At 33.9% G+C, this 136,460-nt stretch overlaps 1 long non-coding RNA gene across 2 annotated transcripts; it reads right to left on the minus strand.

The window, feature by feature from the left end:
• Window positions 1–20,826: 20,826 nt before the first annotated feature.
• Window positions 20,827–116,673, minus strand: LOC102655235. 2 transcript variants are annotated; one of them, XR_003304120.1, is made up of 4 exons: window positions 116,610–116,673; window positions 116,262–116,422; window positions 37,814–38,046; window positions 20,827–21,179 (listed from the first exon to the last, which is right to left on the minus strand). It is a non-coding gene; the product is annotated as an uncharacterized LOC102655235 (long non-coding RNA). The 2 variants fall into 2 exon arrangements; XR_407540.3 differs by having other exon boundaries at window positions 37,814–38,066.
• Window positions 116,674–136,460: the final 19,787 nt, after the last annotated feature.

The following is a 136,460-nucleotide window of genomic DNA, read 5'->3' on the forward strand; positions in this document are numbered from 1 at the left end:
AGCCCCCCATCCCCCTCCTTTTCCTATTCCTCCTAAAGGGCGGCAGCCATACGAGGGCAGCCCGCTTTATATTCGCATTTCGCGTCGAAAAAGACTGCGAAAATACGGCCGGCGAAATAATATCCTCGATGCCGGGACATTTGGAATTTTATGCCAACTTTTTAATACCATCCACGCGCGATCCTCGAGATCTTCGAGGATTCTGTGATTTTTCTTTTCTTCTTCTCTCTCTCTCTCTCTCTCTCTCTCTTTCTTTCGCGCGATTCAACGGATTGCATTTATTGGAAAAAAGATCAGTGACAATTAGAGAAGAATCGATTCAGTGAAAGTTTTCGACGCGTATTCTTCCTCGACGAACGAAGATTGAACATTTTTCGCTTCGTTTTTCAACAGTGTGAAGAAACGTTATCTTGTTGGCCTCGCATAAATAGATCGACACTCGGGAAGGGGGGGATGCTAGTAATATTGGCGAGATCCAATTGCGCGGGAAGATTGTAGGTAAGTTGGAGCAACTTGTCCGTATTGGATGTCGAAGTCGATAGTCCTGGTAAATAGACTTTAAACATTAACTTTAATACCGGAGGATGATAGTCACGTCTGGTAATTTACGTACATGCGTGCCGGAGAGCGATTTAAAATCTCTAAACTTCGAAATTACCCGATCCATCTTCTCGACTCAATGTAACTTTCGATGTTTGGCATCGATCTCGTCGGATTTTTTTCGATCGAAAAATTTCTTATTTTTATAATTGTTATTCGATTTCAATTATCGAATTAATCATCGAATATTTCGACTAATTTCAAATTCTTCGGCAAATTCCTTGTACAATATCATTTTTTGTTATTGCAGATTTATCGAAAGAATATAATGCGTGAAAATATTCGATGTTTCTAGTTTATACATCATAATTTTATCGGCAATAAGAAATTGTTTGGAAATTTACGGGAATCTAAGATTTCGTTAAAAAACTTTGCCGCGTTTTTTCTACTCTTGAGAGCAGAGACTCCAACTTTTTCCGTGCCACCTTCTTCGTGCAGATCGACGTGTATTTCCCTCGCAACACACACCCAACAAGCCATGTTCGTCGAATGATAGCGACGAAAGTGTGGGTAAAGACTTACGTTACCTCTGTGTAAATCCGATATCGAAGGTCAACGGCACGGGGACTTAAGACGGAAGCAAAATACTTATGTAGGTGACTTGTACTCTTATCCGATCGATAACGATTTCTACACTCGAGAATGTAGAGCAGAGTCAATTGATTTTTGTTTCTTTCAATCTTGCAAGGATGTAACACCTTTGTATGGAAAATTTGTAAAATAAAATTAAGTAAAAGCAATAAGATTGTCTTAAAATTATAATTTAGTTATATTTATATTAAAATAGACAATAACATTTTGAAAATTTGAACATTTTTCGAGTTTAAATTATATAAAAATTGTATTCCTTGAAAATAATTAAAGATGGAAATACATAATTACGTTTGTATTATTTTACAATTATATTTCATCATATATGTCATTAGAAAAATTTTATATAAGAAATATAATATAATAGCAAGTATATAAACAGAAAATTTTTAATCAATCACTTATTGTACCACAAAAAGTTTCATTCCAATTCTTCATATAACGTATAACGTTAATCTGTTAGTTTCGTGTAACAAGTACACCTAAAAGTCAGACATAAAATAAATTTAAAATAACAAATATAAATATTACATATTTTCCAATTTTATATTTTACTTTTACAAAAACTTTCCTTATTCCTATCTCGCGCATTGTTTCAACCCATTGGCACACTCGTCATCTCTTCATTTTTCAAAAAAAAAAAAAAAATTCTCACATCCTCGCCACCGCGCCAAATCCTTATCCCGACGATAATCATTCCCCTTCGATCGGCGGTAATAGCCGGAAGGCGGAAAAGAAAGAAAAGCGACAAGGCGTAAAAAAAGAAAAAAGAAAAAGAGAGAAAAAGAAAGAGAAGGAGGAGGAGAAAGAAGTCGGGCAAACAGGTAGATAGCGGTCAGCTGATGGGGTGGCACGGGCTAGTAGTCACGTGTCGTGTGGCCGGCCGGCCAACTGGCCTGCCCACGTGGCGAGAGCAGCGGCAAAAACAAGGAAAAGGAAGAAAGGCTTTCCGAGCGGGCGTGTGGCGTGGCAGGTTGTCGAGGGGGTGGGAGCGAGGCGGGAGAGTAACGCAGAGATTTTATTGGCGTCGGTACGCGGATGGTCCACTGCGTGGTCAGCTGGCGTCGGCGCGGCTTTACGCGCGCGAGTCTCCTCTGACAGAGGTGGAGTGGTGGGTGGCCGTGAGAGGGGCTCGTGGGGGTGGGTTGAGAGGGTGCGAGCAGTCGAAGGGTGGGGCTCGGTCACCACGTGGCTGAGCACGTGGTCTTTACCCTCCGACAACTCCTATTCCTCTCTCTCCCTCTCTCTCTCTCTATCTATCTATCTATCTCTATCTCTCTCTTTCTGCTTTTCTCCTCCTCCTTTCCTCGCGCTTCCTTCTTTCCTCATCCCATCCACCGATGTCACTCTTTGATACCGCGCTTCTTTGTCGGATCACCAGCATACACCGTGTACATACACCTGCTCGCGCGCCTATATCCCACGCTGGCACGCACGTTTCCCTGCTCGGTTGCTCCTTTGTGCGATCACGCTTTCTTTTCGCCGTGATTGAGAGGCGCGGGATTCACCGGAAAGCTTCCTCTTGTATATATGTAAATGGTTTCTTCGAGCTTCTTTCGAGGCCATGTATGACTATGTACAACCGATCTCGTTACGTGTGATTGTAAAATTGAAATACGGTTACGCACGAATAATGTGTCACGATTATACGCTTTGACGAATATTCGAATATTTGACGGCGAAGAAGGTCGAAAGTCGAAAGTCTTGCGAAGGTAACTCGTGATCGCGTGTTAAAAGACTCGCGGAGAAAAGAGCCTATTCTTTCGTAACCGTCGGGGATAAATAAAAAAAGGAAAACTCGGATGCAAATCGTGAGTATCGATAAATCCATCCATTCACGATGCATCCATCGTGGAGAATTGGAAAACGCGATCGGGTGAATCGGGCGTGATCGCCTTTTCCACGGATAACACGGGAACGATCCCAGATGCCGACGGTAACCGAGGAGGCTTGTTCGTTCATTAACCATGAGGAAAGCTGCGCGTCTGCCAAAATTTTCCCTAAAACCTGGCGACTCCCCAGTGTCGACTTCGCGCGATACGACGCGCGCGCGCGCGCGTGCACACACGCACACACACACACAACCGATACCTAAGAGTCTGGCGAATAAGCGCGGCGCGCGTCAGCTTATTAGGAGAAGAAGAAGGAGGGGGGGAGCGAGAAGGGTATATTTCACGCTACACACATGCACTTTAGCCCGCGCACGAGACACGTGTGAGCAAGAGCAAGAGCAAGAGTATGAAGAAAGAGGGTGATGAAGGGGAAGAAGGAGGGAGGGGGTGAAGCGTACATGACATGTCACGCCGTGCCTGGCTCGCCTCCACCTTCTTCCCAAGCCACCTCGCAGCCCAAGCGTTCGCCAACGCGTTTCACCCACCCTCACTCCCCCTCCCCCCTTAGGAGGCAGCCTCCTCATCCCCTTGGCGCCGCATCCACTGCCACATCGATCCGCCTTAATGAGTGGAAAGAATAAGACAGCCTCCCCTACTGCGAGAACGGAGTTTCACCCTCCCCTACGACGGCGAACGACGGCGTGTATAGGAAAGAAGGGGTCGCGGGAATCGGAGACGGGTGAAGGAAAACGGGACTCGAGCGTCGGGCGTCGAGGAAGTAAGGGGCTGGGGGGGAGGGAAAAAGAAGGAGAAAGAGAGGAGTTGTAAAGAGAGAGGGGAAAAAGGGAAGGAAAAGAGGGACTAAAGAGAGAGGGAGGGAGAGAGAAGGTTGGGTTTCAAGAGGTGAGGAGGTGATGGAGTTGGAGGTGGAAGGGTGGTGGTGGTAATGCGCCCGTTGTTTCGCGAGCGAGGGAGGCACGCACGCAGCACCCCCTTTTCGTCCAACCGACCCCTTCTTCCTTCGCCGGCCCCCTCACGGCTCCGAGGAATGTTAATTCCCGCCGCTTTAATTCTTACGAATATTTCCCCCTTGCCTGGGGACGATCGTGGCAAGATCCAGAAAAGGCTGGAAAAGTGAAGAAGAAGAAGAAGAAGAAGAAAAAGGAGAAAAAGAAGAGGAGGAAGAGGAAGAGGAAAGAACGAAGAGGACGAATAATCTGTGGCGTTGGCGAGACGGAGAAAGGATATAAAGGTGGAGAATCGCGCGAAGAAGAAGACGAAGGAGCACGGAACAATCCCTGAAGGCTTCTCCTCACCACCTTGGCGTCAGCTTCGTCTCTCTCCTTATTGTCTCCCTCTCCCTCTCTTTGTCCTCCCGCTACGTTCCTCTTTCCACACTCTCTGCACAGTTCGTATACAACGGTCTCGCGGATTTTAAGCCTCACGGTAGTTTTCGGGCGCCTCGTGGGATTGTAAGCTTGAACGTTTTTCAGAAGGAGAGGGGGGATGGAGGAGGCAGGAGGGAGTGGGGAGAGGGGCGAACTCGTGTGACTCGTAGTGGAGAAACGCGAGTTTAATACGTTCCACGAGATAAGATTCGTTAATCGCGCCTTCTTCGTAGCAGCGAAATAGATCGAGAATTTTTACGAATTTTCGTTCCAAGGATTGATCTTTTTGGATTTCGATTTCGTGATTCGAAGTTAGAAAGGTTCTCCGTGTATTTTTTTCTCGTCGTTAGATTCGAAAAATGATGAGATTCGCGAAGGTCTTCTACAATTAAAAAGCCTAGATAGGTAGTTGGTAGTATGGCCTCTTTCGAAATTAACTTGGACAACTTTTTTCATTTTCTGTTTTCTGTCGTGAATTAAATGAATCTTGCTATGGTAATTTGATGAAAAATTATTTCGTACGGAATAAGTCCGATGTAAATGGAACTTGGAGTCTGTCTTAATTGTTGTCAATATTATTGTATTTCTCTTAAAACGTGGATAAACGAATAGCAAATTTATTATTAGTAGAAATTATTATATACAGTGCAATGATCGGTATCGTTTGTTTTTGTACAATCTTAATTTTACTCTATGCTGCTAAAATTGTTAAGGGAAAAATATAAATAAACTAAAATTATTTTTCTTGAAATAACAATTCAAATGTCATCTTTACGTTGTATCAATATTTGTATACTTGATAAATTTTATTTCGTTAAATTTATTAAAAAATCATTGGAAAATAAGACCATGTTTTCTTTAATCTTTTTTTTAAAATCGTATTTTAATTCTCTCGTTAAATTATCAAACAAGAATCGTAAGGATCATTTATTTTGTTCATAATTTTAACATATTTTATTATATTCTACTTGTATATATTTTATGATTGTGATATTTTTTTGTATTTATTAATATGATTATAATGATAATTGACCATATTAATTATATTCTTATTTTCATATTAATTATATTGGTCATCGATGATCATCGTTGTTATATTTTTTTAGAATAAGAAAACAAGATGAATCGGCGATCAACAAATTTTAAACAGTGCAAATGAAACTATAAAATTCACAACAATAAAATTTTTAGATAATAAAAATAAAAATAAAATAAAATTTTTATTTTTAACGTTAATTATTTTTAAACAATAATTTGATTATTGAAATTTTTATAATATTTCGTTGCTTTTCATTCGCGATTTTTTAACGTAATGTATAAAAAATGTATTCTATTATAAAATTCCGTACGTTATCTTTAGATTTTATGACCTATCGATTTTCATTACTATCAAAATTCGTTTTTATTTTTATTATTAGTTTACACGTATTTTAATAATAGTAAAAGAAAAAATAAAATAAATATGGAACATAAAGATATTTTTTCTTAAACTTTGTCAATAAAAATCAAATAGACATTGATTTGACATTTCAGATTTATGAAAATAACTCTTTATCTAAAAAAATAATATTTTTGGAAAATATCGAAATGTTTAGAATGAAATAAAATAAAGTTTATATTTAAAATTAGCATCGTATCAATCTATAAAATTTTCCTTTGAAAAATTAAATTAATATATTTACTTATTTTAAATTATATGCAAAAATATAATAAAAAATTACACGTAAAGATATCATTCCCATTTTTTAAATTCGTGCATATAAAAAGTGATGTATAAAGTTTTATAACTTCATTGAAATAAGTTAAAAATTAATACGCTAAAAATGAAATTAAACCTTCTACTTTGATTCCTTAAACTGATTTTCTAATTTTAACACAATTATGAAACTTTGAATTTCAACAATTTTTCATTATTATTCGACAATTATTCATTATTACTATATCATTAATTCGACGATCAGAGATTATAATGTTGGCATATTGGACCGCATATCGCTCTTTTTAAGTTAATAAAAAAAAAATGACTTTCCTCTTTATCTGCCTACTTTCATCTTACTTTCCCTATGTAAAATCACATTTATTTGCATTATAGACTAATAATGATTGTTGATAATCATCAACAAGATAAATAATAAAAATTTAGATTTAATAATTAATTGATCATTAAAGAAGAAAAATTTTGTGAATATGTTTCAATAATTACATGGAAAGCTATTATTATATAAAATAAGAAAATCGTTAGAAAAGTTCAAATTGTATTATTATAGCAAATATAAAACTATATCTTTAAAGCTTTTATCAAATTAATTAAAATGTTTTATTATTTCTTTTTTTGAATTCAAATAAATAATTCTTTACTTAAATTCTTATTAATTCTTAAATTAAATTAGATGTTAAATAATTAAATATTATTATATATATTATTACATATAAATTAACAATTCTCGTTATTATTATTATTCATACAACACACTATTACGTCACAAACAAACAAAAATTATAATTATATTTATATATTTATATATCTGTTATATAATTCCATTTCATAAAGAAAATAATCCATCACTCTCAGAATCACTTTAATAAAAATTCTATTTCATTTAACATTTAACATTATATTCATTGCATATATAATTAAACGAAATAATTGACTTCGATTTTAAATCGAAAACGGTACGATAGAATGCAGAATTATTATCAATTTCCAAGAATGTGATGGATAACAACGTAGCGTAGGCGGCTACGTAACTTAAGATGAATGCATACAGCGCTTTTTTCTCAACAGCACGAAGAAACGATGAAAGATCGAACTGGATTAATGGGAAAGAGAGAGAGAGGAAGACAGAGACAAAGAGAAAGGATGAATCGGGGGCAAAAACGAGGGAGGGAGGGAGAGAGAGAGAGAGAGAGAGAGAGGGGGACATTCGCAAATTATCGGGTATAACGGAGAAGGCTGCGACGAGTGAACAAAGATGAATTTGCCCAGGAAGAAGCAAATGGAGAGTTAAAGAGAAAAGCGTAACTACTGCGGTTTTTGCGAGGCCGTCATATCCGGTCATCTGTCTATTGTAGCACTTATCCCTGGTCAAGTCATGGCTGAGAGCGTGTTTATTCGAATAAATCATCGATATACTTCGATGCTTTTATATTATCTCTAATGGTTTCTCTGGATTTAAAGTTGGAGCGTTAAAATGTATTAAAACGTGAATGGGAACATGTTTTCCATAAACAACGTTTATATAAAAACGATGTTATTTTGAGAAATCGTTAATAATTGAATCTTGTAAACGAATCATTTTCCCACGAAAATTAAATTAATTTCATTGAAAATTATGATATATTCTAGTACTGTCCCGATAAGAATACGAAAGACAATACGTGAATCGAAGATTTAAAATGAAATATTCATATATTTATAAAAGTGTATGAAAAATCTCGAATAAAAATTATTTGGATCTAATAATGTGACGCAAGTATGTGAAAGGTTATCTGCTCCATTTGGAGTATGCAAACCTATTAAATTAGGTTGAAGCATTTCACCAGGAATTTCTTCATATTAACATGATTTCCAATGTGTCTTGTTTCTGCTCGGTTTCCTTTACGGTCGACATTCTCTCGTTCCCCTTTATCTTACTCAATTCCACGTCTCGATATATACTCTTACCAGACGAACCAGGCCCGCAGTTTTGTGCGATATTAAATTATCAAGGGAAAGCATCCCCGCCTATTTCACCCTCCAGGCTTGAATCACATATTACATAATCCTTAGTTCGTAATTTCCGTAGGAAAGAATTCGAAATCAAAATATACATTGCCCACTCGTCCCGTGATATTTTCGTGCTAATTTGAAGATTTTGCGCTCTCATCCGCGTAATCTTTTTCTATTTTCGAACTATACATCGAATTTGAAAATATTTTTCAAATTATGCGATTCTAAATATTGTTGTTGCTTGAACTTTTGGTATTTAAATTTTTCTTAACGAGGAAACGTGGATGGAAATGTAAAGAATAAATTATTATCTATACGGAAAATTTATTTGGAAAATTTAGTTATATTTAGTTATATTTTCTTACATATGTTTTATACGTGTACAGGATTCGTACATATTTGAATATATAATTTCTTAAGAAATATAGATGTGACTATGAAATTTTGCACGTGTAACATCTCAACAACTACTTACATAAGAAGTTATTGAACGTGGAAGAAGTTTTGGAACTAAGTAAGTGTTGGTATCAAAATAATGGAGAAGTAAAATATTTTAGTATATATCCTGTCATATTTGACACTACTTAAGATATAAGTATTATTGTATTTACTAAATTCTAACTAAAATATAGTTTATTAACTATAATAATAATAATAATAATAATCTTAATATTTAAGAGATTATTAAAAGTTTTTAAAAATTACATAAGTGTCAATTTTTCCATTCTGAAATTATTCTATAATATTTAGCACTTGAGCCTAATTGTTAAATTATATCATTATAAAATTTTATATATTAAATTTTAAAAACTAGCAAATATATTATTATTTATAGAAAAAAATATTAAATTAAATATTAATAGTTTGTAGAATAAAATATTCATCTTTAAAGAATCATTTTTGTTTAAAACTACAATTTGTTTTACATTTACCCATTTATTAAAAATCTCCATTTATTTCTGATTTATATAAAATAATTAGAAAGATTTTATTATATAAAAAAAATAACATTTAATCCTTTCCAACAAAAAGATTAAACGTACGCATAAATAACAAATTATCTATTATTAATATGTATAAATAGTAAATATCAAATTCTTAATCAAATAACATTAAATTATTTTAACATATTGCCTTCATTCCTGCAAAAATTGATCTCGAAACGTTCAACTTTTATACGATCAACAAATGAAGTACATCGCCGATTCTATTGCAATTCATATACCATTATAACGTTACACATACACACACTGCTAAGACAAAAATTCCTGTGAAAAGCATTAAAACGGAACTTGGTGCACGACATTGTATTAAGTGCGACAATATGAACGTAGTTCTGGCACTCCACCAACGTCGAGCCGTGTGTATCCCGCTGACAAACTGGCGTAAAATACCGGGCAACGATTCGCGTCAGTGTTGAACAGCATCTTAATCTTCACAGTGCAATCTGTACTATAAACAACGTGGCTCGATAGTTGCGCCGCGTGTATATATAGTATATACACGCGGTGAGCGGACACGTATATCGAGGCATGCCGTGGCTTGATCTAAACTCACTACGGACGATAAATTCAGCCGAGGAATAAAATAGATCTCGGCTAATTGTGAGAGATGCACGACTCACTTACTTGCACGCTCGAATCGCTCTCGCCCCATCTTTGTCCGTCCCACGGCCACCCACCTTGTCGCCGTCCTCCTCTCTCTTCGATTCGTTTCGTCTCTTTCTTCCCTTCGCGCATCCTTGCCCCAAGAATATATACCCCTCTTGGTCTCTTCATGATCCAAAGAACGTGGTGCACTCCTTTAAACTACGGTTGTCCTGTTCGTGGGGGTGATAGGATGGAGGGGAAATAGGTGGGGAGACAGGCTTCGATGCCTGGTTAAACTGCTTCTAGGAGATCGGGTTATGCACACGGGCAAGTTCGTCCGCGGATTTAACGAGTGATGGCTACGAGTGATGGATTAGCTGTTTTACATACAGCTAAGTAATGATTTTATTGGGGGATGTTGTTATTTGGATAAAATTTGAAACGAATGAGCAAATAATTATTATTTGAGGATGGATAGATTTATATTTATTTTTTTATTTAATTAAGTATTGAAAATAAATTGAACTTTTTATTTGTTATATAGAATAATATGATTTCATTATGTGTTGTATTATAATTAAAAATTGTTTGTTTCATTATTTTCTTATATTTCTTATGTTCACAGAATATTTATTTTTTTTGTTTATTTAGAAATCTCTTTTCTTCAATCTTGATACGTTCAAGCAAGAATTGTTTTATTAATCATGAATTTTTTTGTTCATTTTTTTTCGCATAAGTTTTAATAAAAAATTAAAATTTAATCATATTATTTTAAATTATATAAAATTTAATATTCGAATCTAATATTTTGTAAATTGTGTAGCAAATTCGTTGCAAATACTCTTTGCAGTTATCGAACCATTGAGTTTGAGAGAGAGTTCTGACGGGCTGAAGGGAAGCTGGATGCTCCAGGAACTGACCATTCTCACTTCTCTTCGACTTGTTCCTCCCCTAAAGCGCGACAGAAACTGGAGAAAGACACTATTAGAGCGAGCGAGGTTACATTTAGACGCTCGAAGAATCAATGTTAGAAAGAGATAGAAATAAAATCAGAAACAGAAATAAAGGGATTGAAACATTTATAATTAATCTTTTTGAAATAATATTTTAGCTACATTATAATGATAATACAATGAAATTTGAAATAATTTATAGATCAAATTACGATAAAAATTTGCAATTGAATTACACATATACCGATGTAAGAATTAAAATTGTTTTGAAACTTTGAATAAATATACCAAGAAGCACATATATGTAACAAGCACACATATTTTCGATTGAAAATTTATATAAAATTCTATCATTTATACAATTTGATAGCAAAGTCCACAATCCACATAACAGTAAACAAATTATTCCACAATTATTCTTTTCATCTTTTTTATACTCTTATATGACACTTAAAAGTAAACTGATGTAATACTAGTAAGAAAATTTAAATTTAACAATTCGATGATAAATTTTAAATTTGGCATTAATACCCAAAAAACATATATGCAAATATCCACGATCAAGGGATCAACGATCAACTTAAATTCCTGACCTGTAACGATTCCTCCGTCGGGACACGTCCCGTGCGCGGATTATTTTTTCGAAGAAGTCGAATGGAACACGAACGGGACGAAAAGAAAAGAAAAGAGATCCCGATGCGGTCCCGGTACCGGGTCGAATAAAACGTACACGAACAAGACGTAATCGGGGCGACGTTCGTAGCCCTCGGTAGGTCTCGTGAGGAACGAGAGATCGCACGAGCGCAAAGATCAAGCAGGATCGTGCGACCCGGACCCCTTCGACCTGTGCGCCTCGAACCAAACAGGAACGAAAGAAACGAGAGAGAGAGAGAGAGAGAGAGACAGCGCGCTCCCTTTCTGTCCCACTCCTTCTGTCCGCGATACTCGCGTCCACCCTCTCCCTCTCCGCGTCCACCAACCCACACGATCCGCGCCAACTCTCTTTGGCCGCCTCCCCCTCCCCCCCTGTTCCCCTCACGTGGCAGAGATGTGATCCACGCCTGTGATGCAACAACTTGGATTGTGTTACTTCACCGGAGTCGAATTATGTCGGATACGGTCGCGGCCTCGTATATACATTTGTTGCGATCACGTGTCCGCCGAACAGGCGAATCCCCGTTACGGGATTGGCGGGGGATCGTGGGGGAGGGGGGCTGGGGATCGTCGTCGATAGTGAATCTCGTAGCGTAACCGGGGCCAACCGCGGTTTCTTCCCCTCCTCGGTTTATTGCGCCTGGCCCCGGTTTATTAATCATGCCTTGACATTTTTCACCGGTGTCCGGGATATCGGCGACCGGGCACGGGTCAGGAGAGCATCCTTCGATCCGATCGTTTTTTTTTTTCTTTCTTTCTTTCGAGGATTCATATCTCTTTGCGCTTTCGCGATTCGAGCCTGCTCCTCTCGCGTTTCGATTGCATTTCGGAATCGATTTTCCCGTGTGAGAATTAAGGGAAAATTGTTCGAGATTTGTGTAAAATATTATTATTATTATTATTTAAGTTGATGGTGGAATTATTTATCTGGATTATGTTAGACTTGTGTTTGTTTATATTGGACAGGATCTTTTAAAATTTCGGTTAGAGTGTGAAGTAATTGTGTTTATTAGTGTCTTATTGTTTTTCTTGTGCATATACATAGCTGCTTTTAAAGAAGTATTTTTCTATTGAATTCAGGTATACGAGAATTAGGAAAGGGAGAAAAAGTTATTCAAGCTTTGTGTCAAGTGCTTCTATCAATGGTATTAATGTTTTTATTATGTTTATGTTTAAAATGTTTTGTATTATTATCTCGTGCATAGCTGCTTTTTCGCAATTGATTAGGTTAAATGTCGGATTTTTTTTATTGAATATGTATTCAGGCATTCATCACATTTGGATATAGATAACTTGTAATTTAAATATATATTCAAAATTCTTCAGGTTCAGTTCAGACGTTCAGTCGCAAAATAATTCATTTAAATAATTTGTTTAAATTGAGATATAAAAGATAGGGGATTTATTCCATTGCAAATTGAAATTTAAAGAAGGAATCTTCTTTTATTTTATCCGATTTATTTATGTTATAAATAACAGGACAGATATGAGTTATTTATGTTATAAATAACAGGAAATTCGATGAAATTTTATAAGTCTTGTAATTAAAGTTGAAAGAATGTTATTATCGTTCAACTTTGGCAAGTTTCGTAGGAATAACGGTAGTTACGTGGAATACTCTTAAGATATTTATAAAAAGACTTATAAATTGTAACAAGAGTATTGAAATATTCATCAGTTCTTTACCGCTCTTCAAATACCTACATACTTACATAGCACAGAGAGGATTCTTATCATCTTACCTAATGCGGACCATATTATTCGAGACAGATACGAGAAAGAATTCTATATTGATCTTTATGGTAACGTATTCATTCTTTTTAAAGATTTTTTTTTTTTTTAAACTTAACTTAACTTAAGAGATTTATTCCACATAAATAATATTAGAGTGTCCAATCGATCGTCATATTGCTTTTTTTTTTTCAAGTATAATTATAATTTATAGTAGATAAACACCAACAAAATTCCATTATTTCGCCAACAAAATGATTAGAAAAATAATAAAAATAGATACAGGCTTGATTTCATTTTTAAAATTGAAGAATATTATATACACCAACAAGCCACGATGACGCAATGAAAAGCGATTTATTTGTATATAATAAAAAATCTTCTTCAATATTTTTTTTAACAATTCAAAATATTCAAAACTCCTTATTTCTTTCTTCTATATTCAATACAAACCGACGCTTCCCAATTAATCCCTTGCACTCGAAACGTTTAAAAACTTTACTACTACCCGAACCATACAAAAGAAAAAAAAAGATCGATATTGCCCAAATGTCAGCCACATTTGTCGGATCCATCCATCATTTGACGGTCCCCCAACTAGGAAGCCGATAGAGAGGCAATAACGCAATTCATTTTCATTGAATTGGCCGGCGACGATGGTTAAGTTAAAAACATAGTACATGGATGAAGCAGAAGACAGAGAGAGAGAGAGAGAGAGAGAGAGAGAGAGAGAGAGAAAGAAAAGCGAACTCGGTCATGCAATCTTCGGGCCGGTGTTTCAATTCCACGGTTGGAAACTTGAGTCGTCGTGCAAGTCGTAGCCCGGGGGCCGTCGCCTACCATCTCGCGAATGGCATTAATGCGCTGCAAATATAATCGCTTTTGCAATCTCTCGAGGGGAGGGAGGAGGGTGGTTAAAGAAGAGAAAGAGAGAGGAAGGGAGGGAGGAAGGAAGGGAAGAAAAAAAAGCGCGGTTCGCGCCTCGCAACCCCCTATTTGGACCAGGTATATCTTTACCAATGGCGACAGTCGACACGAACAGAACGACGACGACGACGACGTCGACGACGACGATGTCGAGGACGTGGATGAAGGCGAGGAGGGGAGGAGGGGAGAGAGGTGGAATGCCGGTAGTAGCGGAAGCTAAGATGGCGTCGTGTTTACTTCGTTAAGGAGTTAATTACTCCTGGAGTCCCGGGTCCTGCCGGCACGGAGGACGATGGACGTGGGAGTGGCGGATGGTGGAATTTGATGTAGATGCAGAGAGAACGTAGGTAGGAAGGAGGAGGAAATCTTTCTCTCTTATTCTCCCGTTCCCATCCCCCTCCCCCTCCTCTCGGCGGCGTCGCGGCTTAAGTGCCCCCGCCGCTCGGCAAATCCGATCGAGGCTTTTCCACGGAATCTATTTATCTATTTATCCCGGCCTAGAGGTAATAAGCTGATATTAAAATGAGTAGAGGTAGATAGGCGTTCGGGTTAACTTAGCTAGGCCGCGGAACGATTTGCGGACGTACGGTGCCAATGAGATTTACCACCATCGGGGCCACGAGAGAGAGAGAGGAGGGGGGAGAGGGAGAGGGAGCGGGGGGCGAGAGGTCGATCGTGCAACGCAATAGTTTCTCGCAATTCGAGATGTGCTTTTTTTAATGATCGAAAATGAACAATTTACAAAGAGCTAAAAGAAACGGTACGTATATCCGTATAAATATTCTAAATCGACGTATTAATTTATCTTAAGTGTAGTAAGAAACGTAGAAAAATAAAAGTAAAAAAATTATTACATTCTATTCCATTGAACTTCCTTCCCTTTTTTCTACATCTTCTTTTACAGGTAATAAGAATCGAAAGAAATATTCAAAACAAGAGAGTTTCTCCCGCCTCCCCCCTTCTTTTTCCTCCCAAAACCGACAATCGATATAATATTAAACGAAATACCTATTCGAAAGTATTTTGAGATAAGGAAGGCGAAATACAGCACCTCGTTCACGGACGGGGTGAATGCGGAGAGAGGCGAGCAGGAGGGAGTCTGGGTGGTACCCGGTAGAGGGGGGGGGGGTGTGGAGCGCACTAGGCACTTCTAGCTTCCATCAGCAAAGTAATTAATTTTTAATGTACTTTGCCTGCTTATTTCTTTCGTATCATGGGTTTTTTCCCTGTGCTTCGGGGGAAGGGCGGAGGGGACGCGGGGCGGTGGCGCGGGGCGGGGGAGGCGACGGTTATGAATTTCTAATGAGATTCCGTGGGAGATCTGCGAGAGATTAGCGTAGCTGGGAGGTGGTGCGCTCGGGGTAAAAGTGTGTACCTTGCATGTCTAAGACTGCGGCGAAGACTAAAGGACTGTTTCGCGAGCGAAAACAAGATACCGATGATAACGAGAAGGTATCGGATGAAGGGGAGGGGTGGTAATATCGTCAAATCGTTCGAATTGTTGCGAAGGTTGTGGGCGTAGGGAAGGAATAATAACGATTGCATGTCGATGAAAGGGGGTGGGAAGGGGATGGATATTCGCTTATTTGTGAATCTTTTCGAGACTATCGATTCTCAAAGATTCTCTGTTATTAATCCTGAAGAATTTATTAACGGAATTAAAAGGGAAAAGGAATTTTAAATAAGAAATTTAACTTTTAACGAGGAGGTGTGATTAGTGGAAAACGTGAAGTAACATTCTTATTCGTCGTTTTTCTTATATCGGAGGCATATTTATAATATTTATTAAGAACAGGATTTTAAATTTTATTTACTTTAGAATTCAATTTCATTGCATCGTTTTATTGTTACGTAGCGTCTAAAGTTAAGAATCTGTATTATAATTAATTTGAAATCTTAATTTTCTTAATCACAAAGATCATGGAGGAAATTGTTTATCGAATTTCGAAAAATCGTCATCTTTTGCAATCAGTTGAATAACATTTTTATTTAATTACATGAATTTTGCTCGTTTTTCTTTTTTTTTTTTTTTTATTTTAAATGAAAGTTGGACAAACAAGACTTTATAATTGTTTCAGAATTTATTAATTTGTTATACTTTTTAATTTTTAATTTTTATTATTTCTGCTGTCAATATCGATGGAGAAAGTTGTGTATTTCATAAAAAAGAAGAAAATTAAAAACTGACTTTGAAAATCGCGTATTTTTATATATATATATAAAATACTATTTATCGTTTATTTTTTTACTTTTTAAAAGTGTTTTTTTTAGAAGATGATTTCGATACCTGAAACGGAACACGACATTTCTTTAAGGAAGATAAAGAGAACTTACAGAGTACTTTGATGGAATTTTTATGAAAGTTTGCAAGTTTTTTAGAGTAGTCAAAGATATGAGATATGTATTCTTTTTTTAATGACAGAGATTGAAGGATTTAAAGGATGAAATCGTGTCTGGGAAATTAACACTTTCGAACAACAAAGCTTATGTGTTTCCAGATGCAAAAGCAAAGTACAAATGTCTGTCAAAGATAAGTACAGATGCAAATAATGGGAAAATAATACTCGAAAAGTGATACTTTGGGTTTCGACTTCAATAATTCAGGAATTATTCATGAAAAGAAAACTACTTTATAACATGTCATAACAATAGCCACAAAAGGATATTCAATACACAGAGGTATTATGCCTTAGAAATATTTTTCTAAGGTTCAAAGAAACTATTATTTCTATATTGTTAATTTTTCATGGAACAATATACTTAATAAACATATCTGACAATGAATATCGTCATTCACATTTGTCAATATTCCCCATATTTCATTATATTTATAATTATTATTCAAATAGCAATTATTCAATGTAGACAAAATATTAGTTCAGCATTCTTTTGATTCAGGGTACAAAAATTAAGACAAGTGTTGACAGATGTATTAGTACCAATACCGACAACAAACTACACATTGATTCAACTGGTAGAGACAGAATAACAATCGAAACAAAGAAAAATACCTAATAATCTCCGAATAATTACTTTCACTTGTGTCAAAAAATTGACGATTTACCCGTAGCGATAAATTTCGATTTACGGAGAATCTTATCGATGACATACGACGTTCGAAACTCGTTCCATCGTTGCGCACAAGTCGCACAACACGTTCCATATATAACAAGAGAAACAGGAACGCAACTTCGGAGGCAAGTTAAAACCAAGCGTAGATCTCGAACAGCAAATTAGTTCCTAATAGACGAGTCATTCTAACGATGTTGCGCTAACAACATCGTGTCAGGTAGGAAGAGAAAAAGTAGTGGACAAGGATCTTCTCTCGGGAGGTCGAGAGCGCCCATCAGGGTGCCTCTCTCGATGCCTCACACACGGAGCACCTGACCAATGCTGGTAATCCTCAAAGCATCGTTATTCGAATAGCCAGCGAGGCTGTTCTCTCTTCCCTCCTATCCTTTCCTGTCCTATCCTGGGTGCAAATGTGCGTGAGGATGGACGTGCGAGTACGTGCGTTACTTCGAAGGACGGAGTACCGTAAATGCACCTCTGCCTACCTGTTTCCCTCACAGCGAACCGGCCTCCGGGTTCCTTGTTCCATACCTGGGCCATAGTTGAATGAGGAAATTTATGAAAATACCCGGCATCGCGCGTTACTTTCGTGGTATTTCTAATTGTAGACAGTTATTTACACGCCTGAATAATGATGTGGACGGACAAAAAAAAATAATCGTATGCCAGTATAGTGATTGACGGTATATGAAACAAAAAGAAACAAACTTAAAGTTAAAAATCTCGAATAAAGTTACTTCCAGTAATTGCTTATTAAAATGTTTGAATGACATTTATACTCCTGATCATTGTAACTGATTTGCGGTTCATTCGATCATGCTTACTCAAATCACAAATTATCGAATTAGAGATATTTTTCACATTCTTTCTTCATATTCATTCTCCTCCTCTGTGCAAAACGTCTTATTCTCGATATAATCAATTAACACGAATTAGTTAAAAGGATCGGAGGAAATTTCGATCCGAAATGACAACAAAAGCCTTTTACTACCTGCCTCCTTATGACTCGTGGTCACCTATATAACGAAAGAATCTATCTCAGCATGGGAGCGCAGAACCGAAGAAGGTGTGTTTCACTTTCGGCTTGTCAACGTAGGTAACGAAGGGCACAGGTGATCAGGTGCATACGCAGTGCAAACATTCGAATAGATGCACTCGACCTTTCGTAAGCGCTATTGAGCAGGATGCTCCGGTCCCTTTACCTGTCCTATTGTTAACACTACTACTCATGCATTAGGCACTAATTTTATAATCCCTGTGTATCGTGGAGGCGTTCGTACACCCTCTTATGTCCTCTCATTGTACGAGATGTATATATATATATATATATATATATATATATATCTCGGCAGCTCGAACGCCAGTCTCAACTATTCTTTAATGCCCTGGCATTATTTAAAGTCTCCATTATCCTCACCCTCCTTCCTCCCCTTGGCTTTCTTTTCAAACTCACGGACCATCTCCACGCACGAATAAGTCATCCATTGCACTCCATGCAAATTGACGTTGTGTGCACACGTATTGCATACATACGTGTATACGTGGTGTATATAACATCGCGTTGAACATTGTTCGAACGGCCGATAAAATCTTCTACAGTGTGCTACGCGAATTACGAGATAATGAAACTAGCGCTTGGCTACGTAGGTGGTCGACACGTGATGTAGAGAGACAGAGAGAGAGAGAGAGAGGGGGTAGGAGAGGGAGAGAGTTTTGTTTGTTTCTTGAGAACGTATCGAAAGTTCTGACTGTAAATGTAAGAGGTCAATTTATATCGAGTGTATGTACGTATGTATGTATATACGAGGAACGGCTGCTTCCAGCATGGCTGTTATTATTGTTACGTAAGTTTATCGAAGGCGTACAATCGTCTCGTTACAAATTGAAATCGTAAACGCACGATTTCGGCCCAGATTGTGTGGTGTATAAAGTGGAGTGCGTGGAATAAGAGGGAGGGATGAGGGAGTGGATATAGATGTAATTAATAAATAGGATGAAATGGAGATGAGAAATTAAGATCGGCGAGAGTTGATTAAATATTTCTTGGTGAGACAGTTTGGTAATAATTTGGCATGCTCGTGCTAATTAGGAAAGAGGATGTCGAGGTATATAATCTATACATTTGCTCTCCGAGATTTTTTTTTTGCAAATTCTTTTTACGTGGACAGTTTTCATCGCTTTGATTAAGATCACTTTTAATTAAATTTACTTCTCAACTCGGTGTCGATTCCTGTTGATTATAGTAATGGAAATGTTATATATAAATTTTATTTTATTAGCTTATTCTCATATATTCTTATTGTAATTTCGATTTCATCGTCTTAACTCAAAATGTATCAACTCTTTCAAATTTGTATTTCTGATATGTCAATACTAATTCATATCGATTATAGGGATATAATTGGAGAGGTGAGAATATATAATGGATAATGTCAATAAGCAATTGTTCTAATTTCACGTTATTTTAATATCATCTCAACATATCAGTTTTACAAATTAATTTATAAATACGAATTTCCGTTGCGGTTATTAAACACAAACCGTGATAAATACAAACGTATCTTTCTCTCGACCGTATCTCCAATACCTGCCCCCTTGAAGCAGACGCGGCAAACTACTAAAAAGAAGAATCATTTATTACGGACAGATTTCCACAATATTCGTCATTCAAATATTTACCAAATACTTGTCCGTATTACGGATGCAATTATCTGGCGAATATCTGGAAGAAAAGCGCGTATCACGGTTCCTCGTCTTGTTCATCGAACACGGCTCCTCCTCCTTCTCCTCCTCCTCCTCCTCCTCCTCCTCCGTTGTTTTCCACGATTCAGCAGTTCCAATCTCGCCACTTGGCCTTGCCGATCGGTCAGTCTTCGGGGAACACGTAAACCCTTTCTTTCATGAGCATTATGTGTTTATCCTTTATCCACTTTCCTTTTATTCTCCACCCTTGGCTTCGCCTTCGAGCGCGTTTCTTTCTCTTCGACGGACGGTTCCATCACTGGCGAGCAGGTAGTAAACGTGGTTCGTAAGTAAGTAGGCACAGGTGCAAGGTGCACCCACACATTGTACCGCGCCCCCTCTCCCCTTCTCCTCCCTCGTGGAAGTAGCGTAACCAGGGTTTTGTCTGATTTTTTTTTTTTTTTTTTTCTTTCTTTCCTCGCGAGGGACACGAATCGCCGCCGTTTTACGAGCGAACGATGTTCTTCTGGCTTATGGCAGTTTGCAAGGGTGCCTGCTTGCCTGTTTGCATGCCTGCTGTGAATTGAGGAATGACAGTGCAAGTGCAAGTGCAAGTTGACGCAGTGGATAAATAACACGTTGTGCTTGTGCGTTTTTTTTTTGGGAGAGCAAAAGGGAGAGCAAAAGGTATTTCGTTAAGTGATGGGAAAGATTCTTTTGCAGAGAATTAAAATTTGGACGTGAGTCTCGTATTTTTAATTTATAATTTCTACGGATAATTAATCTTATCTCGTTATCAGGAAATAGGTAAATTAAATTATTGGAAGGAGGAAGGAGGGATGATAATACGTATTATATAAATGTAAGTCTAAATGTTTTTATCTAAAGGTTTAAATAATTGTACAATGAATATATCATCGAATTAACAATTAAAAGTTTTAAAAAAGGTGAAAGAATTATGAATATTTATCATTTCCTGTTTATTGATTAAATTACTATCGAGGGTAAAATAGCGATAGATTAATATAATTTATCAATTCAAATTAAAATATATAATACGATAATAGATAAAAATATTAATACATATAAGTATTTATGCTGTAAATTAAAGTTATTTGGAATATTTTTATAATTGACACGATCGATTTGATTTTATATTTGTTCCTCTTTTTTCATCGATACCTCCTTCGATTCATATTTGAATTTTTATTATTAGTACGAAATAATATATAAACAATAAAAAATGTACAACGTTATAAATATTTAAACAATATATATTGTACTTAATTAAACTTAATTTCCGACATTCAATCAAATCTCTCTTCTATAATCATTCACTTGAACGTTTTAATAACAGTTCGTTAAATTTGATCTAAAAAATTAGAAGCGAGTCACTTGCACGATTAGAAAAATAATGATACGTTCTTTCCATTCTTGAAGATGAGGAGAATCTGAAAAAAGAAATTCAAATTAGAGACACATTATATAAATTAATCAATCAATCAATAATCAAAAAAAGTCAAAAAATATTGATTTCGATTCTACATCTAGAAGATTAGCAATGATTAATTCCAACGCTATATTTACAAGATCAGCAACAATTGATTCTAACAGCTACGTATAGAAGATTAGAAACGAGTGGTTTAGAAAAATAATTGGGCAATAATCTTGAAGATAAATATCTTAACTCTGAAAGGGGGAAAAAAAGATGAAGATACGAATGAATTAATCGATTGAAACCAATAAATATACACTAATTAAGAAAAAGTCAAGAAATATCCTTTAAAAATCCGAATCTCACAACTGGCACTTGAAAAAAAATTTTCACAACGATTAATTTCAACGCTACACCTACAAGATTAGAAACGATCGGATCGCTTCAACGATCGGAAAATAATCGAGCAATGTTTGTTCCATTCTCGAGAATAAATACCTCTGGAAAGAGGGGAGGGGAGAGGAACCTCTGAAGAAAGATGGAGTGTCGAGTCGTAGGGCGCGTCGAAGCGCGAGAGAGGGGGTAAAATAGGATAAAATAGAGTGGAGAGGCGGGCAATAATTATGAGACATAAAGTGACGAGCGCGAGCGGATCGTTCAGGGAATATAAAGCTGGCCGGTGAAAAGATGGACGACGTACACGCAGAATTCCGGGAAAGGAGGGGCTGGTTGGCTAAGACAATGTTGCGCTTCTCTGAAGGTCCAAGTGCCCGAGCCATTAGCGCGAGAGCGTTCCATACCGGTGGCCGAATGCCAAGTGCCCTTCGTTTCAGTAAGCTCCGCGTGGAGAGACACGTAGCGAGTGGGTAAAAACCGAGCCGAGTTAGTCGAAAGGAGACGGGACGACGGGAAAGAACGGAAGAAGCTGGCAGAAGACACGGGTATCGGTGGTGAACAGGGGGTGAACAGAGAGAGGGAGGAGGAGGAGGAGGAGGAGGAGAGAGAGAGAGAGATGGAAAGTGCTTAAGGATGGCCCCAAGGCCTCTCGCCTTAACCTTACTCGTCGGAGGCAATGCCTCGCTTCTTCTCTCTCCTCCCTCCCTCCTTCCTTCTTTCCTCCCCCCTCCTTTCCCTTTCGAACTTAAGGTTGTGCGCGCAAGGCTTTGAACCCTTTCACGCAGTGTTCCGCCACGGAAGTCGAGTGGACCGTTCCGATTCCCCGGAGTTTTTCGAATTCAGATCGTGGGTACGTTAAGTGGAGGAGAAGTTAATTGTGTATTTAAGTATGCATAATTGCCGAGCTTGCACAGTGAATGGGGGATGGCTAATTACCAGCGGAGGTGCCCTTTCCACTCTTAAGAATTATGTGCATATTATATAATGCCTTTAATGCCCAACCGTGTATCCGTGTGCAAGTTTTTCCGCCCCTCTCTTAATCACTTTTTATTTAGATTTTTCGCGTAACCGTTCGCGGGATTGAATCGCGATCATTCAAGAGACTCGTGCCCCGTGTTAAATAATAATCATAATGGTTGCGAATGAAAGGAAGAATTGAACGTCGCGCATAATTATTATCCTCCCTGACGATATATAATCTCTTGAGAGAAGTCGTTTCATTATAGAGAATTTAGCGAAAAGAAAAAAAAAGAAATTTGTATAATTTAAAAATATCCTAATCGCTTAATTATTGTTATATCGCGATATGTATAATAGATACGTATGTGCCGATTAATTTTAAAATAGAAAGTAATAAAAAAATGTTTCATTTATTCTTATCTTTCAAATAAATCTTCGTTTTGTGTATCTTTCAAGTTTGATACGAAATCGATACAATATTTTTAGGACAAAATTACGTAATTACGTAAATTATTAATCATAAATTATTGATTGAAATATATCTCCATTTAAATTTTTTTCTATTATATCTATAAAATGTTTTTTATTAATGTAAAAAATTAAAATTAAAAATTAATGTTACATTAAATGAAACATTGAAAATATTCGATAATTAGTATTGAATACTTTTCCGATTTTTAATTTATTATTAATTACAAATAAAATTATTAATATTACGCAAATAGTCAAACAATAAGTAATATAAATGTCAATACTAATCTTACTGGTACATACCGTATCTACAGGATGGATTATCAGTTGGTTTAATAACCCAGCATAAAATCAATACAATGCCTTAATTCTCATAATGTTTCTACTTCTCTCTTTCTTCCTCTTCCTCCCTCCCTCCCTCCTTCTCTCTCTCTCTCTCACACACACACACACACACACACACACACACACACACACACACACACACACACACTCACACTCACACACACACTCTCTCTCTCTCACACACACACACACACACACACACTCACTCACTCACTCACTCACTCACTCATTCACTCACTCACTCACTCACTCACACTCACACACTCACTCACTCACTCACTCACACACACACACACACACACACACACACACACACACACACACACACACACACACACACACACACACACTCACTCACACTAACACACACACTAATAATAATAAGATTTTATCAAAATAACGGTGAATTTTGAATGTAACTGATCGGATTACAGCCAAATAATTGTATAAAATATCATTTACAAAAATATAAGAATGTATTCTTGAAACATAAGGTGATACTTGAAGTGATACTCAATACGCTTTCAAGCTCTATACTTATTTTGGCATTCACTAGATACTTTTCGAAACAGGTAACACTGTAAACCAATATACCGTTTCTTAGACAGCTGTCCGTCGCGTGAAAGAATTATATATTTTCGAAAGTATATATTACTGGCAGCTTGGTGGAATATTCACGAAAGAGCGAAAGTGAAAATTTTATGCTTGGTAATATTTTCGGTGATTCAAGGTTTTACGTATCTTGTTAGTGATACACCATAAAGTAAACCTAAAGCTTTATTGTTTACAGATACTTATTCTTATATCTTCGAAATGTTATTTACGATATCCCTATATATTCATTACGATAAACCGATCTTTATCTTATCCATATCTCTATATCCATCTTATCCTATCTTATCCATGTATTAAACAAGCTTTGTACTGTATTTTCAACTATTCCAAAGCATGTGTTCCAAAGCATTGTATTATGCCGTTATAAGAACATGTTTTTCGATCGAACATCAACATCAAACTTTTGAATCGGTTAAATTCTATTCGACGAAAATATCATTGTTCAATACGCGTTTTCAATCATTCATCTAGATGAAGAAATAATTAATTAACTTTTTGATATCGTGAACGTCAAAATATGACAGATAATCAGAACGGGATAAGTTTAATTTTTCAAAGAATTTCGTTAATAAAACAGGAGCGGAAGTATAAAATTTAAAGCGAAATATAATTTTTAAATATTAATTTTACTGCTTTATTATGGTTCTATTCTAATCAATCGTATCTATTTTTCAAATTTTATTCAATTATTAAATGCTTTTTTTTTATATTTGAATAAAAATTATTGTTTACTAAATGAAATTTAAAATAGTCAAAAAGAAAATATATAGAAATAAATGATAATATTATACAAAATATGTTACATTTTAAGAAAATTCATCTAATTAAAAAAATAAAAATATTTTAATGAAAGTTTGTCTGGAAAGTTTGTCTGGAACATAATAGATTGTATCTATAATTTGAAATGGAACAATTTTTCCATTGATGAAAAATCTCTTGATGAAAAAGAGAGTGAAATCAATCTTCAAATTTCAGCATATTTGAATTTTTCTTACAATAGGATAATGGAGCATTAAAATCTGAACATTTTGTAAATTAAAGTTTTATTTTACAAAATAATCTCATTAAAAATTATATTAAAAAAGAAAAAATATTTGAAACTTTAAATATTAATTTCAAATCGTTCTTAAAATATTATTTTGCTGTATATATTATCCACTGTGCTCTAACTGATATTAAAAAATTTCTTTGAAGATATACAATTTTTTTTATTTTTTATAAAAATTTTTAATCATAAAATTTTCAGATTTTAGAGTTTCATTATCTCGTTTTAAAAAAAATTCTTAGCTAAAATTCGAAACATGGAAACTGAACTTTTGGGAGTTGACTTTACATCAAAAAAAATTTCATTCACAAAAAAATTGTTTCATCTATAAATCTTTATATTTTACACAAACTTTCATTAAAATTAAAAATTTTCATTAATCTCGAATTTTAATATAACATTTATAGCATTTATGACAAGTACACATAACATACATACATATACACAGATGTACATATATAAATACACAGTTAAAATTTTTCCTTGTATTTTTTTTTGAAACACAATCTCACGCATGTTATAATCATCTTTACGAATAATTGACAAATTCCAAACAATAAAATCGTATTTATATATTACATTCCACATTTACACGTACAAACGCGAAACAACAGGGAACGTACGAATTAACATTTTCGTTAACACACCGTCACACTTCTCTCGTTGTTTATCCGTGTTAGCTAGAGATATGTATATGTACCACTAAGCGACTAAGTAGAAGAGGTTTGAGGGAAAATATAGGTAGATCATGAATGAACCTTGACACGACTTCGCGAACTCGACGCCAATCCTTGAATGAATCTAACTATTCCTACGCAGCGTTTCACAGGAGGCGGAGGAGAATCTCCGTAGCCCAGGCCTTCCTATGTATGAATGAACACAGAAATAGCTGTGCCAGGAAGTGGTGGTATAATAAATACTTCGTTTACCGACTTCCCGTGCCCGATCCGACTCGCCCTCATCTCACTCTTGTCTCTCATCGTGAATTAGGGATCCTTAATAATGTTAATGAGGACACCCGTTTCACGAATCTAATCTAACTTAATCGCCTGATTATCCAGACGGATACTTCCAACGTTCCGATATATTTCTGTATGCACATTTATGACACGCTCTCCATTCCCATAGTTCGAGTTGGAAATAGTGTTCGCGTTCTCCAAATATAACCGCTAACGGATGCTCGTATTTTGAAATAGATTTGAAACGACGAGTTCCTCCTTCCCAGGAAATGCGCTTTTTAAGTATTCATGGACCGCTGTCACTTCGCCTACATGAATGCGTTTAACGCGTGAACTATTATTTATCGTCGATCCTCCAATGTGATAATTTTAGGAAGGGATAGGTTTAGAGATTTTGGAATGGATTTTCTTTTTTTGGGGATATTAAAAAATTGCATTGGATAGTTGTAATTACATTGTTACAATTAAATTTGTTGTTGCCATTCGATTTTTATGCGTTTGACTATTTTAAAAATACGTAGTATTCCAATTGCGTGGAATATCCTATAATCGCTTATAATTATTGCAATTATATATTTTTATTTCACTAATTTATTTAATTATTATTTTCAAGCTCAGTAGAAATTAAACTGCGTATTTTATAAATAGTTCAATAAAAAAAAAAAAAATATCAATACATGGATTTTTCCTCAAAAATAAAATGAAAATTAAAAATATATCTTATTAATTTCAAATATTTTATTACATGCATTTAAATTATAAATTGAAAAAATTAATAGAATGAATTAATATGTATTTTCTATATATTTATAAATTAATTTATATTAGTCTTGCTTGATGTATATAATGTTTAAAAATATTTGTAAAAGAATTAAATCTAATCAATAATAATAATGTAATAATTCAGTAATTATTAAATTTATAATAAAATTTTTATATAATAATTTTGTATATCTATTTATTTATAGATTTTAAATATTATTGAGTTAAAACATTTGAATTAAAATTAAGTACTTCCTTTTATAATAAAGAAAAGCATAATAATTATAAACTTATATTTTATGTCACAATTATGACAAACATAAATTATTTTTTTCTGAATTATGTTTATTTCATTATAATTTTAATTATGCTTCTCTTTTATATTCAAAATAATTGGTATAATATTTTATCTTATTTTATTCATTTTTCAAATTATCTGATTAATCTTATCATTGAAAGTAATTTCAACGCTATAATTTGTGAGCGTTTATGAGCTTCAAATAAATTAATATATCCATTTTCCGTCTGATTATAGAATAGTAATTTTTAAAATTATTATAGATTAATATTATCATGATTATGCATATATGTAAAAAAAATCCAAATATATAAATACTTCTCTTCATCTGTATAAGATCATGAAAATCATACTATATTATTTATTAACCAGAGAAACTACGTATTTTAAACATCCGTCTCATTAAATATACCAAGAAAATTATCTTTCTCTTCCTCTATCATTCTCTATTATTCTCATCCCATATCATAAATCTATTAAACCCTAGCAAAATTCTCGAAATCAATCTCACAAGACCAACGAACAAAATAGAGCCAATTATATATCTTTAATCCATTATCTCAAATGAATCTGTCGTTCAAATAACACACAATATTACAATTGTTTTTATTTAAAATTCGCCAAAATTCGCCCAATCACTACTCTCTACTCCATTATTTTTCGAGACTCAAATATCGTTAAATACAAATAATCCTTATCCTTTACCACGAATCGAACCCTCGCCTTAAAGAAAAAGAAATATTTCGACTCTCGTCCCTCCCCCTTCTTCTTCTCGCAAGATGAAGAAAAAAAAAAAAGAATTCTTAGCCCGGTGAAAGCTTTCATCACCGCCTCTCGCCACCTCGGACAGACGAACGTTCCCGTGACACGGGCACGCTTGGAAGGTGTTCGATGACTCGAGTCAGCAGCCCGCCAGTTGCCAAGCGAATTTATCGTTCGCGGCGGTGGAAGGTCGGCGGCGGTGTGGGTGGGTTTCTGGGGTATAGTTCCATCGTTAAGGAGTCGGAGTGGCTGTGGGCTGGATAGGGAGATGGTTTAGGGTCCATACATAGAAGGAGCCGGAGCACAAGCACGTATAAGGACGGAACGTGTGGGGTATTGACTAGCCGGCTGGTCCCGGCAAGGGTTGCGGCTAAGACGGAGCAGAAGAGGGACGAAGAGAAGGAGCCAAACTGAACACAGAGGCCGGCGGAAGGAGAAGGTGGATAGGAAAGCAAGATAGGAATGGACGCGAAAGTGAGAAAGGAGGAGGAGTGGATAGAGAGGGAGGGGGAGGGGGAGATGATACCCCGGGTGGAAATAAGGAGAGAGAGACGTGTAAGGGGGTTGCGTGAAGTGTGAGCGAGAGGTCTCTCATTGCTAAAGGTGGTTGTAGGTGGTTGAGGGGGGGGATGGGACGCGTAGGGTGGTCGGGTGGACTACTACCTAAGACTGATATGGATTGTAGATTATTCTGGACCTCGGGGTGCGGCTTGGCCAAGGGTTAGTATCTCAGAACCCTTGGCGTTCACCTCCACCTCCTTCCTCTCTTCTTCTGCCTCTGCCTCGTTCTCGACCCGCGTTACCAAACCTCTCGGCGTCCACCCACACACCCCCTCCCCCTCCCCCTCCCCGCCATCCACCGATCTCTTCCTACTTCCTGCCAACCCACCGCGCGCCGCGTTGCCCACCACCACCACCACCACCATCACCACCACCACCATCGCCACCACCACCACCCATCTCGCGGCTCCTTCTCTCGAAGAGAGAAGTTCGTCTGTTCCGACGTGGCTAGGCCTGCGGCCGATTACATGCCTTCCCCGTAATCCGATGTTGCGCGAATCTCGCGTTTCAGGTCAATTCCCCGTGTTCTAGACCGAATTCAAAACCTATGGAATTCCCTTGCCCGATATTTAAACGAATTTCGCGCAAGTTGGTCCCTTTTGTTTTCTTACGAGTCGATATTTTTTTAATAAGAATCAAGGTTTCATTGTAAATAATCCGAGGAAGTGGATTGGAAGTGGATGATGGATCTGATTAAGAAAAGATGATTATTCGTTCGTACGTTACACGTCGATTGAGAGATTGATTCAATTTGTTGTTGGGCAAGTTTTTCGGTCTAATCTTAATTTCCTTACTTCTAAGCCCTTTGCTGGTGTTGGCAGAAGTTTATCCAGTTCCTAGGCACCGGTAAACTGCAACCGTTTATGCGTTCTTCCCTTTAATCCTATGTTGCGAGTACTCTCCGTTTCAGGCTATTCCCCTCTCCTTCCCCCCCTCTCGTGCTAAACGCTTCCACCGCAATTTCCACTTTCTATTCCCCATCGAACTTGTTTTATTATTTTAATCTTCGATTTTGCCCGACATTCCAAACAATTTTGTTATCATGTTCATTCATTAATACATGAAATATGTATATAACTTAAAGATAGAAGTAATATAATAATAAGATGATCATAGAAATCAAGATCTTGATCAAGATGCGAATTTCCTACATGTATCCCCCTCCCCCCTTCCCCCATGTTTATCTTTTTTCTTTCTTTCCTTTTCTTTTTTTTCCTTTTTTTTCTTTTTTTTTTTACGACAGGTTCGCGAAGTAGCGGTGCGTTGTTAATGACGGTTAATGACAGTTGTTACAGCTTAGTTGGCGACTATTAGTTTCTCGTGTACCTGGCACACCGCGGCACACGCTCGGTAATTACCTGTACGTTCAAGCACCGTTCTGGAACGTAAGGTTACCACGCTGGAAGCGCTGTTGTATGTTTGAGATAAGGCAAGCGCGTTTTATGTGTGTCAAACGGGATTTAAAAACCCGTTTACGCAACTTTCGTGTTTTTCCCGTTAAATCGATCGTGAAACATTGTTCGATCTCCTTTTTTTCTTCCCTTTTCCAATTAATTACATTGCTGCAATATCCTTGCAATCGAACAACGATGCGAACAAATGTTACGCGATATCAGATCGATATCGCGTAGCGGTTCCCTTCGATCAGCATACGAGGATTATTAACCCGTCTCGACCTCACACGTGTTACGCTTTTTCTTCAGTTAAGTGAAATCCATTCTCCCGGGTTTATGAGGCTCACACGTACACCGGAAGAAATTCCGTTGCCGCACTAAGATACAACTTTGTAATTATCCGTTTTCCGGATAAAAATGCGCGTTACGGTTTCGATCTTTCAATTGAAAAAGTTGAATTTTTATGGACGCAGTGAATTTGTAATTAGCCACCGTTGACCGCTGGTTACCTGGACTTCTAATAGAAGGGTTAAGATAGCAGGCTCGTCCTAATGAATATATAGGAACATTTACAGGTTAATTCGATACAAAGTGATTGGACGTTGAATTATGAATTCTTTCGATCTTTCAATTGAAAAAGTTGAATTTTTATCGCTGGACGCAGTGAATTTGTAATTAGCCACCGTTGACCGCTGGTTACCTGGACTTCTAATAGAAGGGTTAAGATAGCAGATTCGTCCTAATGAGTCGGAATATTTATAGGTTAATTTGATACAAAGTGATTGGACGTTGAATTATGAATTCTTTCCTGGATATAAATGGTATCCATATATTATAATAAAAGTATATTTTATATCTATCCTATTTTTCATTTATATAAATTTATATAAATGATTTTATACTTTGATCCTGTATTAAAATAACATCTATGATATTCTTAATAAAGTTGTTTAATTATGATGTGTAATCTGTCTTTAATAATAGCTTTAAATTGATAAATAATAAATTAATAGAACAATGATATCATTTATGTGTGGTGATTGTTCGTTTCATTAACGTGAATTTGTTCAAACAAAAATAAATCATGTTTCCATATACGTGTCTATGTAATTTCTTATAGTTATCAAGTATATATTATCAGTCAACGAACAAAAATGTTCCATAAACATTTAATGCTTGATATTAAAAACAATTTGTACTCGATACATACTTTTAATCCTTTCGTTTACGTTATCCGTCGATCGATCTCGTTTCTCCTGGAATGAATTAACGTAATCGCCACATCACACGATCATTATTGGCTTGTACAGCTATGCACATCGACTATAATTGAGCATTACATGATAATCGGAAGGCCTGAATCGGCACATAGCCGTATCAGTTGGAAACACTTGAATCCATAAAAATCGTTATTGCTTATCGTGAAATCGTTTACCTTAAATGATTCGTTCCGCCAATATAACCTTCCCCTCCCTCCCTCCCACCTGCCACCACCGAACAACAATTACGTGGAAACAAAATGACTCATCGAGTCTATGCGAGTCGATTGTGTAAGCACGCTTGACAATTGAAAGAAACGACTGATTCTTTTCTCGTGTCTTACGAGATATTCTTATATACGCTATATATTTCGAATAATAAAATAAAATTATCGCGAGCTTTTGCTTTCGAAAATATTTGTCTTCCTTCAATGAGCGAGTTAGAGGTCATTGCTCGATTAGAGTTGAAAACAAGAATTTTCTAGATTGGATATATGTGGCTGTTGAATAACTGGCTCTGCGATTCGAAACAGTATTTCGTGAGGAGTTATCTTGATGAAGTAGTTTGAAAGAAATTGGCAATATATATAGAGGAACTTAGTAGAAAAAGTAGTTATTTCCATGAAGATTAAGATAAGTTTTTGGTGAGTTTTTTTTTTATCGTCGATTTGAGAATATAAATTTTTAAACTTGTTATGAAATGTACGCACGATTTGAGAAAGAAGAAACTTTCAAATGTGTCTTGTAAAATTTTCTTCAACATTAAAAATTTAATTCTTTATCTGTGGATTAGAATCAGATTAGAATTTAATTAACGTTTCTGATTAAAAGTATTATCTTTAATAGAAAGTGGGTTAATGGGTTAATGGGTTACAATAAATCTTTTTATCTTAAATAATTAATAGTTAATAATAATAATAATTAAGATGAAATGTATTGAATGGCATTGGTCTGTTAAATTTGTACTCTGAAACGATATTTCATATGCATCGACACAATAGTTGTTGCTCTCATTGTTTCAAAATGTAGATTTCATTTTTTCTATAGATACATACCATTTTTTACATTTTATATTTTTTTTGTTTACTTATGATCTATGATAAGCAAAAAATAATTACGTCAAGTTGAAATCGTTTCAACGAGAAATATGCTGGAATAATAATTTTTTTTGAATTTTTAAAAAGTTTTCGTGAAATTGATTTATTTATTACGAAAAACTTAAATTTATCGAGTCACATATTGTGAATGGTGGATCGAAAGTAAATGTCTCACATTTCAATATTTTCCCACGTTTATTGACAATCATATTGTTATAGACATGTCTAAAATTGGCAACGCCAACACGAATCATCGTATATGTGAAATTCAACAAGTATCTACTATCCAAATTTCTCAATCGTACGATTGGACGTGGTTCAATGAAAACTTCATTGCTAATTCAGCATATCTTATTGTAATATTTTCTCTGAAGATGTAAAACAGTGAAAATATTTATATTTTAAATAAATGACAAAATTTAAAAAATAAAAATTCAGAAAATATTAATATAAAAAATTTGTGCGTACATATGTATATGTATATTTCATTCTAAATATTTCAATAAATATTGAAAATATTATTCTTAAATATTTTTATTATAATTGAAATTTTAACATTTGTTCTATTTTTCGTCATTAAAGAAAAACGTAGAAATGAAAAAACTTAAGAATCATGCTATTTAAAAATAAAATTTATCACAAAATTAATAATACTCTAATTATTACCTATTTATTTGTATATATATCATCAATTCTTTCTTATAGTAATAGTTTAACAGATTAGCCTTTCAATCAATCAGAAAACAAAGGAAGTACGCATTCCTCCTCCATTGATTTTTCCTCTCAATAAACAGTCAATAATTTATCTCACCTATGTGTTTATTTATCCTACTTAAAACAAACTAGTCAATAATCAATCCCTCAACTTAGAATAAATCGCTCTATCTGCTAAACGCTTACCTAACCCACTAACGTCATCCCAATGACGTCACGTGACATCACGAGCACCAATCCCCCGAATCGGACTCGAAAAAAGGTGGTGCAACGGGCGACACGAGGGGATTGTCGCTTGAAAAACATGGTGGAGATCCATTGTCGAGCACGTTTCTCACTCTCACGGGGCAATCTTTCACATTCTACGCATACTTTGCGCCCACCCAAGCCCATTCTGCCAGATAGGTGGGTATAACCTTCACACACAGTGGAGCTCGAGTCGGTACGACGCCTTAGGAGCCTTGGCAGTTTCGCGGAAGCAACAAGCTGTTTATGGCTGCTCCTCTCTCGTATCCTCCCGCCCCCTTCCTCGTACCCACCCCTCCCTCCCCCTTTATCCCTCCTTGCTCTCTTCCACGCTCGGCTCAGCACGAGGTTGTTGTTGCTGTTGCTTCTCGCGCGTTACGTCTCCTCAGTATCGGTATCGCCGATCTCTCTCTCTCTTTCTCTCTCTCTGTCTCTCTCTCTCTCTCTCCCTTCTCTTCCTGCAAAAGGATAGGTTATGGAGAAAGAGAGCGAGGGAGAAAGTAACCGTAAGGAGGACCGAAGGAAGGGAAGAGAGAGAGAAGTAGAGCATGGGGGGAACCCTCCAGGGAGTAACCTTCGGCGCGAACAGCGTGCCAAGTGGCTGTTTACATCAATTTTATCGCCGATTTCTGAACCCCGATGTCGGGACAGATTTCACGCGATCGCGTCTCTCCTTGCATCGAGTGGAATATCTTTGGCACATGAGTCGAGGAACGGTGGGGCAAGGGATGAATAAATGTGGCGGGTGTTGCTTTTGGAATCGAAGGAATTTGCGGATCGATTCGTGCAAGTATTATTATATTCTTGCGTTATTATTTTGTAAATTTTTCGCGAATGAAAGGAATTTCGTACGCGTGGATTTGTAAAAATCGGTGTAACGGTGCCGGTGATTTGCGAGTGATAAAAGTATCATATTGAAAAAATGATGAGGAATGTAACAATGAAATTATTTGAATTTCCAAATATGTATAATAATTATGACGAGGTTGAATAAATGACAAATAATTCACAATGTGATAAACCGTATCAATGAAACTTATAATCAATTAATTTTCCTTTATTATTATTATTGTTTGGAAAATATTTCGAAAAATGGTTCAATGATTTTGACAACGTATCTTCAAGATCATCGAAATCAATGAGAAATATTCTTTCGTAAATAATTATTGATTATCGATAAATTTTTCGTTCGATTTACTTAATCACTTAAACGAAGTTTATCGATTCTTTTATTATTATTCAAAAAAAAGAGAAACAGAACTTAAAATTTCTTGGTAGACGCGTAATTCTCTGTCAAAGTTGCAAAGTTCTCAATTGCGGCAGGGCACGAGAGAAACACGTGTTCAACGGGGGATGGAATGATAATTGTAATTAAATGCAACGTTCTAAATCCTCCTCCTTTTTTTCGGCCGCGTCTTAATTAAAGCTTTTGTTCTAAACTCAGCCCGAGTAGCCGAGGGAAACGTCCGTTTCGCCTGTGGTAACTGGAGCAAGGTGTAATAAATACTTGGCCGGCGTGCTAGCCGGGTTAGCCCAACTCGACTGTATAAAGAACACTCGAGGCTCGAGCGTGTGATGCGCATTAATTAAAATCTTCTTCGTCGCGCGAACCATTTTTTCCCTCCTTCTTTTCTCTCTCTCTCTCTCTCTCTCCTTTCTCCTCACCTCTCCCCCTTCCCCTCCCCCGACATGGACACATCCTCTCGAGCGCAAGGCGCATTTCTTCGGCGAACAACCGACGGAGAAGAGTCTATTTGTCAAAGGAAGGGAGGTAGGTCGATCGGGTGAGCGGAAGAAGGAAAAACGAGGGATTATCGGAGCTGTATCTTCCTCCTTTGGAGGAATTTATCCCCGTAAAGCCACGGGAGACACGACAATCAAAATCCTTGGCTGAAACTTTATCGATCGCGCGCGCCTCGCGTGATTCATGTACTCGACATGCAATTCCTGATCACCCTACGGAGTGTCCAGATAACAGACGGAGGGAGGGAGGGAAGGAGGACGTGTCCACGGCGAGAAGCGTGCACAGATGACCGGGAAAAGCGATAAAGGGAGACGAAGGAAAGGAGAGAGGAAAGAGAGAGAGCGAGAGAGAGAGAGTCGTGTGTATACACGACTCGCATCTCTCGGCAACCCGTTGCATCCATCCCTCTATCCAACGCTCTCCCTCTCCCTCTCTCATCCCTGGTGTGCCTCCTCCTCCTCCTCCTCCTCCTCCTCGTTCCCCCCCGCTGTACACACCAGCGTACGGATAGAGGGTTGCTCGGCAGCCGATCTGGGACGTGTGCTGGGCAGAGGCGAATACGAAGGTGGCCGGGGGTAAGTCGTAAGACGGCGAGCGAGAGCCACCACCACCACCCCCTCCCTCTCTGGAGAAAGACGGAAAGAGATATACACGCGCGCGTACGTATATACATATACATATACATACACACACGCGCGCGCACACACGCACACATAACAGAGAGAAGACGGAGAAACGGTGAGAAACGGGATAGTAATAAGTGAGTCTCCCGCCCTCCTCCCCCGAAGCGGGACAGAGATACAGGGGGATACAGAAAGACGAAGGTTGGGGGGGAAGGGGTCCGTGGTAAGAGGAAGGGCAAGGAGGAATACGAGGCGGAAGGAAGAAGCGGGGTGAAGAGAGGTGGTGGTAGTAGTAGGTGGAGAGGCGGTGGAAAGAGGAGGTGAGAGAGAGAGAGAGCGAGGTAAGGGAGGGAGGGGGAGTACCGTTAATTCCCCGATACAATGCTCATATCACCTTCCCCTCTCCCTGACCACCCACCGCCGCCACCTTCGAATCGTCCCTCCCACCTTGCAGGTTCGCCTCGCGGACGTTCCTTGTCTTACTGGCAAACTTAATCGATATTTCACAGTTTCTTACCCCCTCCGCTCCCTACCCTCGCCCCGTCCCTTTCTTTCTCGGGCCGCTACTCTCTCTCTCTCTCCTTCCTCCTTCGGGGGCCGCTCTTCGTGTCCGGCCGCAGAACAAGCGAGAGGGAGGGCGGTGGTGGCCCGTCGGACGGACAGAGAGGAGGAGAGGCATCTTCCTTCCCTCCAATCGCACTTCCGAGGAGCAGCAGCGGCAGCGGCAGCAGCATGGGGCAGCGCCGGAGCGCGCCGCGCTGCTGCCTGCGGGAACTCTGTGTGCGAGTTGCAAATATCTATCTGCATATTGTATTACACGTCACGATAATGTACGCCCCCGGCTAAGACTTTCCCTCCCTTCTTGCGTCCTCCCTCCTTCTCTTTATCGCGACTAAAATCTCTCTCTCTCTCTCTCTCTATTCTCGCTCTCTTCCTTTTCTTCAGTTTTTCTTTCCTCGTTCGAGCAATTACTTTTATCTATACCCACGAAAATAATGTCCTCATCGAGTGTTCTCGGGAAGATACGATATGGGTTACAGTCGTAAGTGTCTTTCTTCTTCGTTCTCCACTTTATCCGTGTATCTTCAATTTCTTGACACTTGTTGGTGGTGACAAGTGAACGTGGTCATTGAACCAGGTATATGAAGATGATTATTATTGAATGTTTGGTAATTTTCTTTTTTGGAAGATCATTTAAGAAAGTTAATTTTTTATCTTTGAAAATGTTCTTCAATTGATTCTTTGATGAAAAACTATCGGTCTTTGTTTATTCTTTTACTTATCGTTTCAGATCATCGGTTGTAGATCATGCTTAATTATCTTTCTTTTTTTTTTTTTTTTTGATACTTATTAATCATAATGATTTATGGAAATCGATCCTCAAGTAGGATAAATTAAATATTCAGTAATAATTTTTTGTGAAATTATTTTATTAGTTTTAAGTAAACTTAAAATACTAAATATTAAGAAAATCGAAGTATTATCAAAAATAAATGAATCAGATTATGTTTAAATATAAATATTTTATAAATCAACTGATCTGAATTTGGCCTTTGCCTTTCAAATAATTTCTACTACAATTTTTTTTCAATTTCATTTTTGGACGTGAAAAAAAATTCAATAATCTAAATCTTTTCTATAAAGAGTTCACTATTGTCATTTATCATAAAAATTATTCGTATTGTTCAATTTTAAATTAATACAAATATTCGAAACTTTCTATCCTTTATACTTTAGATTCTCAATCGTCTGAAATTTTTTCTAAAATCTATCATTCTATTTAAAAACTGCATCAGATCAATATATTAAACAAATGATTTGTTCTCTGTTGTATTAAAATCGTGTTAAACGAAACCCACAGCTCGGAGGAATGTCAACAAAAACACTATGATGGAATTCGTACTATATACGAGACTAATATCTAATTGTAAGTTTATTAACACATTCGCTGCCACTGTTCAAGCATCGTCGATTTAACATGTGATATATCCCGTCCATCCATCGATAGTTTTTCGACAATGCATCGATAAGGATCGACGAATTACATTACTCACTCACTGCGAAAGAAATATCGATACCATTGCTATATCGTCGAAACGTTATCAACGATAGCATACGTGCTATCTACAATTGCAAAGAGGAATGTAATTTAATATCATATCACACTCTACTGTTATTCAATTACGAATAATTTATCTTACTAAAAAATTAGAGATAAATCGGAACAATGTTGTATCGAAACTAACATAACTAAGAGAAATGAAGAAAAACAAAAATGGAAATATTCGTATAATAAATGAAATTCGTCCGAGTTTATTAATCCGTATTATATACGGAAGGATTGTCGCAATTTCCCTCGAAAATATCGAAATATATCCACCGAGTTCGAACGAACTTACTTTCTTTACTGGTTCCTCCACTTCCGGTCTCTCTCCTATATCTGGCCACCATAGAATAGGTTGCAACGTTGCATCGTTGTTCATCCAAGCGTCAAGGACGATTCATTCTTTAGCGTGAAACGACACGACGAGGACGACGACGACGACGATGCCTCATTATCGTAATTGGACAACGCGCTTCCATCGGCGACGAGAATCGGTATACCGGGGTGCCGATTGGCCCTCTCCTCCATCTGTACGGAATACGTGCTATCTGTTAACAAAAAGATTGGATTACGCGTTCTCGAAAGTGGTGGAACGAAAAGGGAGAGGGGGGAGGGGGATGAAACCAGGAATATTTTGAAAGTTGGTCCCCTCGTTCGCGAGATAAATTCTTGGGATAAAGAGGGAAACGATGGAACAGGTTGCATGTATATTATCGCGTGCGCCCAATGATGATTCAAGAAAGCAGGCTGGTTTCGTTCCGGCTCTATTATCTTTGATATACATCGTGCGCGCCCAATAACACGAACTTGCGAAACTGCAGTTTTCTTTATTTCGTTCGGCCGTGTATAATAAGATGGAACGAATCCTGGTGGTGAATTTTCTTTTATTACGCTTATTCTGTAATAAGCTAATAAGCTAGAACTATATATAATTGCCTTCTAATATTTAAGACGTTAAGACGTTGGAAAGGTTCGATTCGAAAAATTTTTTTTTAAAGTAATTATCGTTTAAATATTATTATTATTATTTATAGAATAATTTATAGTAATTTAATATTTGTTTTCGAGATATAATATTTTGTTTGTTACGTGTCAGAAATAATTTTGAATGAAGAAATTTTGCAATAGATTTGGAGGAAATTCAAACGAAGCAGTTGCAATAGAATAATCTATTGGAAAAATTATTTCTTGCTCTAATTAAATCTAAAAGATTTAAAATTGTTTTTACGATTAAACAATAATCGTACGATTCTTCGTAATTTTTTCATTCCGCGCATATCCGAGGAAACAACTTCCGGGAAGATTATTTTTAGAGAAAATTAAATTTGCGAATCGTGTCACACTTTTCTTAACGCGATGAACCACGTCAAATTATATTATTCCCGATGTGTATCTATATTCCACCTTTCTATCTTCGAATAACTAATTCATGACAGGGATAATTCCATGAAATCGATGAATTATTTTATCGGCCGGGATCCGAGTTCCACATCCGACACGTGTATCGCGACAGGTGAAAATAAATTATTTTTCTATAAATACACGTGTATCAACTGGATGGCTGGATTGTTAATGGGGACAGTTATTTGACATCTTCGAGGATAGATAAAAATGTAATCTCGCGAAGTAACTGGCCAAGAGCGAACGAGAAGTAAGATATAGCTCGGCGGAGCCCCGCGACTCAAGAGTACCAAAATGGGGTGATGACTTCGAGGGGTTGAACGGCCGATATTCGCGCCACGCATTTAATGCACCATTTATGGTATTAGCGTATCCTTCCCACGCAATGGCACTTTAAAGTTGATGAACCACAAGTTTCAAAGAATATTTAAAGGAAAATTTATTTTTTTTCTAGAGAACTTTAGAGATGGAAATTTGAAATATGTTTCTAAAATAAATGTTAGAAACAGTATTTTTACAAGTAAATAATATCAACTTAAAATGTAAAAGGACATTAAATTGATTTTTTGTTTTAATTAAATTAAAAATCTTTTTAATATATAATTGTTTCATATTAAATAGATTATTAGATTAGATTTTATTGAATTGATATATGTAAATATTACTACGAAATAATTCGATGTAAATAAAACATCGACAAATAAGATATTTTAAATAAATTGAGTTTTTAAATCGATATTTTTAATGTAGACAAGAAAATATTTTTTATAAAAAAAAATTTTAAACAAAAGTAAGAAAATTTCAATTCTTAGATAAAGAAATATCTATTTTTTATTGATTTTTGTTAATATTTGAATCAATTGCGTTAATTGTTTGATTGATTCCGATTAAAAAAAAAATTAAGATATCGATGATCGTTTTATACGATTGTCAACTTGACATGCAATAAATTTTTCTCAACATTATCATCTTTACCCAGTTTATCTTGTTATAAATCAAATAGAATAAACTTTTATTACTTTGATAATGCAACTAATTTCTGTGTGCACGTAGGCATGCAACGAAGAGAGAGCGAATCATTGGTTGAAATGCTGGAGACGTCATTGCCATTTATGTTCAAATATCATGCGCATATAGATCAATAACATAAACTATCCACGTTCGCGTGTTTCTAAATCGCTATATGGAAATATTTGTGCGATTTTATATGTAATACGTTAACGTTTGATAAAATGTAAGACTTTTTGTGGCGTTGAAATCGCAATGTGATACATTTTTGAAAATAAAAAATGAATTGTAATATATACACATTCCTTGCTTCATGCATTGCTATCGCGTATTAATTCTAATAAATTAATTTGTTTAAGATTTTCTTTCAACATTCCATTTTTAACCAATCTAAAATAATATTTTAGTATTTCATTTTATTAACATAAATGTGTTAATACAATAATATAAGAATATAATAACAAAGCGATAATAGCGACAAAAATCCCCTATTAGATTTCACATATGTCTGACATTCCGATTCTTCCAACTCATGATTCTATTGTTCGCCTAATTTTATCAGATTATTTTAAATCATCGATATATATCAAATATTTTATATGCACAAATAAATATTCACGCATATCAACATAAATATGACTATCAAAATAAACGAAATACAATCAAAATTAAATTTTACAAACATCGTCGCACATGCACCGTTGCAACAAATCTGTCACCCGAGCGTACAATCCGTATCGATTTCGTCCGCGTGCGAGAGCCAATGGCTCCGTATCGGGAAAGAAGGGAAACGGAAAGTTTTCGGGCCTTCGACTCGGGCTCGAAAAGTCAAAGTGTCGGCCCCCGCCCCCTCCATCCCCAATTCGAATTCCTCGTGAACACTTAACTGCGGTACCACCCTGTGTCCTATCCTATCCTATCCTATCCTATCCCTATACTTTTCTCAGAGAACTCAGTTTCGAGGGACACAAAGTACAAGGGGCTCGATACTTGCATTCGTCTATGTACACCGTCGTATCTTGGCTGGCAGCGCGAGAGGAAGGAAAGATAACCGATGACAGAGAGGCCAGAGAGACGGAAGAGAGGGAGAGAAGGAGGGAGGAAGAAGAAGGGAGAGAGTGAGAGAGAGAGAGAGAAAGCGACAAGAGGAGATCCGTTACTGTCAAACAGTGGCTGCCGTCGGTGCCGCTTCTACCCAAGCACCTTGTGCACGTGAATCAATAGCATTAACCCATTCCATCGTATCAAAGGGGGTGGGGTGGGTGGGCCGAGGGAGAAGGGGGCGAAAAGGGGTGGCAATAGTAACAATCCTGAGGTATTTAGCCGCTCGCCCCCAGGACAGCGAGGGAGCCAAGATACCGCTAAGACCGTCCGCGTACTGTGTAGCATCCATCCCATCGCGCACACCCCTTTCTCCTTCTCCTTCTTCCTTTATCCCTCTATCGGTATCTGCTTCTATCTGCTCGTTCCTCGTTTCATCCTCCTCTTCCCCCGTCCCCCTAACCCCCTTTCGTGCAACGTATCGTGCTGGTGTATTCTCATACGAAACTACGTTCGCCTCTCCACCTCCCCCCCCTCTCTTGTGCCTCTTGAACTCGTGTGTTGGATGCACGTAAGTGTGTCCATACACCGGGTGATCAGCCGGAAAGCCTCGCCCCGGGGTGGGTGGTATGGGACCCTTTCCGTATAAGACGAGGGAGGGGTAGGAGAACGTCTCTCTCTCTCTCTCTCTGTATTATCAAAATCCTGGACAAGACTTACAAGGATTGTTTCGCGTAATTTTCTGGAAGGAGCCCGCCCATTAGCCCGAGACGTTCCACACGATGAAAATCTGCCGGACCCTGGGCTAGGCTATGCTAACAATGGGAAGGGAGATCATCATCCTTGTCCGGATGGAATGGAATCGGAGGACGGGGCTTTGGTAATTTGATAGTTGGACCGATCATCGATGGGGGAAAAGGGTGGGGGATGAAAGTTTTATCGCGTGTTGTTTTATGCGTGGTAAGTTGATGCGTCGTTGGTAAGTAAATGAGAGAGTATTGTTGGGATTTGGGATTAGATTAAGGTTTTGATATTAAGATATGTCTTTTGAGAAGAATGGAAACGTTTTATGGTTGTTATGTTGAATGATGTATGAATAAAATAGAAGAAGTAATGAAAATGGTGTGAACGAATTGTTGTAAAATAAATTATAGAAAAAAGTGGATAATATATGATATGAAATATTTATAATTGTAAAAGCTATAATACTTGATGATCGTTTTGTATATTAGTATAGAAGAATTTATATAACGTTATATAATAAAAGAAATATATATTTAAAAATTAAATACAAAGAAAACATTAAAGAATGGGAATTAGAGTTGTTATAGCTATTTTCTAAAAATTAATAAATTGCTATATATAAAAAATCTGGATAAGGATAATTTAACGAAAAAATATATGTTGTAATGTTTTAATGTTAAAAATTTTTTAACGTTAATTTTAATTATTGTAATATTAAAGTATAAAAATGAAATTATTATTTTGAGTAAATCTTGGTTTTGTTATTATATATTGTTATATTTAATTTGTTCGATAAATTTTATTAAGAACTAGGATGATAGATTCTATAAATATCCTCTTTATTCAGCCGCTAACGTAAAGTCAGAGAATTTAGGTCAGAAGATGAAAGAGGATCATGCACTGGACTTCCTATATTGTTTTTTCGCTAAAAGTTCATTTGACAATGAATGAGTAAGAAACAAAGTTGATACAATGTAATAAAAAATAGTATTAAGTATTTATGTAATTATAAATTTCTCTGAAATTCAATAAAGATTTTATTTTTTAATAAAATTATATATATAAACAAATCTTTATCTTTTTTCAAAATTATTTTTGTTTTAGTATGCAAAAAAAAAAAAATAGAAGAAAAAGAAATATATATATTATATCATAAAACATATGAAATATTATTATCAAAAATTAAAATTGAACAAAGTTAATATTCTCAGTAATTATATTTCCTAAATGTTTACAATATTTACTGTATTTCTATGCATCTTTTTTTCGTTTCAATCTGAAACCTGATGAATCTATTATAGCTGAATCATTCTAAGCTATTGAAAAGTTAATGCGTGTCACTTTCTACTTTCATAATCGAATAAAAAATTTAAGAAATTTTAATCTATTTATTTGCACACTTTCTATAACTTAATAGAATTTCATTTGCATATTCGATTTATTTCTGATTAAGAGAACTATAGCTATGTACTTATCGTTTTAATTAAAATAAATGAACGTTTAAAAACGGATATGTGATATAGTAAAACGCACTATATAATTTGAAAAACAAGCTATTGAATCCATTTATAGACTTCGAATACATGTAGATGAGAGTGATTCCTTATGAAAAAATAAGGAAAAAGAAATAAAATAATATTTTTTTATCCGATTTTTCATTTTTGACAAAAACGAATTTGAAAATTTTTCAAATATAAAAGCGAGAGTAGCTAATTTTCGAATAATTTATCGATAAGATAAATTTTCTATCTGTGAAAACAACCGACTTTTGTTAAAAATTCATTCATATCCAATTGAAAACTAGCCAATTTCAATTGTATAATAAAAGATTTTATAACTTCATCTTAGAAAAAATTTTATTCTATTTTTTTTCTTCTTACTTTCTCATGAAGATTCACTTCTATGCTCGCATGTTACTGCATATCTGAACATTAATTTGTATAAAAACATTAAAAAAGTATCACATATCGTTCATATAAATGTAGTTACTTTATACTTTGTATTTTGTAAATAATTTTGTAATATTTACATTACTTATTACAATCAAAATTCTAGACAAAGAATCAATATCGAAACCTAAGTTACTTCTAAGAATGAAAAAATTGATATATTCACATTTCATGGTAAATCGAATCCTCGTCCAAAAACAGAACGAGCGCAAGAAACGATCGTTCAGCCAATGAACGGAAAAACGCAAAAATCCTGAAAAATCAAGGCGATCGTGCAGAACGTCGATAATCCCTCTGATCTTTTTCATTAGCACAACGTCCCTATCGCCCTTTCATTATCATATCGATATTGCGCGAGACATTTGCGCGTGTAATTTTTCGTATTTATCTTCGATTCGCAATAAAAAAAAAAATAAAATAAAAATAAAAAAGGAAGAAAAAAACAGAAATAAAAAGAAAGACACGAGCGGAGAGGGAAAGAGAGAGAGAGAGAGAGAGAGAAAGGAAAAGGGAAACGAAGAGAAATGGGAAACAAAACGAAAAATGGAAGAAAGAAAGGAAAGCAAGGAAAAATATGAACAGGGCTCGAAAGAATGGCATTAATGCAGCGATCTGTGCAGTCTGGCAGAGCGGCGTTTCTGACTGTTGGTGGCGCAATACGCTCGCTTTGGTGCGGCCAGTAGAAGCGTGCTAGTCGCTTTTGGATTTAACCAAGACCTTCCTTGTTCTGGCGAAGTGGAGCCAACCGGAGCCCAGTAGAGCGCAGTAAAACGCGCCGAGCATTCGGCTCGAGCAAACCACTCGAGTATGACATGAATTTTTTTGGCCCTCCCTCTCCTCCCCCACCTCTGCCCTCCTCATCCACCTCCGCCGCTGTGCTGCACCGAAAGTATCGCCTGGGCCAACGTTTTCCTTCCTTTCTTTCTTTCTTTTCCTCTCCCTTCCTCGAGTCGGGAGGAAACTTCTCACCCTCTAACTACGCGTAACTAAACGACGAAAATTAATTTGGATTGTCAATTTCTATCTTCCAATCTATAGAAATAAATCGTATCATTCGAATTAGCTTCGTCGTAGAGAGAAATTAATCGAGTCGAAAGATGGAAATCACGTGGAGGGGGTATGTGAAGTTTCGTATGCACAGTTTTCCATTTCGTTTTGAGAATAATTGTGATATTTGATGATAATAGTCGAAAGTTTAGTTTCATCAGTTTCATGGAATTTCTTATGAAAAATAATTGATTTTGAAATAGATAGAAAGTGAACGATATAACATATTTGTTATATTTAATAAAAAAAAAACTCAACACGTAAAAAGAACTATTAATTAAAAATAATCAAAAATAAAAAAAAAAGAACAACAACAACAATAAAATAAATCCGAAACGATTCAAGAGTTATGTATCCGGTGGAATCAAAACATGCTTGGCTGGGGCAACGTTCGAAAACTGTACGGGTTGATAATCCAAGGAAGCTGGGAAGGCAGACGATCTGAATTTGCAGGAGTCGGTCGATGATGCCGGATGTGGACTGCGGTCTGTGTCATGCATCAGCAATTCACATCTCTTTCGCAGCTTCGCTTGTTTGTGTCAAGGCGATCCTGGAATCTCACGTCTACGAGATCCATCGCAGCTAACAAAGAATACCACCTCTCCCGACATTCGTCCCATTCCGGAAACGCGTTTTTACGATTTTGCACGTGAACGATCGTTTCTTCATTGTTTTCTCGTAACACTTTGTACCCTTCATCATCTCTTCGTCCCAGAGTTTTATCGTCCAAGAGTTTTTTGCCACCTCGCCTGTAATGAGCCGATCGAACGCTCCATGAACGATCGAAATTCACGCACAGCTAGGAACTCATACTTGCTTTCTTTCAGGTATATATATAATATATACGCAGCGATTTTCAATCTTTTCTGTTTCGAGCAACGATTGGTTTATTAAAATTTTACTAAAAAAATATATTTGTTCGCTTATTTGGCGAAAAATGGTAATAATGTAATGATATTAAAAATAATATATATTATTTTTCGCAATGAATATTCGATCAAATTCTTTTTTGAACAGTCTTTTTAAAAGTTTATTTGATATATTATAAATAAAAGAAGTGATGTTAAAATAATAATATTTTGTTTGAAAGTGTACTTTTTATTATTCCAAAAATTTAACGTATAACTTTTATCGATAATTAAATATTTCGTTATTATATTTATAAATATTAGAAGTAATTGAAATTTATTTATCCAGATTAGTGATTTTCAAGTTATAGAATAGCCTAATTACAAGCACGATATAAATATCACACATCGCTCTAAAGAAATTAAAATTGAACCAGTTATTAGTTATCCGCTTATACTTGTTTATTTCCAATTTCTTTCACCGATAAAAAATTTTGAAAATGTTCATTTTACTATAAACAATTTCGTATATATAGAGAAATTAATTTATATTCTTAAATATGGACTATGTTGAAGAGCAAATAATTTCTGAAGCTAATGAATTTTACTTTCATTTCTACTTTCTAATCGACTCTCGCGTGTATTCATGCAATAAAACAAAATCTACTCAAAAGGCTGATTTATATTCAAAGAAATTTGTTTAATTCGATTAATTTGTTGAAAAACGAGATTTGAAACAATTTGAAACTATGCGTTAAATTTTCAAAAAAAGAAAAAATCAATCCAACTAAGATTAAATTAACTTTTCATTCCAGTGATCATCGAACAAGAATAACAAAATGTAACGAAATCACGGCGGGCTAAACGGGGCTGAGCAGTGAAATCGAAGTCGAGGAGGAGAGGTCGAGAAGGTTAATGGCGTACGCATACGTTAAATGTGTAATGGTTAGCACGTAACCCTACGGGCTGCCAGCATTGAGTCCACGCCGGGGGTGAAATTACACGCGAGGCGTCGGGTCAGGCACGCGAGGAAACGTGCTTCATTCTTCGCGCATGTACGAATTAAAAAATCCAGGCCACTCTTTTATATCCATTCGAGTCCGTTGTCTAATGTCTCCCCTCATCCGATTGAGAATGATTATCGATCCGTATAATTCTCCTCCTTCTTCGTTCTTACTTCATTATTATTCTATTTTTCTTTCTTCTTTTAATAATAGTATTTCTGATATCATTTAATGATTATGTATAATTATATTGATCGATTGATTAATTGATCGAAGAAAATTTTATTCTTTTATGTACGATGAAATAATAAAATAATGATATGTGATGAATCAACATATTCTGAGCAAACATAATCATGAAAATTATAGGAAAATACAGAAGATTTATAGTTAAAAAAAAAAAAAAAAAAAAGAAAGAGAAATTTAATATCTTCTTCTGTACGAAGAGACAGTACTTCTAATTATAATTAAACATCGATGAGTGTCATCGAAGTGTAGATCCAGGATGTATATTGCAAAATATCTCGCAATAAATGAGGAAAGGTATTATTACATTTGCCTCCTGTTCCGAGATTTACTTTGCAAATCGAACCCAGTGTTACGTGGACAACTCGAACGCGTGTAGAGGACAGGTAAGACTCGTTACATGCTCAGGCAAGAAGGTTACCTAAGAGGTAGCTCTGTCGAGCGCGTAAAACGATGGAACAATTCTTTAATATAGGTATATTATATCTTTGAAAAATAGAATTTTAAAAAATTAATAGTTCGAGTAATCTAAGAAAAGGATGACGTGAATCTATAATTTTGTAATTTTATTGATGAATAACGAAGGATAGAGGAAATCTGTATTATTTTTTTAATTAACTAATTCGAAAAATCTCACGAATATTGTTTTGCGCTACATTTATCAACAGTTTTTGTTATAAATTTTACTATAAAATATATATATAGATACTAAATCTTCATATACCGCATTTATTACATTTTATATCATAATAAAAAAAAAATTTTTTGAATACGATTAATATCACTGTATTTTATTGATCAAATTTTTTTAATTAAAAAATGAGATTAAATATTATTATTTGGTATTTAAGTTTATAAAGAATTTTTCATAGTAACAATTTCAATAAATAAATCGCAAATTTAATGTAATTACATAGTAATAATACGCGAAACATTCTTCAATGAAAAGAAAAAAATAGTTAATTTAATATTCATATCAATATCTTTCACGATATGTATATTTATGTTCCTATTTTAATAAGATCAGTCATTGTTTTTCATACATTCGAAGATTTTAAACAAAGATTAATGCTATGGCACAAATATCTATCTATAGTCATTATAAACTTCATAAGATTAAAAGAAGTATGAAATTTAATTTAAGTTTTCACACGTGTAAAGTAAATATTGAGAATTATTTTGAACAACAAATACGCATGATTATTGTATGCTTCATACGTGTTATTCAAAATCATTCACATATTGGTATTTATTTCTCACTGAAAAAAAAGAAAACAATGTATTTGTGAACATATGAAGCTACTCGTGTGTTCAATTCACCATCTAAATTCACGGAAGCGTTTCACGTGTATGCCGTTACAGAAAGTGCTAGGTTTCTTTCATCCGCTTGCTTTCAATTAGAAAATATATATATATATACACTTCCATCCATAAGTATATGAACATCTCTTTATAATAAGTATAAAAATTTAAAACAAATTTATAAAATCACTAATGAATTTTACTCAATTTTATGAATTTATTTTATATTACTTTAAAATAATATGTTTTACCAATAATAAATTTTGAATTACCTCATTATTAGTAATGAAAAATTAGTAATTAAATTTTCCTTTCATCGAAATATTTATCTTGGTTTTACTAATTATTTCACAAAATTAATCATAGCATATAAAATATTAAATATTAAATTGCACATATTATTTAAACAATTAAATTGCTCGATTTAATATTAGATATTATTAATTAATGATACAATCTTTCTCGATTATACAAGTAATTAAAAGAATAAAAATAATAATTTATCTGATATTAATATTGGGATGATAATTATATTTTATCATCCCAACATCAATAAATTACCATCTATTTTATTTATTTTAAAACTTTGTATCTAAATAACAAAGTTTCAAAATATAATGCATATTAACATTTAAAACATTTGATATGTTGAATTGAAAAGATAAAAAAGGGATTAAATAACTACATGAAAAAAAGACTTAACCTAACTTAATCTAACTTATGATCTGAATAAACACTAATAACCATATTATTATTTATGTCAATAATAATCATTCATTGAAATCATTCGACAATTCATTTACACATTTATGGCCAAGATTGCACAAAAATACACACCTAACTCAACCTAACCTATATAATTTAACAAACATCAACAACCATATTATATTACGTTAAAAATAATCCGCTATCATACATACATACTTATGGAAAAGATTGTACAAGTCTACATATACTTATCTATATATCGACCAGGAAATTAAGACGGAAGATACGGAAGGCTCGACGCATTTTCTATCCGCTATTTACGCAATGCTCACGTGTAAGCGCCATAAGTGTTCGTAACAAGCATTGTACAACCGGCCCATATTGCGATGCGACGAGGAAAGGTAAATGGCGAAAGAGAGAGAGAGAGAGAGAGAGAGCAAAGCCGTGCACGTGATGCGTCGCACACTTATGAAATAACCCGCTACTTTTGTCACCCCTCACCCCGTCCCGCCGACGTTTCGACCCCCTCCCCTCCTCTCTCGCCCCGCGCAACAAGAAAACGCGAAGGGTGAACGGGCTCACGTGCACGCGTGTACGTGCACGCAGTCGGCTACGTATGCGTGCGTGAGTTTCAACCGGGGGTTGAAGAGGCGCCGTGGAGGGGGAGGGGTTGGAATCGGTGGAGGAGGGAGAGAGAGCCGGTGGGAGGACTGGAGAGGAGGCAGCAGGCTGCTTGGCATGAGAAGCGTTCATCAGCCCCGAGGTTTTAAATACGAAGCGAGGAAGGGAACTAAGGAAGAAACCACCCCCCGTCTCTCTACCCTACCAGTGACGGATTGATTAAAAATCTAAGGGGCGAAAATAACATCGGGCGCCTCCCCGTTACGCCACGCTCTGTTTCCTTCTTACCGATCTTTGAATTCTTGTCTTTGCCAAATGTTTTTTTCCCTTTTCTTTTCCTCCCCTTCCATCTTTCTTTCTTTCTTTCTTTCTTTCTTTTCTTTTTTTCGAGGACGCGTCTTCTCGATTCGCGTCGCGGGCATTTCGATTAAAGGGGGAGAGAGAGTTTCCTGCTTACAGAAACACGCTCGCAACGCAATTAAAGATTCGTGATCGATATCGAGTGATATTAAGGCAAAGAATGGTAACGATTATTTCTGATATACTTTAATTGCGGTTAAATCTCTCGATCCCAATCTGGGTTTCATTAAAATTTCCCCGAAACAAGGAGGAATAAATTTAATCGCGATGTGGAAGAATATTGAATTTCGACGAATCGGAGAGATGATGTTTTTAATCTTTCCTCCTAACCGCGGTTAATAACGCGCCCGATACAAATTATTCGTATCTTATCGTCTGCAGAAAGACGAGGAAGTCTTCAATCATCCTTGCAATTCGAATCTCTCGAAGAATGATCGCATATTTGGAACACTGGAAACCATTAACTCTCTCTCTCTCTTCTCGTCTGTCACAACGTGACAGACTTGGAAAATAATTATTCCGTGATATCCACCAAGAACGAAGTTGGACGATTCTAAATTGCGAATGATATCAACAACCAAAAGGAGATTTCTAATATATAGATTTTAATCGAAAATGGGTGAAATAGGATAAGAAAAAAAAAAGAAAAAAAAAACATCGGCCCTTCGGGTAACTCATTGGCTTACGTACGCCGCTACGTGCAGTTTTAAATAGTCCGCGAAGGGTGGGTGGACCGGCCAAGGTGGTGGTACACCCCACGCTTTCTGGGAATAGGGGTTGATGTGGGTAAGTTGGATGAGGTGGGCGAAGACTAGCAAAGGAACGGGTCTGGCGCACGAGGGAAATAGGGAGAAAAAGGGCGAAAGAGATAGAGAGGCCGAGGAGAGTAGACGACGAGGGCTGTCGGAGATAAGACGCAAACGAACCCCCCTTTCGCGTGTCTCGATCGATAGCTCCACGCGGAAAATTCGAAAGTAAGATGCAATTAAACAGCGAGCGAGGGTAAGCAAGAAAAGGGGTGAGTTTTCCAGCCCCGTAGGCCCTGTCCTCCCCCACTCACCCCCTCGACCACCCACCCACCAACCTTATACCGCCGCCTGCCTTCCTCCACCGGTGGAGTTCTACCTCTCCCTGCCAGCCCTCCGACTACTCCTCTGCCACCCCCCTGTACACCCTTGACACTCCTCCCCCCTCCTCTCCCTCTCCCTCCGCCCCGCAAATCCACCACCTATCCTGCCAAGCTTTCCATCCTTCTTACCTTTCTTCTTCCACGATCCACACCGTCCCACTCTGTTCGATGGTCCTTGCACCACTTGCCGTCTCTCTTTCGTGCTCTCCTTGAGCGTACACGCTCCGGCCGGCGTCGTCGGCCCGAAGGGAAGCAACCCTTTTTCTCAACCCCCTCTAGTATTTATATTGAGCGTCTTAAAGCATCTCCCTGTCCTCCCCCTTCTCCTTCGCCCGCTTTTTCTCTCTTTCCCTCCTCCTTGTTGCCCGAACAACCTCCCCTTCCCGCTGCTCCTCTCTTCTTCTTCTTCTTCTTCTTCCTCTTCTTCCTTCTCTTCTTCCTCCCTCCCATGACGTCACTTTAAATACTCTTTTCGAGGGTGGTGGGTTGGCGGCTGGTGGGTATAAGGGAATTGGTAGTCGTTGCCTCTCCCCGAGTAGAGGGAAATCATTCTGTCTCATTTCTCTCCTCCGTGTTTCTCTCTGCCCGCTCTTTCTCTCTACGCGATGTCTTCTACTACTATTCTTTCTCCTTTCGCGTACCATACCATCTCTGGCTACCTCTCTCTTTCCCACTTTACGTTCTCTCCGTATATATATCGTTGTTCCATCTCTTTTCTTCCTTCCTTCTTTTTTCTTCAATTTCTCCCTGTTTTCTGGACCTGTTCCCCTTTCTAGCCATCCCTTTCTTCCAACCCCGTCCTAAGAGGAGCCGAATCTTCTTCTTCTTCTTCTTGTTCTTCCTCCTCCTCCTCCTCCTCCTTCAACGTTATCTCACTACGCAACGGGAATTAGTAAATATTCTTGAGGTCGGTCGCAATGTAATGCAGGCAGTACGTGGTGCATCCCTTTTACCACAGGAAGCCCGTCTTTCCTTGCTTGTCGGAGTGCATGTCGTTAGAGGCACACGGCTTCATTTAGGTGCTTGGTCCTACCGCGAGTTCCTCTGACTGAATTGCGGGGAATTATGGACGGAGAGCGTTCAAGTTGATGTGACCAGTCCCGGACGTGGTTTCCACGCTTCTGTCTTATTGATTGGTTCTTGTTGGTCGAAATCGAAACTTGGTTATTTTTATTTATTTTTTGAATTTATTCAATTCATAATAATTCGTTAATCGTATTTTACAATTATACTTAAGATTTCAAATTTCTAATTCGTTCAGAATCATTTATGGGATTATTAAATGATTTTTATTAGTATGATTTGTTGGTAAAAATAAAAAATATTTAAAATATAGAATTTATAAAGATTAATATAAATATATCTACATAAAAAAAATTAGGGCAAATGATGAAATGTAAATGATATTGTGAGATAATGTGAGATATCTTCATGGCGAATTTTTTTGTATGTTAGACTATTGGATGTCAGATTATTAATTTTTCTATAGATATATTCGTTGTCAATATTTATATATTTATTTGTTTATATATTATATATATTGTATAAATCTTATTAACAATTTATTTATAAATAAATTATTATAATATTTAAATTAATCAATTATTAAATATATATTAATAGAATTATATTTCATATTTTACTATTCTTCTAAACATATTTAATATTACATTTTTATTTATTTTTAAAACATATAATTAATATAATAATACAATATTAAATATAATATAGTATATAGTATATAATAAGCATAATCTAAAATAAAATTTGGCCTCGAACATTTTCAGAATTTGAAATAATATTCGTTCTGATTTGCATATGTGAAATATTTTCCCTTCTTGACATTCCCTCAAAATTAATATTTTTGAAGTTATGTGATTGTAATATTCGCAGAGGATGTTATATTCATTTTAGCTGCAAATTTTTCGCATAATGAGTATTATTGTTCAGTATACTTTATTTTAATCTTTGAAAAAGATTGATATTTTACTTCTTTAAAGTTCAACTTCCATAATATTTTTCTTTGAAAGTTAATAAAATCTAAATTCCTCAGTATTTATCTTGATTTTAAATAAACTTTTTAAAAAATAAAAATATCACATTTTCTAATTATTATTTTTTCTTTTATAATTATTATTTTCTAATATTTTATTCAATTTCATTAATAATACAATTCAAAGATTAATATACTTTTTTATTAGAAAATTAAAGTTCTTGTTCTTATATTCTATCATTCATGGCATTTAGAATGACAAAATTTGATATTTTTGAAATATATTTAAATTTTTTATATTGTATTATAAAAATTCACAATGTCCTCAAAAGTTATTCGTTCAATTAATTTTTATTTTAAAAAAGTTCTTCATTTTTTAAAAAGTTAATAATGTTTAATTATCCCATTTAATAGTTTACAATATAAACTTTTTTGAATTTCTGCGAGGGCTTCTTTGACATAAATTTTACTATTTTAATTTTTTATTTAATATTTGCAGATTATAATGTAATTTCTGATATTATTTCTTATTATTTATTTTTATTATGCTTTTATCATACTTATTTATACATATTAATTAAATTATTAATTCTCAAAAAAGAAATAGAAATTTGAATAAAAAAAATATTACTTCACAAGAATCAAAATACATTTATATATTACATTTGATCTTATTTCCATTAAAAATAAATTTATAAAAGATAAAAAGATACATCAATGATATGATCTAATATCGTAAATTATTTCTCTTCTTTTTAAATTATATGAACTATGAAAACACTTTTTCTTTGCAAATATCTAAAAATTATTTATAATATATACAAAAAAGTATTTTATTTTGAATGAAGAGAATGTAACAGATTTTGTCTAATCTAATCACAGAATTCATAATTGAAACAAAACGATTACGAAATGAATATAAAGAAAATATTCTTATCGTTAAAATCTTGGCCACTGGTGGCTAGTGCGACAGAGAATGTGCGCTTTATACTTCTATTACAAGTAGAAGTCTAGAAGACTTTGCTCGGTGAACTGCATGTCGTTAAAGACACACGGTTTCATTTAAATACCTAACTCCATTTAGTCTTGATTTCTCTTCCTTAAATTGCTGCATAAAAGCTCCTTTCCTTAGAGAATAACTCATAGTAACTTATATTATTGTCTATATAAAGTTTATATTTATTTTTATATTTATGCCATTTAGATACTATTAATATTTAAATTTAAAGAAAATAAATTACTCATTTTGTTTTATTATTTTTATATATACCAATTGTACCATGATTCAAATAAATGTTAACCTTTACTAGAAATGATTCTAGTAAATGATTTATTTACTTATAGATTTTTTTTACTAAATTTAATACATAATATTTATATAAAGTAAATATTTCCACTCTGATATAATATCTCTGATATAATATGATAGAAAAGTATTCAGTATTAAGAAAAAAATAAAAATTTATTACACTTTAATTAATTATAATAATTAATGATAGAAATAATAAACTTGCAAGGACAGTGTTTCATTAATTGATGGAAAAAATATTACAACTGTTATCGAATAAATAATATTTTAAATCAATATTTTTTTAATAAAATAATATGATTTCTGTACTCATTATATTATGTAAAGAATCTTCAGAATAAATTAGATATAACTTTGAAGATGCGAAATATACAGAAGTTCTGTAGTTTCACTAAGTGTAAATACCGTTTGCATAACTTACAGAAATATTGCTTTAAACACTATTTTATACTATAAAACTACCGATTCAATTGTATCAATAATTTCATATTAAGTTCAAAATTTCTAGCAATAACATCTTTCATTAATAAAGTAAAAATAAATCAATAAATCGTGCTTTATCATTTTTCTTGAATTTTTATGATAAAAAATTGAAATAAAGATCGTCACATAATAATCAACAATCATATTAGAAAAATATCTGTTCCATCAAATCTTTTTTCATTAATTCTCAAATCTAAACAATATATAATTTTACAAACAAATTTTCTCAACCCATTCCTTTCTATGCCCTAGCATTCTCATTTACAAAATAAAACTATCCTATAACAAATTATAATCGTGATAATCTATGCTTCATTGTTCGCATCCAAGAATAGAATTATTTTCACAGAATCGATGCTTACCCCCTTCTTGGTGGTTACAAATTTAATGAAATACGAATACCCTTATGACTTATTCATCATTTGCCAGCGACATGACAACAAACAAAACGTGATAAGATTGCCGTGGCTCTGTTCACTTCATAAAGTTTGATATATAAAAGAGGTCTACGGTTTCTTCATTTTCTGTTGCCATTCGTAAAACTTCTCACGTAAGAGCGTGGATGGCCCCTCTCTCTCTTCCTCTCTCTCTCTCTCTTCCTCTCTCTCTCTCTCTTTCTCTTTCTTCAAAGATGTTACGAAAGTTTCGCGATGCTACGGATAGAAAGATACTGGTCGGCTTTTGGACCGACAATCCACAATGTTTGTTCCACTTTTCTGTTCGATAACGTTCGGTATATGGTATCCAGAGAGCGAGTATAGTATATCGATACACGAGAAAGAAAGAAACAAAGTATGACAATGAATCATATATCAGAGAGAGATTTATCATGCGAATACTCGTTGTTCTTGTCTCACATTTGTCATTTAAAGTGATTCGCAATGTTTCGTCGCTGTAACGTGCTTCTTTATGTCATTAATCTTCGTAGCTAAGAACGAACGTTACATGTATTTGTTTAAATTGAAGGATACGTGAGTTTGTAATTATCGTTTTCAATTGTATAGCTTCACGCAAAGATGTTGCTTCACGTGACATTTTAATTACAGTTATTAAGTGATTAGGCAATAAATATATCTCTCTTCGAAACAGGTTTCAAATTTTATTACTGATCGCTAAAACGTATAGCAAAGTAGAAAAGAAAATTTTTCTCTCAGATTTCTTTTGAGAGAGTTGCAATTATAACAAGAAGAAATGAAGATATCGTGGAGCAAAGTATAATAGAATAATTTAATCGAATGGAAAAGATGATATTCGATTGCGTAAAATTTTTCAATGAATATATTTAATAACACATTTTAATTAATTAATTTTTGAAATTGTAAAGATCTTTCTATTAATATTTATAATTTTATTCACGTGTAATAAATATTTTGCGAAAATTATTTAACATTTGTAAAATCTATGATATTCAATAATCTAATATTAATCGATATGAAAAACTAATTTAAGAAAGTATAAATTACAAAATAAACATTCTTAATAAAACAGATTAAAATCTTGTTGAAAAAAAAAAAAGTCGAGAGACAAACCCGTGATAAATTTCCAAATCGAATTATCCTCGTTGAAAATCAACGTAAACTTCATCTCAACGAGCCGAATTGGGCCGAGACGGCTTTCTAAAGATCGTCTAGAAGAGGAGGAAAATATCAACGTGGAATCGAGACAATGCGATGGATCGTTGGCCGAAGGATCGACAGGTTCTCCTTGATCCGTGAAAGTGAGCACAAAAGGCAGGGCCGTAAAGGCCCCGAGTACACGTATGATTGATGTAGGAAGCGAGGGAACGGGCGAATTTTACGATCTGCCATCGGGAATTTTTGATCGACCGGCGCGCGGTTGCACGAACGATGATTCCTCGTTACACGTGCTACACAGCGTGGAATTCCACCTCCATGGCCGGACGATCGGCCATGCTTCCATACGTATGCACCGCTAAAGTGACCACCACCAGCGCTCCCCTCTCCTCCTCTTGCCGGAAGATAGCGTAGGTATGCGCGAACGTGGCAGCCGCGTTACCCCGTACTCGTGATTTATTCATTCCACATACATAATCGTTCACCCATAAACCAAAGATGCCTCCTCCGTTGCGTACATCCAATAGCGAATATTCCTCGGCGAATCTCTATTTTCTTCGCCGTTTATCTTTACTATATAGGAAACGATTTTCTCATTTTTATAATACGGATACGGCTCTCCTCTCCTCTTCTCTTTTTCCTTTCTACCCGTTCGTTTTATGCTCGAGCTTGATAGACGGATATTTTTCTTCGACTAATATTCATTCGAATCGATTCGATTTACGTTTAAATATATTAATTGTACGTAGAAATTGGACGCAAACGAATTTCTCAACGTTGACACGATACTATTTTACATATATTCTATTCCATCCAATTTCAAATGTTGTAAGTATTTTACTTTCGAACTCACATCGCGAAAATGAGGCAAGAGCAAACACACACGGCGAATCAAAGTATTTCATCGATACCCAGGGAGGCAGAAGTGATCGTTTCGGGGCAGACCGCGCTCCCCTTCGGAATCGGCGCAAGAAACGAGACGAAACGAAACAGAACCGCTCCCACATCAATCATCTTTCGCAGTTTCGTGGTAGAAAGGATCGGTTGCGGAGCAAATCGTTCCATTGGGGGTCAGTCGTGGGTTGCGCAACGAGTCAACTTCGGGCCGTGGCGCGCTGTGAGACGGGAGATCGCCGTGGTACCAAGGCAAGGAATACACCTCTCGTCGGGACGATATAACTGGTCTTGTTGACTTAACGGATCAATTTGATGCAAATCACTCGTTTGCGATATACTAGGCCGGATTACAGTGCCCTCGGATTTCTCTATTCGACGTATAATGCCGGCGTAAGGTATAAAGCGGCGCGCTCTCCTCCGTCCTTTTCCCTGTCCCTAACACGACGTTGTTTTATCGTGCTTTTATCCGCGACGGGGAAGCATTTGGAAATTAGCGAATGGGCCAATTATCGGACCGTGGGGACCGAGGTGGTGGGGGGAGGATTGCGCGATTCGACTGATCGCCCCGTGGAACGCGAGACGACTGCGGGTCACGGGGTGACTGTGGGAATCCTCGTGACGAGTCATTATCATTTAACCTATGTGCCTTATCGAGAGTATTGTTTCTTTTCCAGAGTTGGCCCGTTCTTCGTGTGAATTTTTTTTTTTATTGTATGCACGCGCCAAAGTATGCAGATTATTTATTCGTTTATCATTAAACGACAGAGATGTTAATGTAATATTATATATACGGTTATTAGAATGTTAATGTTATAAATGAAATAATTAGCGATAAATATTAATGTTTCGTAACTTTTAATAAATATTATTCGAAATATTTGAGATTTTATGTGTATATCTCAATATTTGTTATTCATAGTAATTATAACATTATTTGTGATATTTAAATGTAATATTTTCATTATTTAATAATTCAATAGCTACTGTTCTGTGATATTTTAGCTATGAAATATTAAAACCTTGTATGTTGTATATTTAGTCATGCTCAGTTTTCAAGAAATTAAATCTAAACTTATAATTGTAATAAATTTATCGGTGATGTAGATATATTATATACATATATATATATATTTTAAAACTTGAGTTTTTACTCGCAATAAATAATTCTTGACTACTTCTTTATAATAATCAATAAATGTTATTTATATATATAAATTTGTGTGTGCGATTCTTTATTTTAATTACATAAATGTTTTATGTGCATGCATTAAATAAAAAGATCTTCTATATCTATTGTAATGAAAAAAGATTTTTCATATCTTCTAAATAATAACATATAATTAATTATTTTTATAATTTGGAAATTTTTTTTTATTTACATTTTATTAATTTATTTAAACTTTATTAATTTCAAGAGATTTTTTGTAAAAATATGTTTAAATTTATTATTGTTACATATTAGAATATTAAAATAGAACACAAATAGAATATTAAATAATTTAATTGTATAAATATATAGTTAGAAATCATTATATTTCAAATAATAAATGAAATGATATAATTGTTACCAATTTATCGCTTTAAATTATACCTCTTTTTTAATTAATCTCTTTAGAATTACTTTGTATACTTGTACTTTTTAACGATTATTTTCTATTTTTTATAAATATAAATATATATATATATAACGTTGACTTTGATGTAATTTCATTGTTTAACAATGATTCAAATCTTTCCATAAATCATTTTCGAATAAGAATTATGAAATCAGCGAAATTTCGAAAAATTTTATAATTTTAAAATTCTACATTTGAAATTTCATTATATATAACATAAATTCATAGATACATTTTATTATGAAACCACTTTAAAAATTCATAAAATTGTGTTCATAAAGAAGAACATCATGACAAATGTGTTAAAAGTTGTTCTACAAAATATCTTACTTAAAATATTACAGATCACTATCTGTTAAAGATATAGATAAAGTTTCTTGCATAAATATATTAAAAATTTGCTTTTTACATGACTTATAAAAATATCGATTTGATGCTCAATCATCAGTAATAAATAATAAATACTTAATTTTTATCCGTATAAAATGGAGAATATTAACGATATCGATAATATAAAAATGAAATATTTATTAATAATTATTGATTATTAAAGATATTCCAATATATAAATAAATTTTTCTTTCTTCTTTATAAAATAAAAAAAAAACCACTCAAAAATAAAAAGTTACGGCAAATCGTAAATTTAAAAGCTACATTTTCAAGTCAAGAGATTATTAGTAACCAATAACAAGTCAATATCACGTCCCATCGATTTCTTTCTACGACCGAAGAAGACCGACATGCAACACTGAACAGGTCGCATTGATCTTTGATCCCTTTCATGTTTATTAATTAATCGTTACCCGACCATCTTACTTAACCCATTCTCTTACTTCACAATCGTTATCCTCGCTTAAAAATCTCTCTCTCTGTCTTTCTCTTTCTCTCTCTCGATCGATCGTTCAAAGCATCGTGCGTCGATTGCTCACACACGTACATAAGAGAATTGATCCAATCACCGATACAATATCCGGGTCTAAACGACGAAAAACTCGACGTCGAGGAAAACGAACGCGCGTCGAAAGGGCAACGCGGTTGAAGAACGGGAGGAAGGGGAGGAAGGGGAGGATAAAAGATCGTCGAAAAGTCGGTCGCGTGTGATACGAATCCAAAGGCAGGTCTACGAGCTGATCTCGAGTGGCCGTGGCGCGGAACAGCGCTCGATGGAGCGGAACTACCAGTCACCTGCTCGCTTCCGGCACGTCGCTGCGGTCGTCCTCCCCCTCCTCTCGCGAAACACTCGTCGGACAGTCCTCTCGCTGAATGTCTCCGCTGTTTCCCTTCTTACTTCCAAGCCCTCCTTCTCCATCTATTCTCCTTAATCTTGTCCCATCTTTTATGCGTTCCCCGTGACACGCAACCACGGGGAACGAGAGCGTAACGTGGATGAAGATAGGGATAAAGTAATGTGATAATTATATTGTTATTTTGTGTTTTCTTTTCTCTGCAAAATTTCTTTCGATCTACGATTTATCGGAAATATTCGAACGATGGAGATTTTTCTATGGGTTTTACGTTCAGTTAAAAATTTGTTTTCGTAAATGAAAAATTTTGAAACGTGATTGAGTAGTAAAGTTTCAATTTTGGATTACGATGGAAATTTTAAATAATTTTTTAAACGATTTGAACTCGAAGAAAACATTTATCCCCAATCATAGATTAATATGTATAATTTTTTTTTATAATCTATTGGTCATTAAATTTTTATTTTTAGATTAGTCGAATAATAATGTTCTTTGATAAACATTTCTTATTCGTTACAATTACTTCTAACCATGTTTTTCAATTTAAAATCATAAATTTTCTCAAATAAAATGCATAGAAATATTAAAATTAAAGAAAGAATCAGATTTGTATATTTAAAAATAAATCTATATTACGAAATATAAGATTTTGAAAAGTTAATATAAATCTTCGATTTTATTATCACAATAAAAGTACACTGAAATAGTTTATAAAAAACTATTTCAAGGAGATATCCAACTTCAAAAAAAGAAAAGAAGAAAAAGAAATATCAAACAGTTCTACCTTAATATTACTTCATCCTTTCAATATCTCCCAATCTATACCACACATTTACAATATCATCAAATACATGCTATTCCCTTATCTTAATAATACAACATCAAAGGAATACAATAAACGATATTTGTTCATCGTTATTACGTACAGAGAAACAATGAAAGAAAAATTTCACGTATATAAATTCCTTATGATTCCTCTGCGGCCTTATACAAGTTCTTACGTGACTACAAAGCTTTACAAGCTATAGGTATAGGTATATATTTATATATATATATATATACATGTACTATGTAGAAGTCTCGGCCACACCGCTTGAAGCGTTCCACGCCTGGGAACGTCGAGCATGACTAAGCGTTCCGGTTGCTTCGGATCTGGACTGGACAAGCAGATCGAACGATCGACCGATGGCCGCTCGTTTAATCGGGGCACATTCAAACTCGAGGCATGGAACTTGTAGTAGGCGACGAATACCATGATTTTGGGAGTCCGTTTATTGTATTCATTGTTCCCCGCCAACGTATTCTATATATATATATATATGTTCTTGGATACTCGTTAAATTAACTGAACTTTAACACAATTAAGATCTTATGACGTATTGTTACATTGTTAATTAGAAAGTAAGTGATTGAATGTTATCACAGTTATTTAAATTTGAAGGAATTGATCTGTTCGATTGATGGTGTTCTTTTGTTAAACAGTTTTTTTTTTTTGGAAAACAGATAAGAATAATTTTTAGAGTAAATAAAATGCTAGTAAAGAAGATTATGTCTGTCTTGCTTTATGTATAATGCAAAATTGAATTTTAAATTTTCTTTCTTTTCAATTTCTTTCATTTCATGCAAACACTATATGTATTGTGCATGTGTAAGGATAATAAAAACTTAGCATAAAAACCTTCATTATATAAGAATAATTATATATATTAATATGATTAGAGAAATGAAATATGAAAATTACTTTATTTTATAATATAATTTGAAAAATTTTATTAATATTAATACTGATATATGAATTATATATGATATATGAATTGATATATAAATTTTAAATATCCAGGATTTATTAATTTATTATATTTAAAAATGATATCTCTAGATATATTTAAAAGATCATTGATAGTATTATTTCACTTTAAATTATTTTATAAATTATATTCTTTCACTACATGTTCTTTGATATAAAGTTAAAAATATGAATAAAGATTATTTGGATAATGAAAACAATGTTTTTTTTATTTTTATAAGCATAAATTTCAAGAATTATAAATAGTGATAAAAAAAATAGTTGTTCCAAAATTTAACATTATTATTATGCTTGCCAATCATGCAAGACAATGAAAGTTTTAAAAATAATTCTTTGAATGTAAAATGATACATGTTACATTTGTAATATATATGTTTAGAAAATATGTTATATTTCTTTTTAAATAACATTAAATTATTATAAAGCTTAAATTAAAACAGAAATAGAATCTTGATTTGTAATTATACGAAGAATCTTTTATTCCTTTCGTTATCCCGAAAGATTTTATCGATTAATATTAAAATACACGGACAAGTCAATGATATTATTAAAAATCAAATAATAATTAAAATAATTCGATTGAATTCCCTAGATTAAATTCACGTTTAATCAAATAATCCTATACACTTATATTTATAGTATCGAAATCTCATCCTCCATTTATTAACGACGCGTAAAAATAATTCCACGTATCAAACGCGTATGCATTTATCATATCATATTTCAATTTCAGATATCTCCTTCCTTCAAATATAGATGATATCACGATCGGGATCACACGCGATTAAATGAAATTTTCTATTATGCTGAATCGTCTCTACGTCTCGCGTTCCCTCACGTTCGTGTCAAATTATCATAGTACAATAAGAATCCGCGGTGTTTCGGCCGACCTTCAATTAGCGGATTTAAATCGAGGATTTAAGAGGATTTGCGCTAAGAAATGATCTCGTTTAAACTTTCGGCCTCGACGACACTAATCTTTAACTAAGGCTTAACGGCTAACCTCCGACTTCCTCTCGCCATCCATCCATGATTATGTTCATAAGCGGGAGCAAATATCGGTCGTCAGGACACGAGCGAGTTATTTTCGTTAAATCGTGTTGTACACATGTTGCGATGAGATATCGATATCCCAGAATTAAATAACCTTCACTTATTTCTTCACGAGAGTTAAGAAACTATTCGTTTATATATTTCTTATCCCCCTGAGATGAATTAATCTCAGATTGCAGATTGAAAATGATGCAAAGAGATAACAATATTTATACAGCGATAAGTTTTTGAATATTCTTGCATAAAGATAAAAAATTAAGTTAAGGATGAGTCAATAATAGTTACTTCGATGTGCTTGCAATAATTAATTGTGTAATTTTAGTTAATCGAATAATTAAATAAGAAAACTTTTGGACGATAAAACTAGTTATTTTCTCGATATTCATAACGAGAAAAGTATATATAATAACAATGGAATAAAATACGATTTAGTTATGTAAATTTAAAAGTCGCTAATCTTTTCGATTGTTAAATTGGAGAAATTTTTAAATTTTATTCAATAAATTTATTATACATGTCATTATTATATTCATGTTTTAATCCATTCAAATATCAATTCGAAATACATAAAATATTAAAAGCAAAATTTTTTTATAACAGAATTATAATTAAAAAAATTTTTCACAATTTTCAGGTATTTATATTAACAAACGATGTTGAATATTATATTAATTATATTTCACTGTTTGGTCAATAATAAAATCAGAAATTTCTTATTTCTTATTTGTTATATATAAATTATATATAAATATAAAAATGTTATATAATATATATATATAAAATTTGTTATATAAATTCTATTTGTAATCAATTCTGACTAATATAATTATATATGAAACACAGCAAAAGTACAACTTTACCTATCAATAAATACTATACTATAGAAATATTAAATATCAATTAACACAAAAGAATCACTGATTACAATAATTAATCTTCAATAATTAACCAATTACCATTAAATATTGAAACAATTATGTTTGAAAGAAATGTTGCTCCAATCTTAATGTAATATATAATATTCTCTTAGGCGATGACGAGCGAAATTCTCGATCGGAAATCGAATTCGATGATCGACGCTCGGCAATTGATTCGCGCGAAACGATCGCACGTGCGCTTTTTCGTCGAAACTGGGTAATAAGATCGAACTTTCGAACCTACTGTTTCTCCCACTTACCGCGAAATGCTTCAAACTCTTAAGATTATTATTATTCGAGGAAACGGATCTAGCGTATAATATGCGCTTTCTCGACGAGTGTTATCTCGCATGAGATCGGTAGCTAATTTTTAGAACACGACGTGGAGAAACTCATGCGAATACATTCTGTCTTCTGGTGATAATAATGGTTACAGTTGTCTGCAACAAAGATAATTATTGTGTGACCAAGATATAACTGTCTCACTTTATTTGTATCCAATGATTTTTATTTCGTTTATTTTTGTTTTGGAATTGAATTCTTCGAAGATATTCACACGAACAATAACAATGTTAATTAATTATTTGAATTGTAAACAAAAAATAGTATATTTTATTGGATAATTTATTATCTAATTTTTTAGAAGAACATAAATTAAAAAATTCTTAATATTCTCATTCTCGTGTATATATTCACAATACAAATTAAAAGTAGATATTAAGAAATACAAAATAATAATTTCCTTCTATTTCAAATCTTTCAAACTATGAGCAAAGGAACTTTTGAAGATAAACGAGAAAAGACAAAAAAAAAAAAAAGGAAAGGAAAAACTTTCACCGTTTTTCAAAAAGTTATGCACAAAGGCAAAAATGGCACAGAAGAACAGATCTCGAGCGAAACACAACAACCTGATCCGAAATAGGGAATAACTTTGCTCAATAGCGCGTATGTGTAGAAACATAGAAAATTGTGGAAGCGAGCCAAGGATATTGGGCCCGTATTTCTGCAAGGAGAGGCTAAGGGGCCCATTACGCGGTCATAAAACTGTAGGCTAGGCCTCATGCACTGTTATACGCATCCTGGTTGCAACCTCCTGCGAAAAAGAAGAAAGGAAAAGAAGAAGAAGAAGAAGAAAAAGAAAAAAAAAGCATCACATTGTTTTACCCACGACATTCGCGTATACTTGGAACACGGAGGAGGCTATTCGGCAGGGTATATTAAGTAAAAAAAAATAAAAAAAATAAAAAAAAATAGAAAAAAAAGGTCGTTACAGGCATCCATCCGCGGGAGAGCCGCCTCGAGCGTGGTTGATAACTTGGAGAATTTCTGGAAATCGTGAATCGCTTTGCTTTGTATCTGTTCGCGTGCTCCGGAAGAATTATTTCGGATGTAAAAAAAAAAAAGAGATATACTACCTAGCAGGCTCGTTTCGCGTAGAAGGCCCGTGAAAGAGCGCGAATTCCCGCGGATATTGCTTCTGAAGTATTTATTGTTTTGTAAACGAAGAGGAAAAAAAAAGAAAAAATATTAAACGAGAGACGAGAGCGAAACAAGAAGAACGGTTGGTGGGGAATTTTTTGGAAAGTTGTTATTATTATTATTATTATTATTATTATTATTATACACAGACAGTGTAGTAGCGGCTGTTTTCATCGTGGCTATTGTAAACATCGCTGTCTCCTCGTCTGCGATTTCGCGAACGGTGTTATCCTCGGAATCGTGTGTTTCTGTTCACCTGTCGTCGTTATCAAAGACGGTCCCTAGAGGAGTGAGGGAGAGTCACGCGTGTGCTATGTGCGCAACTTGGCCGCAATGCGCCATTTTTTCGGCAAACGTGTATGAGAGCTTCGATGCTTCGAAGTATGCAAGGGAGTTTGGTAAAAAGTTTGAGTAAACGAAGCGAGCTTGAGGATTTATCGGTGGTAAATGGGGAGAGTTTGAGCTTTTCCTTTTCCCTTTTTGAAAAAAGAAAAGCGCATGACTAATAGATCATAGATTTGAGATTTGTGTGATTATTTTAGAAGCGATTTTTCGTTTTAAATGGAATATTAATTGATATTGATATTATGGATATTAAAAAACTCGTAGATATATTTAAATTATTTAGAAAAAAGAATAAAAAATTCTTACGAGATGTACAATTTTAATAACATTTTGAAATACAATGACGAAAATGAACGATATTATTAATAGAAATTATATTAATTATATCCAGTTGATAAACAAAGGAAACGAAATGTCGAACGTTAAGAATTATTCGTCAGACGTTCCAACGAATACCATGCGTAATGCACGGCTCATCATCTGACACTGAAACTGAACCATAAATGCGCAACCACAAAGAGCCCTTGAAACGAGTCAAAGACACGTGCCCTCCATATCCTCGCCAGCATAATCGAAACTAATTATAATATCAAAGTAACGATATCGAAGAGAGATATAATAAATCGCAAATGATAACAAAGGAAAAAAAATCTATAACATATTAATAACTTATCATATCTCAAAGTATAATCGAACGAGAATAAGATTCACAAATCGAATGGTTTAGATTCTCGTCAAGTGTCGCCGCCGGTTCCTTTTTCCATTATAATAAATCCAGCGTGAGGAAACAATGCGTGGAGAAATGCGACGATCGCAAGCTTGGATTAACAGAGGAAAAAAAGGAAAAAAGGGAAAAAAATTATTTTCATTCTCCTCGTAACGTTGGCCGAGTTGCTTGGGAAAAAATTATGCACCGCTCCTCGAAAACAAAGGGAAGGAATGCCTTAACATCCGAAACCTACGACGTTATGCCACGTTAACTCGGGTTATCTCTCGAATAAAATCATTCCTCTCTCCTCTCGTCCTCGACGAGAAAAGGACAGAGGGGGGGGGGGGGCGGCGATGGGGAATGGGGGCGAAGAGGGAACAAGGGAAGCAAAGCGGGAAGCGGGCCGTAGGGTGCAGGCGCGAGAAAATCGCGGTGCCAGGTATCGCGTTACTAATTCACCAACCCCTGAAATACATCCATTCATCGGCGCACACCAGGTACGCGGATGTATACAGGAGAGAAACCGAGGCCTCCTACTCGGATCTCTATTCTATCTCATCGTCGTCAGCCATGGGGTTCTGGAAACAGAGCCGACTCGGTGTGCAACCGGGATTCACGGGGGAAAAAAAGAAAGGGGAGGGGAAAAAAAAAGAAAGAAAAAAAAAGGGAGAGTTCACCGTAACGTTGGTAAGACGGAGACAAAGTTTGGCGCGGAGCGAAGGAGAGAGAGAGACGAGAAAGCAAGGGAAAGCTAGGGAAAGCGGGGAAAAGAAAGATCGGAAGAGGAGAGAAAGGAAAAGAAATGGGGAAAACGTGAAAAGAGGAACGAGAAAAAAAAATGATACGTACGACGTATAATACAGTTAATTCCAAAAGTATTCTGTCTCTCGAGAGTATTCTTTATTTCTACTTGATCCTTAACCCTGTAATCTTTCCATCGTTCATTTTCTTTTCTTCTCAAAAAATTGAACTATATATTTTATAACGAATATAAATATAATGTGTATTAATACGTGTATAGTATACAAATAAAATATTATAGAAGATGAAAATTGTACAGAATTATGGATATATAAATATATATACATGAAAAATAATTTAATTGCATCAATTGCCCAATTTTTCACGAAACGTATCAAATATTTGGAGTGGATAGTTTTGTAACTAACTGTATATTTATACAAAAGAGAGAAAGAGAAAGCAAGAAGATGAGATAGAAACGAAGGGATGAATAGAAGAGCGGGGCGAAACACGAGAGAGAAAGACGGAGGCGCCCACGAACTTGAAAGAAAAGGTTGGGACGAGGAAGATGAATCGTCACAGATAACAATGCGAGCAACAGAGAACCGAACCGGAAACAAAGTCAATGACTGGAGCTTCGAATCAATCCTTTCGAGGTGACAAGAAAGTACGTGCGTAGGTTAGGATGAGAGGTTCACGATGAAAAAAATTTCATCCAATTAGCCACGAGAATGGAGAACTATTCTAAGTTTAAAAATTTCGAATGGGATTAGGATTATTTCAAAGGCAGGAAATTTAATTTCGTAAGTTGTTGGCTGTATATGTCTTTAAGGAAAAGTTATGCCAGGTTTTATAATTTTTAATAATTAAAACACGATGGAAATATGATTCGAAGATCCACTTGTTTCGATAACAAAAACGAAGTATTTTTTTTATAGTTTTCTATAATTTTGAAAAGTTGGAAAGTTATTTTATCTGAAATTGTACACATTTACGTTGTTATCGAATTTTTATAATAGTAAAATAAATTGAAAAATTTTTTCTTTGTTACAATTACATATTCTTATCATAATATTATTAATTTCATAATTTATCATAAACAAGAATATGTTTTAATGTATTAACAAAAAGCATATAATATTTATGTAGATTAAAAGTTTTCCAAAAATAGAGTACAAAATTTTCTAAGATTTTCAAATAGAATTATATAAATGTGATAAAAAAAATAAAATTAAATATAGATTGATTAAATAAATGAATTAAGAATAAATAAATATCGAGTTGATAAAGTTTGAGAAAAGAACGATTAAGTTATATTCGAGATGAATCTGGTACGTGTTGATAAAATATTCCGTCATGAATGAAATCGTGAATACAAGGTCGTGAACGTGAATCAATTTTCTTCTTCGGTAAGAAAATCCACGTTCAGGCTCGCAATCGTTTTTGCCGGTAAAAAACGCGACGCAAATTGTGAGACGAGTAGGCGTGAATACAAAAAGAAAACAGAATAGTTTCAAAAACGAAAAAAAATCAGAAAATCATACACATTAACGGTACTATAACTCATTGATAATCCATATAAATAATAATTTGAATAAAAAGAAGAAAAGAATATGAGTTCTATTTCGTGAAACATTTAAAAGGAATAAAAATAAAAATAAATTAATGCCTATTATTAGTTTTGTAATTAAATGACAAAATTTCATAATTTCTGACAACTTTTCTTGAAAAATAAATTGTAATCATTCTATCCAAGTACATATTTTAGCAAATAATTTAATAATTTAATTTTTTTCAATTTAGCAAATTATATTTTTTATCACGTAAAAATAATAATTTTGGATAAAGAAATTAATTTAATTCTAAATTAGAAATAGACTGAAGAAAATTATAATTTAACTCATTTTCAGATTCAGAAAAACAAAATGTAATACATTTTGAAAACACCAATAAATTTATAATTATATAAAACTAAATAGAAAAAATTTACAATATAAAATCTCCTTAAAAAAAATCGAAACTTAAGCTATCTTCTACGATTCTATCTTCTAAAAAATTAATTTATATATAGTTATAATTTTATATAGAATACAAAATCTATCTCACCCATTATAAATCTGAAAGATTAGAAACAAAATCCTATTGAAAAATAATCATACATCCAAAACTCTCTCGTTCCATTCTGATAGACACATCAGATTTTTCTGATCACAATTTAACACGTTCCAAAGCAATCGTTCGGTAACATCAAAGCTCGTATATTTCATCCTCGAAAAAAAAAAACGACGACGTGTTCGAACGTGTATCGCAACAATAAAACACCTTCCACACGTACGTCGCGATGACTATCGCTTTATTCCGCCACGGTTTTTCGGCGAATACATTCTTTTTTTCCACGATCTCAGTCGATCAAACAGAAGCTCGGCTGTATCGGTATAGTTAGCTTCCCACACTTGACTCGCACGACCCCACATTAAACTTCATTCGTACCTCGATCCTGGCAAAGATGCGAGACTGATGCATGTCCGACAGTTGCAGAAGAAAGAGAGGAGATATCGAGTCGAGTTAACTATACCGAAGTGTATTACGAGAATCGATCGGCATCCTTCTTCTTGCTCTTGTTCTTCTCCTTTCCCCTCCCCTCCCCTCCCCATCCCTGTTCCACGACCGAACGCGGTGGTAGTTACTTCTTCTGACCGACGACGTCTCCTGAATGAATGCTGCTTCTTCTCATCGAAACTTTTTGTCCCGTTTGTTTTCTCTTAGCCGTCGACGCTTTGTGCAAATTTTTCCTTCGATCGGGAACTGTATATACCATCTTATTCTCTCTCTTCCCGAGTATCGAAATATCGGAAAGAACTGTGATTAATTAATTCCGTGGGACACCACGTTTGTCAATTTCGAATTTTTGATTCTATAGTTTAGAAAATATCACGGTAAAGAAGGATCCTTTGGTCTTCCTTTTTGAATTAATGATGAGATTCGAATTTAAACATATATATAAATTGTAAATATAAATTCACATGTTAAAAGAATTCTTTCCTTATTTTGATAAAAAGATATATTATACTTTTGCATATTGTATTATCTGAATATTTTATTGTTGATTATTTCATCAAGTTCATATTGATATCAAAATTATTATCAAATATATATTATATGATTACATTTATATAATGATTTCATATATGTAATCATCGATAATTATAATTAAATTTATCTCGAAAAATACTAATTAATAAATTTTAGTACACAATATTCATATAACATTGATACAATTTAATATATCAATTTTAACTTATAAAATTTTCTTGCAGACCAACGAAATTCTATTCTCTAATGTTAGATATTATCGATAAAATGAGAATGGATTTCTCATCCGTGTCTTGGATCGCTCCGCCTCTTTGGTAAGGGAAACAACGCGAACGTTCTTCCTCCCGCTTTTGACCAACTTCGGAAACGTGGGTTCTTTCCACGGCTTGTGGACGGCACGAGACTCGAATTTTCTGAGCCTTTAACTCCATAATGTGGAAAGCTCTGATTTCCTTATTCCTTTGATCTTAAGCCAGCCACTTACCTAACCCGTGGATCCAACTCGAACATTTTACATCAATAACCTCCGGCGACCGATAGTCCCGAGGTTTTGAATTCAATCTATAAAAGAGATCTTATCAGAGGATCCTGTGTATCGTGATGACTGGTGAGAAAAACAGAATTAAAGAAATTCAAGGAAAATCTTGGTTTTTTTTTTTTTTTTTATAGTAGTTCCAATTTAAATAAGATTAGATTTATATTACTTTAATGCGATTCTCAACAACCTTTTTGGATCAGCAACAGATTTTGAAAATGAACGAGGCTAATTAGTTAGAATTTTTATTTAATTGAAATTAGAAATTGTTGTTTAATTAAAAAAAAATATTCAAGAAATATTACATAACATAACAACCTTTTTGGATTAGCAACAGATTTTGAAAATAAACGAGACTAATTAGTTAGAATTTTTATTTAATTGAAATTAGAAATTGTTATTTAATTAAAAAAAATATTCAAGAAATATTACTGAATATAAAAATAATAGAGGAAATAGAATAAATACTAAAATTATAATTTATACATTATAATGAAATTTTTAACAATGATTAAAATTTAATTTTGAGTTTATTCTTCTAATAATATATTTATGAATTTAATGACATAATAATTTTATTATTTTGTCCATGGATAGGCAAGATATTTTTTTATCTAATAATATTTTAATAAAATATATCTGAAATTCTTTCTTATTCCTATCTTGGCACATAAGATTGTTCATTATAAAATTGCACAATTTATAATTAGTTATGAAAAAGATATTAAACAAATATATATTATAATTAAAATATTAAAACAAAATACAATTTCAAATTAATATTAACAATTAATACAACTTTAATTTTAAGTTAAAAATTAGTAACTTACGGGCGAGTATGAGTTAAGGAAAATATTTTTGAAATAAATAAATGAATAGAAATGAATATTAAATTTTTTCTTTGAAATAATATTGAATTAAATAAATAGTATTTATATTACATTAATATATTATAATACTTCCATCTCTAACATTCTATTTCAAACTATTCCAAATTTTCCCCGCCCTTATTTTGGACCACTTATTCCTACAATTCTATAATCAATAGAATCCGAGAGATGTTCGACAAAACTATTCCATCCTCGTGACTCGTGATCCGTATCCGTTGGAAGTTCACATATCCACAGGTGTGAAATTACCCGCTTTCGACTCGCTCCTCCTTTTTCTTCCCCTCCCCTTCGCCACGATTTCACAGTTCGGCCATAGGCGTTTGTGCGTGTCCTGCAACGGGTGTGCAAGTAACATAATCGTGACGGATAAAATCCACGGATTCGGCTCGCCATTGCCGCCTGTTAGCTCGTGAGAATGAGGGGGGGTGAAAAAAACTGGCGCGATACAGACGTATCGCGAGGACAAGGGATACGGGGAGGACCGAACAATCTTGTTTCTTGTCTTTCGTTCGACGAATCCGCCTACGTTTCACCGGCCGTGCACCTGTTTCACTGTGCACATACCGGAACAGACCGCATCGTTTCGTGTTACACGAAATATGTGAGCTAATTACGCGTCGCGGACGTTTAATCGCATTGATTCCCTCCTCTCGATAACATTCTTGGAACTAATGAGAAGATGGACGGGCGTATGATACGAATCCTGTTCCGTATATTAATCAAGTTGTGCGAGATAAAATGTGAGAAATATATAAATCGAACTGCACAGAAAGATTTTCTATTTTTTGTCGTTGAGCAAGTATTCTCAAGTATATAAAGAATGTAATATAAATGTAATAGCAATTGGTTGAATCTTGTGTAATAAAAAAAAAAGAAATTATGAATGAAAATTTACAATATAATTGTAAATAAAGAAATGTCACATTTAATGGAAAATATATCGATATTTATCATTCAAAACTTTTCAATTAAAGAAACATTTATCTTGTCGAAAAATTTTTAAAATTTAGTAAATCTATTTTAACTAAATCTTTTTTTCTCAAAAATGTTTTGAAAAAAAAACAAGTAATTTATAATTTCATTTTCAAGTTTATAACTTTTTTATAAATTATTTAACATTTAAAGAGAAGATTAGCTATTAAATATTATATTTTTACATAATAAAAAGATTGTGAAATTTGCTAATAATTTCCTTTTCGATAATTCCAATATTTTCTTTTCAAAATTCTCAAACGTTCTGTTCGACTGAGTTTAAATTACGTCTTGCGACGCAGGTCCTAAAATTTTTTGATCAGTTTAGTGACTCTTTTAGATTTTGTGCCGACAAGTTTTCCACGGTTGACCGATCGGTTTCTCTCAATTGTTCGATATAAATGGTACGTGGTACTCGTCGACACGATAAATCATCGGTTAAAAGAAAGTGATCTAAATACTAAATATAATAGATTTATCTTTTGAATCGATATTTAAATCAATTTAACAAAATTTAAAAAAAATATATATAAAAGAAAATAAAAATATTCGACAAGTATTAAATATTTTTATTTGCTATTATTATATTTTACATAAAATTTATTTATTATAATCTATCTTAAACTTACTTTCTTTGAATTTTTATATGAAAACATCTATTCGATTGAAATCATATAATTTTAAGGTAGAAGATGTATCTATGCAAAAAATGTTTCTTTTTACTTGATAGAAGAAGTACAAAGAATCGATTTTTGCAATACTTTCACTTCTGTTCCAATTTATTTCACGTTATCTTATCTATTATTCTTCATTTTGCATATTTACAATAAACTTTTAATGCATTATATCATAATATATATCAATATAATAAAAAAAAATATATACTTCTGATAATTCTCATAAAAAAGTTTGGATAGAGATGAATAAATGTTAAACCTTCAATCATATCATTCAATTCTATTACATGAAATATAATATTTATATGAAAACTTGATTGCAATATATTACGCTTTCTACCAATTCAATTATAAATTCAACACTTTCGATTTGAGTTTGCGCTATTTAAATAGAATAAAAAAGATGTTAATAAACAACTTCCATTTTACTTCTAGTTAACGGTCATTAACTCTTTCTCTCAATTTCCATTACTTGGCACAACTTTTTCTCATTCAATTTTTATTTTTTTTTTTTTCTAGAAATCAATAGTTATCATCTGGAAATGTGTACAGATTATATTTAATGCATAGATTAAATTTGAAACTTTACTAAAGTTGAATAATATTGAAAATTTTCAATGTTTTATTAAGATAACAGTAAATATATATATATATATATATATATATATATATATATATATATATATAGCAAACAATTGTTAGAAAACACAGAATTTACTTCTATAAAAAAAAAAAGTAACAATTCAAAAAATTTTTTAATACAAATGATTTCTATTACTTTTTGCAACCACAAATATATATCTAAATAAAAACTATTCAACTCGTCTTGATTATGTTGCTGATTGTCAAGAATTAATTAATGATAGTAACGTATAATCAAATGGTAAAAATGAAATAATGTATATATTCCTTGACACCGATAAATCTTTTTATTAATTATCATTAATTAAATTAATAGAAAATTTTTTTAAAATTTATAACTAATTTAAATGTATAATAATTTCTATCATCAATAGATTTTAATATATCAATCTACTAATAAATAGATCTATATTAAGAACACTCTCTATTCAATATAAACACTGTTTTCATTCAATTCGAAAAATATCACTCAATTGTACAAAACTTTGTAACACAAAAGTTTAATTATTATCAATAATTTATTAACAACCATAATTTTCATGATCATCTTCTCGACCGATATATAAATTGAGCCTTGCTAAAAATTGTGCAAAACACCTAATCCCTATTTCTAATTGAAATATCTCCGTGCAAAAAATTAAAACACAGCAGTTAAAAAAGTTACCGAAGGATAACAGTGTATAGTATGTCTCTCGCCGAGGGTCGAAGGGATCGACCTCGAAGGAGGAAATAAAATACAACCGCTTCGAATTTACGAAGGATACTCTCTCGATCCGCGTTCCAAGAAGTCGCGCAGCTAGATTGTAAAGCTTGATGCGGGTAAGTTCGAAGCGTTTCATAGCTCGATCTGCACGACCCGTCATCGGCGCAGAAAATTGCGCTCACGTGACGTGGGTTGGATAGCGTAACTGCACACCGTGGCGAAAGAGGGAACGAGACGAGGATACGAGAGTTGCGGTGGAGAATGGAAAAGAAACGGGGGAACGAAACAAAGCCAGGGGGCCGAGCTCTGAGAAAAGTCTTAAATCCCTGAATGAACTGGTCAAATGGTAACCACGGCCGAGCCCGAAGAATGAATGGTTTCCAAAGCCAGGTTCAACTCGATCCCCCGAGTTGTTCGACTTTTACCGGCCCTCCTTCTTTCACCTCCCCTTCCCCTCGTCGTCCAACACCGTCCAAACATCGGATCGACCCTAATTATGTCATAACAATTTAACTGTACGGTCGTCCTCCCCCTTCTCTCTCTCTCTCTCTTTCTTTCTCTCTCCCCGTTCCTTTCCATTCCTCGCTCCCATGTCAAGGAATCTTCTTCTGGGTGACTCTGCCGGCTACGAACTTCTTCATTTTTGTGGTTTCTTTCAATGATGGAAGAGAGCCCGATGATTCTTGTCCGCTTCGTTGTCTTTGAGAATGTTGTTCTTGTACGAAGGAAGCGGAGAGTTTTGCTTAGCCAGCAATGCATTAGGTGAAAGCTAATCGAGATTTGTTTGACAAAATGAATTTGTATTTATATAGATAATGAGCGGTTAAGGATGATGAAGAGGGAAGCGAGTTTATTAGATAAATCGAATTTTAATTCCTTTTGCGCATTATTTATATTTGTATTTATTATTTTTTGAGAAATTGCATTTGGAATATTAGATGCTCGAGAAATTTTTGTAGCGTATGTGTGAATTTAATATTGATAATATGATAAAAATAAATTTATAGAAGAAGGACAAGGAAAATGATTATTTTGTAATTATAGAAAATAATATATGATAGAACAAGATGGAAAAAGGATGGATCTGTTATCTATCTGTTGAATGTTTAAATTTTTTAAAATATAAATTCTTGATTAATAAAAAATTGCAGATGAATAACTGATACAGCATATCTTACGGATATATTAGGAATTGTGTCTTTCCTTTATAGAATTCAATTTACCATGAAGTACTATTAAATATTATAAATACTAAGATATTATTCATTATAGATGTCGAGAGATTGGAGATTGCATCAATAACATAATGATCTTAAATATCGATCAATTTTGATACTCGTTGACAATACGAGTTTAAACAGTTCGTTTAATTCAGAATCCTTGAAAGTTGTGCAAATTTTAAACTGACCACTTCCTCGGCTTAAACCTCATCAAATATTCGTGAGATGAATTAGAGCATCGAGTGGGGAGGACTCGATGTATTTAAATAAGGGCCAATTATTTCCACGTTTTAAAAATAAATGTAATCGTATTCCAAATGACCTGATTAATCGATCGATCGAGTCTGTGCTTTCGATACATGAGTATGCTATTCTTATCACAAAAAAGAAACTTATATTAACGTAAAAAAAGTTATTAGATTTCTATAAAACAATTTTCTATGTTAATAAAAAATTATTTTTTTTCCATTTTATACAATTATTTACTTCTCTATTTTAATATTTTTGTCATTCATAAATGAATTAAATACGATGAATAAAAACGATCTCGTTATTCGTAATACAAATTAAAAAAAAAGAGAAAAATGTTTTGAACTTAAATGAAAGAAGAATTGAAAATCGAATCGAATGAAAAAATTTTATTTCTTCTTTTTCATGAGAAATTACTTTGTCTGATTGTACTATAACATATTTTACGTATTGAAACAATTTCTTTTCCTCACTTTCATTTTCATAAACCATTGTATGAAAATATATATTGTAGAATTTTCAAAATTTGAATATGATTTCATAAACTGAATCTGATTGTGAATTTTCTACTAATAAATTAAATTTGAAATCAACAGTCAAAATGGATAGGAAAAAAAAAACTTAATAAATAATAATTCATTTAAATGATTACATCAAACTCAAAAAAAGTGTCACGAGATAATATCAAACAGTAACATTAACTGCATTCATGTAGCATTTAATGCTACATAATATTCTTCGATGAAAGAGGTGACTTGCGCAATAGTTACTAAATCTCTCGATGACTCGTAATATGATTGACGATGCTGTCATCGTACGTATGCTAACGTTATATAGCACAATTGGCAACATCATATTTATTTCATCCGTATTACACATGTAATGAATAAAAATTTGATCGAGAAATGGAACGTGAAACGGGGGTGGTAATCGAGTTTTTAATTGAAATAATGCTATTCGATCAAACTTTAACAATTTTCTCCCTAGTCACGATCGTGCCATCTCTTCCTCTCCTGTGATGATCAAACACACGTTCTCACACGAGTGAGACGAATTAAGATCAGAATATGATAATCATACGGTCTTGTTGCTCAGTCATCGATTTCATCTCGGAAGCGACGTGTTTGTGGACTAGCTTCGTGTAATATAGCATTGTGTATAATAAAAATCGTTTGCTCTTTTTATCTCTTCGACTTTTCGAGAATCATGTTCGATATGTAATGACCTATTCTTTGAATCTGGAAAACAATGTTTTTCAATCAATTTTTAAAATTTATATTTTCCAATAATTATAAAACTACTTTCAATACTTATTTTTTTTCTAATAATATTTTTCTTATCAATAACTCGAAAGTTTCAACGACATTTATAATTACATCTCAAAGTATTCTCTTTCTTATTAGAATCACACGTGTCATTCTACAAAAACTTCATGAAATAATATCTACAACGTGAAATTTATTTTTATATCAATTTCTAAGATTTTTTATTATTCCCAAGTGGCAACTAATTACAAATATATTTCATTTATTTTACTCAATTTCCAGATTCATTAAAGAAAAAAAAGAGAAAAGATCAATTGCAAAAAGTATTTTGAAATGGCGTTTCATCTTCAACTTCATTAGAATTGTATCCTATTCATTATTCAATTTAAAGTGCAGTGCGCTTCGAATAGCTTCGATCGTGTATTCCATTAATTATGGAATTATCCCACCAAGTTTCGCCTTAACAATCGGATCCAGTTCCAACTAGTCGCTCGAAAGTTCCACCATATTCCGCCTTTTTTTTTCCTCGCTTCATTCCCTAAACCCATGCATTCCCGCCCTCCTCGTGAACGGGCGAATCAACATCATACAGAGAGTCAGTTTCGAGGGTGGAAAGTCAGCATTTTCAGTGTCGACGGAGCAGCCTAACAGCGTGGTACTTTGTAAACTTACACGCTGCCTAAGCTCTGCCATCGCTAAGCCATCTGCAGGGACCTCTGGCATGTAATCACATCGTGAACAGTATTGTACGACAAATCGAATCAGATCCAAGAAGGGGGAGGGAGAGAAAGAGAGAGAGAGAGAGAGAGAGAGAGAGAGAGAGAGAGAGAGAGAGAGAAATACTTCATGGTCGAAGAGGGTTGGCTCGATGAATGGATAGAGGAGCAGGAATGGGAATGGAAGAAAAAGACGAGGTATCGGAGAGTAGAAAGAGATCGATGGAAGAGGAGAGTAGCATAGAGCAGAGTTCTATTTATTATATATTATTATATATCGATGGATTAAACTATCTGAATTCTGTGTGTTGAAAATGATAAAAGGAATCAGATTCGTTTTTATGAAATTGATAGGATGACAGGTATGATCTATTTGGATTTTTCTAGATGTTGTTGCATTAAATATCAAGAAACAATAATGAGTTTTTATTACAAATATTGCAAGAGTTATTGAAAAAATATATATATACAAATATGTATAAAAATTTTTGGAAAAAATTTAATTAGAATCAGCAAATCAAGGAAACGTAAGAACTAGAATAGAAAATTGTTATGTTTCTAAGAATATTGAATAATTTGTATAAATATGAAATAATACAATCGATTAATTTTTTTAGAAAAGAATGGATAGAATTACGTGAAACTTTGATTAAATATTTTGTGCATCCAATGTTTCGAAGAGAGATTATTTGGCAGAGAGATAAATGAATTACGTATAAGTTAATTTGTAAATATATAAATGAGCATTGTATTTTTCTATTTGTCAAAATAGTAAATTAGATAAGATTATAAATATCGATTATGAATTCCTTTTTCGCATCGAATCGACATCGAAACGAATCGCAATTTCAAAGATTAGTCGAATATTCAATGGTGGATGGATTTTCAAATTTGTTTTCCTATAATATAATGACAAATTGTTCTATCTGTCATTTCAACTATTTTATTCTTATTTCAATTATTTTAAGCTATGAAATCCTCGAATTTCATTTTCACCTCGATTTACAAGTATATTTTCTTATGTATTCTGTGTTTTTTGAACTCTCGAATATATTTAACTGCAATCAAAATATATTAGAACTGCATTATCCAGAAATAAATAAATCTTAAAATTCAGATCAATAAAATATTCACGACGACATATTAAAGATGAAGGGGTTCATTTCAAACAAGAGTAACAATAGGCTCTATAATAAGGAAATATTACTTCAAAGTTAATCCAAACTTATCAATAGCAACTTATAATCTGGTAAATGAATTGGATTGCCGTCTATTCTTGGGAGGAAGAAGAAAATAAATTTGTTCTTCTATCAACACAGATTCTAGTATCTTCTAAAAATCATCTTGTTTATCGTTTCAAAATATCTTGAATATTTATACAAATCTAAAATATCTTTTGTATTTCAAATATAGAGAATCAATTTAATAATCAAGATAAAATCGAAATTAAATTTATTCTTCTCATTCTCGTGTAATGTATTATTTCAAATACATTCATATCGATCGATATATAATTTTTTCCATTATAACTACCTCTTAACCAACACATTAAACAAAATAAGAAAGAAAGAAAAGAAAAGAAATATGTTATGATATTATCTTCTACATGTAGACCATAATCAATTAAATAGCATTTTTTTTTTTATATTTCGTATACAATTTCATTTAGAAATTGAGCATTAAAACTTGAATATTATTACAGTTTAAAATTTGTTTCTCTGTCGTCCATCATTACATTAAAAAAAAAGAAACTTCAAGAATTGATCACACCCCTTCGATATTCCACTAAGAAGTGAGAAAATAATTCCATACATAACCCATTATATATTATATTTACAAACGTTTCATACAACGTACGAACGTTAACTGAATGTGAATCAAAAATGTATCATTACAACTACTTTTCAAATCATTTAACATGTTACTTTCGGCCCTACCCCACAATACAATCAACAGTACAACACGACTTTAATATTGTGTATACATCGAGTGTATACCGTGGAATCTGAATACATGCACACATAGATGGGCCTCCGTGGGGGTCTTTATCGCTATAATTCGTTTAAAAGGAACTACACGGGCGGGCCGTGAATGCCCTCCTAAGTCATGGTACGCGAGTGAATGCGGTTTACCTGTGCGCGATACTCACACGCGGCCGAGTATAATTGTACGGCTCACGAGCGGTTCGTGACGAGGTTAAATACATTTTTCGGGCCGGATGATCGATGAAGCCCGATAACCGTGTTCAATTAGCGTAGCGCCTTTGTACACGAGGGCGACTCACCGAATTTATTTATCACGATGATGCACCACCGCCGATCGGAACAGTTATACGGATACGTTTGATATGTCTGTTTAGCGATTATACACCGCCATTGTTTCCTCCGTTCTTTTCTTTCTTCCATTTGTTTTCCTTTTTCTCTTCGATTCCTTTTTATTTATTTATTTATTTTTTTCCATTCTCAGTTATTTCGTTGTTCCAATAAGAATTCGCACGAGTAAGTTACCGATCAAGCAACATAATCAACTTAAACGTGATCAACTTCTTTTTAAGGATGAATTTAATTTAATCTCAGTAGTGATGAAGAAATTTTTATTTCTTCCGTACACTCTGGGCATATTATTCCTTGTATTTTTATATTCAAATGTAACTTTTTTTTATTACTTAAAATTTAAAAAAAAATAGCCACCATTTAATAAGCACTTTTGTCTGATGACAATTGGAATTTATTTTCTATTATTTTTATTATTAAAACATTTAATAAACATCGTACACTTATCTTCTTTTTCTATAGGATTTAATTAACTAAATGTCTACATGTGACAAAAGCGCCGAAGGATAATTATTTAAATTTACACACGAGAATGACGCGACGAGATACTCGAGGAATCGTAAATTCGATTCGTCTAACTTACAGTTCCCCGATTTTTATTTGACTCGTCGCCGGATTTCATTTACTTTCTCTCTCCCTGGTCAACGGATCGCAACAGAAGTTGCGCGGGTCGGCGAAGAAAAACTTTTCCTTCGGATTTTTCCCTCGAAAATAAATATTCGCCGCTTCCCCCCCAGACTGATTTATTCCGTTGCAGAATGCGTACGGACTACCAACGAAAACGGGCAGGCGTTAACCTACTTTCCCGACTTTCTGGCTATCGTCTCTCCACCCTTACAACGTAAATTCCTCTATCCCCTCGGCTGACACTTGTTATCTATTAAAAACGATACATTCGATGAAATTTAACGGGAAGGAGTGAGTGGACTGATTGTAATTTTTAAAATTAAAATTACAATGGCTTCCGTTGGATTATCAAGAAGGAAGACACTTTTCAAACATTATGTATATCTAGCATATTATATAGAGATACGAATATTTATACAAGTCAATTAAAAGGAATATACTTAATTTTGGATGTTTATAAATTTGTACGATTACTGTTTTATACATTTTTATAAATTAAAAGTGTGAATAATTATTGATACTTATCAAATATGTATAACATGTATAACATTTAATATATTATATATATTCTATATATAATTTAAAAAATATTTTATATAATATTATTTATATATTAATTGAATATGAAATTAATTGAATATATTTTGATTATTTTGCACTCTTTTATTATTCCTCTTCTAACTAATCAGAATTGAAGAAAACAAGATAACATAACTGCGAAATTGATTACAGATCGAATGATACAAGTTGAATGATACTCTACTACATATATAATATTACTCGTAACATTGAAACAGATCTCTCAATTAAACTGTTTTTCCTTTCATCTCTCAAACCCTCGTCTAAATCTTCACCTCTAAATTCTCAAGTATCTCTCGAGTCTTTCCTTTCCTAATCGCGAAAGAAAACGATTTAACGATCGAACAAATCGGCTGTCAAGTAAATCATTTCTTAATAGATGTTCAAAGCGCCGTTAAAACATTGCTCAACGATAAGACTTTCGAAATCCCGGATTGAGTTGTCTTCGAGCATCGTGCAACAGTTTTGATCAGTCGTTAATCACTATGGACAGCAGGTGTTATTAACCGTGGTAATCGGTGCGTGGGCGCGACCCATATGCAATCGATCGTGCGGTTAAACATGTTTTGCTTATAGTTATAGGCTTAACATACGTATCGATGTGATTCCTCTTCCTTCGATCCTCCATATATATATTCCACTTTTAATAAGGCGATCGTATCTTGAAAGTCAGGACTATTGGCTGACAAAGGAGCAATTTGAATTTTATACTTTTCATTCATAATAATTCATAAATGAGAAATAATTTGATTTAATAACTAAATAGATAAACATCGATTTCATTCTCATAGAATTCTTGTTATTATAAGGATACATATTATGATATGGAATTTTTCATTTCATTTCCACTAAACTTTTATAATTATATGAAACTATTATTAAATTATACAAAATATAATATACATAAATTATTGTAATGAATAAAATAATACAAATACCTTCTATAACCATCGTATGCTTAATATAAAATATATTTATATATGAATATACGTAACTTAATAAACAGAAATATATGATGTTAAACTACATTACATACGCAACATTAATATCTCGAGTATCACGTGTGAAAAAAGATTCGTTCTGAAAAAGATTACAAATGGATGGTCATCTTATATAAAAGCATACGGTGATATCGATGGTTTCTCTTTCGATTCTCGAATATCTTTTTTTTTTTTTTTCACTTTTCAGCAGATAGCACTAGGAGGAGGACGAGCAAAGGGCAGAGACCGTGGCAGAGAGAAGGAGAAACAGGAGCTCGGCTGTTTCTGATGCGTTAAATTAAAGTTTAACTCTGAAGCAGCTGATGGCGGGGCTGCCGATGGGTTTAGAGATGAAATTCGTGACCTCCACCCTCCCCTCCTCCTCCTCCTCCTCTTCCTCCTTCTCCTTCTTCCTCCATCCTCCGCGCACACGAGTTTTCAAACGAATTCGTTTGACGCAGGCGGGGGAGGCCTGCCAACAGTGGCAGATGCAAGTATTTCATGTTTAACTTCGTTCATTTTTCTTCGCTCTTCGTTCGACCGCGAAACTTCCACCGCGAAAACGTTTATTTTAATTATTGTTCCAAACGAAGGAACTTTTCGAATTATTATTGTTCTGAAATTGTTGTTTCCTCCTGTGGAAAGGAGGGGAGGGTTCTTTTTTTCTTTTTTTTTTTTTTTTACGAGCCCGGCTTGGACATCGAGGAAATCGTTCTGTTCTGTTGCTCTTCTAGGTTTATCTAGTAGATTTCACCGCGCTCCAACGGTCACGGAACTTTTTTTTTTTCTTTTTTTCCCCTCCATCGTGTATACACGCCGTGTCATACCTTTTTGATACGGTGAAACGAGGGAATCGCGAATTAAGAGAGTTTCTCGCCGCGTCAAGTTTTGCTTGTTTGCGGAACGGAATATCTATTCCGATTTAATATCGCGCGTTCGAGCCTGAATATTCATTCGTTTACACGAGATTAAATTGCGACGAGTTGAAAGTTTACAACTTTTAGAAATCGTTATCGATCGAGCCTTTATCATCTCATCGATTAGAGAGTTCGTTAAACCGTTTATTGTGTTATATCGTTAAAAATGTGATATGCGATATTTTTTGGAAAGTTTGGAAAGAATTATCTTTTGATGAGAATTGTGAAAACTTTATTTCGAATTTGGAATTATAAATTTTTAGATAAATAAATAATTGTATTATCTTCTATGGATAAAATATGAATTAAACTTAATGATTCGATCAAAAATGATCAGTCGAAAACGAAATAATAATATCACTTTTATATTATTGTATTCAAAAATTAAATTATTCTTATAATTAAGAATATGTAAACTATAATTTTCTGGAATTTAGTTTACAGCATATATTTCTATATTAACACAGTGTTTCAACATATGTAATTTATAGTAGCTTTTTTGCAAGCTTTATTATATCAAAATTTTTGAAACAACAAACCATTAAATATCAATACATACCAGTAATATTAATGTATATTCTAACATATTTGCCTATTTTCTTATTTCATCATACATGATAAACACATAATAATAAAGTAATAATAAAGTCTTATACTGTTACGCTGATTCATAGTTGAAAACATTTCCTAATACACGTCATTAAAATTTTTCATCGACTCTCACATACTCGTTTCTCCTCGAATAATTACTACATTTTTTACCTTCTCTTCACCGATATATGACTTTTCATCAAATATCTTTCGTGAAATATCCAACGTGGCCGGATATTTTTGGGATCGATTTGGCGCATTACTTTTCTAGAATCGATAAATATTTCGAAGGACGTCCACGGAGGCGCCTCCTTAAATGAAAAGTATCAAAACCTGGAGGATCGTCGACAACCACAAACGGACATCGTTGCTGGTAACCGCAGAGGAGCATTGCTTCCGTATTAATCCGCTACTTTGATCATAAAATTTACATTCACGTACCTCTCCGCTAGCCTCCTCGGTATGCGCCACGCCATCGTGAAATTTCCCTTCCCCTCCGACCCACACAGTTGGTCCCGAATCCGCCAGATCCGACACATCTTACAACCCTTTTCCTTACTTAAATCCAAATAAAGGTTGAGATTCTCAGAGTTTCTCTCTCTCTCTCCCTCTCCCTTTCTATATATCCTCTCTTCCTCCCCTCTCGATCCAACGTAGGCGGCGTTCCACGAACCCTTCTGGATCGGAACTACATCTCTGTCTCCGTTCGTCGCATTTGCTTTATAGCCCTTTTCTTCTCTCCCCTCCCCCGTATCCTCTCCTCTTCCTTCATTCTTCTCCTCGTCTTACACCACTGCCCACCTCCTCCTCCTCCTCCTTCTTCTTCTTCTTCTTCTTCTTCTTCTCTCTCTCTTTCCAACCTCCTCCTCCAAGTCTATCATCCATCTTCCTTCGACTCTCGACCGAGCCTCGTCCTTTTCCGCCTTTCCCCATCTTTCATCCCTGTCCCACGCAGCCTCGTTTTCTCGCTCTCCGGTAACGAGAGGAGAAACACCCTCGCTACTTTTAATCGACCCGCGCTTTCTTCTGCTTATACATACCTAGCCAGCCCTGCCCCACCCCACTACTCATCTCCATCCTCCCTCGTTCCACCTTCGAGCACCGCCACCAACCCCCTCGCTTCTTACGTCTCATCTTTACCACCAACATCGTATATAAGTACCTAAGGGCGTTGTCTTTGGTCTTTCGCGTATTTTACGCTCCGCTCACTACGAAATACGCGGGGGTAGTTTCCAGGATTAAATGCGAAATGAAGGCCGCCGGGAGGAGAGACGTTGAGAAGGACGTTTTTCGAAGGACGGACGCTCGATTTTATCCAACGTCTTCTCGTCCCGAGCTTCTTTTATCGAGCTTCTGCTTAATAATTTGTAGGAGAAAGAGAGAGAAAAAAAGAAAGATTTTCGCGGTTCGAATAAAGGAAATTGAAAAATAGGATTGGCGATTTAATGGATCCGTTTTAACGGATCGATTATATGATGATATAGCGAAAGGTGGAAGCGTGAATTCAAATTTTGAAAATTTAATTTTGATAAAGGAACGATCGTTTCGTTTTTTGAATATTTCAAAATGTTGAAATACTTACGTATCGTTACATACATTATATTCACGTTTCAATTTATTATTTGAAGTATTATGATTAATTGAAGAGATCTCATCACATCGAAACTAATCTATAACGTATTTACATTTTTATCACTCTCAATTATTTCGTGCTATATTATATTACAATCGATTGTGATGTTAATGTGAATCTATCTGATTTATACAATAAATTGTTATTAAAATGAAATAACGTTATTGTATCGTATTTTTCCAAATCAGATCAGATTTTTTCCAAATTTAAAAACAATCATCGAAATTAAGAATAATTTTAATCACAAATTTGAACTCTGAAGCAAAATTTCTATAAAAAATTTAATTTATCTGCGTATAATAAAAATTTTAAGTCAAATTTTTATTTATTTAAATTGTTAAATTTGTAGTTAATCAACGGACAAAGCATCGAATGGAAGTACCTTTCCAGCCACTCTCTTAAATAAATAAACATTTCTTCTGCGCAAATTATGCGACTCGAGCCGTTATTTCTTTCAAATTATACGGTTTCCCACCCACAAACGCTTAGATTCCTAAGAATTTCTACTCCCATCGAATAGAAAACAAGCGGAACCGTGGTAGCAATCAAAATTTCTAACCCACGAATCCTACAAGCGACTTTCAATTTCAACAATCCTCTATCTTGAAAAATAAATTTAGATATGAATCCTTTGCAATTCATCGTCATAGCAAAAAGATTTTCTTTCATCTGCATTTGTGAACACCCAAAATGAGCAAAGTAGACTTTTTATTTTTGTTGATTATTTTTGATTTCTAAACTTGTCCAGTAAACACCTGTTCAAATAACATGTTACATAATCGTACTGGCAAACTTTAAACTTTAAAATTGGAAAGATGAGAATAACAAATCAGAAAATTATCATAAAAACAATCATCCGTAGAAAAGCATAATAAAAACAAAAAGTTTACTTCAATTAAGCGTAAACTATATAAAAATCGAAACGAATATAATCAAAAATGATCGAAATGAAAAGTATAGATCGAACACGAGAGAGACAATAGAACGTCTTTCTGTTCCAGGAAGCAGCGCGACTGCTTTCTCGGTCGTTTCGCCGCTTCCTTTCTAGCATCCGAGAAAACACAACGATTCCAATAAACAAAGATTGAGTGCAGGTGCAGGACGGGAGGGTGGAAGCATCTCGACGCGTATGTAAGGATAGTTTCGCGGTTTATGGACGATTACCATGGTGGTCGTAACGTTCGTATGTACATAGGTACGTACACTCCCGTTCATAAGTTTTGGAACTTTAGACTTGCTAAGTATGTAAAACGTATATAATCGATCCGGATTATAAGAGGAATTATTAACATCTTAATACCTTGTACACGCGATACAATTGGCGAAATTAAATTTTATGCAGTTTCTTTGAAGAAATATTGCAGAAAGTACACATTTCTGTTATTAATGATTTGTACATGTAACAATATATCACTTTCTATGTGATAATTTGAAATGAATTAAATAGAAATCATAAATGTTTACCTAATCTTTCAAATTGACTATGTGATATAATTTATAGTACGTGTGGAATGTAATAAATAATAAAAATAATTTGAATAAATTTAACATTTTTATTTTACAATCCTTATTTTCCATCCTCATAATTATCAACAAAGATAATCTGTTATACATTCCTATCATCAAAAATCTAACTAATAAATTAATATCATAAATAAACTGTTTCTTATCCATTTATGACAAATCTCAAATTCAGAAAAATTCAGAAAAATTACTTGTAAGAAAATATTAATGAGAAAGGATAAAGAAAGAAAGAAAATTATTTTTCAAACAAAGACTAAAATTTTTAATTTTTAAACTATCCGGTCCAACCACGTCCACTTATGGACCGGAGTGTATGTAACGAGTGCATGCAAAATGCACGTTGGAATGGGACCACGGATTCCGGCAGTGGATACATGCACTGTCAAAGTTTTCGACGTGTGTGCGTGTGCGTGTGCGTGCGCGTTTCTCGTACTCGGCTCGCCCGGTAAGAGGAGTCGGTTAGAGATACATCACCTTGCACGGGCAACGTACACTTCAAATACACTGCAAGTCAGTCAGTTAACTCCAAGTCAGACCTTTCACTTCGTGGTCCAGAGAGCACGGCATGGTGCACGATGGTTCCCACAAGTGGGAGCCTTCACTGTCCGTTGCTACAGTTTGTTCCTTGTTTCCAAGGTGCATGGGGGGGGGATGGGAATCGGGCAGAAGTCCATGGACACCCATGGATCCTCGATACGGAAGATCTACCGCGGTTCTTCTTTATTTTTGATATTGACGACTTGGATCGCGCGGCGAGATATTTGATGTAAATGCGTTATCGATAGTGTATCTCTTACATTGTACAAGTTGTAGTTACGAATCAATCAGGATACAATGATATCGAAACAGTTTGTGAATCTATGAAAGATGAAACTTGTTTTGTAAGTAAAGTAGTTTCGATGAATTTTAAATTAGAGATATCTTATTATATTATTATGTATTAATATTTTGTTTTATATACAGCCAAACCTTGTGAATAGTGTGAGAGTTAATTATCTAAGAAGAAGACGTATCTATGATCTATGAATTAGAAAGTTCTAAAAATCCATAAAATGAATTGTAACTTATGAATCGCAGGGGGGAAAAAGAGAGAGAATAAAAATAGAAATTCCTACACGTGCCATCTCGTCGTAATGAGATTAATATCTCGAATTATTGAAAAACATGTAATAGAACGGATAGATATTCGATAATCTGTTATCTTTTCATAAAATTAATTGAAATTAAAACGCAATATTCATTTTCCTCAATTATACTTTTTCTTCAAATATCATTCTTGATAAGATCTAAAAGAACGCTCGTCGAACGACATGGATGATTCAACGTCGCAAATTACGATCATAATCGCGCTAATCATCAAACAAACAGATTTCAACGCATTAGAGATCAGTTTAACCGCGATTAATTTTTCTTTCAGCTTCCTTATTTTCCTGTTTCCGAGAAGCAGAGTCCAAGTTTAACGTTTCTGCACAATTGGAATGTCGATTGGCCGTCGAACACGTTATATGGGTCGAGATATATGTGTATATAGATTCCTAGTATCGTCGCACACACGTCCATCTCTCGTACATGTACGTTACATTGTTATTTATCGATACGTAATGAGGCCGTGGAATGGAATTTAAAAAATGATATTTGCATGAATAAGGATCGCATGACGATGGGCCGCGGCTATGAAAGGGGCGCATTCCAATCGATTATTAGTCTCATAATTCAGTCCATGAGTAAGATATGGTTTTAAGCCTTTTGTTTCGAATATTTTAAAGGAATCGAATATTTCGATTGTTCGCCGATATAAATTCCCGATATAAATATCGAGAACCAAAAGAAATAAAGGCGCCTCTTTGTTTTTATATCCAATCAACCGGAAGTACGCCGATACATGTTTGTATCAAAGAATGAAGTATCGCCTTTGTGGTCACTTCGATATCTCTCCAATACGGTGGTTACACGTAATAAATGAAAAAAAAAAAAAGAAAGAAAGAAAAGAAAGAAAGAAAGAAAAAGGAAAAAAAAAAGTATCGTTTGAAGTTATTACCTTTGATGAAAAATTCCAGCGTCAATTATACGGATGAACGTGATAGATAACGTAAAGAAGAATAATTGTCTTGTTCTCTGATACTGATATTACACCAACGACAAACATCGTCTATTAATTAGTAAAATTAACTCGTTTCGTTTGACTTGGTCTAAGAAATTAATTTATTTTTTTTAAGACGTAAAAATTATTCGTTCCTCGATGTATCTTTATCGAGAAAAATATTTTTAAGGCTTTAGAATTTATATTTTCATTTCGTTATTTTTAAACAACACTCAGAGTAAACAGTCCAATTATTGCGCTCTGCTTTTAATTCTTTTAAAAAATTATAAAATAAAGAAAGTAGAAGTTAAATTAAATTAAATTATCTACATTATTATTTATACGTATGAAAATATAATTTGAAAATATTCTGTTCACAAAAATAACGAATAAATAATCAACTATTCACAAACAACAATCGAATATTATAAAATTTATCGGCATCAAAATTATATTATATTTAATTATAAATTCCATATAAAAATTTGGATAAAAAGATTTTCATTAGAAAAGGATCTTAATAATTATCAGACATCCATAATGAAAGTAACTTTTTCTCCAACTACTTTTTCCCCAAAGCTAAACGAAAGCGTGTAAATCCTGATCAAGATTGAACAGCGTGTCAAAGAAGAATCAAGAACTGGTGGACGACGGATGATTGCATCGGTCCGGCAAAGAACAAACATCCACCGATACTTTGTACTTACACGACTTTATGAGCAATCAGCTGGTGCTGCCCAGCGCAAATTGTTTGTTCCTCAAACCCATTTAGCTCCATTCCGTGAAATTCTACTCGAATAATCACAGCTTCACTGCCTACCAATTACGTTTTTGCGAGAGCCACGCCGTATACGCGTTGTTGCTCGTTTCAAAGAAGCCTATGCCCCGGATGTGAATACAATACAGTTCGTGCTCCAATTCGTCGAACTTTACTACCTAACATTCCGCGGTTGTATTATCTTAGACCTTATTGTTCTTCTCCACGTTATCTCGTCGATATGTCATTGATAATACACGTCACACGGTTTCATCTTGTCAAAGAAGCATTTGAATATTGCGCAACCGTTGTTCCTCAACGATCAATAAAATAATTGTAATTGTCGATACAACGAAAATATAAATCATTATTATATATTGTAAATTTGATCGTGAATATTTTGAAATTTTTCTGACTTTTTCTTTTTTTATAAATTATGCATCGTGATTCTACGTTCTGTGTAAAAAATATTATTATTATTAATGCTATATATTTTTATTTCTCTCAGAAACGTATAATAATTTTCGAGAAATTAATTCAGGATATTACGTATATTATTAAATTGCTAATGACGAGTAAGATATGATTCGATGATTTTCAAGCATTGTAGCAATATAAATAAGGATTGATATTCGATAAGAAGATGTATATATATATTTTATAATGTAGAACCATTCGCGGAAGAAGGAAGGTTAAAGAATCGTTCATACTAAACGTTTGAGTGTAGTGGGAGAACCACAAAGTGCCTCCAATTAGACATTAGCCGAGCTATAAAAACCATCGTTTATTCGATGGAAATAATTGAGACATCAACAAAGTAAATCCTAGCAGTCTTGTTCCGTGCACGTCCATCTTCAACGAAATCGTTAACTTCGTTATAATTTGGTATATACAAAACAGCCATTAAATACGACCAATGATCTCAAATATCTCGAAATCAATTTACTCAATTTTATTATATTTCATCTTAACGATAAAAGTTATGTAAATACATTGCCTTATTTTTACAATTATCGAAAAAATACAAAAATATCCATTATTTGAAACAACGATTTCTTTTTTTCATTTCATTCTCTCAAATTTGACAGTGAAGACGATCATTATTATCCTAATAATATCAAACAGAAATTACATCTTTGTATCATATTTTTCCAAATTAAAAAAATTACCGAAATCAAGAATTGAACATTTTCCACGCATCCTTCTCCATGCTCGATCGAGCAACACATCACTTTCGACATTCTTACGCGCGCGCGATATCGGCATGGCATTGTATGCGCACGCGGCAAGCACATCATATATACATACGTATATACGGGAAGAAAAGCGGCGGAAAAATACCTGTTGGCCAGGGAAATACGTGGCCGAGGAAAAGGGGAAGGCACGAGCTCGGCGAAAGAGTAGGCAGGAGGTGATCTGGTGGGGAGGAGGAATGGGGAAGCGAAGAGGTGCCAGAGAGGAGAGAGGAGGAGAGTCGAGAAAAGAGGAACTGTCGCGCATTGAAGTCTCCGAAACGGCAGGGTGCTCTCACCAAGAGTAACACGAACGAACGAACGAACGAACGAAAGTTACAGCCAAGGCATCGTATGTGAGGAGGAGACGATGCTCCGTGGAGGAGGGTACAAAGGAAAAGAGGTGGTATGAAGCAGAGCGGAGCGAAGCAGATCAAGGCATCTGAGCCATTGACCCGTGGAACGAGGGGGTAAGCTGTGGATACACTATGGAATCCATGCAAGGATATATAACGCTAACACACAGGTAGTGGACCTGGTCCACGACGATGTTCATACGTGTAAGATGCACACGTGTACCGATATTGCGGTACAGATAGATCGGCAAACGATTAAGAAATCCGCATTGTGTTTGCTCGTTCTCGTAACGACTGTGTATCTGCGCACATACACCGCGTGTACACGACTTACTACGTTCGCCATATCGTGTCTTCGAGAGGTCGATCGAGGGGATTACTCGACGTGATCTCGAGGATACGCATGGCCCCACGTGTTGGCCATTGGCATACCGGCTATTAGCTGCACGAAAGAACAACTTAGTTTCGTCATCTCGACATTTGCGTCTATTTTGTGAGAATCGAACAGTAGAATTTTACATAGACAATAGTTCGGTTGCGTCTTTTGTTCTTTCTTTTCTAAATTAATAAAGTATTTAGGTAGATCTGTTAAATAGCTAATCGATGTGAAGATGTTTCGTTGAAATAAATTTTTCGAACCGATCGAAATGAACCGTCTATAAGTTTTGTTTGTTTCTAGGTTAATTTTTTCTTGTTTAATGATACAATTTTCGTTAAAATTCTATTGTAAATTAAATTTTTTGAATTTCGATGAAATTTTTGACGCAATAAATAAAATACGCTAAAATACTATGCAATTCAAGAGAGGAGTTAAATGGAATCCATTATTAATTATTTAGATGATAAATATCAAATAATAAGAGAAATCAGTAAAAAAAATATGATTATATAATTATATTTGATAAGTGAATATTTCTTGGCTATTAAAATTCGTCTTTAGATAGAAAATACCTTTAAATAAGTTAACCCATAAATGTCGATTAAAACGAAAGGAAATAATTTTCAATTAAATATAAGATGATTGATTTTCCTAAGATATTCCGAGATTGATAGAAATGATTGATTTCTATGTTTTTTGAATGATTCGTGTTAAGATTAGCTTAAAAGAAGAAGACTCTCAAGAATAATGATTATTCAATCATTATTCAACGAGTCTCAATTTTGACTGCGATTGATACTAAGCCAGATTTAAATCTCTTTATTAAATTTGTTATATACAATTATGCCTGAACTCGTAGAGATTAATATAATTTTATACAATTCATATTGTTCATCCACTGCAATAATCAAATAATTTAAAATTTTTTTATACTTGTCAACATATAAGAAATAACACTTTTACTCATAATACTTTTTAAATAAAATTTAAAAAACTCGCCAAAATCTAAAAACACGAACCATTTCCACATTCCATAAAAATATCATTGTCTCTGAATCCCTGTAAAAATCCTAACCCCGCAATTTCCCCCTATAAAAGTCCCCGTCTAAGAAAAAGGAATACGAGCGAAAGAGTAACACATATATCGAGGCAGGCGAGCAGGTGGGGAAGGCAGGAAGAGAGCGAAGAAGAAGAAGAAGAAGAGGAAGAAGAGGAAGAGGAACGATAGAAGGACAAGCGCACGGCCGATCACGGGACCTTTGCGAAAGGGCAGAGGGGCTGACGGGTAGAAAAAGCGAAGCGCCCACGGAGAGATACCAGAGCACACACGGCGAGCAAGATTATTGTGTAGCGCGAGAGGGTAGGGCATGACCCTGGGCGGCCACGAAGATCGGTACCACGGCAGCCTCGCCGCCACCATCCACGTTCGTCTACACACGTGCAACGCACACACGTGCTCAACCGGCCGATCCTCGAAACACGAAGCGTAAACCGAGCACACTCGTGAGAGAGCGAGGAAACACAATGCGCCGTCACGGTTTTCTTAATCGTTTTCGATCTACCCGTTTCCCCGACGAGGGTACGAGTCCCTTAATGGCCGACTTCAACTTTGACAGCTTTCACGAATCTTCCTTCTCGTATCATGATTCAAACACGATTCGCGAGAAATTTTCGCGGATTAATTTTAGTCGCGAAACACGAAATCTTTGTAAATTAAAGATTTTTCGCTATTCTCTTAAGATCATAAGTTTATTTCCGTCTGTTATTAAGATTTAAGGAATTTTTCGTTACGATTTAAAAATTTTTTGTGATATTATTATCGAAATACGTGTACATAATTCAAACTTAATTTCTTAAAAATTGTCATCTTTTTTCTTTTTCATATTGTTTCTATGTACTTTCCATATCTTTTATCACTTTGATAAAAATCTTTTCTTTTTCTTTTTAAAAAAGATTGTGATAAATTTATACAATATTGAATATAATTATAATTAATAATTTTTCAGTAATTTCCTTATTAGAATTATCCAAAAAAGTATCCTTAAATATAACGTGTCTTTTAACGGATCATATATTTTTGCACTAATTAATGCAATTTATATTTCCCATATAACAAAATATTAATCACATATGGTGAAAAAATTTATTCGTTTAGAAGATATTTTAGTTCCTTGTCTTTAAAGAAATTTTACAAAAAAATTCAAATTATAAATATCTTTCGAAATAATGATTTTTTTATCATATATAGTTTAATACTTGGGTATTTACAAGGAATGATGCATCAATTATTGCATTCAAAAATATAATTCTTATTGAAAAAAGACATATGACCTTCGTATATTCTTTACGAGCTCGCCACAAGTTATTTTCATTTATTTCATTTATCCTATTCTTCTTTTTTCAACGATGAAATGAATTTCTCATTGTATTACACGAAACAACAAGCTGGTAACGTTTCAATAATTTCCTCGCGAACAAATTAGATCGTGTTTAAACACTTTTGTTTTTTGTTTCCGCGTGTAAAAAAATCTGTTCTGCGTTGCAACTTTACGATTCCGATCGATAATGCATGCCAAGATTTGCAACATGACATTATAAATAACTTCACGCGTGTTGCGGTCTCTCCTTTTGCAAATCTCGCTCGATGATCGACATTGCGGCGATACACTTGCCCCCTTTTCATCCTTTCCATTTGCTCCATTTCTTTCTCCTCTCGTCCTTCTTGTTTTACAGCCTTGTCTCGATTTTTTGTCCGTGCCGGCAATTTTGTACGGCAATTCGAACAGTACGTGAGGACGCAATCAGCGGTAAGACGAGTGGCTCGATTTTTTCAATCCGCTGTATCAATGTGTTAATTTAACTTTCGCTCTTTTTCCCGCCCATTTATATCTTGCGATAGCAAACTGTATCGAGTTTCACATTTTCCTTTCACAATTCGAGCATGAATCATATTTTTGTATAATATTATCATCGATTTCAACGCTGCAAATGATTTGTTTGACATGTCTTGATTCCTTTACTTGAAGTTCGAGAAACAAAAATAACGGAGAGTGTAATTTATTTAAAGAAAGTTTGGAAAATAATAAATGTGCATGTATGAGATGAAACATAATAAAGTAAGGATACATTTAGTATTATTCTCGAATCGTTATCTTTCTTTTTTTATTTAAAAATTTAATTACGATTATCATATAATTTTATAATTACAAGATCAGATAAATAACAGAATAATCCATTGCTATTGATATCCAATAATCCTCTAAAAATCAAAATATTTTTTGGAATTTTTTATATATTTTGAAATGCTCCATTTAAATCAAGAATATCACCAATATGTTAAAAATATTTTAATTACTTATTAATATTTAAATTACTATAGATGAAAAAAATATTCATTTAATAATATTGATACATATATGTACACATTTTTGTTTAATCCCAAAGATAGAAAGATAATATCATCGTATTTTTCAAGCTTTCGATTCCCTTTTTTCACGATAAAAAAACAATATAAGTATATCTGCATTTAATTGAATAGAATGGAGAAGATATATATTCTTCTACTTTTTTTTATCGGGGCCTCGTTATAGCAAAGATTCTTCTTTGTTGCAATAAGAAAAACTGTTCACAGTACGTCTTTACTTCGTATAAATTTTTCCTCCTCATCTAATTTTTCCTTTTTTGAAACAATTGGACGAAACGTTTGAAAACCATCTACTTACGAAATATCTCTCTTTTTGCTTTGGCAACTTTGCTTTTGTTGCATCTTTAATGTTTTCTTTACAAATATCTTGCAGCTTACAACACAAGGGTACGACGATGCTTCTAAAAATTCTTTAATTGTTATTCATTTCTCTCCTCTTTCTTTCTTTCTTTCTTTCTTTCACATGTATTCTTACTTTCTGCCGTATTCTTACCTCTTTACTTTATTTTACTTTACTCCCTACTTTATCCTCGTTTAATACTTACAATGGAGCATATTGCAGACAGTAACAGTCGGTATTATGACTTACGTTTTCTTCGGGAAGGCGCCTCATTGATCAAGCAGTTCATTAGTAGAATAGTACCGCTTATAACTTATACATTGAAGCTATATCTTCACGTTAAATCTTAACCTTTTGGTATTCCTGCAGGTTCTTATTACAGCAACATAAATCAGCAAAGTAGGTGCAAACATCGTGTAAAAATATTACTATACTTTATACTGCAACAAATCCTAGCAGATACATAAAAGTAATGGCCGTATTTACTTCAAAAAATCTTTATTGATACTTATTGGTGTTGGAGGTTGACACGATATCAATAAGCCAAAGTAGTTTTTTTTATTAAATTTTTATTCGACGAAACATCTCGTTTTTTTCAAATAAAAAACAATAAAAAAAGCTATCTTTTTTGGATTTTGAAAGAGACTAAAGTTTCATTTTCGTAAATTCGTAACGTTTTCACTTCAATAGCATTTGATATTTTTCATATTATAAAAGATTTCCAGAGATCGTACGTTTCCAAAGTTATTCTAAAAAAATCATCGATTGCAAGAAAAAGAGTTTTACCCTTACACTTCACTTTCTATCCCGTAGAGAGATATTTATCGTAAATTCTAAATGGTATCCAAAAGCAAAAAAAAAAAAAAAAAAAAGAAAGAAAGACATCCGGAAAGAAAAAAGGAAACCTTCAACGAATATGAAACGATCGTATCCGTTTTCGACAAATGGCGCGCGCGCGGTGCCAGAAGGGAGAGGACGATAGAAAGATCCCCGAGACACCCGTAGGAGCTCACCGGTTAACTTTGAGGTCTCAAACGAAAAGCAGTTAGGTCGTCACGCGTTGCGGTTTTGCAGATTCGCCGGCGTTGTCGCGGAAATTGAGCGGATTCAAGCTTGAACCCGGTGATGGAATGGAGTTGACAGAGGCTAAGGGCAGAGGAGAGGGGATAGGAGGGCCCACGGTGGCGGAAAAGAAGAGGGAGAGAAGCGAAAAAAGGGGGAAAGAAAGGACGAGTGCAGACGCGAGGATGGATAGTTGCAGCGAAACGAGCGAGGAAAGGAGAGGCAGAGTGGTGAGAGAGCGAGGGTGGCGAACGGAGGAGGACGGATTGTTTGGTCGGCGCAAAGGAAAAAAGAAGAGAGAGAGAGAGAGAGAGAGAGAGAGAGAGAGAGAGAGAGGCAGCAAACGGCAGAAGCTACAAGAACCGTCGGTGAAGCGAAAGGAGACACGACGGGCGCCAGCCCAAGAGACACACAGGTGGGCGTGGCGCCTATCCCTACGCGGGTCGCCACGATATGAAATTATATACGTTGGCTAAGGGTATATCTCTCCTCTCTTTGTTCCCTTTCCTTCTCTGTTCCGCGGCCGCGATGTTGCGTCGTCTCGTTCCTTCGCTCGCGTCGCGGCTCCCTGCGTCCGCATTTGGTTGCGGGCCCCGTATCCCGGTTGCAGTCGCAAAAGCGAAGCGCGGCCGCGAAGCACAACACGAATAAATAAGAAAAGCCTTGGTGCGCGCTTGTTCCGTCACGAGCTGTGGTCGACAGGACGGACGCCGCCGTCTCATCTCGCGGCGGCCAATCAGCCTCGTAATCACTGAGCTCTCTGAACGTTCGTTGTTGCCGGTGACTTAGGCTCTACCTACTGGCTTAACGCCGCGCGGCGACCACGGTGGCGAACCTCTCTCCTCTTCGTGCCTCCCCTCCTCCTCTCCCTGCTCTTTCTCCTCTTGTATTTATCCTCCGTGACTTTGCTCCGCGATTACTTGTGTATTAGGGCGATCATTTTTTTTTTTTTACGTATCGTTAAAAAGGCACGTTAATTTCTTCCTTCTTCGAAAGAATCTTGGTTTGTATATGCAAAATGATACGATAAAATTTGAATGGAAACAGGGAACATTATGATCTAATAAGAAATATTGTTGCAGTTTAATATTTGATTGAAAAACTTAAGATTCAAATATAAAGTATTATAAACTTTTATTAAAATATTTTAATAAAAAAATATATTTTTATTATATCAAAAATTAAGTTTTAACTTACTTAAAAAATTTATTAAAATAATTTTAATAATACACAAAATATCATATAAAATTAAATTGAATTTTAGTAAATTCAAATATAAAATCTAAAATTTTTTTAATATTGCATAAAAAAAATATTTAAATTTACATTAAATTAATACTAATAAAAAGTCTATAAAACTTTTATTAATTTAATTATCATAAAATATTTTAAAAATTGCATTGAACTTAAAATTCAAACTTAACTTTTTTATTTATTATTAATAATAATAATACGAAGATTTTTAATTTATATCGAAAGGCAATAGCGATTTTTCAAGGAATCACTATTGTTCTTTTAAATCTTTTTTTAATATTCTCTATCGAATTATAAATATTTTTATGATTTTTATAAAATTAATTACGAAAGGAGAAGAGATTATCCTTGTATAAAAGAAAATCATATATGAAAAAATGATTAGAAAGTGTAACTGAGTTATCTTACGTACCTAATACTTAACTCTATGTTCTGCGTACTCACGTGCACACGTTCGTTACTCACAATCGAGCTCCACCCTCTTTTCCTGTTCAACGATCAGGAAATGAAAGGAACACCTTATAATTCTCTGACGTAGCTTTTATGGTAGCCCTGCATCGACGAAAGAATGATGTGTTTATCACGATTCTTTTAATCTTTTTCTAATATTTTTTGTGATATGAAAAATTATATAATCAAATAAATTTTGATACTTCTTTTCTTAAAATTACATAAAAATATAATTTTTAAGAGTAAAATAAATTTAGGGATAAATATTATCGATTAATGAGAATATTAATAAAATGTTAAAAATCTATCGCTAAAAATATAAAATATTTATATTACTATATTAAAATTTATAATATTTCATTATAAAATTTTCTATATACAAATATATTACACGTAAAAATAATTGTAGCATTTCTTTAAAAATCATGATTTACAAGGGAAACGCTATTTTAGCGACTTAGAAATTTTATCGCTTTTAATGGAATAGGTATGTATGTATGTTGAAACAAGTCGCAAGTAGGATGCTTCAAACTACACGCATGTGATCCGAAGAACGAGATGAAAATGCTTGCCAAACATGAGACAGTAAACCAGCTTTGCAAAAGTAAACAACAATTTTTCATTTGAACTGCTTACTTGTTTATGTACTTCTCTTGATGAAAGAAATATGCATACAACTTTAGCTTCAGCACATATTATCTTTCTTCCATGAAAAATTAATTATAAATCTGTTTTCTAGAATCATAGATTCTAGAAAATTAAAAGTTATCATTATTTTTTTCTTTACAACGAGAAAAATATTATTTATTAATACTCTAGAAAACAATAATGTCGAATATTTATTAATATTTGTAAATAATATTGAAAAATGCGATTCACATACAAGTGTATCGATATTGTTTAGAAATATTTAATAATTCTTTCTTTTTAAATAAATAATAAAATAATAATTATTTATAACAAATTATAATAAGAGACGACATATATTATTATTTAATTTATTTTTTTGAATAAAAATTTTACAAGAATCTAAATGATTCTTAAACTCATTTAAAAAGAATTAAGGATTGATTTGAAATAGCATAAATTTAAATATCGAATTATATGTAATTAATTATGTAAATAAAAATAATATAATATCTAATATTATACTATTTTTATTTATAATTAATTAATTTAAAAAACTCTCAATGAATTCTCTTTAATATTTACTTATTACTTGTTGTCTGACATACACAATCCATTTCCACTTTGAATTCACCATTCATCTTTCACGAAATGAATAATATTTTTTCACAATTACTATAAATAATTATTTTTTTTTTAATAATTATTTATAGTTTATAAAAGACGTATGGATTATTAATTAAATTGTTTATTACACAAATATAATGAATAAAAAAAAATTCTCTTATAATAGAATTTTCCTTAAACTATTTCTTGGATTTTACTTATAAACAAATTACATCGCAAGTATATCGTCCTAATTAATCTGAAATAATAACGTTGATGGAAATTTTCAATCGTTGATCGCATTTTCTTATGTTGGATTACATCTTTTCTACTCAATACTTTCTTTCATCTTTACTTAAATTAATAAATTATTAAAAGCTCCTTAAAGCCTTCTAATTTGATCGTACTTTCCTTCCATCGTTGTTAAGCTGACATTATTTATATATAACGCAAAGTTTACAGATAAGTTTTTAGATGCGCTAGAAATATGTTAAAAATATAGGGACAAATTGTATTATGGTTGATAAAAATAAAATTTTTCAACTTTTCCTCGATTTTACGTTCTTCGAAGAAGAATCGACAACACTATCGATAATTTTAGTCTTTAAATTTGTCTCTAAAGTTATCAGAAGCCGCGTTATCTTTTGTCCTTTGAGAGGAAAACGATCATTTCTTCAATCGACAGGCAACTTCTATGTCGGAAAAGAAAAAAAAAAGAAAAGATCTTCCGAGGAAAATAAAAATCCAATATTGAAGAAAACAATATATAACATTATCTAATACAATCTTTCAAAGAAGACAACAAACAAAGTTTCTTAATAAACGCGCAAAATTTATGTCTCATTTATATAAGACAGAGCAAATAATCAATTTCATTATATAAATAGAATAAAGCGCAATGAAATTGCTTGTTTGTTATAAAATTGAATAGAAAAATCACTCTAATTTCTCTATTCATTACTCTTAATTTTTTAGTTTGAAAAACAATTATATAAATATACATATATATACATAGATTAAAAATAGTTATACATATGTAGAATATATCAACCAGTAAATTATTTTTTATAAAAGCTTTTAACATTTTTGAATATATATAATTCAGAAATTATTAAATTTATTGCAAGAATCTTTATGTAAACAACGTATTATTAAATGAAAACTACTTTTTTATAATAAATAAGAAATAAATTGAAATTTTAAAAATCGAAATATTTATCAAACTAAACATCCCCTCTCTGTCCAAATTTTTAAACTCCTATTTGAAGGATTAACATTCAAATAAGAATCTTCAAACGTAATATACGAAATCTTATGGAAAAAAAAATATATTAATTGCGCATCGTTATTATAGACGTAAGCATTTCACATTTCCTCCCGTAGGTAGTTTTCATACGAACAAGCATTGCTTCATGCTTGGTATGCCATACAATCTCGAAGAGGAAGGCGACAATTAAGGCGACTGCGCCTTCTGCCTGCCTGTTTCGCTGCTACGAATGTTTACCGCGTCCCCAATTAACGGCGTTACACCTTTTGAAAGGTGCATCTATTGTACCGTGTACGCATGTGACACAGGAAGAGCACGAGTGTGCACGATGATAGTCGGTGGGTGGGTGGGTAAGGAGGAGAAAAAGAAAAAAAAAAAAACAATGGACGAAGAAGACTAGCCGCGGTTCCAGGTGTAATCTGTGTGCGCGCGTGTGTCTGTATGTGTGTGTGTGTGGACGCAGCCCAACCCTTGCTTTACGAACCGAAGCACACCTGCTAAATAGTCTGAATGCAATCTCGATGACCAACCCGTGTGCAGAAATTCGCAGCTGCGCCTGCGGATGAATTCCAGTTTTTGCCGGTTGGAGTCGATAGACAGGTTAAATTACATTTCCATTCTGTCGACGGGGGACGACTCTATTTCGCTTTTGATTCTCTCCATTCTCCTTTTCCCTTCCCTGCTCCCCTCTCTCTTTTTCTTCCTTTTTTATTTATTACATGTATATTACAAATCGCGTTACGAAGTGACGTCGTTTTCTATCGTCGATCTTACGATCATCGTGTTTCCCATGGTATAGATAATTTATTCTGTTTGCGAAAATACAATGGCGAGATGTATTTCATATTCGATGAATCCCGTGTTACGGAGATTGGTGTCTACCGTAGAACCGCAGGCGGACTGATATTGAAATAGAATCACGCCCTCGACAGATCGGACTACCTTCCATCTCAACGATCTTGCACGCTTCAAGGTAGCGTGGTGGTACATATTACGTATACCTCTTCTACCACCACCATTCTTCTATCTGTTATCGTGTATTTTCATCGATGCGCACCTGTATGCGAGGTTTTTCTTTTTTTTCTTTTTTTTTTTATCCAAGTTTCGCGTAATGCGGAGTTGTTTGTGGAAACGGGATGATGAAAATTTATGCATCGGCATATTCTTATGCGTTGGAATACGTTACTTTGAGAGATGATGTTTTACGTATCGATTAATTTGAAAGTCGATAAATTTAAAAAATATTTTGTAATTTTTCTCCGCGTCTATAAATATACATTGATAAATAAACATGTGTAATAGTTTGACGCATAAAAATCATTTAAAAAAAGTAAGTTATATTCAATCTAACACAACTTAATCGTGATAATGTAATTATTCATTTAACTAAAAAAAAATAACGAGTGCAAATCTTGTGAAATAATAATAATAATAATAAATCAGGAACAGTTGCAAAAAAAAATCGAATGCAATTAACTATATTCATCAATTGTTTTCGATACAAGTGAACGCAATATTTATATCGTTTCGATAACACAGTATGTAGAGGACAGAAATGAAGTGTCCGCTTGCACTTTCACTTTCACAAACACATCACATAATATTTACAAAGATTTTCCACTTAACGATGCAACAACTGTTTGGCAAGGGTTTAACTCCGGGCATCCGCAGTTATTTACATAGAGACGTATAAGCGGGAACAGTTTGGTGGGGCGACTTGTAAATTGTAGAAAGCCCGCCAGTTCCGAGTAATTTAAATCAGAGGATACGTGTATTACCATCGATACTGCGCAGATGTGCACCGAGATATGCATTCATTTGCGGTGGAAGCTCGTGGTCGCAGCAAATCCTCGTTCAATTTGCGATGTTACAGATGAAGATCTTCTGTTACCCTTACCCCCATATTGCTACCATCCTCGAACCCCCTCCCCCCTCCCCCTCCCCCCTTCCTCTTCCGCCTATTATCTACAACCTTTCCAATCCTTCGCCTCGCTTCATTCTCCCGGCCGCGTGAGAAAACGCATCGAAGGTAATACGTGACACGTGATTTCGAATCGGTTCTAGCGCCAAGAATGCAATTCGATCAAGAGTTACAAGAGGGAGCATTGTCACGGCCGAGGGTACAATTTCGAGAGTTTCAACCTGTTACCGTCCAACTGGGATCTTACGAATATCGGCGGTTAATTTTTAAGTTTAAATTGGAAATTAAAATTCTTCAGAATATAATTGCTTATATTTTCTTCTTTCGTGAGAATTATTATTTTGCCAAGAACTCAGTTTTAAAATAATCGGAATATTAAAAAAATTTTTTTTTACAGTTTGGGAATTTCAATCTCAAATAATTTTTACATATCTTTCTTCACGTCGAAGCGTTTAAGAGTCGATTAAATTTTTATAGTGTTACCTGTTTTGCCGGAATATTGCAGAGCGAATGACGACGATAATAATGCAACAAATCTTTCGCAATCGAGACAACGTTAGCATTATACAGAGCAAAAAGTTCTAACGTTATATTTAAGGCCACCAACAAAGTAACCGCGAGATTTAAACGTGAAATTTACACATGTACATTTTATATAAATGTAAAATATCATGAAAAATAAAAATAATATTACCTTCTAATTCTACTATCCTAATATTACTCTAATACTCTATACGAAAAATTTTCTATTAAAATAGGATCTACAGATTTATGCATCTTTAATAAATAAAACTACTAAAAACCAAAAAATTTGAAAAATTCTAAAATTCTTGATTACACTCAACGAAGTAAACACGCCGGTTAAGCAACAGTTAAAATTACGTTGAAATCATATCCCCGGATATCAATCACGGGACGCGCAATTTCTCAAGGTAACACCTTCCCCCGCCCATCACGATCGATAATTTGCGAAACGAAACCGGTACGGAGTTTACCTATATCCACGGTTATCGAGGAGGCGATAACTTTTTTCTTTCTTCTTTTTTGTCACAACACCGCAAACGTATGTACACTTGTTGAACACGCGAAATCGGACGGCGATCACGAGGGCCGATAATAATTTTTATCGTCACCGTCGCGGCTAAATTTGTTTGCTCGGCTGGCGTGGATGATGATCGCTGGCAGTGTGATCATCGGGGTAACCGAACGCCGCGCGTGGAAAGTCTTATGGCAGCCCCGGGGAGAGATGTATGCATAACGTGAGCGTGTATGTCACGGCCAGTCACGACCGCAGACACGGCCTCATCTTTCTCTCCGTGCATCTCTTTTCTTCTCTGATTCACCAACGTTCGGATGTATCCGCGAGATGGCTCCCCTTCCTCCCCTCCCTCTTCTCCTCACCCTTGGTCAGTTTCGGTCAGCATCCTGCACACGGCGAATCCCTTATACGCACATATACGAACAGTTTAAAGTGTTAAGTTACACGTGCCGGACCCCTTGATAACCTTTATGGCGGGTGAAAAGGGGTTTTTGCTCCTTATACGGCCAATGTACATCTGTGGATAAGCTTTGCCTGACTTTTTAACCCTCGCCTCTGAACTGATACATCGTTTTATGGAGGTTATTAGGAGCGTGGTTGTTTTATTGAATGAAAGAGAAATTGAAGGAAAGAGTTTCTTTTTTTTTTTTTTTTTTTTTAGAGTGGAAGGGATCGACGAATTGTTTTCGATTGGTATTTTGAAATAATGATTTATGGTTTGTAGAACTTCAGATGGAAAATTCTGGGGAGGTTTTAATATTTTATCTACTTTTATTGTAACTATATATGTAAAATAAATATACGTAATTTCATTTTGAAATGAAGGATGATCATTTATCTATTTTTAATTATAAAAGTTATATGAATAAAGGTACTAATAAAAATCATATATCAAATAAATATTAATTAATTTAGAACAATATAATTTGTGTAATTAAAATTATTTATGTACATAATATAATAAAATAGACTAGAATAAATACATAAGGATAGAAAGGAATTATAGCAATAATTATTATTATTTTAATTATTCTATGCTGTGCATAATGTTAAAAATACTCAATATTTACTTGATAACTAATTAAATATTAAAAAAATGTATTATATATAAATATATAAATATAACAAACGATTTCTATAGTCTTTAAAAAAAATTTGATTTTGGCCAGATTTTGCAATAGAAAAAAATAATATTAAAAGACGATTGATAATGATAAATGTAATAATACTCGTTAACAAAAATATATATAATACAAAATATAATACAATGAATAATATAAACATAGCTAAATAAAGATTACGATTACTTCCTGAAAATTATATATGGATTATTAAAATTGTATCTTATAATTATAAATATTATTTATATTTAAAATATATTAATTGATTATTTTGTATTTCAAATATTTTACCTAAATCTATAAAACTATTTAAGATATTTAAACAATGTTAATATGAATTGTGCAATTAATTGTGTTCATACGTTCATAATGTTCATAATATGATGGTATAATCCAGACGTATCTTATTCGTACGAACATATGAGTTTAAGGTGTTACGTTACACGTGCCAGAGTCCGTTTATCGTAGATAAAATGTTTTGGCGTTGCTGCTGTTTGCCATGATGAATGTTCCCGGAGCTACAACTCATTATTTACACATGTGATATGCCCACACAACAACTCTGAATTCATTTCTTCCAAAATGATACAGGGGTCGTATACAAATTAATTTTATATTCTCATAAAATTTCATAAGTATATTACACGAACATCTTATACCTATTTGTTTGTTCTTGTTTATTAAAATCAAAAAATAAAGCATTCATATTACTTTTTCTTTTTATTAAGTAAAGTAAATATTATTAAAATTTATAAATATATTATTAAAGTTTGTTTATGAAATAAAGTGAAATTTCAATATTAAATTTTTAATTATTTCTTTCTGATATGTATACTTAAATTTCATAAATTTTTTACATTGATTTATTAATAATGCTTCATAAACATCCGATGATGTAATATTTAATAATTTTAAAGAAGAATTAGTCCACTCTGTTTATTATTGTCTATTATACTAAAAAAGCCAGTTAAATTAAAAAAATACTTTACTTTCTATTATACACAAAATTTTGTGTACATAGAGTATAGCGAATTATTTACAAAAACGTTCGTGTAATAAATTCTCAAAATCCAGATACAAAAAGAAATTTCAACGAAAGAATTATCCTTTTCACAAACTTTCAATTCAAATCAGAATTTTCTAGCTACCTAAATTTCCCTGTTGAAGAGATAACGTTCAATTACTTTCGCGAGCCGATGTTATTTCAAGCGTTAACGTATCACGTTAACGGATGATTAAATAACGGAAGGCGAAGTTGATTCGAATTTCCAAACGATTGATTTCAAATTCGAATCTCTGCGATTTCGAAAACAAGGCAAGGATGACCGGAGCGACGAGACGAGCTCGATTCGTACGATGAATTACTATCGAGCGTATATACCATACTTACGAAAGCGTAAGGGAGCACGCACCCATCCCAGGTGTTAAGTTACCCCTGGGATGGGTGCTGGGTATCCCGGCTCGGTTGCTGTATCACAGATAAAAGACCCGTTTTAACGTGGCTGCCGCGGCGATCCCCGACGCGTAAACGTGCGTAACGGCTCGATGAGATATACGCCGACCGTTAAACGCGCACACGATATCCAAATAAAATCAGAGGTGAGCCTATCCGAAATAAATATTAGGTAGACGATCGTTGGGGATAAGAGAGGCACGAAGGAGAGGCGGGCTGGGTGTGAGAGGGCTTCAGGTCGTGGCCGCGGGAGATACAAATGATATCAGCTCGAAAACCTGCTCGGAGCCACCTTGCCTCCTGGATAGATATACGCGATTCGTGCCTCCTTTTGATTCGTCGGTGCCCGCTGGTGCAAAACAGATTGCCGTGAAATTTTTTTTTTTTTGGAAAAATCTCGGGAAAATATTGGTGGTCGATGATCGATCCCCGACGCTTCGATTAAATTTTATTGTTTATGCACGTGGAAATGAGGAAATGATTCTTTGAAATTTTTTATGGATCGAATTCTTTCTCTTTCTGTTGACAAGCCTCGTTGTGAGATGGTAAGAGAGATAAATAATAAATTGCCGAGGAAACTTTAAATTCTGAATGTTTGATTGTTAAGAAAGTGGATTTGTTTAATCGGTTTGTTTAAGTTGTTTTTGAGAGAAACTTTTTTTTTTCTATATTTTATGTATATTTAATTAAACTAAGATGGAATATCTCTTTTCGCTTGAAATGAAAATAACAAGTCGAAAAACGAATAATTAATTCGAATGGAAATGAGAAATATATATTTGTTGGACAAACAATAATATAAATTCTTAAATATTATTTTATATTTAAGGAAAAATAATTTTTTTTAAACGATTTAATTATTGAATATTAGTCGAAACGTGACCTATCATATCTATCTATTTCTAATCTTTTTAAATCCTTAAAACTTGATATTTTCTATATTTTCCTCTATTAAAAATAAATTTATATTAATCCTTCCATTTATAATTCTAACGTTACTCTCCAAATTATAAAAATTCTAATCTAAAATCGCTTATTTCCAATATTTAATATTCTTTCTAAGAAAAAATATTCTCTCGTTAAAAAAAAAAAGAAGAAAAGAAAAATCGAGAAAGCCAATTCCAATTTGTTTATCTGACACTGTATCAAAAATATTACGTTAATAAAACGAGCAAACACCTATGATTAAATTTAATGTGGCCGATGTTATCGCATCCTGTCCACCCGTCATTACGTATCAAAAATGTAATTGAAGTAATTTAAACGTCGTCAAGTATCATTAAACCGGCACGTATCCTCGCCGCTATCATTGATGAGCATCATTAACTTGGTAACCCATATGTTCAATTAGCACGTGAAACGTTAATTACGACTGATGGAGGATGGATCCACTTTAACGACTCTAATTAATAATTCTGCGGCACACAGGTTGTACACGATTGTTTATGTACGTGCGAGTGCTCGGTTAAATCCAAAGTGTCCGGGTTCCTCTGAAGCGTGCACAAGCCCGGACCCCACGCTGGCCTGGCATCAACATTTTTTACCCCGTCCCAGGGAATAGGTATGGCGCTCCAGTAATGATGGATTCGAACCAGCGTTCATTTTGTTCGATCAAACTCTTTCATCTTCGATCGATTCCCGATATTTATCGACATCGAGGAGAAAGTAAAATTACAAAATATCCTTTTTTTTTATATTATTTGCTCGTATACTTTTGCTTTAATTCGCCGATTTTTAATTTTAAAGAGTTATTTAAAATTATTTAAATTGAGAAATAAGTAAGAACGCAAATTAATAAGTAACTTTTTTTAGTTTTTATACAAGTATAAATATATATCGATGATATTTAAGAAATAAATATCTCTGTTTAAGCCCGATTCTTTTAATCATGCTCATAAGAATTTTGAACATTTCCAATCTATTTGTAATTTACTCGTATTAAAGAATGAAAAAAATAAATAAATTCGGTTTCTTAACTCTCAGTAACGATATAATAAATGGAAATGATTTAGAAAAATGAAATTTAAATAGAGATTTGCTTCATTTTAGTAATTAAGAAAAAATAGAATTTCGATAAGTAATTTTAATCGTACAAAAATATAATTACGAGAAGAAAGAAAAACGGCGGGATCGTCACGAAAAACAGATCGATGTTGTCGAAGAAATGTTGAAAAAAAAACAACGCTCCTGCCGAATTGTTAACACAGCTCGATAATGGTTTTTTCATCGAATCTGATTTCAGGCTTGAGAGCGTTAAAACCAAAGTTTATCGATCTCGTTACGACGAAAAAGGTGGTACGTGTGCCGGGTGTAATGTACACGATATACCTTTCGGTCGCGATCGTGTGATGGTACGTGCACACAGAGGGAGGTTATACACCAGAGATCGATGTAACAGAAGAGTATATACCTAGCGGCAAGTAGATATATACCTGCAGCCTCCAAATACACTTTATGAAATTCCATTTTATGGTATCTTGTCGGGTGCCGGGGCCTTCGATTTGGTGCTAAGAACTTGAAGCAACAGGTGTGACGCTCTAGCCTTTGCCGCCGTTGCCCCCAGAAGCTCAGGTAATACGTACGTTGTCGAGGCAAATCATTTTAAGAAATCTTTTATTCACCTTGCTCCCTCCGATGTATAGCTCGCCCGTGTGTATCTATTGTACGTATGGTGTCCCGTGCAATGATCGTATTTATATATAACAGCCTTCTGGGCGTGCATAGAATTTCAAATCAATGGGGAACATCTTCTAAAGAATTTATGAACACGAGTGTATAAATTAATGTATTACTGAAAATTATATTAATTTAATTGTAATTTACTTTTCGTACATAATTATTTTCAATCTATCGATTTGAAATAATTATCTTGAAAATATCTTGAATTTAACATTTGAAGTATTTTTATGTCTGTTTTCGATGCTGTGTACGATACGTAGTTTTATTATATTATATTAAAATCAATAGTTTTATCGAATCAAATATCGAATACGATGGAGTTGAGTGGAGTTTGATCGTATTGTTTGGATATGCGCGATGCGCCATGGAGCCATCGCTATTAGCCACGTCTTGGATCTTTTAAGCGGCGGGCAAACCACTCACGCGGCGCAGCGGACCGCGAAATCGACGCTCACATATGAACTGGGAACGGGAGAGTTTCCTCTTCTTCTCTTTTGCTTCTTTATTCCCGCGTGGAAAGGAAAGAAGAACGAAAGGATCGTGCAGTCTTTCCGTGACCTTTTCTGCGCCTTTTCACCATTCTCCGTGTATCTTTCTAAACGCAAATCTTTCTCTTGTTCTTGTTTTCCGTAATGCACAATTGGTTTTTCTTTTTCGATTAATAATGCGTACACTTTTATATTTTATCATTTCTTTCCAAAGAAAGGTATCACAGTATTTTTAAGTAATTTATGGAAAATTTCAATCTTAATTGAATTGATTCTCGACATTTCAAAGTAAATCATTTAATTTTATCTACATCTAAAAATGATTAGTGGATTAGAACTAAAAATTGAGTTCAATGATCGGTAATGTTGAAACGAATATCGATTGATAATTAGATAAGATTTACTTTTTTATATCTTTCAATTATTATTAATGTACAGAGAAATTTTGTATATTGTTGTTACACAGAGAAATGTTTTTATTAAAAAAATCTGTATATAAGTAGTTGGTAGATTAGATATGACAACACAAGGAACATCCCAGTATGGTTGAAGAGGTGAAAAATTCATTGGGGGAGAAATTTTATCTGATCGCAACACGCCACAGTACTCGTGACACCCTTCTGGGGTTGTTCCGAACAAATTGCTTTCCCTCGGACCAATATGATTAATTAACATGGAAACTAAATCGATATAGAATATATCGTGAAAGTAATCCGAGGAGGAACGTCGAAATTGGACATTCGTTTAATTTCCTTCATTCAATGATCACGTGGAAAAAAAATTATTGATATTGAAGCTTTTAAATAATATTCTTTGCTTTGATAATCTTTGATATTATTCTATAATCTACGTAATATCACTAATTTATAATAATATATATACCTAATTAATATTTTATTTTATTTTATTTAAACTAATTATATTTTATATCGTTGATCGGAATAATGGTTGTAATATTTTTTTCGAATTTTGTATTAATATCTACGTCATTATTTGTTATTTTTAATGTCAGATATATATGTAAAATTATTATATAAAATATTTTATTTTAAACATCATAGTTTTTCATGTATTATATTTCAGTTAAAATATTATCTTAGTTTATCATCTATCTATATAAAGATTTATCTTTTATGATATTTATATTTTGATAAATTAATAAATATGAAGCTCTCTCATTTCCAATTCATTTCAATCTCAAATTTTTTTATATAATACAAAATTAAAATACATATATATTTTATAGTACATATTTATTACCTTTCAACAAAGATAACCGACTTAAGAATTTTTCCTATTTATCCCTATATATCATTCATTTTTTACAATAATAACAACACAAAAAATTTTAGAAAAAATAAAAACTCTAAATGTTTCCATTCTCACTTTAAAAAAACAATCTTATCATAGCAAACACTTGCAAACGTACAAACAATAATCCGAAATAATCGAACGTTTATCCCGCCTAAGATTAACGAAGAATTTACCATAAATGTCGAACGAATCGATCGCATTACATAAAAAAAAAAAAAAAAGAAAGAAAGAAAAAGTATCCACGCGAAAGTACGAGCTCGTGATCGAAGAGGAGCAGCCCCATACCAAAGACACGTATGCGAACGTTTCGTTCGAGAAAGGTAGGGGAAGATAGATTTATGCTGGATCGCCAGGCACCGCCGTGTTCGTGTCACCCCTGCAGGGAAGGGTGACTAAGAAGAAGGGGTGGAAAGCGAGCCCGGGGGAGGGAGACAAAGGGAGGGAGTTTTAATGTATGCCTACCGAGAGAGGCTATAAAAATCAATACCTCAAATTACCAGGCAGTACTTAATTTTCTTGGAGCAACCAAGCCCCGGCACGCTGCCTCCTCTGTGACTCTCCCTCTCCCCCTCCCCCTTTCCACTACCTCCGTCACCCTCTTCCTCCTCCTCCTCCTCCTCCTCCCCTTTTCGCGAAACTCCGTTCCGTCGGCGGCGGATCGACCAACGAGACGGATTTCCCTGCATTCACGTGCATTTTACTTCCAGCAGGTCCTGCAATTACGCGACGCGGAAGTATTTTTAAATTTTAAAGGGGAGAATGCGGTATTAAAAATGCAGAAACGACGACAAGGGAAGGGAAGAAGAGTCTCACTCACTCACTCTCTCTCTCTCTCTTTCTTTCTCTCTCGAACTCCTCCTTCTTCTCCTTCTCCTTCTCCTTTATTCTTCTTCTTCTTTTCTTTTTCTCTCTCTCTCTCTCTCTCTCGTATCCACTCTTCTACCTATCCTCGTCTTAATCATTAAACCACAGGGTGGGGGGAGGGAGAGAAGGAGGAGGAAGAGGGCAGGCCAGAGACGGATCTGAATTACTTACAAATAAGTGCCGATCTCGGATGTTCTTAAACTCGTATTGAAAGCCGGAGAGTTATCGGGGATACGAAGTGGAGAGTGCTCTCGTGGCTTATTGAATTACAGAAATTAAAGTTCATTTGCGCCGGAGGAATGATATAACTTTTGATACTCGTTGGGAACCGATTCATGTATAAACCACCTGAAAACGTTTCCCGTACTTTCTATATAACCAGCCCATCGCTGCTCGCCCCCGATCGATAGAATCTTGGTCGTAATTCACCCCTCCCCCTCGTGGATAGAAAATTTTGGCGAAACGACCGGTGTACGCCAATAAGAAGAGGAGGGGGGAGGGGGGAGGGAGAGAAAGAAGAAAAGAGAAAAAAAATGTAAATTAAAGTACAAAGGGCAAGCCGTGTATCGCGATTGGCCGTCGTTTAACCGTGTGTACAGAGATCGGATATACGACACGCGACACGTACGTCGCGTGATTTAACAGTGTAATGCTAATTAATTACCCTGGCGGAAAAGAAAATGGGATCTCGTAGTAGGCCTCGACCCTCGAGCGATTACGACTCAACTCCAGCGGAAGGGTTGGAACCCTTGATTTTATTGTCCGCCCACCACTCTCTCCCCCTTTAACCACTCTACCTCTGCCGTCGCCCTCCATCTCCTCCCTCTCCTCGAGTCGTCGTGGCCTCTCGTCGTTTCTTTTTCTCTTTCCTTTCCCTTTCGTCGAGTGTTACCAGTTGTTACCCGCCGCTAGAAAAGTTTCTTCGTATATTCGGTTATGTCTCTTCGTGTGTGTGCGTATGTATGTGTGTGTGTGTGTGTGTTCGCTGATCGACTGACCCGCGCAACACTGACCAGAAGAAGAAGGAAAGTGTTTCCATGGGCCGTGGAAGGTCAAGGCATCGGCCCACTTGAAAGTTAATGCCAAGTTGCCTTCTCTCGTCGAGCTGTTTAATCTTTACATTTTCTTTAATTTTTACATGTTTATATATATCATTGTTCCTATAATGGAAGTTAATTGGACGTGGAGATCCATGATATGAATATTTTAATTGTATTATGATTGATTAATCATTTGTTTTATGGAAATATATTACGTTATTTAGCGATAGATGACTTTAGCAAAATGACTAGGTATAAAAGCATTGATATGTAATAATTTATATATTATTGTATCGAAATGTAAAAAGATAAATTAAAATAATAAATAATTTTACAATTGAACGAAAATCGTTAGGAAAAGGATATTAAACAAGAACTTGGATAATGTTCATAACTGTGATGTAAAAGAAGAAAAGAATTCATAAATGCTAATCATTAATAGGTTAATAAATCTATGTTCAAAATTGTAACTGTCCTTCTCTATCCTCGTTCCTTCTATTAACAATAATCTTGATATAATATATTATCATTTAATCACTAATGAGAAACCCTTTCCTTTATCGAATATTATTATAAAATTCTCACGAATACTTTCAATCTCAAATGATAAAGTATCAATATTAAATATAATATGTTTTATTAACAATTCTTCTAAATTGTAATTTAAAATCGAAGTATCGATAATATCGACGACTTTCTCAGATCGGATAGATAAATTTCGAATCATTTATATTCAATTATCTCTATTATCTTCGAAGAAAGAAAATGAAAACAAAACTTCCTTATCTCCCTTATCAATTATTCGCATACCTCAAAGATTATTTGCGTTATACGTAATACAAACAGTTCTTTTACCCGCACGGTCAACGCGCGTTTAAATGCACGTGTCCCGATAACGGAGGGTCCTCTGTTGCGCAACGAGTCGAAAAGCAAACGGATGAGTAATACACACAAGCCGTGGTCCTACACCGTGAACTGACCACCGCTAGATTGTGCTGGTCATGGTTGTTTCGACTCTTCTCCCTCACACTCTCTCCTTCTTTGCTATCGTACCTTTTTTCTCTTATTTTATCACGACCTTCTCTCTCTCTCTCTCTCTCTCTCTCTCTCTCTCTCTCTCTCTCTGTCTCTCTCTCTTTCTCTTTCCCTGACAGAGTGTAACCCCCGTTGTCCCCCCTCCTTTCAGAGAACGGTCCTTCCTTTCGTGGATCGAAAAAGGAGGAAAGAAAGACAGATAGGGGGAAGGAGATAGCGAGTGAGGGGTCAAGGGAGAGGGTGGACGACCCGAGAAAAGAGGGAAAACGAGAACGAAGTCCGAGAGGGAAAGTTGCGAGGGTGGGTGATAAATTGATAGTGGACGTGCGCCACGCGCCCCTACCCCAGGCCAACAGACCGACAGACCAGCAGACCGAATGACACCCTCACCCCGATCAACTGCCCCCGACTGTTGATACTCTTCCTCGACTGGAATTAAATGATCAACGCGGTCGTTCAGTCACGTAAGTTATCGCATCGTTACACAACCGTCCTATGCATTTGATACGTTTGATGGGGAGCACCAGATTTCGATGAATCCGTGAATTATATTCTTCCGCTCGTTAAAGAGTGCGTGATCTCGCCATTTGAATGGAATTAGACACGTTTGTTGATTGGAATTTTTCTTTATCTCGTTCCTAGCACGAATGTATAATGTACTTGTATATAGAATAGAAGAAGATTATAACTTATTTCGTCGAGTTGTTATGTGATCTGAAGACTTTAATTAATTTGTGTGTAATAAATTAAAAATAATTAATTAATTAACGAGCATTTCTTCCTGTATAATGCTAGGTGCAATCATAAACATAGGCATATCAATTGAGAGAAAGTTTTATATATACAATGTAAGATTATACAATATCATGTATATGTGAAAAAAGAAAAAGAATATTCTCTTTGCACTATTAGAGATATCATATGATCTGTTCAAAGGAAGAACACTTTGGCATCAGTTAAAAAGATTAAATGCTCAAGCTCTGGATAGCTATATGATTTTTGTGAATTTAACTTGAAAGAAAAAGGAGAAATGAATGGTAAAGGATTGATTAGAACAAATCTGTTTCAGCAATTTATCTGATTATATTGAGATTCCATTTTCAAAGAGATTAGAAATGACTGGTATATGTATATGCATTATGATTAAGAAAGTAGATCATTATTTGTCGTATATACATTTCATACGAGATTTTTGCAATGATCAAGATAAAATTGAGATTCTATTATACAATAAATTGAACAATATATATAGATATATATAAGATATATATAAGATATATATAATTTTTCCTTGGATATTTACAAGAATTTTTTCCAATCTATAAGTAACAAATTTCATTACTGGTTAAAAATATTAAGAATCATTAACAATTTTCGATAAAAGTGTCAGAAAACGAATTGCGTTACACCTAAAAGCGACGAAAGCTGAAGTTTATAAGAGGAAAGGATGAGGTTGAACGGGACCAGAGAAAGAGAGAGAGAGAAAGAGAGAGAGAGAGAGAGAGAGAGAGAGAGAGAGAGAGAGAGAAAGTGGTTGGCAAATCTGAAACTCAAGTTTCTGACCTTCTTTGACTTATTTGCATAATGTATCTCCGAATAAACGTTTCATACATAAGAAAATCATTATGTCTAAACATGTTTCACAAAATCATATGCAAAGAAATATATTGTGTGTATTTTCATTAATTGCGATTTAATGAACATTCCAAATTTTCCAAATTGAAATTGAACGATACGTTTCCCTTAACAAGAAAACTACAATTATTAGAAAATAGAATCAAATAATCGTAATAAGTTATTCCTAACTCGTTCTATAACTATTGTCATTCACTTTCTCTTTTAAAATTAAGCATTAAATATTTCCTCAACGTAATCTAAAATTCTCTTTTTCTATTTTCTTTTTCAATCCCTTCGATTGTATTTTATTTAATTATAAAAACAAATATTAAATCTTTTTAAACAATCATCTTACAAACAAAGATCAATTATTTATTTTTAATTTCATCAAACAAGATTGCACAGGATTCTATACACAATCAACGGACTAGCTCTATTTCTACGGAAAGACTAATTAATCTCAAATAATTACATAACTTAAATAAATTTCAACCACGTATTTCACTTTTCTCCCATCTTTTCCCAATCTGCCTCTCCCCTCCTCCCTCCTCCCTCAAAAGGAAAAGGAATACGGATTAAAAAGGAATAAATACACAGAGGCAAAATATTGGACTTACCCGCCGCCAACTAGTAACCAGAGACTGGTCGGTGAAACGTCGGATGCGACCTCCGTTTTAATCAGTACGAATCCGAGTTATTAAAATTCCTGCAGAATTTTCGCGGTTGAATAGAACGAGCGCAGTCGAGGAGCGGCGCGAAGGCCAGGAAGCAGCAATGTCTGAAAGAAAAAGAAGTTCATTCATTCCAGTGGACGAAATATATATATATATATATACATATAAAGTGAAAGATTGGCCGCGTCGAACAAGAATATCGAGAAACTAAAAAAAAAAGAAAAAGAAAAAAAAACGCTAATTTATTCAATAGTGAAGAAGCATGAAGACACGAGAAGAAGAGTACTGCACCCTAAGAGACGAGACCGTGAAACGAGGAAGAACAGAGAGTGGAACACCGACTCGAGGAAGGCCGACTGAGCAAGGACTTTCGTTAGGGTCTCGAGCAGGGGGGGGGCGGAGAGGGTGGTGGTGGTGGTTTCAACCGAGGAGAGAGGAGGATACCGATGATGAAGGGGGTGAAGGACTTTGGAGTCAAACGAAAGCCTCCGGCAGTTTTTCCACCGGTTCTCCAACTCTTGAGTTTCTCGCAAGTTTTTTCTTTCTGATTTTTCTAATTAATTATCGGTATTGATTGGTTCTCGATTTGACTGCGGAACGCCTTTGGCTACAGAGGAGAGGAGATGGAAATGACCGCATAGAATAACCGTAAAAGAGAGGAGAAGCCAAGCGAATTAACTGTCCATAATTTGCCCGGGAGTCGTGATTAAAGAGTGGCTTTACACCGAAAAGCCAACCGAACGATTTTTTTCGATATCTATTCTTCGTCTCCTCTTCCATCTCTTTGCGAGAAGAAGACTTACCTCACCTTTTTGTGCGAAAGTCGCAAATCTTTCGCGACTTGCACGATTATTCCGTTTGCCTATTGTGATCAATACACGTCAATTCTACGAAATGTAGAAAGTAATTTATAAACTAGTTACGTGCAATATTCACGTATGTGTTCTGTTTACAGATAAACAACTTCGAAATGTTTACACGGAGTAATCAATTACGTTAGAATTCGTAAGAAGCGATTGTCGTGTACATACTGAAATTCTCCTCGTTGTTTCCTTTTAAATTAATTCAACAAGTTAAAAGTTCTTTGACATGTTGCGAAAAAGAAGATGGATTACCTTTGAACGACTCCTCACCGAGAATGAATTGGAAAAATTGCAACAATTAGAAACAAATATACCATTATTCCTTATAAATATTCTATTAATATTTATCCACCTATGAAATTCGTATCTACAAAAAAAAAAAAGAATCCAGAATGACAATCTATCGCCACGCAAGAACGGCGTTGTGTTAAAACGACAACAACCTATTCCGAAAGTAGAAAACAATTATCCTCGAAGCTCCCCGTTTCATCACCCGGGACAATGGGAAATAAAGCAAAATCCAGTGCAACCGGGGCTGTCCGCAGAACCGACGATTAACCATTCACGACTTTTTCCTCAAATCCATCTAGCCGCGAGTGCCTGTGCAAGTTTCTCGGAAGGTGGTCAGTACGTTGTAAGACGGAGGATTGATTGCCTCCGAGGTTTCACGATGAAGCGGCGAGGAATAAAGAGAGAGAGAGAAGGGGGATCGAAGAAGGACGAGCTGAAGCGGGAGAGACGAAAGAGAAGGAAGCGGACGAGAGAAGGAGACGGAGGTAAAACGACGAAAGGGGGTGAGTCAAGGGTGAACCGTAAGGGCTGAGAATGCGGCCAAAGTACGTGAGCGGGGTGGGATGACTTGTGGTTGTGTGTCGCAAGATAGGGTTGCTATATACCACGTGCTCTGTCCCGCGTCCGTCGGTCCGTTTCTCGTCCGTTCCTAACCACTTCTCTCCTCCTATCCTCTTCCTTGAAGGTCCTTTCCAAGACTGCCCTAGAGGAGAGGATGGACGAGGCGGTGGTCGAGGGTGGGTTGCGGGGGAGGTTGAGGGTGGAGGACCACCACCGGGATGTTCTTGCACTTCGAACCGTTTAGTTGTGTGTGCACTGCTCGGTGCCCGGTGAAATTGTGTGTGAACCCGCACGTGGCTTCACCTACGGTGTCGCGGACAAGCGGACCCTATGTGCACCAAGAACCAAATGCTGGCCAAGGAATTACGTACTATCGCACGTACCTCGCCATTTATTTCGAATAAGAGCGTCGATCTCGATCTATCCAGGTGGCACCACTGTTGTTTCGAACGTGACTTGACTCCACGCTGTGTGTGTGTGTGTGTGCGCGCGCGTGTGTGTGTGAAATCGCGAAATTTTGTTTCGATCTAATAAAGCTTCGCGTGCCGACTTATGTAAATGGAATGGTTTGAAGCGTGCGCCGCTCCATGATCGAATGATTTAAGAGGATTCATGCTCGTGAAACCATTCTATATCGGTATCGGACGTGGAAGTAGTAAATCGGTATTAAAAACGAGTTTCGAAACTTTTCGTTTCCGCTACCTCGAAATAAAGAGATTCTCTGGAATCAAGTTTCATGTATCGTGTAATTGATAAACGAAATAAAAAAAAAAAAATTAATTCGAGGAAAATTATACATACATGTATATTTTGCAAAGCAAGTCCAGTTACAATCGTGATTTATATAGCCTTCATCGGCGAGAGAAACAAGCGGAGATAGAGAACTGTTTCTGCGCGTAATAAGATTCTCTCGTGGGCTGGTGAACGAATGGAAGTTCACTTTACAGGATGACACCCGTTAAATGCCGTAGCTCGCTATAGGGACCCATCGGACAAGGCATGTAAGGAACTTGGATATACACGTACAAGGGCTTCGAGAACGTGTGTGAACGAGCGCACCCGCACGCATACCACGTTGCGCGAAATCTCACGACAAATACACACATGTGAGAAGCACAATAATTACTATAGGTAGTAAGGGGGGGAGAGTACCCCGCGGGGTGGGTTGGCCAGCAATCGATATATACACACACGCATAGGGGACACGCGTACACACACATAGAGGCGGCGGTGTGAACACACGCGGGAGGCGAGTGCGCACACCGTTACACGGTTTACATAAGTGAAGTTCCTTGGCCACCACCCTCAGTCACCACCTCTTATATACCCCCCCCTCCCCCTTCCAGTCAAAGCCACCCTCTCTCTATCCTCCCACGCTACCCTGGCCCTCTTCCTCCTGCTTTCTGCCCAAGCGTTTCTAATTTGCATTCCCCTCCGTTTGCACTCCTCACTCTTCTCTCGCTCCCTCCTCCACTTTCTCTCCTTCCGTCCTTCTCCCTCTCCTTATCTCTCTCTCTCTCTCTCTCCTCTTTCTCCCTCTAGCGCCACTCTCTCTCTCTCTCTCCTCTTCCTCTCTCTCTCTCTTTCTTGCTCGATCCCCCGTTTCAACCACCTCCGCCTTCTTCTCATCCTACACCTTCAAGCCATCCACCCAACAACCCCGTTGTCCGTCTTGCGAGGTTTCACGCACACGCGTGTCTTTCGTCCGTGTAGCACGCATACGATGGGGAAGAGGGAGGGTGAGGGGGCGAGACAAAGAGACCACCCTTAACTTGGGGCCAGGGAGTAAGACGGCCACGGAGTGTGGGGGGAGGGGGAGGGGATAAGGAGGACGGGGGATCGGTCCAGGGCTGCTGCAGTTAGGTTAGAGCTTGCCTGTACCTTCTTAATACCTTTCGTCGGGCTTGTATACCTATACGCTTTGGATCTTGATCGTTAAAGGTAGTGGGGCGGCGATCTGTCTCTTATATAACTTCCACGGACACCCTTGATCTGTTCTAATCATATTTTCCGTTGGAAAGATGCTTTTACCCACGGGACACAGGGGTTTTGATTAGTCTGTGGGAAACGAAGATTGTATCGATAATTCTATACGTGATGCGTGATGCGTCCGAAATTTGATTCGAAACGTTACGCTAATTGTAATTTTTATTCCAATTGGAATGTTTCATTCGGAACTCGTTTCGAATTTACAACGTTTGTTTCTCCCTTCCTTCTTCTTCTTTTTTTTTTTCATGCTAAGTCGTTCGTATTATGAATGTATTAGCCGGCAAGTTTAGTGGCAAAAGTTTGCTCTCACCGAGAAGACTCTGTTCTACTATATATAACGGATTCGATCCTTTCCCAAGATTTATGCTCAATATAAATTAGACACGCCGGTAATTCGAATTATCGCTCGTTACAATTTTTTCAAATCAAACTGTTGCTCCCGACGTATTTTGTTGAGACATTGCGATTTACACCCGCGAAGAGAAATATTTAAAGATTGAACGAACGAATCGAGCATAGAAATAAAAATTTTCCTTCGAGAGGAAGCCTAAATAATCCTATTAACAAGACCGATAATTGACGCGTCCAAGAAAACGTGTCCTGGAAAAAGGAGAAAAGAGAAAGGGAGGAATCGACCACGAAGAGGATCTCTATCTAATTAAAGCAACCGATACGAGCGAAGCAACATCGACCGAAACTTACGAAGCCTTGGACGGGAACAATGGTAGCAATGGAGATAAAGAAGGGTCGTGGTGGGCATAATTCCAAAGTGTGTTAAGAGATCCGACTGACTGACGTATCTGTCAGGGATGGATGGCAGTAAGGGTTACGAGCATCACTCATCAGTAGCGGCCATATTGCCTCTGCCTGTACCCCCAACCCTTCGCGAGGAGCGCGAGCCCTGATAATTCCCCGACCCCCTTCTTCTATCTCTCCTTTCTTTTCTCTCCTTCCTCGCCTTCGCTCGCCTGCTCACCCTTGGTGCCTTAGTCTTACCGGTTTCTTCTCCTTTTCTCCCTTCTTCTTCCAGCAACGCTTCTTCTTCTTATTTAAACCCCCAGCGCGCGGTGCCCGGGCTGCTTAATGAGAACCTCCACCTCCCCCTCGTGCCGCCACCACCACCACCACCACCACCATCGCCGCCACCACCACCGCCGCCGCCGCCTCTACCACTCTCGCCCCCTCCCCCTCCTCTGGTCGCCTGCCCGTTCTCCACCACCCTCTCCCCCGGTCTCAACCAGTAACGTGGGGTTCACCCAACTCCCAGCGCCGAGCTATGACCCCTACACGCGGCCATCCCGCCACACACGCGAGACACATTTTAAGACTTTTAATATTGATTACACGCCGGCGAGATGAACGCCTTTTGTCTTGGCAACAATGATGATCAACACGCGCCTCGGATCTTCCGGCTCGCCCTTCCTCGAGGCGTTAAGGAGAGAGTGTCCGAGACGTCGGCCCGCAAAAAGCTGGATGGACGGTGGATCGAAAGATTCAAGGAATAAATATTTTTTTTTTTAATTGGATTATTGTTTTTTTTATGTTTATCGTTGTCCCGTGGAATCATTATCAACTATTTCTTCGTTCAAAATATATTTGTTAACCTCGAGTCGAGTATTACGATTCGTCGAGATTCTTATGTGTAATTATATTGAATTGTTCTTATTTTATTATTGGTATGAGAAAGGGAGGTGTGATGAAGATAGAGCTGTTTCACTCGATTTAGTTCAACATAGTTTAAATCGTTTCTTATTTAATAAATAAGCTTCAAACATTTTTGTGTTTAACATCTATTGCGTTTGTTTTAGCATCTTGATTGTTCAAAGGTATATAATTAATATCTTGTACGTGATAAGAGATTAAAGAATTCTTCTGGTATTTTTGTATTCATTTTATGATTAGATAAAATTCATGAAGAATATTTATCCTGTCATTTATAAATATTGTTGTAAGTATTGTTGACTTGTTTATTTCAATGATGCAGCTACTAAGGATCAAAAAATTGTGAAAAATTAAAAGAATTCTTAAAAAAATCTTTTGTTTTGTCGTTTAACAATTTTTTCATTTAAAATACTGTATGATTATAAATTAGATAAAAAAGTAAGATTCTCCAAGTAGTGCAAATCAATCATTCACATTCCATGTCGGATAAAAATTTATTTCGATACAAAATAATAGAAAATATAATTTTAACAAGCGATTTATTAATTTCAAATCTATTAAGAATCAAGTTTTAACGTCAAATCAAGTTGTAATATTTGTCAATGGTGACCTGATTACCATGTACTGCAGGGTGACGCATATTTAAAAGAAACACGATCGTTGACTTTCGGCTTTCGTGATCAATACAATCCCCTGTACCTTAAATTTGACTTAGGAGGGGTTATTACCGTTTCGTGTGTAGTTAACCAAATCAGAGTTCCAATCTAATTTGTATGTCCTGGTCATTGATTACATTCGGACGAATTAGGTCACATGTAAATGAAACTCATAAATCTTTCGTTTCCCTTCCTTCACTATTTTCGTATTGTTTGTACGCAATTAACGATGAACACGGCAGAAATTATTTATCTTCAACTATGAGTTGTTGTTAAAAATAGTTAATATATCATAAATGAAATTTATATACGATTTATATCTCATTTTAAAGATTCTTTTAAAAAAATTTTGTATTAAATAATTATAATTTTTCTCTTCGAATTGTTTCCTTACTTTTTAAGATTGTTCGATAGAAAGTACGAAAGCAGGAACAGAAACAAATATTAATTTCTAAAACTTCGGCACAAGTCTACAGATATAAGAGTCACGAGGAATATCTTTCTCTGTCCACCTACTTGCATAGCACAATACATCTAGGACATATTTACGACTGTTTTCTCCGTTGGCAATTGATCAGCGGTCTAACGGTTCATTCTATAGCGTACCAATAAATAAGTGACGTTTTTCCTTGACGACACGAGATCTGCATATATTCGTACATACATGTGTCGTACGAACATCGTGATAATAACTTGACTACAATTTAGATACAAGATTGATAATGTCAAGATAGTATAGTATACAACAGCAGAAGTAGATCTTGTTAATAAATTATTGCACCACATTGTGAATATCAAATAGCCAACAATTGATAGTTCCGTATATTTCTTACATACAATGATCAATCACGAATCCTTTTCTCTCCAATGTTTATTTCCACGTAGCGCAATAATGAATTAACAATTAATTAATCGCATACACTTTCGTGTACCATTGTATAAATCACAAGATGATTTCGTGTATATGTACGTTACGTCTCAGGATCGATTTAAATAAAGCAGAATTTCAAAAATAGATGCAACTTTCAAAGACGAATCAATTACCATATTAGACATAATGGTAAACAAGAAACCTTCTCGAGCTACTCCTGGTTGCATAAAGATGACTTGGAGAATGGTCTGGGACGGAGGATCGGTCTAGAGCTGATCTATGAATCGATTATCAGATCGAGAGAAAAAAAGAGGGGCGGAGGGGGGAGGAAAGGAAGAGAAACCTGTAACGGTTTGTCGGTAACGAGCTCGTTGATAGGATCAACTTGCCTAAAACTTCCAACTTCGAACTATAGGCGTACGCGTGACACGAGAAGAACCGTGCCATTTATCGTATTAAAATCTACACACAACGGTATCAACTCTCCTGTCTGCACTCACTGTCTCTAATCGCGGTATCAAGGCATCCCTCCCCCCCCCCCTCTCCTCCCTTCGGCGAGCCACCGAGGTTTGCATGTATACATACATTCGCAGGCTATTACGGAACCGGCATTTGTATTTCTTTGTGCCGGGAAAAGCGAATAATAGCGGGGACGTGGATTAAGACTGTACGGATAAGATCGTTTCAAGGATCCACTCGAGAGCCGGGGACCATTGTCCCGATCGAAACGATCTACTAACCGATCGTCTCCTCCGGCTCCTCTCTCGTCAACCCTCTCCCTCGTTTCCCCTCTCACTCTCACCGTGAGTCCCACCCTTTCTCTCTGTCCCTCCAGCCACCCACCACCTCCTCCTCCTCCTCCACCTCTCTTTCACTCTCTTTCTCTGGAACAGGAACGACTACTACTACTACTACAGCGCGTATCCCTCTGCCTCATGGTCTCATCTCAGCCGTGCAGTCACGTCTTCGGGAGAGAGAGAAGAAGGGCGACGAAGAAAGACGGGGAGAATCTCGGCCGAGGTGAGGAAGGAGAGGCGGCGAAAGTTTAAAGTACGGGAAGAAAGAGAGAAAAGAAGATAGAGGGATAGGCAGAGGGATAGTGGACGGGAGTGGCAAGGGGGGGGAGGGAACGGAGAGAAGGGGAGAGGGAGAGAGAGAAGCGTAAGGAGAAGCGAGGCGATGGATAAAGAAGGAGAGCCGGTACTCTGCCGGTGGGTCGTTATTTTTGTGCCTGCTTCGTCTTTAATTTCTCCCCTCCTTTTGCGCCACGGCGCGGACGCCGCGACGCCGAGCAGAGGAGCCGTGGCTGGTTGGTGTGCGGTTGTCTTAGTTCGTATGCATATCTCAGTGCCTCACATATTGATTCAGGGCGTCATTACGCGTCTTAGCTCGGCCCACTCCCACCACCGTCTAAACCACCCCCCCTCCTCCCCTCTTCCTCCACCCCCTGATCCTCATCCACCTACTCCACCTTCGCCTCTTCCTCCTTCTTCACCACCAGTCCTCCTGTGGCTCTCCTTCGCCGACACAACCACCCACCTACCCTTACTCCACAACCTTTACTACCCGCAACTGGAAGAATCTTCTTGCAGACCGCTTCTTCCCTCTCTCTTTCTCTCTCATTTACACTTAACGACACGCAACTTTCTTTCTTTCTTTCTTTCTTTCTTTCTTTCTTTCTTTCTTTTTCTCGTATATTCTTCGCCCTTCTACTCGATCTTTTAATTTCCATCTTTTCAGTATAAGTGTTTCCACGTGTTGTGAGAAAGACGACGTTTGAGTCGTTTAAAATCGATATATAGTCAATTAATGTTTCGTATTATTTAATTCAGATCAGTTTTTCATACATGGTATACGATTTAATTTTTTTTCGTGTTTGTTGTTGTTTTTGTTCCTTATGACAAACGTGAAATTGTTATTATGGATTTTGATATTAGATTATCATTAATGAATTTAGATTTTAGATTTTTAGATTATGAAGTGTTATATTGTCTCTTATATTTTTCTTATTATTTATTTATTTCCACTGCCTTGCAAATTCCACAATTCTATTTTTGCATCTGATTTCGCTATTTAGATAATAATAATCGAATGATTTTAGATTCTATTCGAAGAACTAAATATTTTAAAGATAGAAAGAAGTAATAATTAAAAAGAAGAAATCTGGAATAGATTTTTTCTTGATCTTTCTTATTTGAGCATATGGAAATTATACTCAGGTTAATAAATGAACATATTAATTAAATCAATTCTTTTTTTTTTCATTAAAGTCAATAAATAATTTTAAGATAATGTAAACGTATGATATGTGATTAGAACGAAGAATTATTTTTAAAAGTATAATTGTATAGTTCTTCGAGAGAAAAAAAAAATATCGAGAAATTGTAGCACGCTTTTAATACGCAAGAACGATGATGAGAAGGTGAAACAGACTTCTCGATAAAGGATCGAGAGCTTTGAAATTAAAGAATAAAAGAAAAACTTACATTTTTATGATGCGGATCAGAGATTCTCTTCTATTTCAAGACCTTCGTAGCGACCACCGTTGTACGATTGAGAAATGAAAATCTCAGAGCGCCTTCACGGACTTTGCCGAAGTAGTTCGAACCTGTAGCTAATCAGACCACTGTCCTCACAGTTTTACTTCCACTACTACTTTCGGCTATGATGTGTGATTTTTAGTAATACATAATTACGTATTGCATTTGCACATATAGTAAATAAATAAGAAATACATTTTATGTTTTAATGAATATAATTAAATTTGAAATTAGTTAGAGTTAGAAATTAGAAATTAGTTATTATTACAATAATTATATTAAATAATATTAATTATTATAAACTAAATAAAAATTTTTATAAATTATCAAATTCTATATTGTTGTTCATGATAAATATTAATTAATTAATATTCCATTATTTTTAATCACGAACAATTTTCGTATGGAAACATTAATTCATGTTTTTTTTATCGATTATTTAATTAAAAGAATATAATTTTTTATTTCTCAATCTGATCATTATTTTATAATATTTGTTGAACGAAAATGAAATTAATCATTCTTTAAATTATTATTTCAATATATTAATATATAATAAAGATTATATATTAACATATTATACATATATCGTACTATTATAATCATTCGTACTTTTAATATGCTTATGGAGCCATCTACCAGAAGTTACCTTAATGAAAAGATATTCAAGAAACAGTTTAATTTAAAAAATTTTTAACAAAGCTTATTTTCATTATTGTTTTTATAAATAAATATATAAATAGATTCGTTTAAAACGTATGTATTGTTTTTGTATTATTTTATAATATAATATATTTTTATTTTTAAATATATAATAAAATAAAATATTATAATAAAAAAGAAAATTATAATTGTAATATGTAACAAAGATTAAAAATTAAATATTCTAAATATATTGGCATAGTCGAAATACAGAATAAACCTAACATTCAATGCATTTTTTGTCTTAAGGACATTAGAATCCGCTTATCATTTTAATATCATTCTCAACGTTACCGATTTCACTCAGAATAAGATTACAACGTTAATAATGATAGGAATTGAAATTAAATTTTAATATAACGTAACAAATAAGAAATTGAATAAAATATTTTGTACGGAATATCTTATAGGCGCATATGAAGTACTACTTTTTACATATGATTATAACTATGAAAATTATCGTGAAACAAATAATTGACACTTCCATGTATACTATGTATATATTTTAATTACAAAAATCTACTTTTATTATTATAGTCAATATTATCATGTAAATAAAAATTTCTATGCAAGAAAAGCACGAGATTATCCGGAAAAAAAATATTTTCACATAAAAAAATAAAATCTAATTAAACGTCTTTTTAATGGAAAAGAGAACGTATGGGGATTAAATTAAATCGAAATTTAAGTCACTTAATGAACTAATTTTCGAAAAACATCAAAAAACAAACTAAAATTCTACATTACCATTTATTCCTCTATTATTTATAATATGATGATTATTTTCATTAAATAGGAATTATTTACCCCGATAATACAGAAAATTGTACGATCTCGTTCACTAGCGAAAATCTCCGCTTCGAAACACCTTGTTGCATTCTCATTAACTGGAACCGTGGATCACTTTTCGGTCAAGTTTTTTTCCAAGCACGTGAGAAGGAGAGAATGAGTACCAGAGAAAAGACACCGTCGATGACTCTTCTTCTCTCGAGCTGTCTCGACGTATGATGAGCCACTAATTTAACCAAAAGAAGACACGAGCTGAGGAGAAAACGAGACGACCTTTCTCGAGAGAGAATTTCGTCGGTACATTCGATTGAGTCTGGCGTTTCGCGATCGACGGACAAAGGAAGGGAATATCAATATTTTTGCTAATGGAAAGAGATAGACAATAGAAAAGAAACATAGAAAAAATAACAAAAGGATATGTGGTGACAGAAATAATGAATGGTTCATAGGTGTTGGACCAAACAAAATCGAATTTTTGTTATGAATGGTGTCATAATCAGTCTTGTGCGAGATCATTTTTGCGGAAAAATCAGAAACATTTCGATTCTGTTCGATTATGATGTAAATATTGAATTGGTCCAAAGATTATTAAAAATTATTATCAAAAAGAATTCAAATGAAATATTAAAAAATAAAAAATAAAAAAAAATATAATAATTTTTAGATCAAAATATTAAATTTACAATTAATTCTTATTTCATCGGACTTGATATATATTTTATAAAGAATTTCATTATGGGAAAGTTCTTTTTTTACACATTATCATCGATAGTTGGATTTTATTTTCGAGTTATTTTCATACATTTTTTTGTATTGCTAGATTGAATTCTATCTATCTATATATATTTCTAATACACTATCTACAATTAAGATCGAACAAATATCAACATATCAGGAAAAAATTGCAAGAGAAGAAATAATGTAAAACTATAACAAAAATATTTTTTCCAAAATCAATAAAAGTTTAATTATTTTTAATTTTTAATAATTTTTTATATATCTTTTAAATAATTATGCATTTATTTATTGGAAAAGCAAGATTGTATAATTTATGTTTATGTCAAATTTTTATTTTACAATATATCTCCAAAGAAATGAAAAACCCGAAATAATATTTATAAATCATATATCTTTTATATTATGAATTAAGATAGCAATTTTAAAAGAGAAATGATAACAATATATTCAACTAATATCTCGTACCACTATATCACTATATGTGATCATAAGCCAAGAAGAAATAAAGCAAATAAAAGAAATAATGAGAGAATAAGTAAAAATTGAAAAACTAACGCCATCTCTACAATACCTTAAAATACCTAATCTAAAATAAATAACGTAAAAGATCTACTACCAACGCCATCTCTAGAATATCTTATATAACATAAATAACATAAAAACTATCAGCGTCATCTCTAGAATTCTGTAGATAAAATAAATAACTAACTATCCGTGCTATATCTAGAATTCTGTAGATAAAATAACTTACAAACTAACTACGAGCACCATCTCTTGAGTGCTAAAAGTATTTCTGCAAATCTAGAATCAAGTAAAAGATCGAGTTACCGACATAGTCCAGAAATAAAAGAGAAATGACGTCTTATGATACATATAAACGTTCAAGGAAAAAAAAAATAATTAAAGTATTAAAGTCTTGTACAGTATAAAAAAATAAGTTTTATAATAAACATTCACTAATACTAATCTAAAAAAATTTAGTAAATGGAATTTAAATTCAATATTTTGAATGATCTGAAAAAGTTCTCACTAATGACAAAAGCATACATAACAATTATAATAATATTTTCTGTAACAAATGTAGAATATGATAAGAGAAAAATGTAATCTAAATAAGAATAAAATTTACTAATCAGAAGAATTATTAATATATTAATTAACTTACAATTGACAAAAAAAAAATATAAAAAAGAACTGAAAAATCTCCGAAAACAATTAATTATTTCCACACCATTTTATCATTTATTTATTACTTTATGGACCCAAATTTAAATAATAACATTCTCTAAATTCAAATAATAATAACATTAATAATAAAATGAGAAATCTAGTGTGATATCTTTTTAGTGCTTTTATAACATAGTCATCTTCGTAGCTTTTTTTAATCACTTAAAGTGAAAACATGAGTATTTCCACACTCAGTGGACGAAACATGGACATTTAATATTCGTAACACTAGTTGAAGGAACACGATTATTAATAAATTACTATTCAAATAAAATAAAAAAAATCATTATTTTCATTTGATTAAAAAATTATTATTAAATCATTATTAATAGTGAAGAATGTAATGAGAATTGATATAAATTTTAATGCTACTATAATATAATAATTTATAAAAAAAAAAATGATATTTCGACGCAACATTAATGCAAACGCGATTCTCATTTCAACGTAACACTAATTCCATTTGTTTTTAATTAATCGCAATTATTAAAATTATATTATATATTATATATTATATATATTAATTAATAAAAATTGGATGTAAATAATGGATTAACATGCAAATCAGCTGAACGATATATCTACATATTACCAAACGAGTATAATGACAAAGTAATAACAATGATTTCTCATTCTTTGGACCGAGGCAAGATCCAAAAAATGAGAAACCATTCGTTGCAGTCCTCTTCGTGACAGTTTGTCGGACCTCTTTGGCCTTTCTCCTTCGAAACTTCCGCTGAAACTTAAATCTGATCTCGAAATTCACTAATCGCAAATCAAAGAAAAAAAAAAAAAAAAAAGAAGGACTAAATCGCGGAAACTGAGTGCATGAACGATCAACAATCGCAATGATCGTTCTCCGAATATGCACAGAATCTCGAGCACAACGTTCGTTTCGAAATTTCGCGATCGCGATCACGGAATTCGAAAAATCGATAAGCGAAACCAGAAAGACGAATAGCATTGTTCATTCGTCTCAGCTTTACCCTCGATTTTTCAAATTTTATTTCTTGAAACAGGTTTTCACACAAAAACGCGCCTATCCGATCGGAGACTATGACAACCTGCCTACTTATAATTAATAAACACACGGAAGTATATTACCTATACCAACCTAGCCCTATATTTAAGAAATGACAAAACAGACATACCAACATATTCATTCTACGATTCTCACACATATAATACTCGGCCGCAAAAACCTATACTAGGGAAAACGTCCCCGGACATTTCCGACACTCGAGCTTGGCACACTACTCGACACCTAACTGTACGTATCATTTTCCTAAAATCGACTGACTGGCTAGCAACCATTGTGTTATATCTATACTTTAATTTTAATTATAACTACTTATTGTCAATAGAAATATATCTTTTAAGATAATTAAATCATTAAAATGATACAAAATTTTATACCATTGTTGTAAATTCAAAGAATTATAATATCACATATAAGTTATTGTTAGAAATTATAACAGAATTAAATATTCTAAACATCTCAAGTTAATATTGCAATTATAAACAAACCGACGAAATTGCACAACCACAGACACATAATGTGAAAATACACTAATATCATGCACGATACATTAACCCATCGTCAATCGCTGAAAAATTGTTAACAAATTTATCAATTATGATCATCATATCCATCATTTCTCTCTTACCCAAATAGCACCTAAGCACGTGAGTGAAATTTTGCCAAATGGAAGAGGGTTAAATTTAAAAATCCTGAGCTAAAAACAATATATCTATGTATCTAACCGATTAATGTTCTGCAATTCAAAATTTGTTTATTATATTTATTTTAAATTTTAATCAATTTTGATAAATTTACTTTACAAATCTACTTAGTTGTTATTAATTTTAAGAAGAAAAAGTAAACAACAAACAATAAATATGAAATTTATTAATAATAAATTTATATATTGTAATTTATAATAAGATATATGTAATTAATAATAAGAAATTGACTCTAAATGAAATATTAATAAAAATAATCTCAGACGATCTCTTTATCAACGTATATTTTCGAAAATGCAAAATTAATGTGCAAAACTTGTTACGCTGATTTAGAAATCTATTTTCGCGAAATATCTTCTTACCTATAATTTTTTATACAGTTTTTTACAGAAAAAATAAAATATTTTCACATTTCAGATCATGTTTAACTTTATAACAGAAAATCAAATAATATTATGAAACTAAAGATAAAATTAAAAGTTTCATTATATTCAATACGAAAGATTTTATTATTATTATACCATGATATAATAATTGATATTTTTATTATAACGAAAGAGAATATCTGATCTTTTCAATAAAAGAGATTTAATTCGAGTCATTTCATTATTTCTCATTTATTTGAATATTCATTTTTATTTCTAAATATATTTATAAATGTATATACCTATATACCTATATACCTATTTAATTTTGATTTTATAAATAATTATAATGAAACTATTTTCAATTTTTTCAACTATTTTCATTATAACCAAAATAATTATTTATACTATATACTATTAAAATATTATTATTATAAAATTAACTATCAATATTATTTTTTCAAAACGCGATGCGTAAGAAGCCCTATTCTGATCTAATAAATAAAACAAAAAATAAATAAATAAAAAAGAAATGTTATTACTCACAGGTATAATAAATGACCCGCGATCATTATACTCGTGCAAAAATCTACAACCAATCACCTGTGTTAATTCGGATCTTCATTCTACGATATGATTGAACGATTGAGGAACATAAATGCGACTTGCAAACGATACGAAGAATCTACAATGATCCAGAGCACATCATCACGAAGTAATCATCAAGTACTGTAACAAAAAATGAAAAACTATAATTTAAACATAATACTGGTTATTTGAAAAAGTTGAAATAAATGGAAAATAATTATAAAAATAATTACCTCTTCGCGTAATGGATAATCGTCTTACTCTCTTGAAAAGCACCGATTATACTTTATACCGAAAACGAATATTTATATCTAACACACACATAAAAAAAGAAAAAAGAAAAAAAAATTTTTATCCCGTCCGTATAATTTTCAATCATCGAACAAGCGATTTAATTTCGCGATTATAATAAATAAATTTAATCAGAACTTTCATATTTTAAAATATCAAAAAAATTATTACGCAGCAAACACTGAATCTATCGACCGCATTGCGCGCAATCACAAAAAAAATTTCTGAAAATAAATCTTATATTGTATTAATTGGGATGAGGTAAATTTATACAAAAAGAAGCTACTAAACAAAATATTTTTTCCATAGTTTTTTTCTTCTTTCTTTCTTCTTTCACGCATCGAATATATTTATTTCAAAAAATATTACTACTTATTAAAACTATGGATTGATTATTATCAATTTTTCACGAATAAAAAAATTTTATATATATGAAAAGAGTATAAATATTTTTAAATTATTTAAAAAAAATATTAATATTTATAAGTAAATATTTATTATAAAAACAATCTAAAAATATTCATTATAGAAACAAAGTAAATATATATAGTATAGAAATAAAATAAAATAAAATAAACTTCTCTTTGACAAATTACGATGGCATTCATATTGGAACTTTTTCCGTTCGTGAAGTTGGACGAGTCCATGTATCCTTTTGGACGAGTCCATTTATCCTTTTAGACGATTCCATGTAGAACAGATAATCTGTAAAATTAAAATAAAAATTTACAATATATAAAATATATATAATTAATCGATCATATTAAAATAAAATAATAATTAAGCACAAATTCTTTTTAGATACCATGTTTAATATAAACTAGCTCGAAATTATTTATTAATTTATATATAACATTTTTATATGATATATTAATATAACATATTTATAACATATTAATATTAATTCCCAATCGTCGCGTATGCTATATAAAAAATTCATTTAACTTGATAATTTTAATTTTAAGCAAACTTCGTGTAGATATATATGAGCATAAAGAATATTTTATATTTATAAGAAATATCTTTGAGAGAATGAATAGCTAAAAATCGTTTTTTCTTCGAGCTATAATCGACAATCGAACGATAATTTGTCCAAATGAAAATTAAAATCATAAAAGAAGACATAAAAGAATTATATAAAGATGAACAAACGAACGAAATCAAATCTCAATTTCACAAAGTACGAAATATCTCAACGGTCGAAATACACGATCGACGAAAAATGCACAAAAAAGCGCAAAATAATAGATTATTTTATTATATAATAGTAAATGGATTATTAAATAAACGAAATTGATAATAATTTATAAAATTTATAATAAAATATGAACAAAATTACTTACTGCGTAGTTGAATCATTAAAGCCGATTACAATCGACACACATCTTGTCACTATGACTTTCCACAGGAGACTGATACCGCGCACTAAAATTCGTCCTGTCGCTCTCTGATTGGTTGGCGTTGTAAGCAAATTCGATAAACAAAATCGTATCGAAAATTAAAGCATGGCATCATATTTTAATTACATTAATTAATAAAATATTAAAAGCAAATTATTAATATATTTCTATAAAATTAATTTTTAATTTATTAATTATTTATTCAATTTCTATATTTGTATATTTTTTTATTAATTCATTTATTTATTGACTTATTCGATTATCGATTTATCGATTAATTTATTACTATATTTTTTTATACACTTTCTTATTCTATACGTCAATATATTTATTTGTTTATTTAAATCTTTATCGTTTATTCATTGATTTATATTTTTATCCATATAATTATTTATTCATTTGTTTAATGATTTATTTATAAATTTTTTTTATCTCATTCATTTATTAATCATATAAATGCATCATTTTATATATTTTTTTTATTTCCTCCTTTATTTATTTATTTATACATTTATTCATTATATATCATTATATTATATTATTATATTACATTATTATTGTATTATTTATTCATTTATTTATCTACTAATTTACCTATAGATATTGTTGCAAACTTCATTCTTTTGTTCATTTATGTATCAATCTATTTATTAATTTATTCGTTCATTTTTTCATTGATTTACTTGCAAACAATGTTGCAAACTTCATTTTTTTGTACATTTATATATGAATCTATGTATTTATTTATTCATAATTATTTATTTATATGTCTAGTAATTTATTTGTTAAATAAATATTTGTAAACTTCTTTATTTTAAAAACAAAATAGAATTAATTAAAATTAAAATAGATAAAATTGAAACAAAATAAACAAGATTAAACAAAATTATTTTTTTCACTTATTTTTTATTTACATTATCTCATTTATGCATGCATTAATTTATTTATTTTTATATTTTCTTCATTTATTTAATTATATATAATTTTATTATAGTTATTCATTCATTTTGTGTAATAATTTACTCATAAACATTGTTACAAACTTCTTTTTCTGCTTATTTATATATGAATTATAATTATATCTAATTATTTTTCTATTTTCATTTATTTATATATTTGTTCATTCATTTTCCTAATGATTCATCTATAGATATTTTTATAAATAAACTTCAATAAACTTTCTTAGTTTATTCATAATAATAAATTACTATATATAAATTAATTTATCAGTTTCTTTACTCATATAATTTTCTAATTACTTATTTATGAATATTGTTACTAACTTTTTCGTCTTATTCACTTATTATAGATATATAATTATAGATATTGCTACAATCTTCTTTGTTCTTTGCTTACTTATACATACATGAATCTATTTATTTATTTATTAATTTATTTATTGATTTACTTATGCATATTGTTTTAATCTTTTTTATTCTGCTGTATTTATCTGTTATTTATCATTTTGCTTATTTCTATACATCAATTTATTTATTTATCTTTTATCTTTTTCATTTTTTTTTATTAATGCATTCATTTATTTATCCAATCATTTAGTACACATATTTATTTATTTCTTATATAAATGAATAAACATATACATAAATTAATAGATAAATATATAAATATTTATATTATAAATAGAAAACTAAATAAATAACATATCTTTACATATGAATAAATAAATAAATCTATATATTTAAGGTTTTTTAGAAAGTAAATTAATAAATTGATTCATATAAATAAACAAACATAAAAGGAAGATTGTAGCAATATCTATAATTATATATCTATAATAAGTGAATAAGACGAAAAAGTTAGTAACAATATTCATAAATAAGTAATTAGAAAATTATATGAGTAAAGAAACTGATAAATTAATTTATATATAGTAATTTATTATTATGAATAAACTAAGAAAGTTTATTGAAGTTTATTTATAAAAATATCTATAGATGAATCATTAGGAAAATGAATGAACAAATATATAAATAAATGAAAATAGAAAAATAATTAGATATAATTATAATTCATATATAAATAAGCAGAAAAAGAAGTTTGTAACAATGTTTATGAGTAAATTATTACACAAAATGAATGAATAACTATAATAAAATTATATATAATTAAATAAATGAAGAAAAATATAAAAATAAATAAATTAATGCATGCATAAATGAGATAATGTAAATAAAAAATAAGTGAAAAAAATAATTTTGTTTAATCTTGTTTATTTTGTTTCAATTTTATCTATTTTAATTTTAATTAATTCTATTTTGTTTTTAAAATAAAGAAGTTTACAAATATTTATTTAACAAATAAATTACTAGACATATAAATAAATAATTATGAATAAATAAATACATAGATTCATATATAAATGTACAAAAAAATGAAGTTTGCAACATTGTTTGCAAGTAAATCAATGAAAAAATGAACGAATAAATTAATAAATAGATTGATACATAAATGAACAAAAGAATGAAGTTTGCAACAATATCTATAGGTAAATTAGTAGATAAATAAATGAATAAATAATACAATAATAATGTAATATAATAATATAATATAATGATATATAATGAATAAATGTATAAATAAATAAATAAAGGAGGAAATAAAAAAAATATATAAAATGATGCATTTATATGATTAATAAATGAATGAGATAAAAAAAATTTATAAATAAATCATTAAACAAATGAATAAATAATTATATGGATAAAAATATAAATCAATGAATAAACGATAAAGATTTAAATAAACAAATAAATATATTGACGTATAGAATAAGAAAGTGTATAAAAAATATAGTAATAAATTAATCGATAAATCGATAATCGAATAAGTCAATAAATAAATGAAT

Source organism: Apis mellifera, linkage group LG2, assembly GCF_003254395.2.
Source record: "Apis mellifera strain DH4 linkage group LG2, Amel_HAv3.1, whole genome shotgun sequence".
In the NCBI taxonomy this organism is placed as follows: domain Eukaryota; kingdom Metazoa; phylum Arthropoda; class Insecta; order Hymenoptera; family Apidae; genus Apis; species Apis mellifera.